Below are 144,179 nucleotides of genomic sequence, written 5' to 3'. Positions count from 1 at the left end.
ATGCATCGGGAAAGAGATACTCGATTCCCAAAAGAAAATCCTATCGTTTCCGTAGAAACGTATCTCGTTTTAGAAAGATAATGCAGGGAACCAAAAGTATTTCATATGGACGCAACTTGTGTGTTAATTCGGCAATGTGAGGGAGCGAGGGTTGCAGTAAAGGAGGAATAATGCATCGGAAAAGAGATACTCGGAACCCCAAAGAAAATCCTATCGTTTCCGTAGAAACGAATCCCGATTTAGAAGGACAATGCAGGGAATCCAGAGTATTTCATATGGACGCAAATTGTGTGTTAATTCGTCAATGTGAGGGAACGAGGGATGCAGTAAAGGAGGAATAATGCATCGGAAAAGAGATACTCTGAACCCCAAAGAAAATCCTATCGTTTCCGTAGAAACGTATCTCGATTTACAAGGACAATGCAGGGAATCCAGAGTATTTCATATGGACGCAAATTGTGTGTTAATTCGTCAATGTGCGGGAGCGAGGGATGCAGTAAAGGAGGAATAATGCATCGCAAAAGAGATACTCGGAACCCCAAAGAAAATCCTATCGTTTCCGTAGAAACGTATCTCGATCTAGAAGGACAATGCAGGGAATCCAGAGTATTTCATATGGACGCAAATTGTGTGTTAATTCGTCAATGTGAGTTAGCGAGGGATGCAGTAAAGGAGGAATAATGCATCGGAAAAGAGATACTCGCAACCCCAAAGAAAATCCTATCATTTCCGTAGAAACGTATCTCGATTTAGAAGGACAATGCAGGGAATCCAGAGTATTTCATATGGACGCAAATTGTGTGTTAATTCGTCAATGTGATGGAGCGAGGGATGCAGTAAAGGAGGAATGATGCATCGGAAAAGAGATACTCTGAACCCCAAAGAAAATCCTATCGTTTCCGTAGAAACGTATCTCGATTTAGGAGGACAATGCAGGGAATCCAGAGTATTTCATATGGACGCAAATTGTGTGTTAATTCGTCAATGTGAGGGAGCGAGGGATGCAGTAAAGGAGGAATAATGCATTGGAAAAGAGATACTCGGAACCCCAAAGAAAATCCTATCGTTTCCGTAGAAACGTATCTCGATTTAGAAGGACAATGCAGGGAATCCAGAGTATATCATATGGACGCAAATTGTGTGTTAATTTATCAATGTGAGGGAGCGAGGGATGCAGTAAAGGAGGAATAATGCATCGGAAAAGAGATACTCGGAACCTCAAAGAAAATCCTATCGTTTCCGTAGAAATGTATCTCGATTTACAATGACAATTGCAGGGAATCCAGAGTATTTCATATGAACGCAAATTGTGTGTTAATTCGTCAATGTCAGGGAGCGAGGGATGCAGTAAAGGAGGAATAATGCATCGGAAAAGAGATACTCGGAACCCCAAAGAAAATTGTATTCTTTCCGTAGAAACGTATCTCGATTTAGAAGGACAATGCAGAAAATCCAGAGTATTTCAAATGGACGCAAATTGTGTGTTAATTCGTCAATGTGAGGGAGCGAGGGATGCAGTAAAGGAGGAATAATGCATCGGGAAAGAGATACTCGATTCCCAAAAGAAAATCCTGTCGTTTCCGTAGAAACGTATCTCGTTTTAGAAAGATAATGCAGGGAACCAAAAGTATTTCATATGGACGCAACTTGTGTGTTAATTCGGCAATGTGAGGGAGTGAGGGTTGCAGTAAAGGAGGAATAATGCATCGGAAAAGAGATACTCGGAACCCCAAAGAAAATCCTATCGTTTCCGTAGAAACGAATCCCGATTTAGAAGGACAATGCAGGGAATCCAGAGTATTTCATATGGACGCAAATTGTGTGTTAATTCGTCAATGTGAGGGAACGAGGGATGCAGTAAAGGAGGAATAATGCATCGGAAAAGAGATACTCTGAACCCCAAAGAAAATCCTATCGTTTCCGTAGAAACGTATCTCGATTTACAAGGACAATGCAGGGAATCCAGAGTATTTCATATGGACGCAAATTGTGTGTTAATTCGTCAATGTGCGGGAGCGAGGGATGCAGTAAAGGAGGAATAATGCATCGCAAAAGAGATACTCGGAACCCCAAAGAAAATCCTATCGTTTCCGTAGAAACGTATCTCGATTTAAAAGGACAATGCATGGAATCCAGAGTATTTCATATGGACGCAAATTGTGTGTTAATTCGTCAATGTGAGTTAGCGAGGGATGCAGTAAAGGAGAAATAATACATCGGAAAAGAGATACTCGCAACCCCAAAGAAAATCCTATCATTTCCGTAGAAACGTATCTCGATTTAGAAGGACAATGCAGGGAATCCTGAGTATTTCATATGGACGCAAATTGTGTGTTAATTCGTCAATGTGATGGAGCGAGGGATGCAGTAAAGGAGGAATGATGCATCGGAAAAGAGATACTCTGAACACCAAAGAAAATCCTATCGTTTCCGTGCAAACGTATCTCGATTTAGGAGGACAATGCAGGGAATCCAGAGTATTTCATATGGACGCAAATTGTGTGTTAAATCGTCAATGTGAGGGAGCGAGTGATGCAGTAAAGGAGGAATAATGCATTGGAAAAGAGATACTCGGAACCCCAAAGAAAATCCTATCGTTTCCGTAGAAACGTATCTCGATTTAGAAGGACAATGCAGGGAATCCAGAGTATATCATATGGACGCAAATTGTGTGTTAATTTATCAATGTGAGGGAGCGAGGGATGCAGTAAAGGAGGAATAATGCATCGGAAAAGAGATACTCGGAACCCCAAAGAAAATCCTATCGTTTCCGTAGAAATGTATCTCGATTTACAAGGACAATTGCAGGGAATCCAGAGTATTTCATATGAACGCAAATTGTGTGTTAATTCGTCAATGTCAGGGAGCGAGGGATGCAGTAAAGGAGGAATAATGCATCGGAAAAGAGATACTCGGAACCCCAAAGAAAATCGTATTGTTTCCGTAGAAACGTATCTCGATTTAGAAGGACAATGCAGAAAATCCAGAGTATTTCAAATGGACGCAAATTGTGTGTTAATTCGTCAATGTGAGGGAGCGAGGGATGCAGTAAAGGAGGAATAATGCATCGGGAAAGAGATACTCGACTCCCAAAAGAAAATCCTATCGTTTCCGTAGAAACGTATCTCGTTTTAGAAAGATAATGCAGGGAACCAAAAGTATTTCATATGGACGCAATTTGTGTGTTAATTCGGCAATGTGAGGGAGCGAGGGTTGCAGTAAAGGAGGAATAATGCATCGGAAAAGAGATACTCGGAACCCCAAAGAAAATCCTATCGTTTCCGTAGAAACGAATCCCGATTTAGAAGGACAATGCAGGGAATCCAGAGTATTTCATATGGACGCAAATTGTGTGTTAATTCGTCAATGTGAGGGAACGAGGGATGCAGTAAAGGAGGAATAATGCATCGGAAAAGAGATACTCTGAACCCCAAAGAAAATCCTATCGTTTCCGTAGAAACGTATCTCGATTTAGAAGGACAATGCGGGGAATCCAGAGTATTTCATATGGACGCAAATTGTGTGTTAATTCGTCAATGTCAGTTAGCGAGGGATGCAGTAATGGAGGAATAATGCATCGGAAAAGAGATACTCGGAACCCCAAAGAAAATTCTGTCGTTTCCGTAGAAACGTATCTCGATTTAGAAGGACAATGCAGGGAATCCGGAGTATATCATATGGACTCAAATTGTGTGTTAATTCGTCAATGTGAGGGAGCGAGGGATGCAGTAAAGGAGGAATAGATGCAGTAAAGGAGGAATAATGCATCGGAAAAGAGATACTCGACTCCCAAAAGAAAATCATATCGTTTCCGTAGAAACGTATCTCGATTTAGAAAGATAATGCAGGGAACCCAGAGTATTTCATATGGACGCAAATTGTGTGTTAATTCGGCAATGTGAGGGAGCGAGGGATGCAGTAAAGGAGGAATAATGTATCGGAAAAGAGATACTCGGAACCCCAAAGAAAATACTATCGTTTCCGAAGAAACGTATCTCGATTTAGAAGGACAATGCAGGGAATCCGGAATATATCATATGGACTCAAATTGTGTGTTAATTCGTCAATGCGAGGGAGCGAGGGATGCAGTAAAGGAGGAATAGATGCAGTACAGGAGGAATAATGCATCGGAAAAGAGATACTCGACTCCCAAAAGAAAATCATATCGTTTCCGTAGAAACGTATCTCGATTTAGAAAGATAATGCAGGGAACCCAGAGTATTTCATATGGACGCAAATTGTGTGTTAATTCGGCAATGTGAGGGAGCGAGGGATGCAGTAAAGGAGGAATAATGAATCGGAAAAGAGATACTCGGAACCCCAAAGAAAATACTATCGCTTCCGAAGAAACGTATCTCGATTTAGAAGGACAATGCAAGGGATGCAGAGTATTTCATATGGACGCAAATTGTGTGTTAATTCGTCAATGTGAGGGAGCGAGGGATGCAGTAAAGGAGGAATAATGCATCGGAAAAGAGATACTCGGAACCCCAAAATCCTATCGTTTCCGTAGAAACGTATCTCGATTTAGTAGGACAATGCAGGGAATCCAGAGTATTTCATATGGACGCAAATTGTGTGTTAATTCGTCAATGTGAGGAGGCGAGGGATGCAGTAAAGGAGCAATAATGCATCGGAATAGAGATACTCGGAACCCCAAAGAAAATCCTATCGTTTCCGTAGAAACGTATCTCGATTTAGAAGGACAATGCAGGGAATCCAGAGTATTTCATATGGACGCAAATTGTGTGTTAATTCGTCAATGTGAGGAAGCGAGGGATGCAGTAAAGGAGGAATAATGCATCGGAAAAGAGATACGCGGAACCCCAATGAAAATCCTATCGTTTCCGTAGAAACGTATCTCGATTTAGAAGGACAATGCAGGGAAACCAGAGTACTTCATATGGACGCAAATTGTGTGTTAATTCGTCAATGTGAGGGAGCAAGGGATGCAGTAAAGGAGGAATAATGCATCGGAAAAGAGATACTCGGAACCCCTAAGAAAATCCTGACGTTTCCGTAGAAACGAATCCCGATTTAGAAGGACAATGCAGGGAATCCAGAGTATTTCATATGGACGCAAATTGTGTGTTAATTCATCAATGTGAGGGAGCGAGGGATGCAGTAAAGGAGGAATAATGCATCGGAAAAGAGATACTCGGAACCCCAAAGAAAATCCTATCGTTTCCGTAGAAACGTATCTCGATTTAGAAGGACAATGCAGGGAATCCAGAGTATTTCATATGGACGCAAATTGTGTGTTAATTCGTCAATGTGAGTTAGCGAGGGATGCAGTAAAGGAGGAATAATGCATCGGAAAACAGATACTCGGAACCCCAAACAAAATCCTATCGTTTCCGTAGAAACGTATCTCGATTTAGAAGGACAATGCAGGGAATCCTGAGTATTTCATATGGACGCAAATTGTGTGTTAATTCGTCAATGTCAGGGAGCGAGGGATGCAGTAAAGGAGGAATAATGCATCGGAAAAGAGATACTCGGAACCCCAAAGAAAATCGTATTGTTTCCGTAGAAACGTATCTCGATTTAGAAGGAGTATGCAGAAAATCCAGAGTATTTCAAATGGACGCAAATTGTGTGTTAATTCGTCAATGTGAGGGAGCGAGGGATGCAGTAAAGGAGGAATAATGCATCGGGAAAGAGATACTCGACTCCCAAAAGAAAATCCTATCGTTTCCGTAGAAACGTATCTCGTTTTAGAAAGATAATGCAGGGAACCAAAAGTATTTCATATGGACGCAATTTGTGTGTTAATTCGGGAATGTGAGGGTGCGAGGGTTGCAGTAAAGGAGGAATAATGCATCGGAAAAGAGATACTCGGAACCCCAAAGTAAATCCTATCGTTTCCGTAGAAACGAATCCCGATTTAGAAGGCCAATGCAGGGAATCCAGAGTATTTCATATGGACGCAAATTGTGTGTTAATTCGTCAATGTGAGGGAACGAGGGATGCAGTAAAGGAGGAATAATGCATCGGAAAAGAGATACTCTGAACCCCAAAGATAATCCTATCGTTTCCGTAGAAACGTATCTCGATTTAGAAGGACAATGCAGGGAATCCAGAGTATTTCATATGGACGCAAATTGTGTGTTAATTCGTCAATGTCAGTTAGCGAGGGATGCAGTAATGGAGGAATAATGCATCGGAAAAGAGATACTCGGAACCCCAAAGAAAATTCTGTCGTTTCCGTAGAAACGTATCTCGATTTAGAAGGACAATGCAGGGAATCCGGAGTATATCATATGGACTCAAATTATGTGTTAATTCGTCAATGTGAGGGAGCGAGGGATGCAGTAAAGGAGGAATAGATGCAGTAAAGGAGGAATAATGCATCGTAAAAGAGATACTCGACTCCCAAAAGAAAATCATATCGTTTCCGTAGAAACGTATCTCGATTTAGAAAGATAATGCAGGGAACCCAGAGTATTTCATATGGACGCAAATTGTGTGTTAATTCGGCAATGTGAGGGAGCGAGGGATGCAGTAAAGGAGGAATAATGTATCGGAAAAGAGATACTCGGAACCCCAAAGAAAATACTATCGTTTCCGAAGAAACGTATCTCGATTTAGAAGGACAATGCAGGGAATCCGGAGTATATCATATGGACTCAAATTGTGTGTTAATTCGTCAATGTGAGGGAGCGAGGGATGCAGTAAAGGAGGAATAGATGCAGTACAGGAGGAATAATGCATCGGAAAAGAGATACTCGACTCCCAAAAGAAAATCATATCGTTTCCATAGAAACGTATCTCGATTTAGAAAGATAATGCAGGGAACCCAGAGTATTTCATATGGACGCAAATTGTGTGTTAATTCGGCAATGTGAGGGAGCGAGGGATGCAGTAAAGGAGGAATAATGTATCGGAAAAGAGATACTCGGAACCCCAAAGAAAATACTATCGTTTCCGAAGAAACGTATCTCGATTTAGAAGGACAATGCAAGGAATGCAGAGTATTTCATATGGACGCAAATTGTGTGTTAATTCGTCAATGTGAGGGAGCGAGGGATGCAGTAAAGGAGGAATAATGCATCGGAAAAGAGATACTCGGAACCCCAAAGAAAATCCTATCGTTTCCGTAGAAACGTATCTCGATTTAGTAGGACAATGCAGGGAATCTAGAGTATTTCATATGGACGCAAATTGTGTGTTAATTCGTCAATGTGAGGAGGCGAGGGATGCAGTAAAGGAGCAATAATGCATCGGAATAGAGACACTCGGAACCCCAAAGAAAATCCTATCGTTTCCGTAGAAACGTATCTCGATTTAGAAGGACAATGCAGGGAATCCAGAGTATTTCATATGGACGCAAATTGTGTGTTAATTCGTCAATGTGAGGAAGCGAGGGATGCAGTAAAGGAGGAATAATGCATCGGAAAAGAGATACGCGGAACCCCAATGAAAATCCTATCGTTTCCGTAGAAACGTATCTCGATTTAGAAGGACAATGCAGGGAAACCAGAATATTTCATATGGACGCAAATTGTGTGTTAATTCGTCAATGTGAGGGAGCGAGGGATGCAGTAAAGGAGGAATAATGCATCGGAAAAGAGATACTCGGAACCCCTAAGAAAATCCTGTCGTTTCCGTAGAAACGAATCCCGATTTAGAAGGACAATGCAGGGAATCCAGAGTATTTCATGTGGACGCAAATTGTGTGTTAATTCATCAATGTGAGGGAGCGAGGGATGCAGTAAAGGAGGAATAATGCATCGGAAAAGAGATACTCGGAACCCCAAAGAAAATCCTATCGTTTCCGTAGAAACGTATCTCGATTTAGAAGGACAATGCAGGGAATCCAGAGTATTTCATATGGACGCAAATTGTGTGTTAATTCGTCAATGTGAGTTAGCGAGGGATGCAGTAAAGGAGGAATAATGCATCGGAAAACAGATACTCGGAACCCCAAAGAAAATCCTATCGTTTCCGTAGAAACGTATCTCGATTTAGAAGGACAATGCAGGGAATCCTGAGTATTTCATATGGACGCAAATTGTGTGTTAATTCGTCAATGTGATGGAGCGAGGGATGAAGTAAAGGAGGAATAATGCATCGGAAAAGAGATACTCTGAACCCCAAAGAAAATCCTATCGTTTCCGTAGAAACGTATCTCGATTTAGAAGGACAATGCAGGGAATCCTGAGTATTTCATATGGACGCAAATTGTGTGTTAATTCGTCAATGTCAGGGAGCGAGGGATGCAGTAAAGGAGCAATAATGCATCGGAAAAGAGATACTCGGAACCCCAAAGAAAATCGTATTGTTTCCGTAGAAACGTATCTCGATTTAGAAGGAGAATGCAGAAAATCCAGAGTATTTCAAATGGACGCAAATTGTGTGTTAATTCGTCAATGTGAGGGAGCGAGGGATGCAGTAAAGGAGGAATAATGCATCGGGAAAGAGATACTCGACTCCCAAAAGAAAATCCTATCGTTTCCGTAGAAACGTATCTCGTTTTAGAAAGATAATGCAGGGAACCAAAAGTATTTCATATGGACGCAATTTGTGTGTTAATTCGGCAATGTGAGGGTGCGAGGGTTGCAGTAATGGAGGAATAATGCATCGGAAAAGAGATACTCGGAACCCCAAAGTAAATCCTATCGTTTCCGTAGAAACGAATCCCGATTTAGAAGGCCAATGCAGGGAATCCAGAGTATTTCATATGGACGCAAATTGTGTGTTAATTCGTCAATGTGAGGGAACGAGGGATGCAGTAAAGGAGGAATAATGCATCGGAAAAGAGATACTCTGAACCCCAAAGAAAATCCTATCGTTTCCGTAGAAACGTATCTCGATTTAGAAGGACAATGCAGGGAATCCAGAGTATTTCATATGGACGCAAATTGTGTGTTAATTCGTCAATGTCAGTTAGCGAGGGATGCAGTAATGGAGGAATAATGCATCGGAAAAGAGATACTCGGAACCCCAAAGAAAATTCTGTCGTTTCCGTAGAAACGTATCTCGATTTAGAAGGACAATGCAGGGAATCCGGAGTATATCATATGGACTCAAATTGTGTGTTAATTCGTCAATGTGAGGGAGCGAGGGATGCAGTAAAGGAGGAATAGATGCAGTAAAGGAGGAATAATGCATCGGAAAAGAGATACTCGACTCCCAAAAGAAAATCATATCGTTTCCGTAGAAACGCATCTCGATTTAGAAAGATAATGCAGGGAACCCAGAGTATTTCATATGGACGCAAATTGTGTGTTAATTCGGCAATGTGAGGGAGCGAGGGATGCAGTAAAGGAGGAATAATGTATCGGAAAAGAGATACTCGGAACCCCAAAGAAAATACTATCGTTTCCGAAGAAACGTATCTCGATTTAGAAGGACAATGCAGGGAATCCGGAGTATATCATATGGACTCAAATTGTGTGTTAATTCGTCAATGTGAGGGAGCGAGAGATGCAGTAAAGGAGGAATAGATGCAGTACAGGAGGAATAATGCATCGGAAAAGAGATACTCGACTCCCAAAAGAAAATCATATCGTTTCCATAGAAACGTATCTCGATTTAGAAAGATAATGCAGGGAACCCAGAGTATTTCATATGGACGCAAATTGTGTGTTAATTCGGCAATGTGAGGGAGCGAGGGATGCAGTAAAGGAGGAATAATGTATCGGAAAAGAGATACTCGGAACCCCAAAGAAAATACTATCGTTTCCGAAGAAACGTATCTCGATTTAGAAGCACAATGCAAGGAATGCAGAGTATTTCATATGGACGCAAATTGTGTGTTAATTCGTCAATGTGAGGGAGCGAGGGATGCAGTAAAGGAGGAATAATGCATCGGAAAAGAGATACTCGGAACCCCAAAGAAAATCCTATCGTTTCCGTAGAAACGTATCTCGATTTAGTAGGACAATGCAGGGAATCTAGAGTATTTCATATGGACGCAAATTGTGTGTTAATTCGTCAATGTGAGGAGGCGAGGGATGCAGTAAAGGAGCAATAATGCATCGGAATAGAGACACTCGGAACCCCAAAGAAAATCCTATCGTTTCCGTAGAAACGTATCTCGATTTAGAAGGACAATGCAGGGAATCCAGAGTATTTCATATGGACGCAAATTGTGTGTTAATTCGTCAATGTGAGGAAGCGAGGGATGCAGTAAAGGAGGAATAATGCATCGGAAAAGAGATACGCGGAACCCCAATGAAAATCCTATCGTTTCCGTAGAAACGTATCTCGATTTAGAAGGACAATGCAGGGAAACCAGAGTATTTCATATGGACGCAAATTGTGTGTTAATTCGTCAATGTGAGGGAGCGAGGGATGCAGTAAAGGAGGAATAATGCATCGGAAAAGAGATACTCGGAACCCCTAAGAAAATCCTGTCGTTTCCGTAGAAACGAATCCCGATTTAGAAGGACAATGCAGGGAATCCAGAGTATTTCATGTGGACGCAAATTGTGTGTTAATTCGGTAATGTGAGGTAACGAGGGATGCAGTAAAGGAGCAATAATGCATCGGAAAAGAGATACTCGACTCCCAAAAGAAAATCATATCGTTTCCGTAGAAACGTATCTCGTTTTAGAAAGATATTGCAGGGAACCCACAGTATTTCATATGGACGCAAATTGTGTGTTAATTCGGCAATGTGAGCGAGCGAGGGATGCAGTAAAGGAGGAATAATGCATCGGAAAAGAGATACTCGGAACCCCAAAGAAAATCCTATCGTTTCCGTAGAAACGTATCTCGATTTAGAAGGACAATGCAGGGAATCCTGAGTATTTCATATGGACGCAAATTGTGTGTTAATTCGTCAATGTGATGGAGCGAGGGATGAAGTAAAGGAGGAATAATGCATCGGAAAAGAGATACTCTGAACCCCAAAGAAAATCCTATCGTTTCCGTAGAAACGTATCTCGATTTAGGAGGACAATGCAGGGAATCCAGAGTATTTCATATGGACGCAAATTGTGTGTTAATTCGTCAATGTGAGGGAGCGAGTGATGCAGTAAAGGAGGAATAATGCATCGGAAAAGAGATACTCAGAACCCCAAAGAAAATCCTATCGTTTCCGTAGAAACGTATCTCGATTTAGAAGGACAATGCAGGGAATCCAGAGTATATCATATGGACGCAAATTGTGTGTTAATTCGTCAATGTGAGGGAGCGAGGGATGCAGTAAAGGAGGAATAATGCATCGGAAAAGAGATACTCGGAACCCCAAAGAAAATCCTATCGTTTCCGTAGAAACGTATCTCGATTTACAAGGACAATGCAGGGAATCCAGAGTATTTCATATGGACGCAAATTGTGTGTTAATTCGTCAATGTGCGGGATCAAGGGATGCAGTAAAGGAGGAATAATGCATCGGAAAAGAGATACTCGGAACCCCAAAGAAAATCCTATCGTTTCCGTAGAAACGTATCTCGATTTAGAAGGACAATGCAGGGAATCCAGAGTATTTCATATGGACGCAAATTGTGTGTTAATTCGTCAATGTGAGTTAGCGAGGGATGCAGTAAAGGAGGAATAATGCATCGGAAAAGAGATACTCGGAACCCCAAAGAAAATCCTATCATTTCCGTAGAAACGTATCTCGATTTAGAAGGACAATGCAGGGAATCCTGAGTATTTCATATGGACGCAAATTGTGTGTTAATTCGTCAATGTGAGGGAGCGAGGGATGCAATAAAGGAGGAATGATGCATCGGAAAAGAGATACTCTGAACCCCAAAGAAAATCCTATCGTTTCCGTAGAAACGTATCTCGATTTAGGAGGACAATGCAGGGAATCCAGAGTATTTCATATGGACGCAAATTGTGTGTTAATTCGTCAATGTGAGGGAGCGAGGGATGGAGTAAAGGAGGAATAATGCATCGGAAAAGAGATACTCGGAACCCCAAAGAAAATCCTATCGTTTCCGTAGAAACGTATCTCGACTTAGAAGGACAATGCAGGGAATCCAGAGTATATCATATGGACGCAAATTGTGTGTTAATTTATCAATGTGAGGGAGCGAGGGATGCAGTAAAGGAGGAATAATGCATCGGAAAAGAGATACTCGGAACCCCAAAGAAAATCCTATCGTTTCCGTAGAAATGTATCTCGATTTACAAGGCCAATTGCAGGGAATCCAGAGTATTTCATATGGACGCAAATTGTGTGTTAATTCGTCAATGTCAGGGAGCGAGGGATGCAGTAAAGGAGGAATAATGCATCGGAAAAGAGATACTCCGTACCCCAAAGAAAATCCTATTGTTTCCGTAGAAACGTATCTCGATTTAGAAGGACAATGCAGTAAATCCAGAGTATTTCATATGGACGCAAATTGTGTGTTAATTCGTCAATGTGAGGGAGCGAGGGATGCAGTAAAGGAGGAATAATGCATCGGGAAAGAGATACTCGGAACCCCAAAGAAAATCCTATCGTTTCCGTAGAAACGTATCTCGATTTAGAAGGACAATGCAGGGAATCCAGAGTATTTCATATGGACGCAAATTGTGTGTTAATTCGTCAATGTGAGGGAGCGAGGGATGCAGTAAAGGAGGAATAATGCATCGGAAAAGAGATACTCGGAACCCCAAAGAAAATCCTATCATTTCCGTAGAAACGTATCTCGATTTAGAAGGACAATGCAGGGAATCCTGAGTATTTCATATGGACGCAAATTGTGTGTTAATTCGTCAATGTGAGGGAGCGAGGGATGCAATAAAGGAGGAATGATGCATCGGAAAAGAGATACTCTGAACCCCAAAGAAAATCCTATCGTTTCCGTAGAAACGTATCTCGATTTAGGAGGACAATGCAGGGAATCCAGAGTATTTCATATGGACGCAAATTGTGTGTTAATTCGTCAATGTGAGGGAGCGAGGGATGCAGTAAAGGAGGAATAATGCATCGGAAAAGTGATACTCGGAACCCCAAAGAAAATCCTATCGTTTCCGTAGAAACGTATCTCGATTTAGAATTACAATGCAGGGAATCCAGAGTATTTCATATGGACGCAAATTGTGTGTTAATTTATCAATGTGAGGGAGCGAGGGATGCAGTAAAGGAGGAATAATGCATCGGAAAAGAGATACACGGAACCCCAAAGAAAATCCTTTCGTTCCCGTAGAAATGTATCTCGATTTACAAGGCCAATTGCAGGGAATCCAGAGTATTTCATATGGACGCAAATTGTGTGTTAATTCGTCAATGTCAGGGAGCGAGGGATGCAGTAAAGGAGGAATAATGCATCGGAAAAGAGATACTCGGAACCCCAAAGAAAATCCTATCGTTTCCGTAGAAACGTATCTCGATTTAGTAGGACAATGCAGGGAATCCAGAGTATTTCATATAGACGCAAATTGTGTGTTAATTCGTCAATGTGAGGAGGCGAGGGATGCAGTAAAGGAGCAATAATGCATCGGAATAGAGATACTCGGAACCCCAAAGAAAATCCTATCGTTTCCGTAGAAACGTATCTCGATTTAGAAGGACAATGCAGGGAATCCAGAGTATTTCATATGGACGCAAATTGTGTGTTAATTCGTCAATGTGAGTTAGCGAGGGATGCAGTAAAGGAGGAATAATGCATCGGAAAACAGATACTCGGAACACCAAAGAAAATCCTATCGTTTCCGTAGAAACGTATCTCGATTTAGAAGGACAATGCAGGGAATCCTGAGTATTTCATATGAACGCAAATTGTGTGTTAATTCGTCAATGTCAGGGAGCGAGGGATGCAGTAAAGGAGGAATAATGCATCGGAAAAGAGATACTCGGAACCCCAAAGAAAATCGTATTGTTTCCGTAGAAACGTATCTCGATTTAGAAGGAGAATGCAGAAAATCCAGAGTATTTCAAATGGACGCAAATTGTGTGTTAATTCGTCAATGTGAGGGAGCGAGGGATGCAGTAAAGGAGGAATAATGCATCGGGAAAGAGATACTCGACTCCCAAAAGAAAATCCTATCGTTTCCGTAGAAACGTATCTCGTTTTAGAAAGATAATGCAGGGAACCAAAAGTATTTCATATGGACGCAATTTGTGTGTTAATTCGGCAATGTGAGGGAGCGAGGGTTGCAGTAAAGGAGGAATAATGCATCGGAAAAGAGATACTCGGAACCCCAAAGTAAATCCTATCGTTTCCGTAGAAACGAATCCCGATTTAGAAGGACAATGCAGGGAATCCAGAGTATTTCATATGGACCCAAATTGTGTGTTAATTCGTCAATGTGAGGGAACGAGGGATGCAGTAAAGGAGGAATAATGCATCGGAAAAGTGATACTCTGAACCCCAAAGAAAATCCTATCGTTTCCGTAGAAACGTATCTCGATTTAGAAGGACAATGCAGGGAATCCAGAGTATTTCATATGGACGCAAATTGTGTGTTAATTCGTCAATGTCAGTTAGCGAGGGATGCAGTAATGGAGGAATAATGCATCGGAAAAGAGATACTCGGAACCCCAAAGAAAATTCTGTCGTTTCCGTAGAAACGTATCTCGATTTAGAAGGACAATGCAGGGAATCCGGAGTATATCATATGGACTCAAATTGTGTGTTAATTCGTCAATGTGAGGGAGCGAGGGATGCAGTAAAGGAGGAATAGATGCAGTAAAGGAGGAATAATGCATCGGAAAAGAGATACTCGACTCCCAAAAGAAAATCATATCGTTTCCGTAGAAACGTATCTCGATTTAGAAAGATAATGCAGGGAACCCAGAGTATTTCATATGGACGCAAATTGTGTGTTAATTCGGCAATGTGAGGGAGCGAGGGATGCAGTAAAGGAGGAATAATGTATCGGAAAAGAGATACTCGGAACCCCAAAGAAAATACTATCGTTTCCGAAGAAACGTATCTCGATTTAGAAGGACAATGCAGGGAATCAGGAGTATATCATATGGACTCAAATTGTGTGTTAATTCGTCAATGTGAGGGAGCGAGGGATGCAGTAAAGGAGGAATAGATGCAGTACAGGAGGAATAATGCATCGGAAAAGAGATACTCGACTCCCAAAAGAAAATCATATCGTTTCCGTAGAAACGTATCTCGATTTAGAAAGATAATGCAGGGAACCCAGAGTATTTCATATGGACGCAAATTGTGTGTTAATTCGGCAATGTGAGGGAGCGAGGGATGCAGTAAAGGAGGAATAATGTATCGGAAAAGAGATACTCGGAACCCCAAAGAAAATACTATCGTTTCCGAAGAAACGTATCTCGATTTAGAAGGACAATGCAAGGAATGCAGAGTATTTCATATGGACGCAAATTGTGTGTTAATTCGTCAATGTGAGGGAGCGAGGGATGCAGTAAAGGAGGAATAATGCATCGGAAAAGAGATACTCGGAACCCCAAAGAAAATCCTATCGTTTCCGTAGAAACGTATCTCGATTTAGTAGGAGAATGCAGGGAATCTAGAGTATTTCATATGGACGCAAATTGTGTGTTAATTCGTCAATGTGAGGAGGCGAGGGATGCAGTAAAGGAGCAATAATGCATCGGAATAGAGACACTCGGAACCCCAAAGAAAATCCTATCGTTTCCGTAGAAACGTATCTCGATTTAGAAGGACAATGCAGGGAATCCAGAGTATTTCATATGGACGCAAATTGTGTGTTAATTCGTCAATGTGAGGAAGCGAGGGATGCAGTAAAGGAGGAATAATGCATCGGAAAAGAGATACGCGGAACCCCAATGAAAATCCTATCGTTTCCGTAGAAACGTATCTCGATTTAGAAGGACAATGCAGGGAAACCAGAGTATTTCATATGGACGCAAATTGTGTGTTAATTCGTCAATGTGAGGGAGCGAGGGATGCAGTAAAGGAGGAATAATGCATCGGAAAAGAGATACTCGGAACCCCTAAGAATATCCTGTCGTTTCCGTAGAAACGAATCCCGATTTAGAAGGACAATGCAGGGAATCCAGAGTATTTCATGTGGACGCAAATTGTGTGTTAATTCATCAATGTGAGGGAGCGAGGGATGCAGTAAAGGAGGAATAATGCATCGGAAAAGAGATACTCGGAACCCCAAAGAAAATCCCATCGTTTCCGTAGAAACGTATCTCGATTTAGAAAGACAATGCAGGGAATCCAGAGTATTTCATATGGACGCAAATTGTGTGTTAATTCGTCAATGTGAGTTAGCGAGGGATGCAGTAAAGGAGGAATAATGCATCGGAAAACAGATACTCGGAACCCCAAAGAAAATCCTATCGTTTCCGTAGAAACGTATCTCGATTTAGAAGGACAATGCAGGGAATCCTGAGTATTTCATATGGACGCAAATTGTGTATTAATTCGTCAATGTGATGGAGCGAGGGATGAAGTAAAGGAGGAATAATGCATCGGAAAAGAGATACTCTGAACCCCAAAGAAAATCCTATCGTTTCCGTAGAAACGTATCTCGATTTAGGAGGACAATGCAGGGAATCCAGAGTATTTCATATGGACGCAAATTGTGTGTTAATTCGTCAATGTGAGGGAGCGAGTGATGCAGTAAAGGAGGAATAATGCATCGGAAAAGAGATACTCAGAACCCCAAAGAAAATCCTATCGTTTCCGTAGAAACGTATCTCGATTTAGAAGGACAATGCAGGGAATCCAGAGTATATCATATGGACGCAAATTGTGTGTTAATTCGTCAATATGAGGGAGCGAGGGATGCAGTAAAGGAGGAATAATGCATCGGAAAAGAGATACTCGGAACCCCAAAGAAAATCCTATCGTTTCCGTAGAAACGTATCTCGATTTACAAGGACAATGCAGGGAATCCAGAGTATTTCATATGGACGCAAATTGTGTGTTAATTCGTCAATGTGCGGGAGCAAGGGATGCAGTAAAGGAGGAATAATGCATCGGAAAAGAGATACTCGGAACCCCAAAGAAAATCCTATCGTTTCCGTAGAAACGTATCTCGATTTAGAAGGACAATGCAGGGAATCCAGAGTATTTCATATGGACGCAAATTGTGTGTTAATTCGTCAATGTGAGTTAGCGAGGGATGCAGTAAAGGAGGAATAATGCATCGGAAAAGAGATACTCGGATTCCCAAAGAAAATCCTATCATTTCCGTAGAAACGTATCTCGATTTAGAAGGACAATGCAGGGAATCCTGAGTATTTCATATGGACGCAAATTGTGTGTTAATTCGTCAATGTGAGGGAGCGAGGGATGCAATAAAGGAGGAATGATGCATCGGAAAAGAGATACTCTGAACCCCAAAGAAAATCCTATCGTTTCCGTAGAAACGTATCTCGATTTAGGAGGACAATGCAGGGAATCCAGAGTATTTCATATGGACGCAAATTGTGTGTTAATTCGTCAATGTGAGGGAGCGAGGGATGCAGTAAAGGAGGAATAATGCATCGGAAAAGAGATACTCGGAACCCCAAAGAAAATCCTATCGTTTCCGTAGAAACGTATCTCGATTTAGAAGGACAATGCAGGGAATCCAGAGTATATCATATGGACGCAAATTGTGTGTTAATTTATCAATGTGAGCGAGCGAGGGATGCAGTAAAGGAGGAATAATGCATCGGAAAAGAGATACTCGGAACCCCAAAGAAAATCCTATCGTTTCCGTAGAAATGTATCTCGATTTACAAGGCCAATTGCAGGGAATCCAGAGTATTTCATATGGACGCAAATTGTGTGTTAATTCGTCAATGTCAGGGAGCGAGGGATGCAGTAAAGGAGGAATAATGCATCGGAAAAGAGATACTCCGAAACCCAAAGAAAATCCTATTGTTTCCGTAGAAACGTATCTCGATTTAGAAGGACAATGCAGAAAATCCAGAGTATTTCATATGGACGCAAATTGTGTGTTAATTCGTCAATGTGAGGGAGCGAGGGATGCAGTAAAGGAGGAATAATGCATCGGGAAAGAGATACTCGGAACCCCAAAGAAAATCCTATTGTTTCCGTAGAAACGTATCTCGATTTAGAAGGACAATGCAGGGAATCCAGAGTATTTCATATGGACGCAAATTGTGTGTTAATTCGTCAATGTGAGTTAGCGAGGGATGCAGTAAAGGAGGAATAATGCATCGGAAAAGAGATACCCGGAACCCCAAAGAAAATCCTATCATTTCCGTAGAAACGTATCTCGATTTAGAAGGACAATGCAGGGAATCCTGAGTATTTCATATGGACGCAAATTGTGTGTTAATTCGTCAATGTGAGGGAGCGAGGGATGCAGTAAAGGAGGAATGATGCATCGGAAAAGAGATACTCTGAACCCCAAAGAAAATCCTATCGTTTCCGTAGAAACGTATCTCGATTTAGGAGGACAATGCAGGGAATCCAGAGTATTTCATATGGACGCAAATTGTGTGTTAATTCGTCAATGTGAGGGAGCGAGGGATGCAGTAAAGGAGGAATAATGCATCGGAAAAGAGATACTCGGAACCCCAAAGAAAATCCTATCGTTTCCGTAGAAACGTATCTCGATTTAGAAGGACAACGCAGGGAATCCAGAGTATATCATATGGACGCAAATTGTGTGTTAATTTATCAATGTGAGGGAGCGAGGGATGCAGTAAAGGAGGAATAATGCATCGGAAAAGAGATACTCGGAACCCCAAAGAAAATCCTATCGTTTCCGTAGAAATGTATCTCGATTTACAAGGCCAATTGCAGGGAATCCAGAGTATTTCATATGGACGCAAATTGTGTGTTAATTCGTCAATGTCAGGGAGCGAGGGATGCAGTAAAGGAGGAATAATGCATCGGAAAAGAGATACTCGGAACCCCAAAGAAAATCCTATCGTTTCCGTAGAAACGTATCTCGATTTAGAAGGACAATGCAGGGAATCCAGAGTATTTCATATGGACGCAAATTGTGTGTTAATTCGTCAATGTCAGTTAGCGAGGGATGCAGTAATGGAGGAATAATGCATCGGAAAAGAGATACTCGGAACCCCAAAGAAAATTCTGTCGTTTCCGTAGATACGTATCTCGATTTAGAAGGACAATGCAGGGAATCCGGAGTATATCATATGGACTCTTATTGTGTGTTAATTCGTCAATGTGAGGGAGCGAGGGATGCAGTAAAGGAGGAATAGATGCAGTAAAGGAGGAATAATGCATCGGAAAAGAGATACTCGACTCCCAAAAGAAAATCATATCGTTTCCGTAGAAACGTATCTCGTTTAAGAAAGATAATGCAGGGAACCCAGGGTATTTCATATGGACGCAAATTGTGTGTTAATTCGGCAATGTGAGGGATCGAGGGATGCAGTAAAGGAGGAATAATGCATCGGAAAAGATATACTCGGAATCCCAAAGAAAATCCTATCGTTTCCGAAGAAACGTATCTCGATTTAGAAGGACAATCCAAGGAATCCAGAGTATTTCATATGGACGCAAATTGTGTGTTAATTCGTCAAAGTGAGGGAGCGAGGCATGCAGTAAAGGAGGAATAATGCATCGGAAAAGAGATACTCGGAACCCCAAAGAAAATCCTATCGTTTCCGTAGAAACGTATCTCGATTTAGAAGGACAATGCAGGGAATCCAGAGTATTTCATATGGACGCAAATTGTGTGTTAATTCGTCAATGTGAGTTAGCGAGGGATGCAGTAAAGGAGGAATAATGCACCGGAAAACAGATACTCGGAACCCCAAAGAAAATCCTATCGTTTCCGTAGAAACGTATCTCGATTTAGAAGGACAATGCAGGGAATCCTGAGTATTTCATATGGACGCAAATTGTGTGTTAATTCGTCAATGTGATCGAGCGAGGGATGAAGTAAAGGAGGAATAATGCATCGGAAAAGAGATACTCTGAACCCCAAAGAAAATCCTATCGTTTCCGTAGAAACGTATCTCGATTTAGGAGGACAATGCAGGGAATCCAGAGTATTTCATAAGGACGCAAATTGTGTGTTAATTCGTCAATGTGAGGGAGCGAGGGATGCAGTAAAGGAGGAATAGATGCAGTAAAGGAGGAATAATGCATCGGAAAAGAGATACTCGACTCCCAAAAGAAAATCATATCGTTTCCGTAGAAACGTATCTCGTTTAAGAAAGATAATGCAGGGAACCCAGGGTATTTCATATGGACGCAAATTGTGTGTTAATTCGGCAATGTGAGGGAGCGAGGGATGCTGTAAAGGAGGAATAATGCATCGGAAAAGATATACTCGGAATCCCAAAGAAAATCCTATCGTTTCCGAAGAAACGTATCTCGATTTAGAAGGACAATCCAAGGAATCCAGAGTATTTCATATGGACGCAAATTGTGTGCTAATTCGTCAAAGTGAGGGAGCGAGGGATGCAGTAAAGGAGGAATAATGCAACGGAAAAGAGATACTCGGAACCCCAAAGAAAATCCTATCGTTTCCGTAGAAACGTATCTCGATTTAGGAGGACAATGCAGGGAATCCAGAGTATTTCATAAGGACGCAAATTGTGTGTTAATTCGTCAATGTGAGGGAGCGAGGGATGCAGTAAAGGAGGAATAATGCATCGGAAAAGAGATACTCAGAACCCCAAAGAAATTCCTATCGTTTCCGTAGAAACGTATCTCGATTTAGGAGGACAATGCAGGGAATCCAGAGTATTTCATATGGACGCAAGTTGTGTGTTAATTCGTCAATGTGAGGGAGCGAGGGATGCAGTAAAGGAGGAATAATGCATCGGAAAAGAGATACTCGGAACCCCAAAGAAAATCCTATCGTTTCCGTAGAAACGTATCTCGATTTAGAAGGACAATGCAGGGAATCCAGAGTATATCATATGGACGCAAATTGTGTGTTAATTTATCAATGTGAGGGAGCGAGGGATGCAGTAAAGGAGGAATAATGCATCGGAAAAGAGATACTCGGAACCCCAAAGAAAATCCTATCGTTTCCGTAGAAATGTATCTCGATTTACAAGGCCAATTGCAGGGAATCCAGAGTATTTCATATGGACGCAAATTGTGTGTTAATTCGTCAATGTCAGGGAGCGAGGGATGCAGTAAAGGAGGAATAATGCATCGGAAAAGAGATACTCGGAACCCCAAAGAAAATCCTATCGTTTCCGTAGAAACGTATCTCGATTTAGAAGGACAATGCAGGGAATCCAGAGTATTTCATATGGACGCAAATTGTGTGTTAATTCGTCAATGTCAGTTAGCGAGGGATGCAGTAATGGAGGAATAATGCATCGGAAAAGAGATACTCGGAACCCCAAAGAAAATTCTGTCGTTTCCGTAGATACGTATCTCGATTTAGAAGGACAATGCAGGGAATCCGGAGTATATCATATGGACTCTTATTGTGTGTTAATTCGTCAATGTGAGGGAGCGAGGGATGCAGTAAAGGAGGAATAGATGCAGTAAAGGAGGAATAATACATCGGAAAAGAGATACTCGACTCCCAAAAGAAAATCATATCGTTTCCGTAGAAACGTATCTCGTTTAAGAAAGATAATGCAGGGAACCCAGGGTATTTCATATGGACGCAAATTGTGTGTTAATTCGGCAATGTGAGGGAGCGAGGGATGCAGTAAAGGAGGAATAATGCATCGGAAAAGATATACTCGGAATCCCAAAGAAAATCCTATCGTTTCCGAAGAAACGTATCTCGATTTAGAAGGACAATCCAAGGAATCCAGAGTATTTCATATGGACGCAAATTGTGTGTTAATTCGTCAAAGTGAGGGAACGAGGGATGCAGTAAAGGAGGAATAATGCATCGGAAAAGAGATACTCGGAACCCCAAAGAAAATCCTATCGTTTCCGTAGAAACGTATCTCGATTTAGAAGGACAATGCAGGGAATCCAGAGTATTTCATATGGACGCAAATTGTGTGTTAATTCGTCAATGTGAGTTAGCGAGGGATGCAGTAAAGGAGGAATAATGCATCGGAAAACAGATACTCGGAACCCCAAAGAAAATCCTATCGTTTCCGTAGAAACGTATCTTGATTTAGAAGGACAATGCAGGGAATCCTGAGTATTTCATATGGACGCAAATTGTGTGTTAATTCGTCAATGTGATGGAGCGAGGGATGAAGTAAAGGAGGAATAATGCATCGGAAAAGAGATACTCTGAACCCCAAAGAAAATCCTATCGTTTCCGTAGAAACGTATCTCGATTTAGGAGGACAATGCAGGGAATCCAGAGTATTTCATAAGGACGCAAATTGTGTGTTAATTCGTCAATGTGAGGGAGCGAGGGATGCAGTAAAGGAGGAATAGATGCAGTAAAGGAGGAATAATGCATCGGAAAAGAGATACTCGACTCCCAAAAGAAAATCATATCGTTTCCGTAGAAACGTATCTCGTTTAAGAAAGATAATGCAGGGAACCCAGGGTATTTAATATGGACGCAAATTGTGTGTTAATTCGGCAATGTGAGGGAGCGAGGGATGCAGTAAAGGAGGAATAATGCATCGGAAAAGATATACTCGGAATCCCAAAGAAAATCCTATCGTTTCCGAAGAAACGTATCTCGATTTAGAAGGACAATCCAAGGAATCCAGAGTATTTCATATGGACGCAAATTGTGTGTTAATTCGTCAAAGTGAGGGAGCGAGGGATGCAGTAAAGGAGGAATAATGCATCGGAAAAGAGATACTCGGAACCCCAAAGAAAATCCTATCGTTTCCGTAGAAACGTATCTCGATTTAGGAGGACAATGCAGGGAATCCAGAGTATTTCATAAGGACGCAAATTGTGTGTTAATTCGTCAATGTGAGGGAGCGAGGGATGCAGTAAAGGAGGAATAATGCATCGGAAAAGAGATACTCAGAACCCCAAAGAAATTCCTATCGTTTCCGTAGAAACGTATCTCGATTTAGAAGGACAATGCAGGGAATCCAGAGTATATCATATGGACGCAAATTGTGTGTTAATTCGTCAATGTGAGGGAGCGAGGGATGCAGTAAAGGAGGAATAATGCATCGGAAAAGAGATACTCGGAACCCCAAAGAAAATTCTATCGTTTCCGTAGAAACGTATCTCGATTTACAAGGACAATGCAGGGAATCCAGAGTATTTCATATGGACGCAAATTGTGTGTTAATTCGTCAATGTGCGGGAGCGAGGGATGCAGTAAAGGAGGAATAATGCATCGGAAACGAGATACTCGGAACCCCAAAGAAAATCCTATCGTTTCCGTAGAAACGTATCTCGATTTAGAAGGACAATGCAGGGAATCCATAGTATTTCATATGGACGCAAATTGTGTGTTAATTCGTCAATGTGAGTTAGCGAGGGATGCAGTAAAGGAGGAATAATGCATCGGAAAAGAGATACTGGGAACCCCAAAGAAAATCCTATCATTTCCGTAGAAAAGTATCTCGATTTAGAAGGACAATGCAGGGAATCCTGAGTATTTCATATGGACGCAAATTGTGTGTTAATTCGTCAATGTGATGGAGCGAGGGATGCAGTAAAGGAGGAATGATGCATCGGAAAAGAGATACTCTGAACCCCAAAGAAAATCCTATCGTTTCCGTAGAAACGTATCTCGATTTAGGAGGACAATGCAGGGAATCCAGAGTATTTCATATGGACGCAAATTGTGTGTTAATTCGTCAATGTGAGGGAGCGAGGGATGCAGTAAAGGAGGAATAATGCATCGGAAAAGAGATACTCGGAACCCCAAAGAAAATCCTATCGTTTCCGTAGAAACGTATCTCGATTTAGAAGGACAATGCAGGGAATCCAGAGTAGATCATATGGACGCAAATTGTGTGTTAATTTATCAATGTGAGGGAGCGAGGGATGCAGTAAAGGAGGAATAATGCATCGGAAAAGAGATACTCGGAACCCCAAAGAAAATCCTATCGTTTCCGTAGAAATGTATCTCGATTTACAAGGACAATTGCAGGGAATCCAGAGTATTTCATATGGACGCAAATTGTGTGTTAATTCGTCAATGTCAGGGAGCGAGGGATGCAGTAAAGGAGGAATAATGCATCGGAAAAGAGATTCTCGGAACCCCAAAGAAAATCCTATTGTTTCCGTAGAAACGTATCTCGATTTAGAAGGACAATGCAGAAAATCCAGAGTATTTCATATGGACGCAAATTGTGTGTTAATTCGTCAATGTGAGGGAGCGAGGGATGCAGTAAAGGAGGAATAATGCATCGGGAAAGAGATACTCGACTCCCAAAAGAAAATCCTATCGTTTCCGTAGAAACGTATCTCGTTTTAGAAAGATAATGCAGGGAACCAAAAGTATTTCATATGGACGCAATTTGTGTGTTAATTCGGCAATGAGAGGGAGGGAGGGTTGCAGTAAAGGAGGAATAATGCATCGGAAAAGAGATACTCGGAACCCCAAAGAAAATCCTATCGTTTCCGTAGTAACGAATCCCGATTTAGAAGGACAATGCAGGGAATCCAGAGTATTTCATATGGACGCAAATTGTGTGTTAATTCGTCAATGTGAGGGAACGAGGGATGCAGTAAAGGAGGAATAATGCATCGGAAAAGAGATACTCTGAACCCCAAAGAAAATCCTATCGTTTCCGTAGAAACGTATCTCGATTTAGAAGGACAATGCAGGGAATCCAGAGTATTTCATTTGGACGCAAATTGTGTGTTAATTCGTCAATGTCAGTTAGCGAGGGATGCAGTAATGGAGGAATAATGCATCGGAAAAGAGATACTCGGAACCCCAAAGAAAATTCTGTCGTTTCCGTAGAAACGTATCTCGATTTAGAAGGACAATGCAGGGAATCCGGAGTATATCATATGGACTCAAATTGTGTGTTAATTCGTCAATGTGAGGGAGCGAGGGATGCAGTAAAGGAGGAATAGATGCAGTAAAGGAGGAATAATGCATCGGAAAGAGATACTCGAGTCCCAAAAGAAAATCATATCGTTTCCGTAGAAACGTATCTCGTTTAAGAAAGATAATGCAGGGAACCCAGGGTATTTCATATGGACGCAAATTGTGTGTTAATTCGGCAATGTGAGGGAGCGAGGGATGCAGTAAAGGAGGAATAGATGCAGTAAAGGAGGAATAATGCATCGGAAAGAGATACTCGAGTCCCAAAAGAAAATCATATCGTTTCCGTAGAAACGTATCTCGTTTAAGAAAGATAATGCAGGGAACCCAGGGTATTTCATATGGACGCAAATTGTGTGTTAATTCGGCAATGTGAGGGAGCGAGGGATGCAGTAAAGGAGGAATAATGCATCGGAAAAGTTATACTCGGAATCCCAAAGAAAATCCTATCGTTTCCGAAGAAACGTATCTCGATTTAGAAGGACAATCCAAGGAATCCAGAGTATTTCATATTGACGCAAATTGTGTGTTAATTCGTCAATGTGAGTTAGCGAGGGATGCAGTAAAGGAGGAATAATGCATCGGAAAAGAGATACTCGGAACCCCAAAGAAAATCCTATCGTTTCCGTAGAAACGTATCTCCATTTACAAGGACAATGCAGGGAATCCTGAGTATTTCATATGGACGCAAATTGTGTGTTAATTCGTTAATGTGGGGGAGCGAGGGATGCAGTAAAGGAGGAATAATGCATCCGAAAAGAGATACTCGGAACCCCAAAGAAAATCCTATCGTTTCCGTAGAAACGTATCTCTATTTAGAAGGACAATGCAGGGAATCCAGAGTATTTCATATGGACGCAAATTGTGTGTTAATTCGTCAATGTGAGGGAGCGAGGGATCCAGTAAAGGAGGAATAGTGCATCGGAAAAGAGATACTCGACTCCCAAAAGAAAATCCTATCGTTTCCGTAGAAACGTATTTCGATTTAGGAAGATAATGCAGGGAACCCAGAGTATTTCATATGGACGCAATTTGTGTGTTAATTCGGCAATGTGAGGGAGCGAGGGAAGCAGTAAAGGAGGCATAATGCATCGGAAAAGAGATACTCTTAACCCCAAAGAAAATCCTGTCGTTTCCGTAGAAATGAATCCCGATTTAGAAGGACAGTGCAGGGAATCCAGAGTATTTCATATGGACGCAAATTGTGTGTTAATTCGTCAATGTGGGGAAGCGAGGGATGCAGTAAAGGAGGAAGAATGCATCGGAAAAGAGATACTCGTACCCCAAAGAAAATCCTATCGTTTCCGTAGAAACGTATCTCGATTTAGAAGGACAATGCAGCGAATCCAGAGTATTTCATATGGACGCAAAATGTGTGTTAATTCGTCAATGTGAGTTAGCGAGGGATGCCGTAAAGGAGGAATAATGCATCGGAAAAGAGATACTCGGAACCCCAAAGAAAATCCTATCGTTTCCGTAGAAACGTATCTCGATTTAGAAGGACAATGCAGGGAATCCTGAGTATTTCATATGGACGCAAATTGTGTGTTAATTCGTCAATGTGGGGGAGCGAGGGATGCAGTAAAGGAGGAATAATGCATCCGAAAAGAGATACTCGGAACCCCAAAGAAAATCCTATCGTTTCCGTAGAAAGGTATCTCGATTTAGGAGGACAATGCAGGGAATCCAGAGTATTTCATATGGACGCAAATTGTGTGTTAATTCGTCAATGTGAGGGAGCGAGGGATGCAGTAAAGGAGGAATAATGCATCGGAAAAGAGATACTCGGAACCCCAAAGAAAATCCTATCGTTTCCGTAGAAACGTATCTCGATTTAGAAGGACAATGCAGGGAATCCAGAGTATTTCATATGGACGCAAATTGTGTGTTAATTCGTCAATGTGAGGGAGCGAGGGATGCAGTAAAGGATGAATAAGGCATCGGAAAAGAATTACTCTTAACCCAAAGAAAATCCTATCGTTTCCGTAGAAATTTATCTCGATATAGAAGGACAATGCAGGGAATCCGGAGTATATCATATGGACGCAAATTGTGTGTTAATTCGTCAATGTGAGGGAGCGAGGGATGCAGTAAAGGAGGAATAGATGCAGTAAAGGAGGAATAATGCATCGGAAAAGAGATACTCGACTCAAAAAAGAAAATCCTATCGTTTCCGTAGAAACGTATCTCGTTTTAGAAAGATAAAGCAGGGAACCCAGAGTATTTCATATGGACGCAAATTGTGTGTTAATTCGGGAATGTGAGGGAGTGAGGGATGCAGTAAAGGAGGAATAATGCATCGGAAAAGAGATACTCGGAACCCCAAAGAAAATCCTATCGTTTCCGTAGAAACGTATCTCGATTTAGAAGGACAATGCAAGGAATCCAGAGTATTTCATATGGACGCAAAATGTGTGTTAATTCGTCAATGTGAGGGAGCGAGGGATGCAGTAAAGGATGAGTAATGCATCGGAAAAGAGATACTCTTAACCCCAAAGAAAATCCTATCGTTTCCGTAGAAACGTATCTCGTTATAGAAGGACAATGCAGGGAATCCGGAGTATATCATATGGACGCAAATTGTGTGTTAATTCGTCAATGTGAGGGAGCGAGGGATGCAGTAAAGGAGGAATAGATGCAGTAAAAAAGGAATAATGCATCGGAAAACAGATACTCGACTCCCAAAGAAAATCCTATCGTTTCCGTAGAAACGTATCTCGTTTTAGGAAGATAAAGCAGGGAACCCAGAGTATTTCATATGGACGCAAATTGTGTGTTAATTCGGCAATGTGAGGGAGTGAGGGATGCAGTAAAGGAGGAATAATGCATCGGAAAAGAGATACTCGGAACCCCAAAGAAAATCCTATCGTTTCCGTAGAAACGTATCTCGATTTAGAAGGACAATGCAAGGAATCCAGAGTATTTCATATGGACGCAAATTGTGTTTTAATTCGTCAATGTGAGGGAGCGAGGGATGCAGTAAAGGAGGAATAATGCATCGGAAAAGAGATACTCGGAACCCCAAAGAAAATCCTCTCGCTTCCGTAGAAACGAATTCCGATTTAGAAGGACAATGCAGGGAATCCAGAGTATTTCAAATGGACGCAAATTGTGTGTTAATTCGTCAATGTGAAGAAGCGAGGGATGCAGTAAATTAGGAATAATGCATCGGAAAAGAGATACTCGGAACCCCAAAGAAAATGCTATCGTTTCCGTAGAAACGTATCTTGATTTAGATGGACAATGCAGGGAATCCAGAGTATTTCATATGGTCGCAAATTGTGTGTTAATTCGTCAATATGAGTTAGCGAGGGATGCAGTAAAGGAGGAATAATGCATCGGAAAAGAGATACTCGGAACCCCAAAGAAAATCCTTTCGTTTCCGTAGAAACATATTTCGATTTAGAAGGACAATGCAGGGAATCCTGAGTATTTCATATGGACGCAAATTGTGTGTTAATTCGTCAATGTGAGGGAGCGAGGGATGCAGCAAAGGAGGAATAATGCATCGGAAAAGATATACTCGGAACCCCAAAGAAAATCCTATCGTTTCCGTAGAAACGTATCTCGATTTAGGAGGACAATGCAGGGAATCCAGAGTATTTCATATGGACGCAAATTGTGTGTTAATTCGTCAATGTGAGGGAGCGAGGGATGCAGTAAAGGAGGAATAATGCATCGGAAAAGAGATACTCGGAACCCCAAAGAAAATCCTATCGTTTCCGTAGAAACGTATCTCGATTTAGAAGGACAATGCAGGGAATCCAGAGTATTTCATATGGACGCAAATTGTGTGTTAATTCGTCAATGTGAGGGAGCGACGGATGCAGTACAGGATGAATAATGCATCGGAAAAGAGATACTCGTAACCCCAAAGAAAATCCTATCGTTTCCGTAGAAACGTATCTCGATATAGAAGGACAATGCCGGGAATCCGGAGTATATCATATGGACGTAAATTGTGTGTTAATTCGTCAATGTGAGGGAGCGAGGGATGCAGTAAAGGAAGAATAGATGCAGTAAAGGAGGAATAATGCATTGGAAAAGGAATACTCGACTCCCAAAAGAAAATCCTATCGTTTCCGTAGAAACGTATCTCGTTTTAGAAAGATAATGCAGGGAACCAAGAGTATTTCATATGGACGCAAATTGTGTGTTAATTCGTCAATGTGAGGGAGCGAGGGATGCAGTAAAGGGTGAATAATGCATCGGAAAAGAGATTTTCGGAACCCCAAAGAAAATCCTATCGTTTCCGTAGAAACGTATCTCGATATAGAAGGACAATGCTGGGAATCCGGAGTATATCATATGGACGCAAATTGTGTGTTAATTCGTCAATGTGAGGGAGCGAGGGACGCAGTAAAGGAAGAATAGATGCAGTAAAGGAGGAATAATGTATCGGAAAAGGAATACTCGACTCCCAAAAGAAAATCCTGTCGTTTCCGTAGAAACGTATCTCGTTTTAGAAAGATAATGCAGGGAACCAGAGTATTTCATATGGACGCAAATTGTGTGTTAATTCGGCAATGTGAGGGAGCGAGGGATGCAGTAAAGGAGGAATAATGCATCGGAAAAGAGATACTCGTAACCCCAAAGAAAATCCTATCGTTTCCGTAGAAACGTATCTCGATTTAGAAGGACAATGCAGGGAACCCAGAGTATTTCATATGGAAGCTAATTGTGTGTTAATTCGTCAATGTGAGGGGGCGAGGGATGCAGTAAAGGAGGAATAATGCATCGGGAAAGAGATACTCGACTCCCAAAAGAAAATCATATCGTTTCCGTAGAAACGTATCTCGTTTAAGATAGATAATGCAGGGAACCCAGGGTATTTCATATGGACGCAAATTGTGTGTTAATTCGGCAATGTGAGGGAGCGAGGGATGCAGTAAAGGAGGAATAGTGCATCGGAAAAGATATACTCGGAATCCCAAAGAAAATCCTATCGTTTCCGTAGAAACGTATCTCGATTTAGAAGGACAATGCAAGGAATACAGAGTATTTCATATGGACGCAAATTGTGTGTTAATTCGTCAATGTGAGGGAGCGAGGGATGCAGTAAAGGAGGAATAATGCATCGGAAAAGAGATACTCGGAACCCCAAAGAAAATCCTATCGTTTCCGTGGAAACGTATCTCTATTTGGAAGGACAATGCAGGAAATCCAGAGTATTTCATATGGACGCAAATTGTGTGTTAATTCGTCAATGTGAGGGAGCGAGGGATCCAGTAAAGGAGGAATAATGCATCGGAAAAGAGATACTCGACTCCCAAAAGAAAATCCTATCGTTTCCGTAGAAACGTATTTCGATTTAGGAAGATAATGCAGGGAACCCAGAGTATTTCATATGGACGCAATTTGTGTGTTAATTCGGCAATGTGAGGGAGCGAGGGATGCAGTAAAGGAGGAATAATGCATCGGAAAAGAGATACTCGGAACCCCAAAGAAAATCCTATCGTTTCCGTAGAAACGTATCTCGATTTAGAAGGACAATGCAAGGAATCCAGAGTATTTCATATGGACGCAAAATGTGTGTTAATTCGTCAATGTGAGGGAGCGAGGGATGCAGTAAAGGATGAGTAATGCATCGGAAAAGAGATACTCTTAACCCCAAAGAAAATCCTATCGTTTCCGTAGAAACTGAGAGGCACCCACTTGCCTTTCTCATACTGTGGCATCAAGCAGTCAGGCCTGCAAGATGGGTGGTTTGCCAAGCGAGTGGATTAGCAACATGAATTCTCGTATCTTACGATTTTGTTACAAATTATCCTCCTGCATGAATAATACGCAACGGAAACACGCATCTGACTATAGAACTCTGTCTGCACACTACGCACTGGCAATACCACACTTACTTTTTGTCTTTGATTTAACGGCTTTTATACAAATTCGGGACATTATGATAACATACAATTTAATGAAATAGGCCACTAATCTCTTTCTTTTTCACTATTTGATTTATTCATTAGCACACAAATTCTACAACCTACGACAATATCATAAGAGAATTTCCATACTACGGTCTCGTAATCTATCTACCACAACTGTGCACTCCCTGGATCGGATGGTGGATCTTTTATTATACCTCACACTTCGCCTCTCACAATCATTCTCCAGAAACATTCCTCCAGATCGAGCGATGCAGAAGGAACAGGCATACCCACAAAATCTTCCGAAACTACCTTGCTACTCCCATGCAAAACACACATATTCAAATTACAAGACATACCCAATACAACAATCTGAAATAATACACAAAAACCGTTACAACTTCATCATTTTCCGCTTTCCCACTTCAATCAATATTTAACCCAGTTTCACACGACACTGCCCCAATTTGTAATTCCAGTTTCCTACTGTGAACTCTGGAGATAAACGCTCGTCTTCCTGTGCAATGCAAGCCAAGTGGCGTTGCCGGAAAAACGGCCGACTCACCTTGATTTTCTCTCAGAGTTTAAATTCAGCGTCACACGGAATGATATTTCTTAAATACTTCAATTTATGATACACACGCAATTCTTAAATATATCAGCTTATTGTACACACGCTATTAATTCTCAAATATTTCAGCTCATGGTACACACGATATTAATTCTTAAATATTTCAGCTTATTGTACCCACGCTAGTATCTCAACTTATAACTATACGTGGTCCCTTTGTGACCGTTGGTTTACTATAATCCCTTTAAAATTACCTGCCTCACTTTGTAATTTTCCCCACAAAAGATCCTAGGAAAGAGAAATGATTAGTTCTAACTACTCTTAAGTATTCCACATCCATACCATGCCTCCACGCTTTCATTACGGAGCACAACAAAAAACAGGTCTTCACAGCAGAAGGTTCAGCGCCAGAGTGCCGAGTCTGAAACATGGCCGTCCTTTCGTTCTCTCGCACCTCTCTCGAAGTGGGAGAAGCACCTTGCTACCTTATTGGTCGGCCACATTTCAAACGCTCAAAAGCTCTGGTAACTTCCATCTCTTTGGTCTCACCAAAGGTACCCAAAGGATCGACTCAAAGATGCTCATATCGATTCACTATCTGTGGTTAGCAGACGACCATACATTCATTCATTTACACCACACAGATCTCACCAAACGGGATGTAGGGATTTATTTTGCGGAAGTGCACATGTGATCAATTAAATAAATAACTTGTCATTCTTTCCCACACTGGTATCCGGCTTCGCTGTATTAATTGAAATTATTGAGTTACTTTTACACAAAAAATGTGTTGTTCTGACAAGAATTTCGTACCTATTCTCAATGTTGGGCGGTACTGTACCCTTTCATCACCGGCTACCCATGCAGAAAAAAATGGCACGGTACTATCCTTGCAATGCGAGGGTAGTTCCGAACATTTTTTTAAAACTGTATTAAAACAAACGTAGCAATCCATCAACATAACCAGGAGGAGACCTTAGCCCCTGGTGACCTCAAATAGACGATCAAATTATATTGTACTCTCCACAATCCGGAGTAACGTACACATACAAATATATAACAATCCACATGACAAATAAAACATCACATCATAGAAATAAAAAATAATATTGAGATAAAATTTTGCTTTAGTTACTGGGATCTTCGTTACTTTTATGAGTAATCCAAATTTCAATAATTCTAAAACAAATAAAAAAAATACTAATTGTACTCATGAAATTTTGAATAGCTCACTGTCCAAACACAGAGCAAGTAATCTGACATTCATAAATTGCGCTGTAAAAACCCTTACACAGCAAAGTCTAAATACAAAACAAAATCAACAAAAGAAATAAATTCGTACACTAGTTACACGTAGAATGTCAGGTTCCATACCATTACTCTAAAATATACCTCAAACCTACAGAGAAATAAAACTGAGAAGAAAAACAATGAAATATAAGACATCATGTCATACCTCATTAACTATCATCACCTAAGCAATTGCCACAGCTACTCGACAGTGAGTTTAACCTTATCCTATATCCATCAGTACAAATACCTGGTGCTGAGCTAGTCAGTCCATCAACTTTGATCAATACTCGCAATAAATAGTTAGCAATAAGTGCTTGAATCCACCAGTAGCTTTCTTATCTTACTCTACTGCTTATTTCTCTGTTGTCACACATATAGACGACAAGAACTTGCATTTCAACTAGCCTTCGTTACACTTTAATGTGAAATGTCACCACTGTGATAATAAAAAAAATAAGTGGCTTCAGTCAAAACACCAACAAGATTTACTATGCACGACATCAAAATACATCAGTTAATTCCGATATTTGTTGTGCAATGCAAATTCTTCTCCCCTGTGACAACCTTACTGATCAATACTACAAGAGCCGCTACGTTAGTATTACGCCACTGGCTAATAGTTAAAGCATCATTGTACCAAATATTCTAATAAACATGCTACGTGAACTTGATAACCCAGAACAAACCAAAAAACTAACACTAACTATTCTAAACACAAATATTAATAAAATACAATTACGCTTGCTGTCCCTTCAGGAATGAAACATATAAAAAAACATTTACACAATTACAAATACATTATTCCCTATCTTGCGAGTCACACGGAAACATTTCATTCTGTGATTTTCTTGGGGTCAAAAAGTTGCTGATAGTTTTCCTAGAACCACTGTCTCGGTGTCAAAGCTCTCCCATGGTTACCCGGACGAAAGTCTTTGAGTCACTCAATTCGGCATTTTGAACACGCACTGAACAGTAAACTGTATCTCTCATTAAACACAAATGTCATAGTCACTCTCAGAGTACCATCCACACGAAACTGTTCGTCCAAAAAAAAATGGCCCTACAACTACTATTACCCACGGTTCTGTCCTTTCAGTTCATGGTGTAATTAAAAGTCGTAAGTTTCAACAAACAGCACTTATTCCCGCGCCAATCCAAGAAATGTCTCCTACTACAGACGCAAATGTCAATGTCCCACTCTAATTGTTCACCAAACGACAACTGTCCTCTAAGTATACCAAGTGTCCCACATGCCATTCACAAAGCACACTTAACAAGTCATTGTCAAAAGTTTATCGATCCCACCATTCAGTGGTCAAGACAAAACAAAACAATCGTCCCGTCTGCTAAGGACAACATCTTTTCCACCACTCACAATGTGGAAACACCAGTCCTTCACTTTCCACCTTATGGAAAGTCGCAGTCATCTTGTTTCACGGCTCCACAGTCCAGTACTAGTTACTAGTTGCTGGTAACCAATCCCCGCCGGGCTCTGTCGCGCCTCGTCCATTCAGCAGTAGCGTCGCTGCGCGCGCCGTTGAGCAGAAGAAACCACCCGCTGTTGCCTCCGCGGGATACCTTCCCCAGTCGTAAGGGTGGCGGAACTCATGAATGGCCAGTGATGCGTGCGTGTCGCCCCAGGCCGTTGACCTGCTGTAGCGGGCGCGTGGAGCGCACCTCGTCCGACAATGGAGTGGGGAGTGCCGCGGCTGTGTCGCCTGTCGCCATGGTGACGTCAGCTCGGCCCGTTAGCGGTATGGGCGTTACGACACCCAATTAGCCAGATCTTCCGTGCATCTCGCAACATTACAGACAAAAGGATATACAGCATTTAAATACTCATTGATTACATGTATTATCTATTAGCTACATTGGTAACAAAAGAATCTTTGTTCTAAAAAGAACATAAAATTATACACCCTAGTTTTCTACACAGACAACATACATTTATCTATCCTTTTTCTATAGATAGCCCACACTCGTGCTATTCTTTGTACCTGTCGTCCCTCATACAAAACATGAAAGTGTAAAATAAAACAAAAGGAATAATAAGCAATCTATACCGCTCATAATTACAATATCAAAGAGTAGGCTACTCTAACATCCTAACACAGTGAAAATATTAGAAACTTTATCCTAAAACTACAATATACAATGAACTTTTGTGCTTGTGACACACTGAAATTATTACCCCTTGAAAGTGTTCTAACAAAAAAAATAAGAATAATCTACATAGCTCACAATTACCTACCACTGGTTATTAAATATTAACTACTTTAACATCCTAACACAATAAACATTTTAGGAACTGATGACTCTAAATCTACAACATATAATGCACCCTTGTGCTTGTGACAGACTGAAATCAGTATCTCTTCACATATTTTACATTTCATTATATATAGCAATGTTTCTAGGACACGTATGACAGATCCTGACCTGACATCCAGGTTCATCCCAACAAACAATAAAACACAATAATGTTTTAGTTATGGATCGGTAGCATCCCCTTTACAGGAGTGTGCGCATTGATCACACTACTCTACGACTCTCACTCACCAGACATCACATTTTTCCTCTCATTCAATCCATTAACACACTAACAGAATAGGTTTAGAAGTCAGCTAACCTTATCACCACCACACTCACTACAACATACCATACCTTTGCTCCCTTATACTCAACCACATAACACATGAAGCTGTTTCAGAGATAGCATTCCAGTCTCCGAATTCGTCCTTTCACTCTGGCACCTCTCTCCATCGGCTTACCTCTGCATTCACTTTATGCTAAATATCAACTTAGAATCGCGATATTTCATCTAAGAACAAAAATACACAAATTAATCATCCTGCAAAACAACTGTACACATTATTGGAACCGTTTTGATTAGTTATACTGGTACCAGGCTTCAACAACAACAAAAAATATTATTTTTGCTAAATAGCATATTTTATGGTAAAAATTAGATCTACACTTATATTACATCTTACGTCAGTATTCCACAACGTTCACCATCTGGGTCTCATACTCCCTTTACGTCCTTTCATATTGTGCAGTTGTCCTCATCTCTTCATTCGTATTTCGGCTCTCCGTCCGTCCATTACTCCATCATTTCCTGGTCTTCCTTCGCCATTGGCATCAATCTCTATTGCAGCATACACAGGCCTCTCTGTAACATACATCTAAGACATCTCCACATTATTCAATTCTACTCACCTTTATTTTACCGCTGTTTCATCACGTCGAATCTCCCTTTATCATTCCCACTGCTTCACGTCGATTCTCTCCTCAAAAATTCACCTTTATCCACTACTATTTATCACGTCGCTTCTCTATCTACTATCTTTATTCACTCATTAATCATCACGTCGTTTCTGCTTGATCCTTATTCATACGACAAAAAACACGTACATACGCCACTCTGTCGACTCCTGTTCATGACTCATTCGACCAGTCTATTCCGTCATACTTCCTGACATCCCGCCTGAAAATTCTTACGTTCGATTTGACTCTGCACAACGTTACACACCACAAATAAATATACTGACTATCTACCATAAATTGACTACCTTAGATCTATCCTTAACTTTTCCATAATTTGATGTTAGAAATGTGATGAAGCCCTCGAGATTGTTTTCCTTTGATCGTCTCAATCAGTACAGCATTTTCATGTACAATCCGCCTCACTCTGAATGGTCCACTATACACAGTAAAAAATTTCCTAGTTAGGAATATGTGCTTACACGAAAATTAAATGTGTGCAGAGAATATACAAGCTGGGAGAATTGGGCAACCCAAGTGTTGGAAACTTAGGTGCAAGTGGCCTCTCTCACTAACACCAGATTCCGAACAACCATACACAGCACTTCATCATAACTGTCACCACGACAATGACATAATATAGATCAGATGGCATCTAAAAACTTCGATCACAATGTTTACCTCTTACATTACGTGTTTAGTATCTACAATAATCAAATCACCCTAATTAAACTGGACTCATTGGCATTATTACATAACATTTTAGCAACTGGATTCTTTGAAGAAACCGCTCTTTTACTTTACCGTTTGAAATAAAAAATTTGCAAATTTTACTGAGATACCAGCCTAACAGATTCCATTACTGCCGTTTTATTCTCTGATCAGAAGTATGGCATTTGCATTCCCTACATATTAGTTGAGTTTGTCTGCTACATAGACAATTTTCAGTGCCAGCTGCATGTGTTTTAAGAGCAAGATATTAAGGGCTGATATGTTGGATTAGTTTCTCCTATTCTTGAACCCATTGTGACAAGAATGAAATGCCTGGATTCCATGCTCTCCTGTCATTCAGATAGTTTCTACCCTCGACACTATCTGACCTGTCTCCGTTCACGATATCGCTCTCATTACCCAAGTGTTGAAATGACGCGGAATCGTCTACGCCTCTGCCTGCTATCGCTATACCTCTGCGCAATTTCACTGGCAACTTCGTGATACAGATCCTAATGAGCTCCCCAGTTTCGTATGGCACATCCAAATACCTGTTTCGTCTCAGCATTTCCTGATAGCACGACACTGGATCTCTTATACCACCTTCGTTACAATTTGGCATCATCAATATGCTTTGCTTAACCTGGTCCTGCTTACTTTTCGACCAGAATTCATTTAAAAACTTGTCACAAAACATCTTGTAGCTACTACAGTCTTTAATAACCTCCTGCATTTTTGCTCTAGCCTCGTCCCTCAAATGGTTACACACGAACTTCATTTTGAGGAGCGGTCCCCACGATGAAGGTAATGAATCTTGGAACTGAGACAGCCACAGGCATGGATGTTGGTAATTATCAGGATCCGGAAAGCAAGTGTACGTCTGTACCGACACGAAGTGCCTCCTACATTCTTCTTCCGCATCTATGTTTTCCGACCTTGGGCTATACCCAGTTGGGTTTGCCACCTGTTTTATCCGACACAACCGTTCTTCTAACTCTCTGAGTTCGTCATCCTCTTTCTGCCTATTTTCGTTCCCTGAATTTATCTCACTCTCCCTCTGCAGTCTACCTGGTGGTGTTTCACCTTCGCTTCTGCCCGCTAATTGCAACCGTGCTAGTTCTTCCCTATGTTTCCTATTTGTTTCTAATTGTGCCTCTTTAAACTGTAACAGTGATTGTATCTCCTCCTGGTCGGCATAAACCTCTCGCTGCGTACTGTCAGACCCTGTTTCGCCTCTTATACTGATCTTTTCTACATCTGCGCTAATCGTATTCATTCTGGCCACTACCACCGCAACTTCATCCCTGTGTTTATTTAGCGCCATTTCCTGCCGTGTGACTTGAGCTTCTACGCTGTCTAATGCCCCTTGTTTATCTGCAAGTAAGTCCCCCACTATCTCTTTGATTCGCTCATCCGGCAACACGTCCCCACGTTTCGTAATATCGCTCTCTATTGCACTTACTCGTACCTCCAAATTATTGGTTTTTTCTTTCACAGCATCACATACTTGCTTTACCGCACCCAGATTCTTCTCCCCTTCATCTAACCGATTATTAACTGCGGACAGACGCTCATCGATAACTGTGTGTAGCTTCCTCATTGCCTCTTTATTTCCCCTATCCATTGTTTCCAATCTCTCCTTAGTCTCCCTATCTCTCTCCTTATTATCTCTATTGATTGCTTCTAATCTTTCGTTATTTGCTTCCAATCCTTTCTTAGTCTCCCTATTCATCGCTTCTAATCTCTCGTTATTTGCTTCCAATCCTTTCTTAGTCTCCCTATTCATCGCTTCTAACCTTTCCTTATTCTCCCTATCTCTTTCCTTATTATCTCTCACCAAACTCTGTAACAACTGTAGCATCATATCGTCATTTGCAACTTTCGACGCGCTCACCTCGTGCGCCTGAGAAGCCGTAGCTTCGCTAAGGGTAGCTGCACGTTCACCGCACACCTGGCCTAGTCTCTGCGCGCCCCCGTCGTTTGGAAAAGCCCGGGTTTGGGGACAAAGCCCGCCACATAATGGGTCTCCTTGCAGCGGTCCACTGAACAATGCAGCCTCTTCGGAGTGCCTGCCGTCCCCACTCATTAACCCATCTACAGCTACTTCCCGCTGCACTGCTACGTTCACGCCAGAATCGTTATTCTCCATGGTGACTATACTTTTAGCCTGCGACCTAGTTACTACGGACATTACGCAAAAAAAAATTATAAAACGATCTTCTAGCCTTGTGCGATACCGCAATTAATTACATAAAATAAAATAAAAGATCCTCACCAATCCAGAAAGAAATTGCAAACAGAAAAAAAACTTTACTTCTTAGCGCTATCACAATATATTCCATCAAAAAATAAAAAAAATTAACAGCAAACCCTAACAACAAAATATCCTAACAAAAATGATCCTGGCAACAAAATTATCATGACAAAAACGGAATCCTGGCAACAAAATTAAATATCCTGACCAATAAATAATCCTGGCATCAAATTAAATATCCTAACAAAAGGAATCCTGGCAGGGTCGAAATTATGAGAGGCACCCACTTGCCTTTCTCATACTGTGGCATCAAGCAGTCAGGCCTGCAAGATGGGTGGTTTGCCAAGCGAGTGGATTAGCAACATGAATTCTCGTATCTTACGATTTTGTTACAAATTATCCTCCTGCATGAATAATACGCAACGGAAACACGCATCTGACTATAGAACTCTGTCTGCACACTACGCACTGGCAATACCACACTTACTTTTTGTCTTTGATTTAACGGCTTTTATACAAATTCGGGACATTATGATAACATACAATTTAATGAAATAGGCCACTAATCTCTTTCTTTTTCACTATTTGATTTATTCATTAGCACACAAATTCTACAACCTACGACAATATCATAAGAGAATTTCCATACTACGGTCTCGTAATCTATCTACCACAACTGTGCACTCCCTGGATCGGATGGTGGATCTTTTATTATACCTCACACTTCGCCTCTCACAATCATTCTCCAGAAACATTCCTCCAGATCGAGCGATGCAGAAGGAACAGGCATACCCACAAAATCTTCCGAAACTACCTTGCTACTCCCATGCAAAACACACATATTCAAATTACAAGACATACCCAATACAACAATCTGAAATAATACACAAAAACCGTTACAACTTCATCATTTTCCGCTTTCCCACTTCAATCAATATTTAACCCAGTTTCACACGACACTGCCCCAATTTGTAATTCCAGTTTCCTACTGTGAACTCTGGAGATAAACGCTCGTCTTCCTGTGCAATGCAAGCCAAGTGGCGTTGCCGGAAAAACGGCCGACTCACCTTGATTTTCTCTCAGAGTTTAAATTCAGCGTCACACGGAATGATATTTCTTAAATACTTCAATTTATGATACACACGCAATTCTTAAATATATCAGCTTATTGTACACACGCTATTAATTCTCAAATATTTCAGCTCATGGTACACACGATATTAATTCTTAAATATTTCAGCTTATTGTACCCACGCTAGTATCTCAACTTATAACTACACGTGGTCCCTTTGTGACCGTTGGTTTACTATAATCCCTTTAAAATTACCTGCCTCACTTTGTAATTTTCCCCACAAAAGATCCTAGGAAAGAGAAATGATTAGTTCTAACTACTCTTAAGTATTCCACATCCATACCATGCCTCCACGCTTTCATTACGGAGCACAACAAAAAACAGGTCTTCACAGCAGAAGGTTCAGCGCCAGAGTGCCGAGTCTGAAACATGGCCGTCCTTTCGTTCTCTCGCACCTCTCTCGAAGTGGGAGAAGCACCTTGCTACCTTATTGGTCGGCCACATTTCAAACGCTCAAAAGCTCTGGTAACTTCCATCTCTTTGGTCTCACCAAAGGTACCCAAAGGATCGACTCAAAGATGCTCATATCGATTCACTATCTGTGGTTAGCAGACGACCATACATTCATTCATTTACACCACACAGATCTCACCAAACGGGATGTAGGGATTTATTTTGCGGAAGTGCACATGTGATCAATTAAATAAATAACTTGTCATTCTTTCCCACACTGGTATCCGGCTTCGCTGTATTAATTGAAATTATTGAGTTACTTTTACACAAAAAATGTGTTGTTCTGACAAGAATTTCGTACCTATTCTCAATGTTGGGCGGTACTGTACCCTTTCAAAACGTATCTCGTTATAGAAGGACAATGCAGGGAATCCGGAGTATATCATATGGACGCAAATTGTGTGTTAATTCGTCAATGTGAGGGAGCGAGGGATGCAGTAAAGGAGGAATAGATGCAGTAAAAAAGGAATAATGCATCGGAAAACAGATACTCGACTCCCAAAGAAAATCCTATCGTTTCCGTAGAAACGTATCTCGTTTTAGAAAGATAAAGCAGGGAACCCAGAGTATTTCATATGGACGCAAATTGTGTGTTAATTCGGCAATGTGAGGGAGTGAGGGATGCAGTAAAGGAGGAATAATGCATCGGAAAAGAGATACTCGGAACCCCAAAGAAAATCCTATCGTTTCCGTAGAAACGTATCTCGATTTAGAAGGACAATGCAAGGAATCCAGAGTATTTCATATGGACGCAAATTGTGTTTTAATTCGTCAATGTGAGGGAGCGAGGGATGCAGTAAAGGAGGAATAATGCATCGGAAAAGAGATACTCGGAACCCCAAAGAAAATCCTCTCGCTTCCGTAGAAACGAATTCCGATTTAGAAGGACAATGCAGGGAATCCAGAGTATTTCAAATGGACGCAAATTGTGTGTTAATTCGTCAATGTGAAGAAGCGAGGGATGCAGTAAATTAGGAATAATGCATCGGAAAAGAGATACTCGGAACCCCAAAGAAAATGCTATCGTTTCCGTAGAAACGTATCTTGATTTAGATGGACAATGCAGGGAATCCAGAGTATTTCATATGGACGCAAATTGTGTGTTAATTCGTCAATATGAGTTAGCGAGGGATGCAGTAAAGGAGGAATAATGCATCGGAAAAGAGATACTCGGAACCCCAAAGAAAATCCTTTCGTTTCCGTAGAAACGTATTTCGATTTAGAAGGACAATGCAGGGAATCCTGAGTATTTCATATGGACGCAAATTGTGTGTTAATTCGTCAATGTGAGGGAGCGAGGGATGCAGCAAAGGAGGAATAATGCATCGGAAAAGATATACTCGGAACCCCAAAGAAAATCCTATCGTTTCCGTAGAAACGTATCTCTATTTAGGAGGACAATGCAGGGAATCCAGAGTATTTCATATGGACGCAAATTGTGTGTTAATTCGTCAATGTGAGGGAGCGAGGGATGCAGTAAAGGAGGAATAATGCATCGGAAAAGAGATACTCGGAACCCCAAAGAAAATCCTATCGTTTCCGTAGAAACGTATCTCGATTTAGAAGGACAATGCAGGGAATCCAGAGTATTTCATATGGACGCAAATTGTGTGTTAATTCGTCAATGTGAGGGAGCGACGGATGCAGTACAGGATGAATAATGCATCGGAAAAGAGATACTCGTAACCCCAAAGAAAATCCTATCGTTTCCGTAGAAACGTATCTCGATATAGAAGGACAATGCCGGGAATCCGGAGTATATCATATGGACGTAAATTGTGTGTTAATTCGTCAATGTGAGGGAGCGAGGGATGCAGTAAAGGAAGAATAGATGCAGTAAAGGAGGAATAATGCATCGGAAAAGGAATACTCGACTCCCAAAAGAAAATCCTATCGTTTCCGTAGAAACGTATCTCGTTTTAGAAAGATAATGCAGGGAACCCAGAGTATTTCATATGGACGCAAATTGTGTGTTAATTCGTCAATGTGAGAGAGCGAGGGATGCAGTAAAGGGTGAATAATGCATCGGAATAGAGATTTTCGGAACCCCAAAGAAAATCCTATCGTTTCCGTAGAAACGTATCTCGATATAGAAGGACAATGCTGGGAATCCGGAGTATATCATATGGACGCAAATTGTGTGTTAATTCGTCAATGTGAGGGAGCGAGGGACGCAGTAAAGGAAGAATAGATGCAGTAAAGGAGGAATAATGTATCGGAAAAGGAATACTCGACTCCCAAAAGAAAATCCTGTCGTTTCCGTAGAAACGTATCTCGTTTTAGAAAGATAATGCAGGGAACCCAGAGTATTTCATATGGACGCAAATTGTGTGTTAATTCGGCAATGTGAGGGAGCGAGGGATGCAGTAAAGGAGGAATAATGCATCGGAAAAGAGATACTCGTAACCCCAAAGAAAATCCTATCGTTTCCGTAGAAACGTATCTCGATTTAGAAGGACAATGCAGGGAACCCAGAGTATTTCATATGGAAGCTAATTGTGTGTTAATTCGTCAATGTGAGGGAGCGAGGGATGCAGTAAAGGAGGAATAATGCATCGGGAAAGAGATACTCGACTCCCAAAAGAAAATCATATCGTTTCCGTAGAAACGTATCTCGTTTAAGATAGATAATGCAGGGAACCCAGGGTATTTCATATGGACGCAAATTGTGTGTTAATTCGGCAATGTGAGGGAGCGAGGGATGCAGTAAAGGAGGAATAATGCATCGGAAAAGATATACTCGGAATCCCAAAGAAAATCCTATCGTTTCCGTAGAAACGTATCTCGATTTAGAAGGACAATGCAAGGAATACAGAGTATTTCATATGGACGCAAATCGTGTGTTAATTCGTCAATGTGAGGGAGCGAGGGATGCAGTAAGGGAGGAATAATGCATCGGAAAAGAGATACTCGGAACCCCAAAGAAAATCCTATCGTTTCCGTGGAAACGTATCTCTATTTGGAAGGACAATGCAGGAAATCCAGAGTATTTCATATGGACGCAAATTGTGTGTTAATTCGTCAATGTGAGGGAGCGAGGGATCCAGTAAAGGAGGAATAATGCATCGGAAAAGAGATACTCGACTCCCAAAAGAAAATCCTATCGTTTCCGTAGAAACGTATTTCGATTTAGGAAGATAATGCAGGGAACCCAGAGTATTTCATATGGACGCAATTTGTGTGTTAATTCGGCAATGTGAGGGAGCGAGGGATGCAGTAAAGGAGGCATAATGCATCGGAAAAGAGATACTCGGAACCCCAAAGAAAATCCTGTCGTTTCCGTAGAAACGAATCCCGATTTAGAAGGACAATGCAGGGAATCCAGAGTATTTCATATGGACGCAAATTGTGTGTTAATTCGTCAATGTGAGGAAGCGAGGGATGCAGTAAAGGAGGAAGAATGCATCGGAAAAGAGATACTCGGAACCCCAAAGAAAATCCTATCGTTTCCGTAGAAACGTATCTCGATTTAGAAGGACAATGCAGCAAATCCAGGGTATTTCATATGGACGCAAATTGTGTGTTAATTCGTCAATGTGAGTTAGCGAGGGATGCAGTAAAGGAGGAATAATGCATCGGAAAAGAGATACTCGGAACCCCAAAGAAAATCCTATCGTTTCCGTAGAAACGTATCTCGATTTAGAAGGACAATGCAGGGAATCCTGAGTATTTCATATGGACGCAAATTGTGTGTTAATTAGTCAATGTGGAGGAGCGAGGGATGCAGTAAAGGAGGAATAATGCATCCGAAAAGAGATACTCGGAACCCCAAAGGAAATCCTATCGTTTCCGTAGAAACGTATCTCGATTTAGGAGGACAATGCAGGGAATCCAGAGTATTTCATATGGACGCAAATTGTGTGTTAATTCGTCAATGTGAGGGAGCGAGGGATGCAGTAAAGGAGGAATAATGCATCGGAAAAGAGATACTCGGAACCCCAAAGAAAATCCTATCGTTTCCGTAGAAACGTATCTCGATTTAGAAGGACAATGCAGGGAATCCAGAGTATTTCATATGGACGCAAATTGTGTGTTAATTCGTCAATGTGAGGGAGCGAGGGATGCAGTAAAGGATGAATAATGCATCGGAAAAGAGATACTCTTAACCCCAAAGAAAATCCTATCGTTTCCGTAGAAACGTATCTCGATATAGAAGGACAATGCAGGGAATCCGGAGTATATCATATGGACGCAAATTGTGTGTTAATTCGTCTATGTGAGGGAGCGAGGGATGCATTAAAGGAGGAATAGATGCAGTAAGGGAGGAATAATGCATCGGAAAAGAGATACTCGACTCAAAAAAGAAAATCCTATCGTTTCCGTAGAAACGTATCTCGTTTTAGAAAGATAAAGCAGGGAACCCAGAGTATTTCATATGGACGCAAATTGTGTGTTAATTCGGGAATGTGAGGGAGTGAGGGATGCAGTAAAGGCGGAATAATGCATCGTAAAAGAGATACTCGGAACCCCAAAGAAAATCCTATCGTTTCCGTAGAAACGTATCTCGATTTAGAAGGACAATGCAAGGAATCCAGAGTATTTCATATGGACGCAAATTGTGTTTTAATTCGTCAATGTGAGGGAGCGAGGGATGCAGTAAAGGAGGAATAATGCATCGGAAAAGAGATACTCGGAACCCCAAAGAAAATCCTATCGTTTCCGTAGAAACGTATCTCGATTTACAAGGACAATGCAGGGAATCCAGAGTATTTCATATGGACGCAAATTGTGTGTTAATTCGTCAATGTGAGGGAGCGAGGGATGCAGTAAAGGAGGAATAATGCATCGGAAAAGAGATACTCGGAACCCCAAAGAAAATCCTATCGTTTCCGTAGAAACGTATCTCGATTTAGAAGGACAATGCAGGGAACCCAGAGTATTTCATATTGACGCAAATTGTGTGTTAATTCGTCAATGTGAGTTAACGAGGGATGCAGTAAAGGAGGAATAATGCATCGGAAAAGAGATACTCGGAACCCCAAAGAAAATCCTATCGTTTCCGTAGAAACGTATGTCGATTTAGAAGGACAATGCAGGGAATCCTGAGTATTTCATATGGACGCAAACTGTGTGTTAATTCGTCAATGTTGGGGAGCGAGGGATGCAGTAAAGGAGGAATAATGCATCCGAAAAGAGATACTCGGAACCCCAAAGAAAATCCTATCGTTTCCGTAGAAACGTATCTCGATTTACAAGGACAATGCAGGGAATCCAGAGTATTTCATATGGACGCAAATTGTGTGTTAATTCGTCAATGTGAGGGAGCTAGGGATGCAGTAAAGGAGGAATAATGCATCGGAAAAGAGATACTCGGAACTCCAAAGAAAATCCTATAGTTTCCGTAGAAACGTATCTCGATTTAGAAGGACAATGCAGGGAATCCAGAGTATTTCATATGGACGCAAATTGTGTGTTAATTCGTCAATGTGAGGGAGCGAGGGATGCAGTAAAGGATGAATAATGCATCGGAAAAGAGATACTCTTAACCCCAAAGAAAATCCTATCGTTTCCGTAGAAACGTATCTCGATATAGAAGGACAATGCAGGGAATCCGGAGTATATCATATGGACGCAAATTGTGTGTTAATTCGTCAATGTGAGGGAGCGAGGGATGCAGTAAAGGAGGAATAGATGCAGTAAAGGAGGAATAATGCATCGGAAAAGAGATACTCGACTCAAACAAGAAAATCCTATCGTTTCCGTAGAAACGTATCTCGTTTTAGAAAGATAAAGCAGGGAACCCAGAGTATTTCATATGGACGCAAATTGTGTGTTAATTCGGGAATGTGAGGGAGTGAGGGATGCAGTAAAGGAGGAATAATGCATCGGAAAAGAGATACTCGGAACCCCAAAGAAAATCCTATCGTTTCCGTAGAAACGTATCTCGATTTAGAAGGACAATGCAAGGAATCCAGAGTATTTCATATGGACGCAAATTGTGTTTTAATTCGTCAATGTGAGGGAGCGAGGGATGCAGTAAAGCAGGAATAATGCATCGGAAAAGAGATACTCGGAACCCCAAAGAAAATCCTATCGTTTCCGTAGAAACGTATCTCGATTTACAAGGACAATGCAGGGAATCCTGAGTATTTCATATGGACGCAAATTGTGTGTTAATTCTTCAATGTGGGGGAGCGAGGGATGCAGTAAAGGAGGAATAATGCATCCGAAAAGAGATACTCGGAACCCCAAAGAAAATCCTATCGTTTCCGTAGGAACGTAACTCTATTTAGAAGGACAATGCAGGGAATCCAGAGTATTTCATATGGACGCAAATTGTGTGTTAATTCGTCAATGTGAGGGAGCGAGGGATCCAGTAAAGGAGGAATAGTGCATCGGAAAAGAGATACTCGACTCCCAAAAGAAAATCCTATCGTTTCCGTAGAAACGTATTTCGATTTAGGAAGATAATGCAGGGAACCCAGAGTATTTCATATGGACGCAATTTGTGTGTTAATTCGGCAATGTGAGGGAGCGAGGGATGCAGTAAAGGGGGCATAATGCATCGGAAAAGAGATACTCGGAACCCCAAAGAAAATCCTGTCGTTTCCGTAGAAACGAATCCCGATTTAGAAGGACAATGCAGGGAATCCAGAGTATTTCATATGGACGCAAATTGTGTGTTAATTCGTCGATGTGGGGAAGCGAGGGATGCAGTAAAGGAGGAAGAATGCATCGGAAAAGAGATACTCGGAACCCCAAAGAAAATCCTATCGTTTCCGTAGAAACGTATCTCGATTTAGAAGGACAATGCAGCGAATCCAGAGTATTTCATATGGACGCAAATTGTGTGTTAATTCGTCAATGTGAGTTAGCGAGGGATGCAGTAAAGGAGGAATAATGCATCGGAAAAGAGATACTCGGAACCCCAAAGAAAATCCTATCGTTTCCGTAGAAACGTATCGAGATTTAGAAGGACAATGCAGGGAATCCTGAGTATTTCATATGGACGCAAATTATGTGTTAACTCGTCAATGTGGGGGAGCGAGGGATGCAGTAAAGGAGGAATAATGCATCCGAAAAGAGGTACTCGGAACCCCAAAGAAAATCCTATCGTTTCCGTAGAAACGTATCTCGATTTAGGAGGACAATGCAGGGAATCCAGAGTATTTCATATGGACGCAAATTGTGTGTTAATTCGTCAATGTGAGGGAGCGAGGGATGCAGTAAAGGAGGAATAATGCATCGGAAAAGAGATACTCTTAACCCCAAAGAAAATCCTATCGTTTCCGTAGAAACGTATCTCGATATAGAAGGACAATGCAGGGAATCCGGAGTATATCATATGGACGCAAATTGTGTGTTAATTCGTCTATGTGAGGGAGCGGGGGATGCATTAAAGGAGGAATAGATGCAGTAAGGGAGGAATAATGCATCGGAAAAGAGATACTCGACTCAAAAAAGAAAATCCTATCGTTTCTGTAGAAACGTATCTCGTTTTAGAAAGATAAAGCAGGGAACCCAGAGTATTTCATATGGACGCAAATTGTGTGTTAATTCGGGAATGTGAGTGAGTGAGGGATGCAGTAAAGGCGGAATAATGCATCGTAAAAGAGATACTCGGAACCCCAAAGAAAATCCTATCGTTTCCGTAGAAACGTATCTCGATTTAGAAGGACAATGCAAGGAATCCAGAGTATTTCATATGGACGCAAATTGTGTTTTAATTCGTCAATGTGAGGGAGCGAGGGATGCAGTAAAGGAGGAATAATGCATCGGAAAAGAGATACTCGGAACCCCAAAGAAAATCCTATCGTTTCCGTAGAAACGTATCTCGATTTACAAGGACAATGCAGGGAATCCAGAGTATTTCATATGGACGCAAATTGTGTGTTAATTCGTCAATGTGAGGGAGCGAGGGATGCAGTAAAGGAGGAATAATGCATCGGAAAAGAGATACTCGGAACCCCAAAGAAAATCCTATCGTTTCCGTAGAAACGTATCTCGATTTAGAAGGACAATGCAGGGAACCCAGAGTATTTCATATTGACGCAAATTGTGTGTTAATTCGTCAATGTGAGTTAGCGAGGGATGCAGTAAAGGAGGAATAATGCATCGGAAAAGAGATACTCGGAAACCCCAAAGAAAATCCTATCGTTTCCGTAGAAACGTATGTCGATTTAGAAGGACAATGCAGGGAATCCTGAGTATTTCATATGGACGCAAATTGTGTGTTAATTCGTCAATGTTGGGGAGCGAGGGATGCAGTAAAGGAGGAATAATGCATCCGAAAAGAGATACTCGGAACCCCAAAGAAAATCCTATCGTTTCCGTAGAAACGTATCTCGATTTAGGAGGACAATGCAGGGAATCCAGAGTATTTCATATGGACGCAAATTGTGTGTTAATTCGTCAATGTGAGGGAGCTAGGGATGCAGTAAAGGAGGAATAATGCATCGGAAAAGAGATACTCGGAATTCCAAAGAAAATCCTATAGATTCCGTAGAAACGTATCTCGATTTAGAAGGACAATGCAGGGAATCCTGAGTATTTCATATGGACGCAAATTGTGTGTTAATTCGTCAATGTGGGGGAGCGAGGGATGCAGTAAAGGAGGAATAATGCATCCGAAAAGAGGTACTCGGAACCCCAAAGAAAATCCAATCGTTTCCGTAGAAACGTATCTCGATTTAGGAGGACAATGCAGGGAATCCAGAGTATTTCATATGGACGCAAATTGTGTGTTAATTCGTCAATGTGAGGGAGCGAGGGATGCAGTAAAGGAGGAATAATGCATCGGAAAAGAGATACTCTTAACCCCAAAGAAAATCCTATCGTTTCCGTAGAAACGTATCTCGATATAGAAGGACAATGCAGGGAATCCGGAGTATATCATATGGACGCAAATTGTGTGTTAATTCGTCTATGTGAGGGAGCGAGGGATGCATTAAAGGAGGAATAGATGCAGTAAGGGAGGAATAATGCATCGGAAAAGAGATACTCGACTCAAAAAAGAAAATCCTATCGTTTCCGTAGAAACGTATCTCGTTTTAGAAAGATAAAGCAGGGAACCCAGAGTATTTCATATGGACGCAAATTGTGTGTTAATTCGGGAATGTGAGGGAGTGAGGGATGCAGTAAAGGCGGAATAATGCATCGTAAAAGAGTTACTCGGAACCCCAAAGAAAATCCTATCGTTTCCGTAGAAACGTATCTCGATTTAGAAGGACAATGCAAGGAATCCAGAGTATTTCATATGGACGCAAATTGTGTTTTAATTCGTCAATGTGAGGGAGCGAGGGATGCAGTAAAGGAGGAATAATGCATCGGAAAAGAGATACTCGGAACCCCAAAGAAAATCCTATCGTTTCCGTAGAAACGTATCTCGATTTACAAGGACAATGCAGGGAATCCAGAGTATTTCATATGGACGCAAATTGTGTGTTAATTCGTCAATGTGAGGGAGCGAGGGATGCAGTAAAGGAGGAATAATGCATCGGAAAAGAGATACTCTTAACCCCAAAGAAAATCCTATCGTTTCCGTAGAAACGTATCTCGATTTAGAAGGACAATGCAGGGAACCCAGAGTATTTCATATTGACGCAAATTGTGTGTTAATTCGTCAATGTGAGTTAGCGAGGGATGCAGTAAAGGAGGAATAATGCATCGGAAAAGAGATACTCGGAAACCCCAAAGAAAATCCTATCGTTTCCGTAGAAACGTATGTCGATTTAGAAGGACAATGCAGGGAATCCTGAGTATTTCATATGGACGCAAATTGTGTGTTAATTCGTCAATGTTGGGGAGCGAGGGATGCAGTAAAGGAGGAATAATGCATCCGAAAAGAGATACTCGGAACCCCAAAGAAAATCCTATCGTTTCCGTAGAAACGTATCTCGATTTAGGAGGACAATGCAGGGAATCCAGAGTATTTCATATGGACGCAAATTGTGTGTTAATTCGTCAATGTGAGGGAGCTAGGGATGCAGTAAAGGAGGAATAATGCATCGGAAAAGAGATACTCGGAACTCCAAAGAAAATCCTATAGATTCCGTAGAAACGTATCTCGATTTAGAAGGACAATGCAGGGAATCCAGAGTATTTCATATGGACGCAAATTGTGTGTTAATTCGTCAATGTGAGGGAGCGAGGGATGCAGTAAAGGATGAATAATGCATCGGAAAAGAGATACTCTTAACCCCAAAGAAAATCCTATCGTTTCCGTAGAAACGTATCTCGATATAGAAGGACAATGCAGGGAATCCGGACTATATCATATGGACGCAAATTGTGTGTTAATTCGTCAATGTGAGGGAGCGAGGGATGCAGTAAAGGAGGAATAGATGCAGTAAAGGAGGAATAATGCATCGGAAAAGAGATACTCGACTCAAAAAAGAAAATCCTATCGTTTCCGTAGAAACGTATCTCGTTTTAGAAAGATAAAGCAGGGAACCCAGAGTATTTCATATGGACGCAAATTGTGTGTTAATTCGGGAATGTGAGGGAGTGAGGGATGCAGTAAAGGAGGAATAATGCATCGGAAAAGAGATACTCGGAACCCCAAAGAAAATCCTATCGTTTCCGTAGAAACGTATCTCGATTTAGAAGGACAATGCAAGGAATCCAGAGTATTTCATATGGACGCAAATTGTGTTTTAATTCGTCAATGTGAGGGAGCGAGGGATGCAGTAAAGGAGGAATAATGCATCGGAAAAGAGATACTCGGAACCCCAAAGAAAATCCTATCGTTTCCGTAGAAACGTATCTCGATTTACAAGGACAATGCAGGGAATCCTGAGTATTTCATATGGACGCAAATTGTGTGTTAATTCGTCAATGAGGGGGAGCGAGGGATGCAGTAAAGGAGGAATAATGCATCCGAAAAGAGATACTCGGAACCCCAAAGAAAATCCTATCGTTTCCGTAGAAACGTATCTCTATTTAGAAGGACAATGCAGGGAATCCAGAGTATTTCATATGGACGCAAATTGTGTGTTAATTCGTCAATGTGAGGGAGCGAGGGATCCAGTAAAGGAGGAATAGTGCATCGGAAAAGAGATACTCGACTCCCAAAAGAAAATCCTATCGTTTCCGTAGAAACGTATTTCGATTTAGGAAGATAATGCAGGGAACCCAGAGTATTTCATATGGACGCAATTTGTGTGTTAATTCGGCAATGTGAGGGAGCGAGGGATGCAGTAAAGGGGGCATAATGCATCGGAAAAGAGATACTCGGAACCCCAAAGAAAATCCTGTCGTTTCCGTAGAAACGAATCCCGATTTAGAAGGACAATGCAGGGAATCCAGAGTATTTCATATGGACGCAAATTGTGTGTTAATTCGTCGATGTGGGGAAGCGAGGGATGCAGTAAAGGAGGAAGAATGCATCGGAAAAGAGATACTCGGAACCCCAAAGAAAATCCTATCGTTTCCGTAGAAACGTATCTCGATTTAGAAGGACAATGCAGCGAATCCAGAGTATTTCATATGGACGCAAATTGTGTGTTAATTCGTCAATGTGAGTTAGCGAGGGATGCAGTAAAGGAGGAATAATGCATCGGAAAAGAGATACTCGGAACCCCAAAGAAAATCCTATCGTTTCCGTAGAAACGTATCTCGATTTAGAAGGACAATGCAGGGAATCCTGAGTATTTCATATGGACGCAAATTGTGTGTTAATTCGTCAATGTGGGGGAGCGAGGGATGCAGTAAAGGAGGAATAATGCATCCGAAAAGAGGTACTCGGAACCCCAAAGAAAATCCTATCGTTTCCGTAGAAACGTATCTCGATTTAGGAGGACAATGCAGGGAATCCAGAGTATTTCATATGGACGCAAATTGTGTGTTAATTCGTCAATGTGAGGGAGCGAGGGATGCAGTAAAGGAGGAATAATGCATCGGAAAAGAGATACTCGGAACCCCAAAGAAAATCCTATCTTTTCTGTAGAAACGTATCTCGATTTAGAAGGACAATGCAGGGAATCCAGAGTATTTCATATGGACGCAAATTGTGTGTTAATTCGTCAATGTGAGGGAGCGAGGGATGCAGTAAAGGATGAATAATGCATCGGAAAAGAGATACTCTTAACCCAAAGAAAATCCTATCGTTTCCGTAGAAACGTATCTCGATATAGAAGGACAATGCAGGGAATCCGGAGGATATCATATGGACGCAAATTGTGTGTTAATTCGTCAATGTGAGGGAGCGAGGGATGCAGTAAAGGAGGAATAGATGCAGTAAAGGAGGAATAATGCATCGGAAAAGAGATACTCGACTCAAAAAAGAAAATCCTATCGTTTCCGTAGAAACGTATCTCGTTTTAGAAAGATAAAGCAGGGAACCCAGAGTATTTCATATGGACGCAAATTGTGTGTTAATTCGGGAATGTGATGGAGTGAGGGATGCAGTAAAGGAGGAATAATGCATCGGAAAAGAGATACTCGGAACCCCAAAGAAAATCCTATCGTTTCCGTAGAAACGTATCTCGATTTAGAAGGACAATGCAAGGAATCCAGAGTATTTCATATGGACGCAACTTGTGTTTTAATTCGTCAATGTGAGGGAGCGAGGGATGCAGTAAAGGAGGAATAATGCATCGGAAAAGAGATACTCGGAACCCCAAAGAAAATCCTATCGTTTCCGTAGAAACGTATCTCGATTTACAAGGACAATGCAGGGAATCCAGAGTATTTCATATGGACGCAAATTGTGTGTTAATTCGTCAATGTGAGGGAGCGAGGGATGCAGTAAAGGAGGAATAATGCATCGGAGAAGAGATACTCGGAACCCCAAAGAAAATCCTATCGTTTCCGTAGAAACGTATCTCGATTTAGAAGGACAATGCAGGGAATCCAGAGTATTTCATATGGACGCAAATTGTGTGTTAATTCGTCAATGTGAGTTAGCGAGGGATGCAGTAAAGGAGGAATAATGCGTCGGAAAAGAGATACTCGGAACCCCAAAGAAAATCCTATCGTTTCCGTAGAAACGTATCTCGATTTAGAAGGACAATGCAGGGAATCCTGAGTATTTCATATGGACGCAAATTGTGTGTTAATTCGTCAATGTGGGGGAGCGAGGGATGCAGTAAAGGAGGAATAATGCATCGGAAAAGAGATACTCGGGACCCCAAAGAAAATCCTATCGTTTCCGTAGAAACGTATCTCGATTTAGGAGGACAATGCAGGGAATCCAGAGTATTTCATATGGACGCAAATTGTGTGTTAATTCGTCAATGTGAGGGAGCGAGGGATGCAGTAAAGGAGGAATAATGCATCGGAAAAGAGATACTCGGAACCCCAAAGAAAATCCTATCGTTTCCGTAGAAACGTATCTCGATTTAGAAGGACAATGCAGGGAATCCAGAGTATTTCATATTGACGCAAATTGTGTGTTAATTCGTCAATGTGAGGGAGCGAGGGATGCAGTAAAGGATGAATAATGCATCGGAAAAGAGATACTCTTAACCCCAAAGAAAATCCTATCGTTTCCGTAGAAACGTATCTCGATATAGAAGGACAATGCAGGGAATCCGGAGTATATCATATGGACGCAAATTGTGTGTTAATTCGTCAATGTGAGGGAGCGAGGGATGCAGTAAAGGAGGAATAGATGCAGTAAAGGAGGAATAATGCATCGGAAAAGAGATACTCGACTCAAAAAAAAATCCTATCGTTTCCGTAGAAACATATTTCGTTTTAGAAAGATAAAACAGGGAACCCAGAGTATTTCATATGGACGCAAATTGTGTGTTAATTCGGGAATGTGAGGGAGTGAGGGATGCAGTAAAGGAGGAATAATGCATCGGAAAAGAGATACTCGGAACCCCAAAGAAAATCCTATCGTTTCCGTAGAAACGTATCTCGATTTAGAAGGACAATGCAAGGAATCCAGAGTATTTCATATGGACGCAAATTGTGTTTTAATTCGTCAATGTGAGGGAGCGAGGGATGCAGTAAAGGAGGAATAATGCATCGGAAAAGAGATACTCGGAACCCCAAAGAAAATCCTATCGTTTCCGTAGAAACGTATCTCGATTTACAAGGACAATGCAGGGAATCCAGAGTACTTCATATGGACGCAAATTGTGTGTTAATTCGTCAATGTGAGGGAGCGAGGGATGCAGTAAAGGAGGAATAATGCATCGGAAATGAGATACTCGGAACCCCAAAGAAAATCCTATCGTTTCCGTAGAAACGTATCTCGATTTAGAAGGACAATGCAGGGAATCCAGAGTATTTCATATGGACGCAAATTGTGTGTTACTTCGTCAATGTGAGTTAGCGAGGGATGCAGAAAAGGAGGAATAATGCATCGGAAAAGAGATACTCGGAACCCCAAAGAAAATCCTATCGTTTCCGTAAAAACGTATCTCGATTTAGAAGGACAATGCAGGGAACCCTGAGTATTTCATATGGACGCAAATTGTGTGTTAATTCGTCAATGTGGGGGAGCGAGGGATGCAGTAAAGGAGGAATAATGCATCCGAAAAGAGATACTCGGAACCCCAAAGAAAATCCTATCGTTTCCGTAGAAACGTATCTCGATTTAGGAGGACAATGCAGGGAATCCAGAGTATTTCATATGGACGCAAATTGTGTGTTAATTCGTCAATGTGAGGGAGCGAGGGATGCAGTAAAGGAGGAATAATGCATCGGAAAAGAGATACTCGGAACCCCAAAGAAAATCCTATCGTTTCCGTAGAAACGTATCTCGATTTAGAAGGACAATGCAGGGAATCCAGAGTATTTCATATGGACGCAAATTGTGTGTTAATTCGTCAATGTGAGGGAGCGAGGGATGCAGTAAAGGATGAATAATGCATCGGAAAAGAGATACTCTTAACCCCAAAGAAAATCCTATCGTTTCCGTAGAAACGTATCTCGATATAGAAGGACAATGCAGGGAATCCGGAGTATATCATATGGACGCAAATTGTGTGTTAATTCGTCAATGTGAGGGAGCGAGGGATGCAGTAAAGGAGGAATAGATGCAGTAAAGGAGGAATAATGCATCGGAAAAGAGATACTCGACTCAAAAAAAAATCCTATCGTTTCCGTAAAAACGTATCTCGTTTTAGAAAGATAAAGCAGGGAACCCAGAGTATTTCATATGGACGCAAATTGTGTGTTAATTCGGGAATGTGAGGGAGTGAGGGATGCAGTAAAGGAGGAATAATGCATCGGAAAAGAGATACTCGGAACCCCAAAGATAATCCTATCGTTTCTGTAGAAACGTATCTCGATTTAGAAGGACAATGCAAGGAATCCAGAGTATTTCATATGGACGCAAATTGTGTTTTAATTCGTCAATGTGAGGGAGCGAGGGATGCAGTAAAGGAGGAATAATGCATCCGAAAAGAGATACTCGGAACCCCAAAGAAAATCCTATCGTTTCCGTAGAAACGTATCTCGATTTACAAGGACAATGCAGGGAATCCAGAGTATTTCATATGGACGCAAATTGTGTGTTAATTCGTCAATGTGAGGGAGCAAGGGATGCAGTAAAGGGTGAATAATGCAGCGGAAAAGAGATACTCGGAACCCCAAAGAAAATCCTATCGTTTCCGTAGAAACGTATCTCGATTTAGAAGGACAATGCAGGGAATCCTGTGTATTTCATATGGACGCAAATTGTGTGTTAATTCGTCAATGTGAGGGAGCGAGGGATGCAGTAAAGGAGGAATAATGCAACGGATAAGATATACTCGGAACCCCAAAGAAAACCCTATCGTTTCCGTAGAAACGTATCTCGATTTAGGAGGACAATGCAGGGAATCCAGAGTATTTCATATGGACGCAAATTGTGTGTTAATTCGTCAATGTGAGGGAGCGAGGGATGCAGTAAAGGAGGAATAATGCATCGGAAAAGAGATACTCGGAACCCCAAAGAAAATCCTATCGTTTCCGTAGAAACGTATCTCGATTTACAAGGACAATGCAGGGAATCCAGAGTATTTCATATGGACGCAAATTGTGTGATAATTCGTCAATGTGAGGGAGCGAGGGATGCAGTAAAGGGTGAATAATGCTTCGGAAAAGAGATACTCGGAACCCCAAAGAAAATCCTATCGTTTCCGTAGAAACGTATCTCGATATAGAAGGACAATGACGGGAATCCAGAGTATTTCATATGGACGCAAATTGTGTGTTAATTCGTCAATGTGAGGGAGCGAGGGATGCAGTAAAGGAGGAATAATGCCTGGGAAAAGAGATACTCGGAATCCCAAAGAAAATCCTATCGTTTCCGTAGAAACGTATCTCGATTTAGAAGGACAATGCAGGGAACCCAGAGTATTTCATATGGACGCAAATTGTGTGTTAATTCGTCAATGTGAGGGAGCGAGGGATGCAGTAAAGGAAGAATAGATGCAGTAAAGGAGGAATAATGCATCGGAAAAGGAATACTCGACTCCCAAAAGAAAATCCTATCGTTTCCGTAGAAACGTATCTCGTTTTAGAAAGATAATGCAGGGAACCCAGAGTATTTCATATGGACGCAAATTGTGTGTTAATTCTTCAATGTGAGGGAGCGAGGGATGCAGTAAAGGAGGAATAATGCATCGGAAAAGAGATACTCGTAACCCCAAAGAAAATCCTATCGTTTCCGTAGAAACGTATCTCGATTTAGAAGGACAATGCAGGGAATCCAGAGTATTTCATATGGACGCAAATTGTGTGTTAATTCGTCAATGTGAGGGAGCGAGGGATGCAGTAAAGAAGGAATAATGCATGGGAAAAGAGATACTCGGAACCCTAAAGAAAATCCTATCGTTTCCGTAGAAACGTATCTCGATTTAGAAGGACAATGCAGGGAATCCAGAGTATTTCATATGGACGCAAATTGTGTGTTAATTCGTCAATGTGAGGGAGCGAGGGATGCAGTAAAGGAGGAATAATGCAAAGGAAAAGAGATACTCGGAACCCCAAAGAAAATCCTATCGTTTCCGTAGAAACGTATCTCGATTTAGAAGGACAATGCAGGGAATCCAGAGTATTTCATATGGACGCTAATTGTGTGTTAATTCGTCAATGTGAGGGAGCGAGGGATGCAGTAAACGAGGAATAATGCATCGGAGAAGAGATACTCGGAACCCCAAAGAAAATCCTATCGTTTCCGTAGAAACGTATCTCGATTTAGAAGGACAATGCAGGGAATCCAGAGTATTTCATATGGACGCAAATTGTGTGTTAATTCGTCAATGTGAGGGAGCGAGGGATGCAGTAAAGGAGGAATAATGCATCGGAAAAGAGATACTCGGAACCCCAAAGAAAATCCTATCGTTTCCGTAGAAACGTATCTCGATTTCGAAGGACAATGCAGGGAATCCAGAGTATTTCATATGGACGCAAATTGTGTGTTAATTCGTCAATATCAGTTAGCGAGAGATGCAGTAATGGAGGAATAATGCATCGGAAAAGAGATACTCGGATCCCCAAAGAAAATTCTGTCGTTTCCGTAGAAACGTATCTCGATTTAGAAGGACAATGCAGGGAATCCGGAGTATATCATATGGACTCAAATTGTGTGTTAATTCGTCAATGTGAGGGAGCGAGGGATGCAGTAAAGGAGGAATAGATGCAGTAAAGGAGGAATAATGCATCGGAAAAGAGATACTCGACACCCAAAAGAAAATCATATCGTTTCCGTAGAAACGTATCTCGTTTAAGAAAGATAATGCAGGGAACCCAGGGTATTTCATATGGACGCAAATTGTGTGTTAATTCGGCAATGTGAGGGAGCGAGGGATGCAGTAAAGGAGGAATAATGCATCGGAAAAGATATACTCGGAATCCCAAAGAAAATCCTATAGTTTCCGTAGAAACGTATCTCGATTTAGAAGGACAATGCAAGGAATCCAGAGTATTTCATATGGACGCAAATTGTGTGTTAACTCGTCAATGTGAGGGAGCGAGGGATGCAGTAAAGGAGGAATAATGCATCGGAAAAGATATACTCGGAACCCCAAAGAAAATCCTATCGTTTCCGTAGAAACGTATATCTATTTAGAAGGACAATGCAGGGAATCCAGAGTATTTCATATGGACGCAAATTGTGTGTTAATTCGTCAATGTGAGGGAGCGAGGGATCCAGTAAAGGAGGAATAATGCATCGGAAAAGAGATACTCGACTCCCAAAAGAAAATCCTATCGTTTCCGTAGAAACGTCGTTCGATTTAGGAAGATAATGCAGGGAACCCAGAGAATTTCATATGGATGCAATTTGTGTGTTAATTCGTCAATTTGAGGGAGCGAGGGATGCAGTAAAGGAGGCATAATGCATCGGAAAAGAGATACTCGGAACCCCAAAAAAATCCAGTCGTTTCCGTAGAAACGAATCCCGATTTAGAAGGACAATGCAGGGAATCCAGAGTATTTCATATGGACGCAAATTGTGTGTTAATTCGTCAATGTGAGGAAGCGAGGGATGCAGTAAAGGTGGAATAATGCATCGGAAAAGAGATACTCGGAACCCCAAAGAAAATCCTATCGTTTCCGTAGAAACGTATCTCGATTTAGAAGGACAATGCAGGGAATCCAGAGTATTTCATATGGACGCAAATTGTGTGTTAATTCGTCAATGTGAGGGAGCGAGGGATGCAGTAAGGGATGAATAATGCATCGGAAAAGAGATACTCTTAACCCCAAAGAAAATCCTATCGTTTCCGTAGAAACGTATCTCGATATAGAAGGACAATGCAGGGAATCCGGAGTATATCATATGGACGCAAATTGTGTGTTAATTCATCAATGTGAGGGAGCGAGGGATGCAGTAAAGGAGGAATAGATGCAGTAAAGGAGGAATAATGCAACGGAAAAGAGATACTCGACTCAAAAAAAAAATCCTATCGTTTCCGTAGAAACGTATTTCGTTTTAGAAAGATAAAGCAGGGAACCCAGAGTATTTCATATGGACGCAAATTGTGTGTTAATTCGGGAATGTGAGGGAGTGAGGGATGCAGTAAAGAAGAATAATGCATCGGAAAAGAGATACTCGGAACCCCAAAGAAAATCCTATCGTTTCCGTAGAAACGTATCTCGATTTAGAAGGACAATGCAAGGAATCCAGAGTATTTCATATGGACGCAAATTGTGTTTTAATTCGTCAATGTGAGGGAGCGAGGGATGCAGTAAAGGAGGAATAATGCATCGGAAAAGAGATACTCGGAACCCCAAAGAAAATCCTATCGTTTCCGTAGAAACGTATCTCGATTTACAAGGACAATGCAGGCAATCCAGAGTACTTCATATGGACGCAAATTGTGTGTTAATTCGTCAATGTGAGGGAGCGAGGGATGCAGTAAAGGAGGAATAATGCATCGGAAAAGAGATACTCGGAACCCCAAAGAAAATCCTATCGTTTCCGTAGAAACGTATCTCGATTTAGAAGGACAATGCAGGGAATCCAGAGTATTTCATATGGACGCAAATTGTGTGTTACTTCGTCAATGTGAGTTAGCGAGGGATGCAGTAAAGGAGGAATAATGCATCGGAAAAGAGATACTCGGAACCCCAAAGAAAATCCTATCGTTTCCGTAAAAACGTATCTCGATTTAGAAGGACAATGCAGGGAACCCTGAGTATTTCATATGGACGCAAATTGTGTGTTAATTCGTCAATGTGGGGGAGCGAGGGATGCAGTGAAGGAGGAATAATGCATCCGAAAAGAGATACTCGGAACCCCAAAGAAAATCCTATCGTTTCCGTAGAAACGTATCTCGATTTAGGAGGACAATGCAGGGAATCCAGAGTATTTCATATGGACGCAAATTGTGTGTTAATTCGTCAATGTGAGGGAGCGAGGGATGCAGTAAAGGAGGAATAATGCATCGGAAAAGAGATACTCGGAACCCCACGAAAATCCTATCGTTTCCGTAGAAACGTATCTCGATTTAGAAGGACAATGCAGGGAATCCAGAGTATTTCATATGGACGCAAATTGTGTGTTAATTCGTCAATGTGAGGGAGCGAGGGATGCAGTAAAGGATGAGTAATGCATCGGAAAAGAGATACTCTTAACCCCAAAGAAAATCCTATCGTTTCCGTAGAAACGTATCTCGATATAGAAGGACAATGCAGGGAATCCGGAGTATATCATATGGACGCAAATTGTGTGTTAATTCGTCAATGTGAGGGAGCGATGGATGCAGTAAAGGAGGAATAGATGCAGTAGAGGAGGAATAATGCATCGGAAAAGAGATACTCGACTCAAAAAAAAATCCTATCGTTTCCGTAGAAACGTATCTCGTTTTAGAAAGATAAAGCAGGGAACCCAGAGTATTTCATATGGACGCAAATTGTGTGTTAATTCGGGAATGTGAGGGAGTGAGGGATGCAGTAAAGGAGGAATAATGCATCGGAAAAGAGATACTCGGAACCCCAAAGAAAATCCTATCGTTTCCGTAGAAACGTATCTCGATTTAGAAGGACAATGCAAGGAATCCAGAGTATTTCATATGGACGCAAATTGTGTTTTAATTCATCAATGTGAGGGAGCGAGGGATGCAGTAAAGGAGGAATAATGCATCCGAAAAGAGATACTCGGAACCAAAAAAGAAAATCCTATCGTTTCCGTAGAAACGTATCTCGATTTACAAGGACAATGCAGGGAATCCAGAGTATTTCATATGGACGCAAATTGTGTGTTAATTCGTCAATGGGAGGGAGCGAGGGATGCAGTAAAGGGTGAATAATGCAGCGGAAAAGAGATACTCGGAACCCCAAAGAAAATCCTATCGTTTCCGTAGAAACGTATCTCGATTTAGAAGGACAATGCAGGGAATCTTGTGTATTTCATATGGACGCAAATTGTGTGTTAATTCGTCAATGTGAGGGAGCGAGGGATGCAGTAAAGGAGGAATAATGCAACGGATAAGATATACTCGGAACCCCAAAGAAAACCCTATCGTTTCCGTAGAAACGTATCTCGATTTAGGAGGACAATGCAGGGAATCCAGAGTATTTCATATGGACGCAAATTGTGTGTTAATTCGTCAATGTGAGGGAGCGAGGGATGCAGTAAAGGAGGAATAATGCATCGGAAAAGAGATACTCGGAACCCCAAAGAAAATCCTATCGTTTCCGTAGAAACGTATCTCGATTTACAAGGACAATGCAGGGAATCCAGAGTATTTCATATGGACGCAAATTGTGTGATAATTCGTCAATGTGAGGGAGCGAGGGATGCAGTAAAGGGTGAATAATGCTTCGGAAAAGAGATACTCGGAACCCCAAAGAAAATCCTATCGTTTCCGTAGAAACGTATCTCGATATAGAAGGACAATGACGGGAATCCAGAGTATTTCATATGGACGCAAATTGTGTGTTAATTCGTCAATGTGAGGGAGCGAGGGATGCAGTAAAGGAGGAATAATGCATGGGAAAAGAGATACTCGGAATCCCAAAGAAAATCCTATCGTTTCCGTAGTAACGTATGTCGATTTAGAAGGACAATGCAGGGAACCCAGAGTATTTCATATGGACGCAAATTGTGTGTTAATTCGTCAATGTGAGGGAGCGAGGGATGCAGTAAAGGAAGAATAGATGCAGTAAAGGAGGAATAATGCATCGGAAAAGGAATACTCGACTCCCAAAAGATAATCCTATCGTTTCCGTAGAAACGTATCTCGTTTTAGAAAGATAATGCAGGGAACCCAGAGTATTTCATATGGACGCAAATTGTGTGTTAATTCGTCAATGTGAGTGAGCGAGGGATGCAGTAAAGGAGGAATAATGCATCGGAAAAGAGATACTCGTAACCCCAAAGAAAATCCTATCGTTTCCGTAGAAACGTATCTCGATTTAGAAGGACAATGCAGGGAATCCAGAGTATTTCATATGGACGCAAATTGTGTGTTAATTCGTCAATGTGAGGGAGCGAGGGATGCAGTAAAGAAGGAATAATGCATGGGAAAAGAGATACTCGGAACCCTAAAGAAAATCCTATCGTTTCCGTAGAAACGTATCTCGATTTAGAAGGACAATGCAGGGAATCCAGAGTATTTCATATGGCCGCAAATTGTGTGTTAATTCGTCAATGTGAGGGAGCGAGGGATGCAGTAAACGAGGAATAATGCATCGGAGAAGAGATACTCGGAACCCCAAAGAAAATCCTATCGTTTCCGTAGAAACGTATTTCGATTTAGGAAGATAATGCAGGGAACCCAGAGAATTTCATATGGATGCAATTTTTGTGTTAATTCGTCAATTTGAGGGAGCGAGGGATGCAGTAAAGGAGGCATAATGCATCGGAAAAGAGATACTCGGAACCCCAAAGAAAATCCAGTCGTTTCCGTAGAAACGAATCCCGATTTAGAAGGACAATGCAGGGAATCCAGAGTATTTCATATGGACGCAAATTGTGTGTTAAATCGTCAATGTGAGTTAGCGAGGGATGCAGTAAAGGAGGAATAATGCATCGGAAAAGAGATACTCTTAACCCCAAAGAAAATCCTATCGTTTCCGTAGAAACCGTATCTCGATATAGAAGGTCAATGCAGGGAATCCGGAGTATATCATATGGACGCAAATTGTGTGTTAATTCGTCAATGTGAGGGAGCGAGGGATGCAGTAAAGGAGGAATAGATGCAGTAAAGGAGGAATAATGCATCGGAAAAGAGATACTCGACTCAAAAAAAAATCCTATCGTTTCCGTAGAAACGTATCTCGTTTTAGAAAGATAAAGCAGGGAACCCAGAGTATTTCATATGGACGCAAATTGTGTGTTAATTCGGGAATGTGAGGGAGTGAGGGATGCAGTAAAGGAGGAATAATGCATCGGAAAAGAGATACTCGGAACCCCAAAGAAAATCCTATCGTTTCCGTAGAAACGTATCTCGATTTAGATGGACAATGCAGGGAATCCAGAGTATTTCATATGGACGCAAATTGTGTTTTAATTCGTCAATGTGAGGGAGCGAGGGATGCAGTAAAGGAGGAATAATGCATCCGAAAAGAGATACTCGGAACCCCAAAGAAAATCCTATCGTTTCCGTAGAAACGTATCTCGATTTACAAGGACAATGCAGGGAATCCAGAGTATTTCATATGGACGCAAATTGTGTGTTAATTCGTCAATGTGAGGGAGCGAGGGATGCAGTAAAGGGTGAATAATGCAGCGGAAAAGAGATACTCGGAACCCCAAAGAAAATCCTATCGTTTCCGTAGAAACGTATCTCGATTTAGAAGGACAATGCAGGGAATCCTGTGTATTTCATATGGACGCAAATTGTGTGTTAATTCGTCAATGTGAGGGAGCGAGGGATGCAGTAAAGGAGGAATAATGCAACGGATAAGATATACTCGGAACCCCAAAGAAAACCCTATCGTTTCCGTAGAAACGTATCTCGATATAGAAGGACAGTGACGGGAATCCAGAGTATTTCATATGGACGCAAATTGTGTGTTAATTCGTCAATGTGAGGGAGCGAGGGATGCAGTAAAGGAGGAATAATGCATGGGAAAAGAGATACTCGGAATCCCAAAGAAAATCCTATCGTTTCCGTAGAAACGTATCTCGATTTAGAAGGACAATGCAGGGAACCCAGAGTATTTCATATGGACGCAAATTGTGTGTTAATTCGTCAATGTGAGGGAGCGAGGGATGCAGTAAAGGAAGAATAGATGCAGTAAAGGAGGAATAATGCATCGGAAAAGGAATACTCGACTCCCAAAAGAAAATCCAATCGTTTCCGTAGAAACGTATCTCGTTTTAGAAAGATAATGCAGGGAACCCAGAGTATTTCATATGGACGCAAATTGTGTGTTAATTCGTCAATGTGAGTGAGCGAGGGATGCAGTAAAGGAGGAATAATGCATCGGAAAAGAGATACTCGTAACCCCAAAGAAAATCCTATCGTTTCCGTAGAAACGTATCTCGATTTAGAAGGACAATGCAGGGAATCCAGAGTATTTCATATGGACGCAAATTGTGTGTTAATTCGTCAATGTGAGGGAGCGAGGGATGCAGTAAAGAAGGAATAATGCATGGGAAAAGAGATACTCGGAACCCTAAAGAAAATCCTATCGTTTCCGTAGAAACGTATCTCGATTTAGAAGGACAATGCAGGGAATCCAGAGTATTTCATATGGACGCAAATTGTGTGTTAATTCGTCAATGTGAGGGAGCGAGGGATGCAGTAAAGGAGGAATAATGCAAAGGAAAAGAGATACTCGGAACCCCAAAGAAAATCCTATCGTTTCCGTAGAAACGTATCTCGATTTAGAAGGACAATGCAGGGAATCCAGAGTATTTCATATGGACGCAAATTGTGTGTTAATTCGTCAATGTGAGGGAGCGAGGGATGCAGTAAACGAGGAATAATGCATCGGAGAAGAGATACTCGGAACCCCAAAGAAAATCCTATCGTTTCCGTAGAAACGTATCTCGATTTAGAAGGACAATGCAGGGAATCCAGAGTATTTCATATGGACGCCAATTGTGTGTTAATTCGTCAATGTGAGGGAGCGAGGGATGCAGTAAAGGAGGAATAATGCATCGGAAAAGAGATACTCGGAACCCCAAAGAAAATCCTCTCGTTTCCGTAGAAACGTATCTCGATTTTGAAGGACAATGCAGGGAATCCAGAGTATTTCATATGGACGCAAATTGTGTGTTAATTCGTCAATATCAGTTAGCGAGAGATGCAGTAATGGAGGAATAATGCATCGGAAAAGAGATACTCGGATCCCGAAAGAAAATTCTGTCGTTTCCGTAGAAACGTATCTCGATTTAGAAGGACAATGCAGGGAATCCGGAGTATATCATATGGACTCAAATTGTGTGTTAATTCGTCAATGTGAGGGAGCGAGGGATGCAGTAAAGGAGGAATAGATGCAGTAAAGGAGGAATAATGCATCGGAAAAGAGATACTCGACACCCAAAAGAAAATCATATCGTTTCCGTAGAAACGTATCTCGTTTAAGAAAGATAATGCAGGGAACCCAGGGTATTTCATATGGACGCAAATTGTGTGTTAATTCGGCAATGTGAGGGAGCGAGGGATGCAGTAAAGGAGGAATAATGCATCGGAAAAGATATACTCGGAATCCCAAAGAAAATCCTATCGTTTCCGTAGAAACGTATCTCGATTTAGAAGGACAATGCAAGGAATCCAGAGTATTTCATATGGACGCAAATTGTGTGTTAATTCGTCAATGTGAGGGAGCGAGCGATGCAGTAAAGGAGGAATAATGCATCGGAAAAGAGATACTCGGAACCCCAAAGAAAATCCTATCGTTTCCGTAGAAACGTATCTCTATTTAGAAGGACAATGCAGGGAATCCAGAGTATTTCATATGGACGCAAATTGTGTGTTAATTCGTCAATGTGAGGGAGCGAGGGATCCAGTAAAGGAGGAATAATGCATCGGAAAAGAGATACTCGACTCCCAAAAGAAAATCCTATCGTTTCCGTAGAAATGTATTTCGATTTAGGAAGATAATGCAGGGAACCCAGAGAATTTCATATGGATGCAATTTGTGTGTTAATTCGTCAATTTGAGGGAGCGAGGGATGCAGTAAAGGAGGCATAATGCATCGGAAAAGAGATACTCGGAACCCCAAAGAAAATCCAGTCGTTTCCGTAGAAACGAATCCCGATTTAGAAGGACAATGCAGGGAATCCAGAGTATTTCATATGGACGCAAATTGTGTGTTAATTCGTCAATGTGAGGAAGCGAGGGATGCAGTAAAGGAGGAATAATGCATCGGAAAAGAGATACTCGGAACCCCAAAGAAAATCCTATCGTTTCCGTAGAAACGTATCTCGATTTAGAAGGACAATGCAGCGAATCCAGAGTATTTCATATGGACGCAAATTGTGTGTTAAATCGTCAATGTGAGTTAGCGAGGGATGCAGTAAAGGAGGAATAATGCATCGGAAAAGAGATACTCGGAACCCCAAAGAAAATCCTATCGTTTCCGTAGAAACGTATCTCGATTTAGAAGGACAATGCAGGGAATCCTGAGTATTTCATATGGACGCAAATTGTGTGTTAATTCGTCAATGTGGGGGAGCGAGGGATGCAGTAAAGGAGGAATAATGCATCCGAAAAGAGATACTCGGAACCCCAAAGAAAATCCTATCGTTTCCGTAGAAACGTATCTCGATTTAGGAGGACAATGCAGGGAATCCAGAATATTTCATATGGGCGCAAATTGTGTGTTAATTCGTCAATGTGAGGGAGCGAGGGATGCAGTAAAGGAGGAATAATGCATCGGAAAAGAGATACTCGGAACCCCAAAGAAAATCCTATCATTTCCGGAGAAACGTATCTCGATTTAGAAGGAAAATGCAGGGAATCCAGAGTATTTCATATGGACGCAAATTGTGTGTTAATTCGTCAATGTGAGGGAGCGAGGGATGCAGTAAAGGATGAATAATGCATCGGAAAAGAGATACTCTTAACCCCAAAGAAAATCCTATCGTTTCCGTAGAAACATATCTCGATATAGAAAGACAATGCAGGGAATCCGGAGTATATCATATGGACGCAAATTGTGTGTTAATTCGTCAATGTGAGGGAGCGAGGGATGCAGTAAAGGAGGAATAGATGCAGTAAAGGAGGAATAATGCATCGGAAAAGAGATACTCGACTCAAAAAAGAAAATCCTATCGTTTCCGTAGAAACGTATCTCGATTTAGAAGGACAATGCAGGGAATCCAGAGTATTTCATATGGCCGCAAATTGTGTGTTAATTCGTCAATGTGAGGGAGCGAGGGATGCAGTAAAGGAGGAATAATGCATAGGAAAAGAGATACTCGGAACCCCAAAGAAAATCCTATCGTTTCCGTAGAAACGTATCTCGATTTAGAAGGACAATGCAGGGAATCCAGAGTATTTCATATGGACGCAAATTGTGTGTTAATTCGTCAATGTGAGGGAGCGAGGGATGCAGTAAACGAGGAATAATGCATCGGAGAAGAGATACTCGGAACCCCAAAGAAAATCCTATCGTTTCCGTAGAAACGTATTTCGATTTAGGAAGATAATGCAGGGAACCCAGAGAATTTCATATGGATGCAATTTTTGTGTTAATTCGTCAATTTGAGGGAGCGAGGGATGCAGTAAAGGAGGCATAATGCATCGGAAAAGAGATACTCGGAACCCCAAAGAAAATCCAGTCGTTTCCGTAGAAACGAATCCCGATTTAGAAGGACAATGCAGGGAATCCAGAGTATTTCATATGGACGCAAATTGTGTGTTAAATCGTCAATGTGAGTTAGCGAGGGATGCAGTAAAGGAGGAATAATGCATCGGAAAAGAGATACTCTTAACCCCAAAGAAAATCCTATCGTTTCCGTAGAAACCGTATCTCGATATAGAAGGTCAATGCAGGGAATCCGGAGTATATCATATGGACGCAAATTGTGTATTAATTCGTCAATGTGAGGGAGCGAGGGATGCAGTAAAGGAGGAATAGATGCAGTAAAGGAGGAATAATGCATCGGAAAAGAGATACTCGACTCAAAAAAAAATCCTATCGTTTCCGTAGAAACGTATCTCGTTTTAGAAAGATAAAGCAGGGAACCCAGAGTATTTCATATGGACGCAAATTGTGTGTTAATTCGGGAATGTGAGGGAGTGAGGGATGCAGTAAAGGAGGAATAATGCATCGGAAAAGAGATACTCGGAACCCCAAAGAAAATCCTATCGTTTCCGTAGAAACGTATCTCGATTTAGATGGACAATGCAGGGAATCCAGAGTATTTCATATGGACGCAAATTGTGTTTTAATTCGTCAATGTGAGGGAGCGAGGGATGCAGTAAAGGAGGAATAATGCATCCGAAAAGAGATACTCGGAACCCCAAAGAAAATCCTATCGTTTCCGTAGAAACGTATCTCGATTTACAAGGACAATGCAGGGAATCCAGAGTATTTCATATGGACGCAAATTGTGTGTTAATTCGTCAATGTGAGGGAGCGAGGGATGCAGTAAAGGGTGAATAATGCAGCGGAAAAGAGATACTCGGAACCCCAAAGAAAATCCTATCGTTTCCGTAGAAACGTATCTCGATTTAGAAGGACAATGCAGGGAATCCTGTGTATTTCATATGGACGCAAATTGTGTGTTAATTCGTCAATGTGAGGGAGCGAGGGATGCAGTAAAGGAGGAATAATGCAACGGATAAGATATACTCGGAACCCCAAAGAAAACCCTATCGTTTCCGTAGAAACGTATCTCGATATAGAAGGACAGTGACGGGAATCCAGAGTATTTCATATGGACGCAAATTGTGTGTTAATTCGTCAATGTGAGGGAGCGAGGGATGCAGTAAAGGAGGAATAATGCATGGGAAAAGAGATACTCGGAATCCCAAAGAAAATCCTATCGTTTCCGTAGAAACGTATCTCGATTTAGAAGGACAATGCAGGGAACCCAGAGTATTTCATATGGACGCAAATTGTGTGTTAATTCGTCAATGTGAGGGAGCGAGGGATGCAGTAAAGGAAGAATAGATGCAGTAAAGGAGGAATAATGCATCGGAAAAGGAATACTCGACTCCCAAAAGAAAATCCAATCGTTTCCGTAGAAACGTATCTCGTTTTAGAAAGATAATGCAGGGAACCCAGAGTATTTCATATGGACGCAAATTGTGTGTTAATTCGTCAATGTGAGTGAGCGAGGGATGCAGTAAAGGAGGAATAATGCATCGGAAAAGAGATACTCGTAACCCCAAAGAAAATCCTATCGTTTCCGTAGAAACGTATCTCGATTTAGAAGGACAATGCAGGGAATCCAGAGTATTTCATATGGTCGCAAATTGTGTGTTAATTCGTCAATGTGAGGGAGCGAGGGATGCAGTAAAGAAGGAATAATGCCTGGGAAAAGAGATACTCGGAACCCTAAAGAAAATCCTATCGTTTCCGTAGAAACGTATCTCGATTTAGAAGGACAATGCAGGGAATCCAGAGTATTTCATATGGACGCAAATTGTGTGTTAATTCGTCAATGTGAGGGAGCGAGGGATGCAGTAAAGGAGGAATAATGCAAAGGAAAAGAGATACTCGGAACCCCAAAGAAAATCCTATCGTTTCCGTAGAAACGTATCTCGATTTAGAAGGACAATGCAGGGAATCCAGAGTATTTCATATGGACGCAAATTGTGTGTTAATTCGTCAATGTGAGGGAGCGAGGGATGCAGTAAACGAGGAATAATGCATCGGAGAAGAGATACTCGGAACCCCAAAGAAAATCCTGTCGTTTCCGTAGAAACGTATCTCGATTTAGAAGGACAATGCAGGGAATCCAGAGTATTTCATATGGACGCCAATTGTGTGTTAATTCGTCAATGTGAGGGAGCGAGGGATGCAGTAAAGGAGGAATAATGCATCGGAAAAGAGATACTCGGAACCCCAAAGAAAATCCTCTCGTTTCCGTAGAAACGTATCTCGATTTTGAAGGACAATGCAGGGAATCCAGAGTATTTCATATGGACGCAAATTGTGTGTTAATTCGTCAATATCAGTTAGCGAGAGATGCAGTAATGGAGGAATAATGCATCGGAGAAGAGATACTCGGATCCCGAAAGAAAATTCTGTCGTTTCCGTAGAAACGTATCTCGATTTAGAAGGACAATGCAGGGAATCCGGAGTATATCATATGGACTCAAATTGTGTGTTAATTCGTCAATGTGAGGGAGCGAGGGATGCAGTAAAGGAGGAATAGATGCAGTAAAGGAGGAATAATGCATCGGAAAAGAGATACTCGACACCCAAAAGAAAATCATATCGTTTCCGTAGAAACGTATCTCGTTTAAGAAAGATAATGCAGGGAACCCAGGGTATTTCATATGGACGCAAATTGTGTGTTAATTCGGCAATGTGAGGGAGCGAGGGATGCAGTAAAGGAGGAATAATGCATCGGAAAAGATATACTCGGAATCCCAAAGAAAATCCTATCGTTTCCGTAGAAACGTATCTCGATTTAGAAGGACAATGCAAGGAATCCAGAGTATTTCATATGGACGCAAATTGTGTGTTAATTCGTCAATGTGAGGGAGCGAGCGATGCAGTAAAGGAGGAATAATGCATCGGAAAAGAGATACTCGGAACCCCAAAGAAAATCCTATCGTTTCCGTAGAAACGTATCTCTATTTAGAAGGACAATGCAGGGAATCCAGAGTATTTCATATGGACGCAAATTGTGTGTTAATTCGTCAATGAGAGGGAGCGAGGGATCCAGTAAAGGAGGAATAATGCATCGGAAAAGAGATACTCGACTCCCAAAAGAAAATCCTATCGTTTCCGTAGAAATGTATTTCGATTTAGGAAGATAATGCAGGGAACCCAGAGAATTTCATATGGATGCAATTTGTGTGTTAATTCGTCAATTTGAGGGAGCGAGGGATGCAGTAAAGGAGGCATAATGCATCGGAAAAGAGATACTCGGAACCCCAAAGAAAATCCAGTCGTTTCCGTAGAAACGAATCCCGATTTAGAAGGACAATGCAGGGAATCCAGAGTATTTCATATGGACGCAAATTGTGTGTTAATTCGTCAATGTGAGGAAGCGAGGGATGCAGTAAAGGAGGAATAATGCATCGGAAAAGAGATACTCGGAACCCCAAAGAAAATCCTATCGTTTCCGTAGAAACGTATCTCGATTTAGAAGGACAATGCAGCGAATCCAGAGTATTTCATATGGACGCAAATTGTGTGTTAAATCGTCAATGTGAGTTAGCGAGGGATGCAGTAAAGGAGGAATAATGCATCGGAAAAGAGATACTCGGAACCCCAAAGAAAATCCTATCGTTTCCGTAGAAACGTATCTTGATTTAGAAGGACAATGCAGGGAATCCTGAGTATTTCATATGGACGCAAATTGTGTGTTAATTCGTCAATGTGGGGGAGCGAGGGATGCAGTAAAGGAGGAATAATGCATCCGAAAAGAGATACTCGGAACCCCAAAGAAAATCCTATCGTTTCCGTAGAAACGTATCTCGATTTAGGAGGACAATGCAGGGAATCCAGAATATTTCATATGGGCGCAAATTGTGTGTTAATTCGTCAATGTGAGGGAGCGAGGGATGCAGTAAAGGAGGAATAATGCATCGGAAAAGAGATACTCGGAACCCCAAAGAAAATCCTATCGTTTCCGGAGAAACGTATCTCGATTTAGAAGGAAAATGCAGGGAATCCAGAGTATTTCATATGGACGCAAATTGTGTGTTAATTCGTCAATGTGAGGGAGCGAGGGATGCAGTAAAGGATGAATAATGCATCGGAAAAGAGATACTCTTAACCCCAAAGAAAATCCTATCGTTTCCGTAGAAACATATCTCGATATAGAAAGACAATGCAGGGAATCCGGAGTATATCATATGGACGCAAATTGTGTGTTAATTCGTCAATGTGAGGGAGCGAGGGACGCAGTAAAGGAGGAATAGATGCAGTAAAGGAGGAATAATGCATCGGAAAAGAGATACTCGACTCAAAAAAGAAAATCCTATCGTTTCCGTAGAAACGTATCTCGTTTTAGAAAGATAAAGCAGGGAACCCAGAGTATTTCATATGGACGCAAATTGTGTTTTAATTCGTCAATGTGAGGGAGCGAATGATGCAGTAAAGGAGGAATAATGCATCGGAAAAGAGATACTCGGAACCCCAAAGAAAATCCTATCGTTTCCGTAGAAACGTATCTCGATTTACAATGACAATGCAGGGACTCCAGAGTATTTCATATGGACGCAAATTGTGTGTTAATTCGTCAATGTGAGGGAGCGAGGGATGCAGTAAAGGAGGAATAATGCATCGGAAAAGAGATATTCGGAACCCCAAAGAAAATCCTAACGTTTCCGTAGAAACGTATCTCGATTTAGAAGGTTAATGCAGGGAATCCATAGTATTTCATATGGACGCAAATTGTGTGTTAATTCGTCAATGTGAGTTAGCGAGGGATGCAGTAAAGGAGGAATAATGCATCGGAAAAGAGATACTCGGAACCCCAAAGAAAATCCTATCGTTTCCGTAGAAACGTATCTCGATTTAGAAGGACAATGCAGGGAATCCTGAGTATTTCATATGGACGCAAATTGTGTGTTAATTCGTCAATGTGAGGGAGCGAGGGATGCAGTAAAGGATGAATAATGCATCGGAAAAGAAATACTCTTAACCCCAAAGAAAATCTTATCGTTTCCGTAGAAACGTATCTCGATATAGAAGGACAATGCTGGGAATCCGGAGTATATCATATGGACGCAAATTGTGTGTTAATTCGTCAATGTGAGGGAGCGAGGGATGCAGTAAAGGAGGAATAGATGCAGTAAAGGAGGAATAATGCATCGGAAAAGAGATACTCGACTCAAAAAAAAATCCTATCGTTTCCGTAGAAACGTATCTCGTTTTAGAAAGATAAAGCAGGGAACCCAGAGTATTTCATATGGACGCAAATTGTGTGTTAATTCGGGAATGTGAGGGAGTGAGGGATGCAGTAAAGGAGGAATAATGCATCGGAAAAGAGATACTCGGACCCCAAAGAAAATCCTATCGTTTCCGTAGAAACGTATCTCGATTTAGAAGGACAATGCAAGGAATCCAGAGTATTTCATTTGGACGCAAATTGTGTTTTAATTCGTCAATGTGAGGGAGCGAGGGATGCAGTAAAGGAGGAATAATGCATCGGAGAAGAGATACTCGGAACCCCAAAGAAAATCCTATCGTTTCCGTAGAAACGTATCTCGATTTACAAGGACAATGCAGGGAATCCAGAGTATTTCATATGGACGCAAATTGTGTGTTAATTCGTCAATGTGAGGGAGCGAGGGATGCAGTAAAGGGTGAATAATGCATCGGAAAAGAGATACTCGGAACCCCAAAGAAAATCTTATCGTTTCCGTAGAAACGTATCTCGATTTAGAAGGACAATGCAGGGAATCCTGAGTATTTCATATGGACGCAAATTGTGTGTTAATTCGTCAATGTGAGGGAGCGAGGGATGCAGTAAAGGAGGAATAATGCAACGGAAAAGATATACTCGGAACCCCAAAGAAAACCCTATCGTTTCCGTAGAAACGTATCTCGATTTAGGAGGACAATGCAGGGAATCCAGAGTATTTCATATGGACGCAAATTGTGTGTTAATTCGTCAATGTGAGGGAGCGAGGGATGCAGTAAAGGAGGAATAATGCATTGGGAAAGAGATACTCGGAACCCCAAAGAAAATCCTATCGTTTCCGTAGAAACGTATCTCTATTTACAAGGACAATGCAGGGAATCCAGAGTAATTCATATGGACGCAAATTGTGTGTTAATTCGTCAATGTGAGGGAGCGAGGGATGCAGTAAAGGAGGAATAATGCATCGGAAAAGAGATACTCGGAACCCCAAAGAAAATCCTATCGTTTCCGTAGAAACGTATCTTGTTTTAGAAGGACAATGCAGGGAATCCAGAGGAATTCATATGGACGCAAATTGTGTGTTAATTCGTCAATTTGAGGGAGCGAGGGATGCAGTAAACGAGGAATAATGCATCGGAAAAGAGATACTCGGAACCCCAAAGAAAATCCTATCGTTTCCATTGAAACGTATCTCGATTTAATAGGACAATGCAGGGAATCCAGAGTATTTCATATGGACGAAAATTGTGTGTTAATTCTTCAATGTGAGGGAACGAGGGATGCAGTAAAGGAGGAATAATGCATCGGAAAAGAGATACTCGGAACCCCAAAGAAAATCCTATCGTTTCCGTAGAAACGTATCTCGATTTACAAGGACAATGCAGGGAATCCAGAGTATTTCATATGGACGCAAATTGTGTGTTAATTCGTCAATGTGAGGGAGCGAGGGATGCAGTAAAGGATGAATAATGCATCGGAAAAGAGATACTCTTAACCCCAAAGAAAATCCTATCGTTTCCGTAGAAACGTATCTCGATATAGAAGGACAATGCAGGGAATCCGGAGTATATCATATGGACGCAAATTGTGTGTTAATTCGTCAATGTGAGGGAGCGAGGGATGCAGTAAAGGAGGAATAGATGCAGTAAAGGAGGAATAATGCATCGGAAAAGAGATACTCGACTCAAAAAAGAAAATCCTATCGTTTCCGTAGAAACGTATCTCGTTTTAGAAAGATAAAGCAGGGAACCCAGAGTATTTCATATGGACGCAAATTGTGTGTTAATTCGGGAATGTGAGGGAGTGAGGGATGAAGTAAAGGAGGAATAATGCATCGGAAAAGAGATACTCGGAACCCCAAAGAAAATCCTATCGTTTCCGTAGAAACGTATCTCGATGTAGAAGGACAATGCAAGGAATCCAGAGTATTTCATATGGACGCAAATTGTGTTTTAATTCGACAATGTGAGGGAGCGAGGGATGCAGTAAAGGAGGAATAATGCATCGGAAAAGAGATACTCGGAACCCCAAAGAAAATCCTATCGTTTCCGTAGAAACGTATCTCGATTTACAAGGACAATGCAGGGAATCCAGAGTATTTCATATGGACGCAAATTGTGTGTTAATTCGTCAATGTGAGGGAGCGAGGGATGCAGTAAAGGAGGAATAATGCATCGGAAAAGAGATACTCGGAACCCCAAAGAAAATCCTATCGTTTCCGTAGAAACGTATCTCGATTTAGAAGGACAATGCAGGGAATCCAGAGTATTTCATATGGACGCAAATTGTGTGTTAATTCGTCAATGTGAGTTAGCGAGGGATGCAGTAAAGGAGGAATAATGCATCGGAAATGAGATACTCGGAACCCCAAAGAAAATCCTATCGTTTCCGTAGAAACGTATCTCGATTTAGAAGGACAATGCAGGGAATCCTGAGTATTTCATATGGACGCAAATTGTGTGTTAATTCGTCAATGTGGGGGAGAGAGGGATGCAGTAAAGGAGGAATAATGCATCCGAAAAGAGATACTCGGAACCCCAAAGAAAATCCTATCGTTTCCGTAGAAACGTATCTCGATTTAGGAGGACAATGCAGGGAATCCAGAGTATTTCATATGGACGCAAATTGTGTGTTCATTCGTCAATGTGAGGGAGTGAGGGATGCAGTAAATTAGGAATAATGCATCGGAAAAGAGATACTCGGAACCCCAAAGAAAATCCTATCGTTTCCGTAGAAACGTATCTCGATTTAGAAGGACAATGCAGGGAATCCAGAGTATTTCATATGGACGCAAATTGTGTGTTAATTCGTCAATGTGAGGGAGCGAGGGATGCAGTAAAGGATGAATAATGCATCGGAAAAGAGATACTCTTAACCCCAAAGAAAATCTTATCGTTTCCGTAGAAACGTATCTCGATATAGAAGGACAATGCAGGGAATCCGGAGTATATCATATGGACGCAAATTGTGTGTTAATTCGTCAATGTGAGGGAGCGAGGGATGCAGTAAAGGAGGAATAGATGCAGTAAAGGAGGAATAATGCATCGGAAAAGATATACTCGACTCGAAAAAGAAAATCCTATCGTTTCCGTAGAAACGTATGTCGTTTTTGAAAGATAAAGCAGGGAACCCAGAGTATTTCATATGGACGCAAATTGTGTGTTAATTCGGGAATGTGAGGGAGTGAGGGATGCAGTAAAGGAGGAATAATGCATCGGAAAAGAGATACTCGGAACCCCAAAGAAAATCCTATCGTTTCCGTAGAAACGTATCTCGATTTAGAAGGACAATGCAAGGAATCCAGAGTATTTCATATGGACGCAAATTGTGTTTTAATTCGTCAATGTGAGGGAGCGAGGGATGCAGTAAAGGAGGAATAATGCATCGGAAAAGAGATACTCGGAACCCCAAAGAAAATCCTATCGTTTCCGAAGAAACGTATCTCGATTTACAAGGACAATGCAGGGAATCCAGAGTATTTCATATGGACGCAAATTGTGTGTTAATTCGTCAATGTGAGGGAGCGAGGGATGCAGTAAAGGGTGAATAATGCATCGGAAAAGAGATACTCGGAACCCCAAAGAAAATCCTATCGTTTCCGTAGAAACGTATCTCGATTTAGAAGGACAATGCAGGGAATCCTGAGTATTTCATATGGACGCAAATTGTGTGTTAATTCGTCAATGTCAGGGAGCGAGGGATGCAGTAAAGGAGGAATAATGCAACGGAAAAGATATACTCGGAACCCCAAAGAAAACCCTATCGTTTCCGTAGAAACGTATCTCGATTTAGGAGGACAATGCAGGGAATCCAGAGTATTTCATATGGACGCAAATTGTGTGTTAATTCGTCAATGTGAGGGAGCGAGGGATGCAGTAAAGGAGGAATAATGCATCGGAAAAGAGATACTCGGAACCCCAAAGAAAATCCTATCATTTCCGTAGAAACGTATCTCGATTTACAAGGACAATGCAGGGAATCCAGAGTATTTCATATGGACGCAAATTGTGTGTTAATTCGTCAATGTGAGGGAGCGAGGGATGCAGTAAAGGGTGAATAATGCTTCGGAAAAGAGATACTCGGAACCCCAAAGAAAATCCTATCGTTTCCGTAGAAACGTATCTCGATATAGAAGGACAATGCCGGGAATCCGGAGTATATCATATGGACGCAAATTGTTTGTTAATTCGTCAATGTGAGGGAGCGAGGGATGCAGTAAAGGAAGAATAGATGCAGTTAAGGAGGAATAATGCATCGGAAAAGGAATACTCGACTCCCAAAAGAAAATCCTATCGTTTCCGTAGAAACGTGTCTCGTTTTAGAAAGATAATGCAGGGAACCCAGAGTATTTCATATGGACGCAAATTGTGTGTTAATTCGTCAATGTGAGGGAGCGAAGGATGCAGTAAAGGAGGAATAATGCATGGGAAAGGAGATACTCGGAATCCCAAAGAAAATCCTATCGTTTCCGTAGAAACGTATCTCGATTTAGAAGGACAATGCAGGGAATCCAGAGTATTTCATATGAACGCAACTTGTGTGTTAATTCGTCAATGTGAGGGAGCGAGGGATGCAGTAAAGGAGGAATAATGCAAAGGAAAAGAGATACTCGGAACCCCAAAGAAAATCCTATCGTTTCCGTAGAAACGTATCTCGATTTAGAAGGACAATGCAGGGAATCCAGAGTATTTCATATGGACGCAAATTGTGTGTTAATTCGTCAATGTGAGGAAGTGAGGGATGCAGTAAAGTAGGAATAATGCATCGGAAAAGAGATACGCGGAACCCCAAAGAAAATCCTATCGTTTCCGTAGAAACGTATGTCGATTTAGAAAAACAATGCAGGGAATCCAGAGTATTTCATACGGACGCAAATTGTGTGTTAATTCGTCAATGTGAGGGAGCGAGGGATGCAGTAAAGGAGGAATAATGCATGGGAAAAGAGATACTCGGAACCCCAAAGAAAATCCTATCGTTTCCGTAGAAACGTATCTTGATTTAGAAGGACAATGCAGGGAATCCAGAGTATTTCATATGGACGCAAATTGTGTGTTAATTCGTCAATGTGAGGGAGCGAGGGATGCAGTAAAGGAGGAATAATGCATCGGAAAAGAGATACTCGGAACCCCAAAGAAAATCCTATCGTTTCCGTAGAAACGTATCTCGATTTAGAAGGACAATGCAGGGAATCCAGAGTATTTCATATGGACGCAAATTGTGTGTTAATTCGTCAATGTGAGGGAGCGAGGGATGCAGTAAAGGAGGAATAATGCATCGGAAAAGAGATACTCGGAACCCCAAAGAAAATCCTATCGTTTCCGTAGAAACGTATCTCGATTTAGAAGGACAATGCAGGGAATCCAGAGTATTTCATATGGACGCAAATTGTGTTTTAATTCGGCAATGTGAGGGAGCGAGGGATGCAGTAAAGGAGGAATAATGCATCGGAAAAGAGATACTCGGAACCCCAAAAGAAATCCTATCGTTTCCGTAGAAACGTATCTCGATTTAGAAGGACAATGCAGGGAATCCTGAGTATTTCATATGGACGCAAATTGTGTGTTAATTCGTCAATGTGAGGGAGCGAGGGATGCAGTAAAGGAGGAATAATGCATCGGAAAAGAGATACTCGGAACCCCAAAGAAAATGCTATCGTTTCCGTAGAAACGTATCTCGATTTAGGAGGACAATGCAGGGAATCCAGAGTATTTCATATGGACGCAAATTGTGTGTTAATTCGTCAATGTGAGGAAGCGAGGGATGCAGTAAAGGAGGAATAATGCATCGGAAAAGAGATACGCGGAACCCCAAAGAAAATCCTATCGTTTCCGTAGAAACGTATGTCGATTTAGAAGAACAATGCAGGGAATCCAGAGTATTTCATACGGACGCAAATTGTGTGTTAATTCGTCAATGTGAGGGAGCGAGGGATGCAGTAAAGGAGGAATAATGCATCAGAAAAGAGATACTCGGAACCCCAAAGAAAATCCTATCGTTTCCGTAGAAACGTATCTTGATTTAGAAGGACAATGCAGGGAATCCAGAGTATTTCATATGGACGCAAATTGTGTGTTAATTCGTCAATGTGAGGGAGCGAGGGATGCAGTAAAGGAGGAATAATGCATCGGAAAAGAGATACTCGGAACCCCAAAGAAAATCCTATTGTTTCCGTAGAAACGTATCTCGATTTAGAAGGACAATGCAGGGAATCCAGAGTATTTCATATGGACGCAAATTGTGTGTTAATTCGTCAATGTGAGGGAGCGAGGGATGCAGTAAAGGAGGAATAATGCATCGGAAAAGAGATACTCGGAACCCCAAAGAAAATCCTATCGTTTCCGTAGAAACGTATCTCGATTTAGAAGGACAATGCAGGGAATCCAGAGTATTTCATATGGACGCAAATTGTGTTTTAATTCGGCAATGTGAGGGAGCGAGGGATGCAGTAAAGGAGGAATAATGCATCGGAAAAGAGATACTCGGAACCCCAAAAGAAATCCTATCGTTTCCGTAGAAACGTATCTCGATTTAGAAGGACAATGCAGGGAATCCTGAGTATTTCATATGGACGCAAATTGTGTGTTAATTCGTCAATGTGAGGGAGCGAGGGATGCAGTAAAGGAGGAATAATGCATCGGAAAAGAGATACTCGGAACCCCAAAGAAAATCCTATCGTTTCCGTAGAAACGTATCTCGATTTAGGAGGACAATGCAGGGAATCCAGAGTATTTCATATGGACGCAAATTGTGTGTTAATTCGTCAATGTGAGGGAGCGAGGGATGCAGTAAAGGAAGAATAGATGCAGTAAAGGAGGAATAATGCATCGGAAAAGGAATACTCGACACCCAAAAGAAAATCCTATCGTTTCCGTAGAAACGTATCTCGTTTTAGAAAGATAATGCAGGGAACCCAGAGTATTTCATATGGACGCAAATTGTGTGTTAATTCGGCAATGTGAGGGAGCGAGGGATGCAGTAAAGGAGGAATAATGCATCGGAAAAGAGATACTCGTAACCCCAAAGAAAATCCTATCGTTTCCGTAGAAACGTATCTCGATTTAGAAGGACAATGCAGGGAATCCAGAACATTTCATATGGACGCAAATTGTGTGTTAATTCGTCAATGTGGGGGAGCGAGGGATGCAGTAAAGGAGGAATAATGCATGGGAAAAGAGATACTCGGAATCCCAAAGAAAATCCTATCGTTTCCGTAGAAACGTATCTCGATTTAGAAGGACAATGCAGGGAATTTAGAGTATTTCATATGGACGCAAATTGTGTGTTAATTCGTCAATGTGAGGGAGCGAGGGATGCAGTAAAGGAGGAATAATGCATCGGAAAAGAGATACTCGGAACCCCAAAGAAAATCCTATCGTTTCCGTAGAAACGTATCTCGATTTAGAAGGACAATGCAGGGAATCCAGAGTATTTCATATGGACGCAAATTGTGTGTTAATTCGTCAATGTGAGGAAGCGAGGGATGCAGTAAAGGAGGAATAATGCATTGGAAAAGAGATACGCGGAACCCCAAAGAAAATCTTATCGTTTCCATAGAAACGTATGTCGATTTAGAAGGACAATGCAGGGAATCCAGAGAATTTCATACGGACGCAAATTGTGTGTTAATTCGTCAATGTGAGGGAGCGAGGGATGCAGTAAAGCAGGAATAATGCATCGGAAAAGAGATACTCGGAACCCCAAAGAAAATCCTATCATTTCCGTAGAAACGTATCTTGATTTAGAAGGACAATGCAGGGAATCCAGAGTATTTCATATGGACGCAAATTGTGTGTTAATTCGTCAATGTGAGGGAGCGAGGGATGCAGTAAAGGAGGAATAATGCATCGGAAAAGAGATACTCGGAACCCCAAAGAAAATCTTATCGTTTCCGTAGAAACGTATCTCGATTTAGAAGGACAATGCAGGGAATCCAGAGTATTTCATATGGACGCAAATTGTGTGTTAATTCGTCAATGTGAGGGAGCGAGGTATGCAGTAAAGGAGGAATAATGCATCGGAAAAGAGATACTCGGAACCCCAAAGAAAATCCTATCGTTTCCGTAGAAACGTATCTCGATTTACAAGGACAATGCAGGGAATCCAGAGTATTTCATATGGACGCAAAATGTGTGTTAATTCGTCAATGTGAGTTAGCGAGGGATGCAGTAAAGGAGGAATAATGCATCGGAAAAGCGATACTCGGAACCCCAAAAGAAATATTATCGTTTCCGTAGAAACGTATCTCGACTTAGAAGGATAATGCAGGGAATCCTGAGTATTTCATATGGACGCAAATTGTGTGTTAATTCGTCAATGTCAGGGAGCGAGGGATGCAGTAAAGGAGGAATAATGCATCGGAAAAGAGATACTCGGAACCCCAAAGGAAATCCTATCGTTTCCGTAGAAACGTATCTCGATTTTGGAGGACAATGCAGGGAATCCAGAGTATTTCATATGGACGCAAATTGTGTGTTAATTCGTCAATGTGAGGGAGCGAGGGATGCAGTAAAGGAGGAATAACGCATCGGAAAAGAGATACTCGGAACCCCAAAGAAAATCCTATCGTTTCCGTAGAAACGTATCTCGATTTAGAAGGACAATGCAGGGAATCCAGAGTATATCATATGGACGCAAATTGTGTGTTAATTCGTCAATGTGAGGGAGCGAGGGATGCAGTGAAGGAGGAATAATGCATCAGAAAAGAGATACTTGGAACCCCAAAGAAAATCCTATAGTTTCCGTAGAAACGTATCTCGATTTACAAGAACAATGCAGGGAATCCTGAGTATTTCATATGGACGCAAATTGTGTGTTAATTCGTAAATGTGAGGAAGCGAGGGATGCAGTAAAGGAGGAATAATGCATCGGAAAAGAGATACGCGGAACCCCAAAGGAAATCCTATCGTTTCCGTAGAAACGTATCTCGATTTAGAAGGACATTGCAGCGAATCCAGAGTATTTCATATGGACGCAAATTGTGTGTTAATTCGTCAATGTGAGGGAGCGAGGGATGCAGTAAAGGAGGAATAATGCATCGGAAAAGAGATACTCGGAACCCCCAAAGAAAATCCTATCGTTTCCGTAGAAACGTATCTTGATTTAGAAGGACAATGCAGGGAAAATCATAGTATTTCATATGGACGCAAATTGTGTGTTAATTCGTCAATGTGAGGGAGCGAGGGATGCAGTAAAGGAGGAATAATGCATCGGAAAAGAGATACTCGGAACCCCAAAGAAAATCCTATCGTTTCCGTAGAAGCGTATCTCGATTTTGAAGGACAACGCAGGGAATCCAGAGTATTTCATATGGACGCAAATTGTATGTTAATTCGTCAATGTGAGGGAGCGAGGGATGCAGTAAAGGAGGAATAATGCATCGGAAAAGAGATACTCGACTCCCAAAAGAAAATCCTATCGTATCCGTAGAAACGTATCTCAATTTAGAAAGATAATGCAGGGAACCCAGAGTATTTAATATAGACGCAATTTGTGTGTTAATTCGGCAATGTGAGGGAGCGAGGGATGCAGTAAAGGAGGAATAATGCATGGGAAAAGAGATACTCGGAACCCCAAAGAAAGTCCTATCGTTTCCGTAAAAACGTATCTCGATTTAGGAGGACAATGCAGGGAATCCAGAGTATTTCATATGGACGCAAATTGTGTGTTAATTCGTCAATGTGAGGGTGCGAGGGATGCAGTAAAGGAGGAATAATGCATCGGAAAAGAGATACTCGGAACCCCAAAGAAAATCCTATCGTTTCCGTAGAAACGTATCTCGATTTAGAAGGACAATGCAGGGAATCCTGAGTATTTCATATGGACGCAAATTGTGTGTTAATTCGTCAATGAGAGGGAGCGAGGGATGCAGTAAAGGAGGAATAATGAATCGGAAAAGAGATTCTCGGAACCCCTAAGAAAATCCTATCGTTTCCGTAGAAACGTATCTCGATTTAGAAGGACAATGCAGGGAATCCAGAGTATTTCATATGGACGCAAATTGTGTGTTAATTCGTCAATGTGAGGGAGCGAGGGATGCAGTAAAGGATGAATAATGCATCGGAAAAGAGATACTCGGAACCCCAAAGAAAATCCTATCGTTTCCGTAGAAACGTATCTCGATATAGAAGAGCAATGCAGGGAATCCGGAGTATATCATATGGACGCAAATTGTGTGTTAATTCGTCAATGTGAGGGAGCGAGGGATGCAGTAAAGGAGGAATAATGCATCGGAAAAGAGATACTCGTAACCCCAAAGAAAATCCTATCGTTTCCGTAGAAACGTATCTCGATTTAGAAGGACAATGCAGGGAATCCAGAATAATTCATATGGACGCAAATTGTGTGTTAATTCGTCAATGTGGGGGAGCGAGGGATGCAGTAAAGGAGGAATAATGCATGGGAAAAGAGATACTCGGAATCCCAAAGGAAATCCTATCGTTTCCGTAGAAACGTATCTCGATTTAGAAGGACAATGCAGGGAATTTAGAGTATTTCATATGGACGCAAATTGTGTGTTAATTCGTCAATGTGAGGGAGCGAGGGATGCAGTAAAGGAGGAATAATGCATCGGAAAAGAGATACTCGGAACCCCAAAGAAAATCCTATCGTTTCCGTAGAAACGTATCTCGATTTAGAAGGACAATGCAGGGAATCCAAAGTATTTCATATGGACGCAAATTGTGTGTTAATTCGTCAATGTGAGGAAGTGAGGGATGCAGTAAAGGAGGAATAATGCATTGGAAAAGAGATACGCGGAACCCCAAAGAAAATCTTATCGTTTCCATAGAAACGTATGTCGATTTAGAAGGACAATGCAGGGAATCCAGAGAATTTCATACGGACGCAAATTGTGTGTTAATTCGTCAATGTGAGGGAGCGAGGGATGCAGTAAAGCAGGAATAATGCATCGGAAAAGAGATACTCGGAACCCCAAAGAAAATCCTATCATTTCCGTAGAAACGTATCTTGATTTAGAAGGACAATGCAGGGAATCCAGAGTATTTCATATGGACGCAAATTGTGTGTTAATTCGTCAATGTGAGGGAGCGAGGGATGCAGTAAAGGAGGAATAATGCATCGGAAATGAGATACTCGGAACCCCAAAGAAAATCTTATCGTTTCCGTAGAAACGTATCTCGATTTAGAAGGACAATGCAGGGAATCAAGAGTATTTCATATGGACGCAAATTGTGTGTTAATTCGTCAATGTGAGGGAGCGAGGTATGCAGTAAAGGAGGAATAATGTATCGGAAAAGAGATACTCGGAACCCCAAAGAAAATCCTATCGTTTCCGTAGAAACGTATCTCGATTTACAAGGACAATGCAGGGAATCCAGAGTATTTCATATGGACGCAAAATGTGAGTTAATTCGTCAATGTGAGTTAGCGAGGGATGCAGTAAAGGAGGAATAATGCATCGGAAAAGCGATACTCGGAACCCCAAAAGAAATATTATCGTTTCCGTAGAAACGTATCTCGACTTAGAAGGATAATGCAGGGAATCCTGAGTATTTCATATGGACGCAAATTGTGTGTTAATTCGTCAATGTCAGGGAGCGAGGGATGCAGTAAAGGAGGAATAATGCATCGGAAAAGAGATACTCGGAACCCCAAAGGAAATCCTATCGTTTCCGTAGAAACGTATCTCGATTTACAAGGACAATGCAGGGAATCCAGAGTATTTCATATGGACGCAAATTGTGTGTTAATTCGTCAATGTGAGGGAGCGAGGGATGCAGTAAAGGAGGAATAACGCATCGGAAAAGAGATACTCGGAACCCCAAAGAAAATCCTATCGTTTCCGTAGAAACGTATCTCGATTTAGAAGGACAATGCAGGGAATCCAGAGTATATCATATGGACGCAAATTGTGTGTTAATTCGTCAATGTGAGGGAGCGAGGGATGCAGTGAAGGAGGAATAATGCATCGGAAAAGAGATACTTGGAACCCCAAAGAAAATCCTATAGTTTCCGTAGAAACGTATCTCGATTTACAAGGACAATGCAGGGAATCCTGAGTATTTCATATGGACGCAAATTGTGTGTTAATTCGTCAATGTGAGGAATGCGAGGGATGCAGTAAAGGAGGAATAATGCATCGGAAAAGAGATACGCGGAACCCCAAAGAAAATCCTATCGTTTCCGTAGAAACGTATCTCGATTTAGAAGGACATTGCAGGGAATCCAGAGTATTTCATATGGACGCAAATTGTGTGTTAATTCGTCAATGTGAGGGAGCGAGGGATGCAGTAAAGGAGGAATAATGCATCGGAAAAGAGATACTCGGAACCCCCAAAGAAAATCCTATCGTTTCCGTAGAAACGTATCTTGATTTAGAAGGACAATGCAGGGAAAATCAGAGTATTTCATATGGACGCAAATTGTGTGTTAATTCGTCAATGTGAGGGAGCGAGGGATGCAGTAAAGGAGGAATAATGCATCGGAAAAGAGATACTCGGAACCCCAAAGAAAATCCTATCGTTTCCGTAGAAGCGTATCTCGATTTTGAAGGACAACGCAGGGAATCCAGAGTATTTCATATGGACGCAAATTGTATGTTAATTCGTCAATGTGAGGGAGCGAGGGATGCAGTAAAGGAGGAATAATGCATCGGAAAAGAGATACTCGACTCCCAAAAGAAAATCCTATCGTATCCGTAGAAACGTATCTCAATTTAGAAAGATAATGCAGGGAACCCAGAGTATTTCATATGGACGCAATTTGTGTGTTAATTCGGCAATGTGAGGGAGCGAGGGATGCAGTAAAGGAGGAATAATGCATGGGAAAAGAGATACTCGGAACCCCAAAGAAAGTCCTATCGTTTCCGTAAAAACGTATCTCGATTTAGGAGGACAATGCAGGGAATCCAGAGTATTTCATATGGACGCAAATTGTGTGTTAATTCGTCAATGTGAGGGTGCGAGGGATGCAGTAAAGGAGGAATAATGCATCGGAAAAGAGATACTCGGAACCCCAAAGAAAATCCTATCGTTTCCGTAGAAACGTATCTCGATTTAGAAGGACAATGCAGGGAATCCTGAGTATTTCATATGGACGCAAATTGTGTGTTAATTCGTGAATGAGAGGGAGCGAGGGATGCAGTAAAGGAGGAATAATGCATCGGAAAAGAGATTCTCGGAACCCCTAAGAAAATCCTATCGTTTCCGTAGAAACGTATCTCGATTTAGGAGGACAATGCAGGGAATCCAGAGTATTTCATATGGACGCAAATTGTGTGTTAATTCGTCAATGTGAGGGAGCGAGGGATGCAGTAAAGGAGGAATAATGCATCGGAAAAGAGATACTCGGAACCCCAAAGAAAATCCTATCGTTTCCGTAGAAACGTATCTCGATTTAGAAGGACAATGCAGGGAATCCTGAGTATTTCATATGGACGCAAATTGTGTGATAATTCGTCAATGTGAGGGAGCGAGGGATGCAGTAAAGGAGGAATAATGCATCGGAAAAGATATACTCGGAACCCCAAAGAAAATCCTATCGTTTCCGTAGAAACGTATGTCGTTTTAGGAGGACAATGCAGGGAATCTAGAGTACTTCATATGGACGCAAATTGTGTGTTAATTCGTCAATGTGAGGGAGCGAGGGATGCAGTAAAGGAGGAATAATGCATCGGAAAAGAGATACACGGAACCCCAAAGAAAATCCTATCGTTTCCGTAGAAACGTATCTCGATTTAGAAGGACAATGCAGGGAATCCAGAGTATTTCATATGGACGCAAATTGTGTGTTAATTCGTCAATGTGAGGGAGCGAGGGATGCAGTAAAGGATGAATAATGCATCGGAAAAGAGATACTCGGAACCCCAAAGAAAATCCTATCGTTTCCGTAGAAATGTATCTCGATATAGAAGGACAATGCCGGGAATCCGGAGTATATCATATGGACGCAAATTGTGTGTTAATTCGTCAATGTGAGGGAGCGAGGGATGCAGTAAAGGAAGAATAGATGCAGTAAAGGAGGAATAATGAATCGGAAAAGAGATACTCGACTCCCAAAAGAAAATCCTATCGTTTCCATAGAAACGTATCTCGTTTTAGAAAGATAATGCAGGGAACGCAGAGTATTTCATATGGACGCAAATTGTGTGTTAATTCGGCAATGTGAGGGAGCGAGGGATGCAGTAAAGGAGGAATAATGCATCGGAAAAGAGATACTCGTAACCCCAAAGAAAATCCTACCGTTTCCGTAGAAACGTATCTCGATTTAGAAGGACAATGCAGGGAATCCAGAGTATTTCAAATGGACGCAAATTGTGTGTTATTTCGTCAATGTGAGGGAGCGAGGGATGCAGTAAAGGAGGAATAATGCATAGGAAAAGAGATACTCGGAACCCCAAAGAAAATCCTATCTTTTCCGTAGAAACGTATCTCGATTTAGAAGGACAATGCAGGGAATCCAGAGTATTCCATATGGACGCAAATTGTGTGTTAATTCGTCAATGTGAGGGAGCGAGGGATGCAGTAAAGGAGGAATAATGCATCGGAAAAGAGATACTCGTAACCCCAAAGAAAATCCTTTCGTTTCCGTAGAAACGTATCTCGATTTAGAAGGACAATGCAGAGAATCCAGAGTATTTCATATGGACGCAAATTGTGTGTTAATTCGTCAATGTGAGGAAGCGAGGGATGCAGTAAAGGAGGAATAATGCATCGGAAAAGAGATACGCGGAACCCCAAAGAAATTCCTATCGTTTCCGAAGAAACGTATCTCGATTTAGAAGGACAATGCAGGGAATCCTGAGTATTTCCAATGGACGCAAATTGTGTGATAATTCGTCAATGTGAGGGAGCGAGGGATGCAGTAAAGGAGGAATAATGCATCGGAAAAGATATACTCGGAACACCAAAGAAAATCCTATCGTTTCCGTAGAAACGTATGTCGATTTAGGAGGACAATGCAGGGAATCTAGAGTACTTCATATGGACGCAAATTGTGTGTTAATTCGTCAATGTGAGGGAGCGAGGGATGCAGTAAAGGAGGAATAATGCATCGGAAAAGAGATACTCGGAACCCCAAAGAAAATCCTATCGTTTCCGTAGAAACGTATCTCGATTTAGAAGGACAATGCAGGGAATCCAGAGTATTTCATATGGACGCAAATTGTGTGTTAATTCGTCAATGTGAGGGAGCGAGGGATGCAGTAAAGGATGAATAATGCATCGGAAAAGAGATACTCGGAACCCCAAAGAAAATCCTATCGTTTCCGTAGAAACGTATCTCGATATAGAAGGACAATGCAGGGAATCCGGAGTATATCATATGGACGCAAATTGTGTGTTAATTCGTCAATGTGAGGGAGCGAGGGATGCAGTAAAGGAAGAATAGATGCAGTAAAGGAGGAATAATGCATCGGAAAAGAGATACTCGACTCCCAAAAGAAAATCCTATCGTTTCCATAGAAACGTATCTCGTTTTAGAAAGATAATGCAGGGAACGCAGAGTATTTCATATGGACGCAAATTGTGTGTTAATTCGGCAATGTGAGGGAGCGAGGGATGCAGTAAAGGAGGAATAATGCATCGGAAAAGAGATACTCGTAACCCCAAAGAAAATCCTACCGTTTCCGTAGAAACGTATCTCAATTTAGAAGGACAATGCAGGGAATCCAGAGTATTTCAAATGGACGCAAATTGTGTGTTATTTCGTCAATGTGAGGGAGCGAGGGATGCAGTAAAGGAGGAATAATGCATCGGAAAAGAGATACTCGGAACCCCAAAGAAAATCCTATCATTTCCGTAGAAACGTATCTCGATTTAGAAGGACAATGCAGGGAATCCAGAGTATTCCATATGGACGCAAATTGTGTGTTAATTCGTCAATGTGAGGGAGCGAGGGATGCAGTAAAGGATGAATAATGCATCGGAAAAGAGATACGCGGAACCCCAAAGAAAATCCTATCGTTTCCGAAGAAGCGTATCTCGATTTAGAAGGACAATGCAGGGAATCCACAGTATTTCATATGGACGCAAATTGTGTGTTAATTCGTCAATGTGAGGAAGCGAGGGATGCAGTAAAGGAGGAATAATGCATCGGAAAAGAGATACGCGGAACCCCAAAGAAAATCCTATCGTTTCCGTAGAAACGTACCTCGATTTAGAAGGATAATGCAGGGAATCCAGAGTATTTCATATGGACGCAAATTGTGTGTTAATTCGTCAATGTGTGGGAGCGAGGGATGCAGTAAAGGAGGAATAATGCATCGGAAAAGAGATACTCGGAACCCCAAAGAAAATCCTATCGTTTCCGTAGAAACGTATCTTGATTTAGAAGGACAATGCAGGGAATCCAGAGTATTTCATATGGACGCAAATTGTATGTTAATTCGTCAATGTGAGGGAGCGAGGGATGCAGTAATGGAGGAATAATGCATCGGAAAAGAGATACTCGACTCCCAAAAGAAAATCCTATCGTTTCCGTAGAAACGTATCTCAATTTAGAAAGATAATGCAGGGAACCCAGAGTATTTCATATGGACGCAATTTGTGTGTTAATTCGGCAATGTGAGGGAGCGAGGGATGCAGTAAAGGTGGAATAATGCATCGGAAAAGAGATACTCGGAACCCGAAAAGAAAATCCTTTCGTTTCCGTAGAAACGTATCTCGATTTAGGAGGACAATGCAGGGAATCCAGAGTATTTCATATGGACGCAAATTATGTGTTAATTCGTCAATGTGAGGGAGCGAGGGATGCAGTAAAGGAGGAATAATGCATCGGAAAAGAGATACTCGGAACCCCAAAGAAAATCCTATCGTTTCCGTAGAAACGTATCTCGATTTAGAAGGACAATGCAGGGAATCCTGAGTATTTCATATGGACGCAAATTGTGTGATAATTCGTCAATGTGAGGGAGCGAGGGATGCAGTAAAGGAGGAATAATGCATCGGAAAAGATATACTGGGAACCCCAAAGAAAATCCTATCGTTTCCGTAGAAACGTATCTCGATTTAGGAGGACAATGCAGGGAATCCAGAGTATTTCATATGGACGCAAATTGTGTGTTAATTCGTCAATGTGAGGGAGCGAGGGATGCAGTAAAGGAGGAATAGATGCAGCAAAGAAGGAATAATGCATCGGAAAAGAGATACTCGACTCCCAAAAGAAAATCCTATCGTTTCCGTAGAAACGTATCTAGTTTTAGAAAGATAATGCAGGGAACCCAGAGTATTTCATATGGACGCAAATTGTGTGTTAATTCGGCAATGTGAGGGAGCGAGGGATGCAGTAAAGGAGGAATAATGCATCGGAAAAGAGATACTCGGAACCCCAAAGAAAATCCTACCGTTTCCGTAGAAACGTATCTCGATTTAGAAGGACAATGCAGGGAATCCAGAGTATTTCATATGGACGCAAATTGTGTGTTAATTCGTCAATGTGAGGGAGCGAGGGATGCAGTAAAGGAGGAATAATGCATCGGAAAAGAGATACTCGCTACCCCAAAGAAAATCCTATCATTTCCGTAGAAACGTATCTCGATTTAGAAGGACAATGCAGGGAATCCAGAGTATTTCATATGGACGCAAATTGTGTGTTAATTCGTCAATGTGAGGGAGCGAGGGATGCAGTAAAGGAGGAATAATGCATCGGAAAAGAGATACTCGGAAACCAAAAGAAAATCCTATCGTTTCCGTAGAAACGTATCTTGATTTAGAAGGACAATGCAGGGAATCCAGAGTATTTCATATGGACGCGAATTGTGTGTTAATTCGTCAATGTGAGGGAGCGAGGGATGCAGTAAGGGAGGAATAATGCATCGGAAAAGAGATACTCGGAACCCCCAAGAAAATCCAGTCGTTTCCATAGAAACGTATCTCGATTTAGAAGGACAATGCAGGGAATCCAGAGTATTTCATATGGACGCAAATTGTGTGTTAATTCTTCAATGTGAGGGAGCGAGGGCTGCAGTTAAGGAGGAATAATGCATCGGAAAAGAGATACTCGGAACCCCAAAGAAAATCCTATCGTTTCCGTAGAAACGTATCTCGATTTAGAAGGACAATGCAGGGAATCCAGAGTATTTCATATGGACGCAAATTGTGTGTTAATTCGTCAATGTGAGTTAGCGAGGGATGCAGTAAAGGAGGAATAATGCATCGGAAAAGAGATACTCGGAACCCCAAAAGAAGTCCTATCGTTTCCGTAGAAACGTATCTCGATTTAGAAGGACAATGCAGGGAATCCTGAGTATTTCATATGGACGCAAATTGTGTGTTAATTCGTCAATGTGAGGGAGCGAGGGATGCAATAAAGGAGGAATAATGCATCGGAAAAGAGATACTCGGAGCCCCAAAGAAAATCCTATCGTTTCCGTAGAAACGTATCTCGATTTAGGAGGACATTGCAGGGAATCCAGAGTATTTCATAAGGATGCAAATTGTGTGTTAATTCGTCAATGTCAGGGAGCGAGGGATGCAGTAAAGGAGGAATAATGCATCGGAAAAGAGATACTCGGAACCCCAAAGAAAATCCTATCGTTTCCGTAGAAACGTATCTCGATTTAGAAGGACAATGCAGGGAATCCAGAGTATTTCATATGGAAGCAAATTGTGTGTTAATTCGTCAATGTGAGGGAGCGAGGGATGCAGTAAAGGAGGAATAATGCATCGGAAAAGAGATACGCGGAACCCCAAAGAAAATCCTATCGTTTCCATAGAAACGTATCTCGATTTAGAAGGACAATGCAGGGAATCCAGAGTATTTCATATGGACGCAAATTGTGAGTTAATTCGTCAATGTGAGGGGGCGAGGGATGCAGTAAAGGAGGAATAATGCATCGGAAAAGAGATACTCGGAACCCCAAAGAAAATCCTATCGTTTCCGTAGAAACGTATCTTGATTTAGAAGGACAATGCAGGGAATCCAGAGTATTTCATATGGACGCAAATTGTGTGTTAATTCGTCAATGTGAGGGAGCGAGGGATGCAGTAAAGGAGGAATAATGCATCGGAAAAGAGATACTCGGAATCCCAAAGAAAATCCTACCGTTTCCGTAGAAACGTATCTCGATTTAGAAGGACAATGCAGGGAATCCAGAGTATTTCATATGGACGCAAATTGTGTGTTAATTCGTCAATGTGAGGGAGCGAGGGATGCAGTAAAGGAGGAATAATGCATCGGAAAAGAGATACTCGACTCCCAAAAGAAAATCCTATCGTTTCCGTAGAAACGTATCTCAATTTAGAAAGATAATGCAGGGAACCCAGAGTATTTCATATGGACGCAATGTGTGTGTTAATTCGGCAATGTGAGGGAGCGAGGGATGCAGTAAAGGAGGAATAATGCATCGGAAAAGAGATACTCGGAACCCCAAAGAAAATCCTATCGTTTCCGTAGAAACGTATCTCGATTTAGGAGGACAATGCAGGGAATCCAGAGTATTTCATATAGACGCAAATTGTGTGTTAATTCTTCAATGTGAGGGAGCGAGGGATGCAGTAAAGGAGGAATAATGCATCGGAAAAGAGATACTCGTAACCCCAAAGAAAATCCTATCGTTTCCGTAGAAACGTATCTCGATTTAGAAGGACAATGCAGGGAATCCAGAGTATTTCATATGGACGCAAATTGTGTGTTAATTCGTCAATGTGAGGGAGCGAGGAATGCAGTAAAGGAGGAATAATGCATCGGAAAAGAGATACTCTTAAACCCAAAGAATATCCTATCTTATCCGTAGAAACATATCTCGATTTAAAAGGACAATGCAGGGGATCCTGAGTATTTCATATGGACGCAAATTGTGTGTTAATTCGTCAATGTGAGGGAGCGAGGGATGCAGTAAAGGAGGAATAATGCATCGGAAAAGAGATATTCGGAACCCCAAAGAAAATCCTATCGTTTCCGTAGAAACGTATCTCGATTTAGGAGGACATTGCAGGGAATCCAGAGTATTTCATATGGACGCAAATTGTGTGTTAATTCGTCAATGTCAGGGAGCGAGGGATGCAGTAAAGGAGGAATAATGCATCGGAAAAGAGATACTCGGAACCCCAAAGAAAATCCTATCGTTTCCGTAGAAACGTATCTCGATTTAGAAGGACAATGCAGGGAATCCAGAGTATTTCATATGGACGCAAATTGTGTGTTAATTCGTCAATGTGAGGAAGCGAGGGATGCAGTAAAGGAGGAATAATGCATCGGAAAAGAGATACGCGGAACCCCAAAGAAAATCCTATCGTTTCCGTAGAAACGTATCTCGATTTAGAAGGACAATGCAGGGAATCCAGAGTATTTCATATGGACGCAAATTGTGAGTTAATTCGTCAATGTGAGGGAGCGAGGGATGCAATAAAGGAGGAATAATGCATCGGAAAAGAGATACTCGGAACCCCAAAGAAAATCCTATCGTTTCCGTAGAAAAGGATCTTGATTTAGATGGACAATGCAGGGAATCCAGAGTATTTCATATGGACGCAAATTGTGTGTTAATTCGTCAATGTGAGGGAGCGAGGGATGCAGTAAAGGAGGAATAATGCATCGGAAAAGAGATACTCGACTCCCAAAAGAAAATCCTATCGTTTCCGTAGAAACGTATCTCAATTTAGAAAGATAATGCAGGGAACCCAGAGTATTTCATATGGACGCAAATTGTGTGTTAATTCGTCAATGTGAGGGAACGAGGGATGCAGTAAAGGAGGAATAATGCATCGGAAAAGAGATACGCGGAACCCCAAAGAAAATCCTGTCGTTTCCGTAGAAACGTATCTCGATTTAGAAGGACAATGCAGGGAATCCAGAATATTTAATATGGACGCAAATTGTGTGTTAATTCGTCAATGTGAGGGAGCGAGGGATGCAGCAAAGGAGGAATAATGCATCGGAAAAGATATACTCGGAACCCCAAAGAAAATCCTATCGTTTCCGTAAAAACGTATCTCGATTTAGGAGGACAATTCAGGGAATCCAGAGTATTTCATATGGACGCAAATTGTGTGTTAATTCGTCAATGTGAGGGAGCGAGGGATGCAGTAAAGGAGGAATAATGAATCGGAAAAGAGATACTCGGAACCCCAAAGAAAATCCTATCGTTTCCGTAGAAACGTATCTCGATTTAGAAGGACAATGCAGGGAATCCAGAGTATATCATATGGACGCAAATTGTGTGTTAATTCGTCAATGTGAGGGAACGAGGGATGCAGTAAAGGAGGAATAATGCATCGGAAAAGAGATACTCGGAACCCCAAGGAAAATCCTACCGTTTCCGTAGAAACGTACCTCGATTTAGAAGGACAATGCAGGGAATCCAGAGTATTCCATATAGACGCAAATTGTGTGTTAATTCTTCAATGTGAGGGAGCGAGGAATGCAGTAAAGGAGGAATAATGCACCGGAAAGAGATACTCGACTCCCAAAAGAAAATCCTATCGTTTCCGTAGAAATGTATCTCAATTTAGAAAGATAATGCAGGGAACCCAGAGTATTTCATATGGACGCAATTTGTGTGTTAATTCGGCAATGTGAGGGAGCGAGGGATGCAGTAAAGGAGGAATAATGCATCGGAAAAGAGATACTCGGAACCCCAAAGAAAATCCTATCGTTTCCGTAGAAACGTATCTCGATTTAGAAGGACAATGCAGGGAATATTGAGTATTTCATATGGACGCAAATTGTGTGTTAATTCGTCAATGTGAGGGAGTGAGGGATGCAGTAAAGGAGGAATAATGCATCGGAAAGAGATACTCGGAACCCCAAAGAAAATCCTATCTTTTCCGTAGAAACGTATCTCGATTTAGGAGGACAATGCAGGGAATCCAGAGTATTTCATATGGACGCAAATTGTGTGTTAATTCGTCAATGTGAGGGAGCGAGGGATGCAGTAAAGGAGGAATAATGCATCGGAAAAGAGATACTCGGAACCCCAAAGAAAATCCTATCGTTTCCGTAGAAACGTATCTCGATTTAGAAGGACAATGCAGGGAATCCAGAGTATATCATATGGACGCAAATTGTGTGTAAATTCGTCACTGTGTGGGAGCGAGGGATGCAGTAAAGGAGGAATATTGCACCGGAAAAGAGATACTCGGAACCCCAAAGAAAATCCTATCGTTTCCGTAGAAACGTATCTCGTATTACAAGGACAATGCAGGGAATCCAGAGTATTTCATATGGACGCAAATTGTGTGTTAATTCGTCAATGTGAGGGAACGAGGGATGCAGTAACGGAGGAATAATGCATCGGAAAAGAGATACTCGGAACCCCAAGGAAAATCCTACCGTTTCCGCAGAAACGTATCTCGATTTAGAAGGACAATGCAGGGAATCCAGAGTATTTCATATAGACGCAAATTGTGTGTTAATTCTTCAATGTGAGGGAGCGAGGGATGCAGTAAAGGAGGAATAATGCATCGGAAAAGAGATACTCGGAACCCCAAAGAAAATCCTATCGTTTCCGTAGAAACGTATCTCGATTTAGAAGGACAATGCAGGGAATCCAGAGTATTTCATATGGACGTAAATTGTGTGTTAATTCGTCAATGTGAGGGAGCGAGGAATGCAGTAAAGGATGAATAATGCATCGGAAAAGAGATACTCTTAACCCCAAAGAAAATCCTATCTTATCCGTAGAAACATATCTCGATTTAGAAGGACAATGCAGGGAATCCAGAGTATTTCATATGGACGCAAATTGTGTGTTAATTCGTCAATGTGAGGGAGCGAGGGATGCAGTAAAGGAGGAATAATGCATCGGAAAAGAGATACTCGGAACCCCAAAGAAAATCCTATCGTTTCCGTAGAAACATATCTCGATTTAGAAGGACAATGCAGGGAATCCAGAGTATTTCATATGGACGCAAATTAGGTGTTAATTGGTCAATGTGAGGGAGCGAGGGATGCAGTAAAGGAGGAATAATGTATCGGAAAAGAGATACTTGGAACCCCAAAGAAAATCCTATCGTTTCCGTAGAAACGTATCTCGATTTAGAAGGACAATGCAGGGAATCCAGAGTATTTCATATGGACGCAAATTGTGTGTTAATTCGTCAATGTAAGGGAGCGAGGGATGCAGTAAAGGAGGAATAATGCATTGGAAAAGAGATACTCGGAACCCCAAAAAAAATCCTATCGTTTCCGTAGAAACGTATCTCGATTTAGAAGGACAATGCAGGGAATCCAGAGTATTTCATATGGACGCAAATTGTGTGTTAATTCGTCAATGTGAGGGAGCGAGGGATGCAGTAAAGGAGGAATAATGCATCGGAAAAGAGATACTCGGAACCCCAAAGAAAATCCTAACGTTTCCGTAGAAACGAATCCCGATTTAGAAGGACAATGCAGGGAACCTAGAGTATTTCATATGGACGCAATTTGTTTGTTAATTCGTCAATGTGAGGGAGCGAGGGATGCAGTAAAGGAGGAATAATGCATCGGAAAAGAGATACTCGGAACCCCAAAGAAAATCCTATCGTTTCCATAGAAACGTATCTCGATTTAGAAGGACAATGCAGGGAATCCAGAGGATTTAATATGGACGCAAATTGTGTGTTAATTCGTCAATTTGAGGGAGCGAGGGATGCAGTAAAGGAGGAATAATGCATCGGAAAAGAGATACTCGGAACCCCAAAGAAAATCCTATCGTTTCCGTAGAAACGTATCTCGATTTAGAAGGACAGTGCAGGGAATCCAGAGTATTTCATATGGACGCAAATTGTGTGTTAATTCGTCAATGTGAGGGAGCGCGGGATGCAGTAAAGGAGGAATAATGCATCGGAAAAGAGATACTCGGAACCCCAAGGAAAATCCTACCGTTTCCGTAGAAACGTATCTCGATTTAGAAGGACAATGCAGGGAATCCAGAGTATTTCATATAGACCCAAATTGTGTGTTAATTCTTCAATGTGAGGGAGCGAGGAATGCAGTAAAGGAGGAATAATGCACCGGAAAGAGATACTCGACTCCCAAAAGAAAATCCTATCGTTTCCGTAGAAATGTATCTCAATTTAGAAAGATAATGCAGGGAACCCAGAGTATTTCATATGGACGCAATTTGTGTGTTAATTCGGCAGTGTGAGGGAGCGAGGGATGCAGTAAAGGAAGAATAATGCATCGGAAAAGAGATACTCGGAACCCCAAAGAAAATCCTATCGTTTCCGTAGAAACGTATCTCGATTTAGAAGGACAATGCAGGGAATATTGAGTATTTCATATGGACGCAAATTGTGTGTTAATTCGTCAATGTGAGGGAGTGAGGGATGCAGTAAAGGAGGAATAATGCATCGGAAAAGAGATACTCGGAACCCCAAAGAAAATCCTATCGTTTCCGTAGAAACGTATCTCGATTTAGAAGGACAATGCAGGGAATCCAGAGTATTTCATATTTACGCAAATTGTGTGTTAATTCGTCAATGTGAGGGAGCGAGGAATGCAGTAAAGGATGAATAATGCATCGGAAAAGAGATACTCTTAACCCCAAAGAAAATCCTATCTTATCCGTAGAAACATATCTCGATTTAGAAGGACAATGCAGGGAATCCAGAGTATTTCATATGGACGCAAATTGTGTGTTAATTCGTCAATGTGAGGGAGCGAGGGATGCAGTAAAGGAGGAATAATGCATCAGAAAAGAGATACTCGGAACCCCAAAGAAAATCCTATCGTTTCCGTAGAAACATATCTCGATTTAGAAGGACAATGCAGGGAATCCAGAGTATTTCATATGGACGCAAATTAGGTGTTAATTGGTCAATGTGAGGGAGCGAGGGATGCAGTAAAGGAGGAATAATGTATCGGAAAAGAGATACTTGGAACCCCAAAGAAAATCCTATCGTTTCCGTAGAAACGTATCTCGATTTAGAAGGACAATGCAGGGAATCCAGAGTATTTCATATGGACGCAAATTGTGTGTTAATTCGTCAATGTAAGGGAGCGAGGGATGCAGTAAAGGAGGAATAATGCATTGGAAAAGAGATACTCGGAACCCCAAAAAAAATCCTATCGTTTCCGTAGAAACGTATCTCGATTTAGAAGGACAATGCAGGGAATCCAGAGTATTTCATATGGACGCAAATTGTGTGTTAATTCGTCAATGTGAGGGAGCGAGGGATGCAGTAAAGGAGGAATAATGCATCGGAAAAGAGATACTCGGAACCCCAAAGAAAATCCTAACGTTTCCGTAGAAACGAATCCCGATTTAGAAGGACAATGCAGGGAACCCAGAGTATTTCATATGGACGCAATTTGTTTGTTAATTCGTCAATGTGAGGGAGCGAGGGATGCAGTAAAGGAGGAATAATGCATCGGAAAAGAGATACTCGGAACCCCAAAGAAAATCCTATCGTTTCCATAGAAACGTATCTCGATTTAGAAGGACAATGCAGGGAATCCAGAGGATTTCATATGGACGCAAATTGTGTGTTAATTCGTCAATTTGAGGGAGCGAGGGATGCAGTAAAGGAGGAATAATGCATCGGAAAAGAGATACTCGGAACCCCAAAGAAAATCCTATCGTTTCCGTAGAAACGTATCTCGATTTAGAAGGACAGTGCAGGGAATCCAGAGTATTTCATATGGACGCAAATTGTGTGTTAATTCGTCAATGTGAGGGAGCGCGGGATGCAGTAAAGGAGGAATAATGCATCGGAAAAGAGATACTCGGAACCCCAAGGAAAATCCTACCGTTTCCGTAGAAACGTATCTCGATTTAGAAGGACAATGCAGGGAATCCAGAGTATTTCATATAGACGCAAATTGTGTGTTAATTCTTCAATGTGAGGGAGCGAGGAATGCAGTAAAGGAGGAATAATGCACCGGAAAGAGATACTCGACTCCCAAAAGAAAATCCTATCGTTTCCGTAGAAATGTATCTCAATTTAGAAAGATAATGCAGGGAACCCAGAGTATTTCATATGGACGCAATTTGTGTGTTAATTCGGCAATGTGAGGGAGCGAGGGATGCAGTAAAGGAAGAATAATGCATCGGAAAAGAGATACTCGGAACCCCAAAGAAAATCCTATCGTTTCCGTAGAAACGTATCTCGATTTAGAAGGACAATGCAGGGAATATTGAGTATTTCATATGGACGCAAATTGTGTGTTAATTCGTCAATGTGAGGGAGTGAGGGATGCAGTAAAGGAGGAATAATGCATCGGAAAAGAGATACTCGGAACCCCAAAGAAAATCCTATCTTTTCCGTAGAAACGTATCTCGATTTAGGAGGACAATGCAGGGAATCCAGAGTATTTCATATGGACGCAAATTGTGTGTTAATTCGTCAATGTGAGGGAGCGAGGGATGCAGTAAAGGAGGAATAATGCATCGGAAAAGAGGTACTCGGAACCCCAAAGAAAATCCTATCGTTTCCGTAGAAACGTATCTCGATTTAGAAGGACAATGCAGGGAATCCAGAGTATATCATATGGACGCAAATTGTGTGTAAATTCGTCACTGTGTGGGAGCGAGGGATGCAGTAAAGGAATAATAATGCACCGGAAAAGAGATACTCGGAACCCCAAAGAAAATCCTATCGTTTCCGTAGAAACGTATCTCGATTTACAAGGACAATGCAGGGAATCCAGAGTATTTCATATGGACGCAAATTGTGTGTTAATTCGTCAATGTGAGGGAATGAGGGATGCAGTAAAGGAGGAATAATGCATCGGAAAAGAGATACTCGCACCCCAAGGAAAATCCTACCGTTTCCTTAGAAACGTATCTCGATTTAGAAGGACAATGCAGGGAATCCAGAGTATTTCATATAGACGCAAATTGTGTGTTAATTCTTCAATGTGAGGGAGCGAGGGATGCAGTAAAGGAGGAATAATGCATCGGAAAAGAGATACTCGGAACCCCAAAGAAAATCCTATCGTTTCCGTAGAAACGTATCTCGATTTAGAAGGACAATGCAGGTAATCCAGAGTATTTCATATGGACGCAAATTGTGTGTTAATTCGTCAATGTGAGGGAGCGAGGAATGCAGTAAAGGATGAATAATGCATCGGAAAAGAGATACTCTTAACCCCAAAGAAAATCCTATCTTATCCGTAGAAACATATCTCGATTTAGAAGGACAATGCAGGGAATCCAGAGTATTTCATATGGACGCAAATTGTGTGTTAATTCGTCAATGTGAGGGAGCGAGGGATGCAGTAAAGGAGGAATATTGCATCAGAAAAGAGATACGCGGAACCCCAAAGAAAATCCTATCGTTTCCGTAGAAACTTATCTCGATTTAGAAGGACAATGCAGGGAATCCAGAGTATTTCATATGGACGCAAATTAGGTGTTAATTGGTCAATGTGAGGGAGCGAGGGATGCAGTAAAGGAGGAATAATGTATCGGAAAAGAGATACTTGGAACCCCAAAGAAAATCCTATCGTTTCCGTAGAAACGTATCTCGATTTAGAAGGACAATGCAGGGAATCCAGAGTATTTCATATGGACGCAAATTGTGTGTTAATTCGTCAATGTAAGGGAGCGAGGGATGCAGTAAAGGAGGAATAATGCATCGGAAAAGAGATACTCGGAACCCCAAAGAAAATCCTATCGTTTCCGTAGAAACGTATCTCGATTTAGAAGGACAATGCAGGGAATCCAGAGTATTTCATATGGACGCAAATTGTGTGTTAATTCGTCAATGTGAGGGAGCGAGGGATGCAGTAAAGGAGGAATAATGCATCGGAAAAGAGATACTCGGAACCCCAAAGAAAATCCTAACGTTTCCGTAGAAACGAATCCCGATTTAGAAGGACAATGCAGGGAACCCAGAGTATTTCATATGGACGCAATTTGTTTGTTAATTCGTCAATGTGAGGGAGCGAGGGATGCAGTAAAGGAGGAATAATGCATCGGAAAAGAGATATTCGGAACCCCAAAGAAAATCCTATCGTTTCCATAGAAACGTATCTCGATTTAGAAGGACAATGCAGGGAATCCAGAGAATTTCATATGGACGCAAATTGTGTGTTAATTCGTCAATTTGAGGGAGCGAGGGATGCAGTAAAGGAGGAATAATGCATCGGAAAAGAGATACTCGGAACCCCAAAGAAAATCCTATCGTTTCCGTAGAAACGTATCTCGATTTAGAAGGACAATGCAGGGAATCCTGAGTATTTCATATGGACGCAAATTGTGTGTTAATTCGTCAATGTGAGGGAGCGGGGGATGCAGTAAAGGAGGAATAATGCATCGGAAAAGAGATACTCGGAACCCCAAAGAAAATCCTATCGTTTCCGTAGAAACGTATCTCGATTTAGAAGGACAATGCAATGAATCCAGAGTATTTCACATGGACGTAATTTGTGTGTTAATTCTTCAATGTGAGGGAGCGAGGGATGCAGTAAAGGAGGAATAATGCATCGGAAAAGAGATACTCGGAACCCCAAAGAAAATCCTATCGTTTCCATAGAGACGTATCTCGATTTAGAAGGACAATGCAGGGAATCCAGAGTATTTCATATGGACGCAAATTGTGTGTTAATTCAACAATGTGAGGCAGCGAGGGATGCGGTAAAGGAGGAATAATGCATCGGAAAAGAGATAAGCGGAACCCCAAAGAAAATCCTATCGTTTCCGTAGAAACGTATCTCGATTTAGAAGGACAATGCAGGGAATCCAGAGTATTTCATATGGACGCAAATTGTGTGTTAATTCGTCAATGTGAGGGAGCGAGGGATGCAGTAAAGGAGGAATAATGCATCGGAAAAGAGATACTCGGAACCCCAAAGAAAATCCTATCGTTTCCGTAGAAACGTATCTTGATTTAGAAGGACAATGCAGGGAATCCAGAGTATTTCATATGGACGCAAATTGTGTGTTAATTCGTCAATGTGAGGGAGCGAGGGATGCAGTAAAGGAGGAATAATGCATCGGAAAAGAGATACTCGGAACCTCAAAGAAAATCCTATCGTTTCCATAGATACGTATCTCGATTTAGAAGGACAATGCAGGGAATCAAGAGTATCTCATATGGACGCAAATTGTGTGTTAATTCGTCAATGTGAGGAAGCGAGGGATGCAGTAAAGGAGGAATAATGCATCGGAAAAGAGATACGCGGAACCCCAAAGAAAATCCTATCGTTTCCGTAGAAACGTATCTCGATTTAGAAGGACAATGCAGGGAATCCAGAGTATTTCATATGGACGCAAATTGTGTGTTAATTCGTAATGTGAGGGAGCGAGGGATGCAGTAAAGGAGGAATAATGTATCGGAAAAGAGATACTCGGAACCCCAAAGAAAATCCTATCGCTTCCGTAGAAACGTATCTTGATTTAGAAGGACAATGCAGGGAATCCAGAGTATTTCATATGGACGCAAATTGTGTGTTAATTCGTCAATGTGAGGGAGCGAGGGATGCAGTAAAGGAGGAATAATGCATCGGAAAAGAGATACTCGACTCCCAAAAGAAAATCCTATCGTTTCCGTAGAAACGTATCTCAATTTAGAAAGATAATGCAGGGAACCCAGAGTATTTCATATGGACGCAATTTGTGTGTTAATTCGGCAATGTGAGGGAGCGAGGGATGCAGTAAAGGAGGAATAATGCATCGGAAAAGAGATACTCGGAACCCCAGAGAAAATCCTATCGTTTCCGTAGAAACGTATCTCGATTTAGAAGGACAATGCAGGGAATCCTGAGTATTTCATATGGACGCAAATTGTGTGTTAATTCGTCAATGTGAGGGAGCGAGGGATGCAGTAAAGGAGGAATAATGCATCGGAAAAGAGATACTCGGAACCCCAAAGAAAATCCTATCGTTTCCGTAGAAACGTATCTCGATTTAGGAGGACAATGCAGGGAATCCAGAGTATTTTATATGGACGCAAATTGTGTGTTAATTCTTCAATGTGAGGGAGCGAGGGATGCAGTTAAGGAGGAATAATGCATCGGAAAAGAGATACTTGGAACCCCAAAGAAAATCCTTTCGTTTCCGTAGAAACGTATCTCGATTTAGAAGGACAATGCAGGGAATCCAGAGTATATCATATGGACGCAAATTGTGAGTTAATTCGTCACTGTGTGGGAGCGAGGGATGCAGTAAAGGTGGAATAATGCATCGGAAAAGAGATACTCGGAACCCCAAAGAAAATCCTATCGTTTCCGTAGAAACGTATCCCGATTTACAAGGACAATGCAAGGAATCCACAGTATTTCATATGGACGCAAATTGTGTGTTAATTCGTCAATGTGAGGGAGCGAGGGATGCAGTAAAGGAGGAACAATGCATCGGAAAAGAGATACTCGGAACCCCAAGGAAAATCCTACCGTTTCCGTAGAAACGTATCTCGATTTAGAAGGACAATGCAGGGAATCCAGAGTATTTCATATAGACGCAAATTGTGTGTTAATTCTTCAATGTGAGGGAGCGAGGGATGCAGTAAAGAGGAATAATGCATCGGAAAAGAGATACTCGGAACCCCAAAGAAAATCCTATCGTTTCCGTAGAAACGTATCTCGATTTAGAAGGACAATGCAGGGAATCCAGAGTATATCATATGGACGCAAATTGTGAGCTAATTCGTCACTGTGTGGGAGCGAGGGATGCAGTAAAGGAGGAATAATGCATCGGAAAAGAGATACTCGGAACCCCAAAGAAAATCCTATCGTTTCCGTAGAAACGTATCTCGATTTACAAGGACAATGCAGGGAATCCAGAGTATTTCATATGGACGCAAATTGTGTGTTAATTTGTCAATGTGAGGGAACGAGGGATGCAGTAAAGGAGGAATAATGCATCGGAAAAGAGATACTCGGAACCCCAAGGAAAATCCTACCGTTTCCGTAGAAACGTATCTCGATTTAGAAGGACAATGCAGGGAATCCAGAGTATTTCATATAGACGCAAATTGTGTGTTAATTCTTCAATGTGAGGGAGCGAGGAATGCAGTAAAGGAGGAATAATGCATCAGAAAAGAGATACTCGGAACCCCAAAGAAAATCCTATCGTTTCCGTAGAAACATATCTCGATTTAGAAGGACAATGCAGTGAATCCAGAGTATTTCATATGGACGCAAATTAGGTGTTAATTGGTCAATGTGAGGGAGCGAGGGATGCAGTAAAGGACGAATAATGTATCGGAAAAGAGATACTTGGAACCCCAAAGAAAATCCTATCGTTTCCGTAGAAACGTATCTCGATTTAGAAGGATAATGCAGGGAATCCAGAGTATTTCATATGGACGCAAATTGTGTGTTAATTCGTCAATGTAAGGGAGCGAGGGATGCAGTAAAGGAGGAATAATGCATCGGAAAAGAGATACTCGGAACCCCAAAGAAAATCCTATCGTTTCCGTAGAAACGTATCTCGATTTAGAAGGACAATGCAGGGAATCCAGAGTATTTCATATGGACGCAAATTGTGTGTTAATTCGTCAATGTGAGGGAGCGAGGGATGCAGTAAAGGAGGAATAATGCATCGGAAAAGAGATACTCGGAACCCCAAAGAAAATCCTAACGTTTCCGTAGAAACGAATCCCGATTTAGAAGGACAATGCAGGGATCCCAGAGTTTTTCATATGGACGCAATTTGTGTGTTAATTCGTCAATGTGAGGGAGCGAGGGATGCAGTAAAGGAGGAATAATGCATCGGAAAAGAGATATTCGGAACCCCAAAGAAAATCCTATCGTTTCCATAGAAACGTATCTCGATTTAGAAGGACAATGCAGGGAATCCAGAGGATTTCATATGGACGCAAATTGTGTGTTAATTCGACAATTTCAGGGAGCGAGGGATGCAGTAAAGGAGGAATAATGCATCGGAAAAGAGATACACGGAACCCCAAAGAAAATCCTATCGTTTCCGTAGAAACGTATCTCGATTTAGAAGGACAATGCTGGGAATCCAGAGTATTTCATATGGACGCAAATTGTGTGTTAATTCGTCAATGTGAGGGAGCGAGGGATGCAGTAAAGGAGGAATAATGCATCGGAAAAGAGATACTCGGAACCTCAAAGAAAATCCTATCGTTTCCATAGAAACGTATCTCGATTTAGAAGGACAATGCAGGGAATCAAGAGTATTTCATATGGACGCAAATTGTGTGTTAATTCGTCAATGTGAGGAAGCGAGGGATGCAGTAAAGGAGGAATAATGCATCGGAAAAGAGATACGCGGAACCCCAAAGAAAATCCTATCGTTTCCGTAGAAACGTATCTCGATTTAGAAGGACAATGCAGGGAATCCAGAGTATTTCATATGGACGCAAATTGTGTGTTAAATCGTAATGTGAGGGAGCGAGGGATGCAGTAAAGGAGGAATAATGCATCGGAAACGAGATACTCGGAACCCCAAAGAAAATCCTATCGTTTCCGTAGAAACGTATCTTGATTTAGAAGGACAATGCAGGGAATCCAGAGTATTTCATATGGACGCAAATTGTGTGTTAATTCGTCAATGTGAGGGAGCGAGGGATGCAGTAAAGGAGGAATAATGCATCGGAAAAGAGATACTCGGAACCCCAAAGAAAATCCTATCGTTTCCGTAGAAACGTATCTCGATTTAGAAGGACAATGCAGGGAATCCAGAGTATTTCATATGGACGCAAATTGTGTGTTAATTCGTCAATGTGAGGGAGCGAGGGATGCAGTAAAGGAGGAATAATGCATCGGAAAAGAGATACTCGACTCCCAAAAGAAAATCCAATCGTTTCCGTAGAAACGTATCTCAATTTAGAAAGATAATGCAGGGAACCCAGAGTATTTCATATGGACGCAATTTGTGTGTTAATTCGGCAATGTGAGGGAGCGAGGGATGCAGTAAAGGAGGAATAATGCATCGGAAAAGAGATACTCGGAACCCCAGAGAAAATCCTATCGTTTCCGTAGAAACGTATCTCGATTTAGAAGGACAATGCAGGGAATCCTGAGTATTTCATATGGACGCAAATTGTGTGTTAATTCGTCAATGTGAGGGAGCGAGGGATGCAGTAAAGCAGGAATAATGCATCGGAAAAGAGATACTCGGAACCCCAAAGAAAATCCCATCGTTTCCGTAGAAACGTATCTCGATTTAGGAGGACAATGCAGGGAATCCAGAGTATTTTATATGGACGCAAATTGTGTGTTAATTCTTCAATGTGAGGGAGCGAGGGATGCAGTTAAGGAGGAATAATGCATCGGAAAAGAGATACTTGGAACCCCAAAGAAAATCCTTTCGTTTCCGTAGAAACGTATCTCGATTTAGAAGGACAATGCAGGGAATCCAGAGTATATCATATGGACGCAAATTGTGTGTTAATTCGTCACTGTGGGGGAGCGAGGGATGCAGTAAAGGAGGAATAATGCATCGGAAAAGAGATACTCGGAACCCCAAAGAAAATCCTATCGTTTGGGTAGAAACGTATCTCGATTTACAAGGACAATGCAGGGAATCCAGAGTATTTCATATGGACGCAAATTGTGTGTTAATTCGTCAATGTGAGGGAACGAGGGATGCAGTAAAGGAGGAATAATGCATCGGAAAAGAGATACTCGGAACCCCAAGGAAAGTCCTACCGTTTCCGTAGAAACGTATCTCGATTTAGAAGGACAATGCAGGGAATCCAGGGTATTTCATATAGACGCAAATTGTGTGTTAATTCTTCAATGTGAGGGAGCGAGGGATGCAGTAAAGGAGGAATAATGCATCGGAAAAGAGATACTCGGAACCCCAAAGAAAATCCTATCGTTTCCGTAGAAACGTATCTCGATTTAGGAGGACAATGCAGGGAATCCAGAGTATTTCATATGGACGCAAATTGTGTGTTAATTCGTCAATGTGAGGGAACGAGGGATGCAGTAAAGGAGGAATAATGCACCGGAAAAGAGATACTCGACTCCCAAAAGAAAATCCTCTCGTTTCCGTAGAAATGTATCTCAATTTAGAAAGATAATGCAGGGAACCCAGAGTATTTCATATGGACGCAATTTGTGTGTTTATTCGGCAATGTGAGGGAGCGAGGGATGCAGTAAAGGAGGAATAATGCATCGGAAAAGAGATACTCGGAACCCCAAAGAAAATCCTATCGTTTCCGTAGAAACGTATCTCGATTTAGAAGGACAATGCAGGGAATCCTGAGTATTTCATATGGACGCAAATTGTGTGTTAATTCGTCAATGTGAGGGAGCGAGGGATGCAGTGAAGGAGGAATAATGCATCGGAAAAGAGATACTCGGAACCCCAAAGAAAATCCTATCTTTTCGGTAGAAACGTATCTCGATTTAGGAGGACAATGCAGGGAATCCAGAGTATTTCATATGGACGCAAATTGTGTGTTAATTCGTCAATGTGAGGGAGCGAGGGATGCAGTAAAGGAGGAATAATGCATCGGAAAAGAGATACTCGGAACCCCAAAGAAAATCCTATCGTTTCCGTAGAAACGTATCTCGATTTAGAAGGACAATGCAGGGAATCCAGAGTATATCATATGGACGCAAATTGTGTGTAAATTCGTCACTGTGTGGGAGCGAGGGATGCAGTAATGGAGGAATAATGCACCGGAAAAGAGATACTCGGAACCCCAAAGAAAATCCTATCGTTTCCGTAGAAACGTATCTCGATTTACAAGGACAATGCAGGGAATCCAGAGTATTTCATATGGACGCAAATTGTGTGTTAATTCGTCAATGTGAGGGAACGAGGGATGCAGTAAAGGAGGAATAATGCATCGGAAAAGAGATACTCGGAACCCCAAGGAAAATCCTACCGGTTCCGTAGAAACGTATCTCGATTTAGAAGGACAATGCAGGGAATCCAGAGTATTTCATATAGACGCAAATTGTGTGTTAATTCTTCAATGTGAGGGAGCGAGGGATGCAGTAAAGGAGGAATAATGCATCAGAAAAGAGATACTCGGAACCCCAAAGAAAATCCTATCGTTTCCGTAGAAACATATCTCGATTTAGAAGGACAATGCAGGGAATCCAGAGTATTTCATATGGACGCAAATTAGGTGTTAATTCGTCAATGTAAGGGAGCGAGGGATGCAGTAAAGGAGGAATAATGCATCGGAAAAGAGATACTCGGAACCCCAAAGAAAATCCTATCGTTTATGTAGAAACGTATCTCGATTTAGAAGGACAATGCAGGGAATCCAGAGTATTTCATATGGACGCATATTGTGTGTTAATTCGTCAATGTGAGGGAGCGTGGGATGCAGTAAAGGAGGAATAATGCATCGGAAAAGAGATACTCGGAACCCCAAAGAAAATCCTAACGTTTCCGTAGAAACGAATCCCGATTTAGAAGGACAATGCAGGGAACCCAGAGTATTTCATATGGACGCAATTTGTGTGTTAATTCGTCAATGTGAGGGAGCGAGGGATGCAGTAAAGAAGGAATAATGCATCGGAAAAGAGATATTCGGAACCCCAAAGAAAATCCTATCGTTTCCATAGAAACGTATCTCGATTTAGAAGGACAATGCAGGGAATCCAGAGGATTTCATATGGACGCAAATTGTGTGTTAATTCGTCAATTTGAGGGAGCGAGGGATGCAGTAAAGGAGGAATAATGCATCGGAAAAGAGATACTCGGAACCCCAAAGAAAATCCTATCGTTTCCGTAGAAACGTATCTCGATTTAGAAGGACAATGCAGGGAATCCAGAGTATTTCATATGGACGCAAATTGTGTGTTAATTCGTCAATGTGAGGGAGCGAGGGATGCAGTAAAGGAGGAATAATGCATCGGAAAAGAGATACTCGGAACCCCAAAGAAAATCCTATCGTTTCCGTAGAAACGTATCTCGATTTAGAAGGACAATGCAGGGAATCCAGAGTATTTCATATGGACGCAAATTGTGTGTTAATTCGACAATGTAAGGGAGCGAGGGATGCAGTAAAGGAGGAATAATGCATCGGAAAAGAGATACTCGGAACCCCAAAGAAAATCCTATCGTTTCCGTAGAAACGTATCTCGATTTAGAAGGACAATGCAGGGAATCCAGAGTATTTCATATGGACGCAAATTGTGTCTTAGTTCGTCAATGTGAGGGAGCGAGGGATGCAGTAAAGGAGGAATAATGCATCGGAAAAGAGATACTCGGAACCCCAAAGAAAATCCTATCGTTTCCGTAGAAACGTATCTCGATTTAGAAGGACAATGCAGGGAATCCAGAGTATTTCATATGGACGCAAATTGTGTGTTAATTCGACAATGTAAGGGAGCGAGGGATGCAGTAAAGGAGGAATAATGCATCGGAAAAGAGATACTCGGAACCTCAAAGAAAATCCTATCGTTTCCATAGAAACGTATCTCGATTTAGAAGGACAATGCAGGGAATCAAGAGTATTTCATATGGACGCAAATTGTGTGTTAATTCGTCAATGTGAGGAAGCGAGAGATGCAGTAAAGGAGGAATAATGCATCGGAAAAGAGATACGCGGAACCCCAAAGAAAATCCTATCGTTTCTGTAGAAACGTATCTCGATTTAGAAGGACAATGCAGGGAATCCAGAGTATTTCATATGGACGCAAATTGTGTGTTAAATCGTAATGTGAGGGAGCGAGGGATGCAGTAAAGGAGGAATAATGCATCGGAAAAGAGATACTCGGAACCCCAAAGAAAATCCTATCGTTTCCGTAGAAACGTATCTTGATTTAGAAGGACAATGCAGGGAATCCAGAGTATTTCATATGGACGCAAATTGTGTGTTAATTCGTCAATGTGAGGGAGCGAGGGATGCAGTAAAGGAGGAATAATGCATCGGAAAAGAGATACTCGGAACCCCAAAGAAAATCCTATCGTTTCCGTAGAAACGTATCTCGATTTAGAAGGACAATGCAGGGAATCCAGAGTATTTCATATGGACGCAAATTGTGTGTTAATTCGTCAATGTGAGGGAGCGAGGGATGCAGTAAAGGAGGAATAATGCATCGGAAAAGAGATACTCGACTCCCAAAAGAAAATCCTATCGTTTCCGTAGAAACGTATCTCAATTTAGAAAGATAATGCAGGGAACCCAGAGTATTTCATATGGACGCAATTTGTGTGTTAATTCGGCAATGTGAGGGAGCGAGGGATGCAGTAAAGGAGGAATAATGCATCGGAAAAGAGATACTCGGAACCCCAGAGAAAATCCTATCGTTTCCGTAGAAACGTATCTCGATTTAGAAGGACAATGCAGGGAATCCTGAGTATTTCATATGGACGCAAATTGTGTGTTAATTCGTCAATGTGAGGGAGCGAGGGATGCAGTAAAGCAGGAATAATGCATCGGAAAAGAGATACTCGGAACCCCAAAGAAAATCCTATCGTTTCCGTAAAAACGTATCTCGATTTAGGAGGACAATGCAGGGAATCCAGAGTATTTTATATGGACGCAAATTGTGTGTTAATTCTTCAATGTGAGGGAGCGAGGGATGCAGTTAAGGAGGAATAATGCATCGGAAAAGAGATACTTGGAACCCCAAAGAAAATCCTTTCGTTTCCGTAGAAACGTATCTCGATTTAGAAGGACAATGCAGGGAATCCAGAGTATATCATATGGACGCAAATTGTGTGTTAATTCGTCACTGTGGGGGAGCGAGGGATGCAGTAAAGGAGGAATAATGCATCGGAAAAGAGATACTCGGAACCCCAAAGAAAATCCTATCGTTTCCGTAGAAACGTATCTCGATTTACAAGGACAATGCAGGGAATCCAGAGTATTTCATATGGACGCAAATTGTGTGTTAATTCGTCAATGTGAGGGAACGAGTGATGCAGTAAAGGAGGAATAATGCATCGGAAAAGAGATACTCGGAACCCCAAGGAAAGTCCTACCGTTTCCGTAGAAACGTATCTCGATTTAGAAGGACAATGCAGGGAATCCAGGGTATTTCATATAGACGCAAATTGTGTGTTAATTCTTCAATGTGAGGGAGCGAGGGATGCAGTAAAGGAGGAATAATGCATCGGAAAAGAGATACTCGGAACCCCAAAGAAAATCCTATCGTTTCCGTAGAAACGTATCTCGATTTAGGAGGACAATGCAGGGAATCCAGAGTATTTCATATGGACGCAAATTGTGTGTTAATTCGTCAATGTGAGGGAACGAGGGATGCAGTAAAGGAGGAATAATGCACCGGAAAAGAGATACTCGACTCCCAAAAGAAAATCCTCTCGTTTCCGTAGAAATGTATCTCAATTTAGAAAGATAATGCAGGGAACCCAGAGTATTTCATATGGACGCAATTTGTGTGTTTATTCGGCAATGTGAGGGAGCGAGGGATGCAGTAAAGGAGGAATAATGCATCGGAAAAGAGATACTCGGAACCCCAAAGAAAATCCTATCGTTTCCGTAGAAACGTATCTCGATTTAGAAGGACAATGCAGGGAATCCTGAGTATTTCATATGGACGCAAATTGTGTGTTAATTCGTCAATGTGAGGGAGCGAGGGATGCAGTGAAGGAGGAATAATGCATCGGAAAAGAGATACTCGGAACCCCAAAGAAAATCCTATCTTTTCGGTAGAAACGTATCTCGATTTAGGAGGACAATGCAGGGAATCCAGAGTATTTCATATGGACGCAAATTGTGTGTTAATTCGTCAATGTGAGGGAGCGAGGGATGCAGTAAAGGAGGAATAATGCATCGGAAAAGAGATACTCGGAACCCCAAAGAAAATCCTATCGTTTCCGTAGAAACGTATCTCGATTTAGAAGGACAATGCAGGGAATCCAGAGTATATCATATGGACGCAAATTGTGTGTAAATTCGTCACTGTGTGGGAGCGAGGGATGCAGTAATGGAGGAATAATGCACCGGAAAAGAGATACTCGGAACCCCAAAGAAAATCCTATCGTTTCCGTAGAAACGTATCTCGATTTACAAGGACAATGCAGGGAATCCAGAGTATTTCATATGGACGCAAATTGAGTGTTAATTCGTCAATGTGAGGGAACGAGGGATGCAGTAAAGGAGGAATAATGCATCGGAAAAGAGATACTCGGAACCCCAAGGAAAATCCTACCGTTTCCGTAGAAACGTATCTCGATTTAGAAGGACAATGCAGGGAATCCAGAGTATTTCATATAGACGCAAATTGTGTGTTAATTCTTCAATGTGAGGGAGCGAGGGATGCAGTAAAGGAGGAATAATGCATCAGAAAAGAGATACTCGGAACCCCAAAGAAAATACTATCGTTTCCGTAGAAACATATCTCGATTTAGAAGGACAATGCAGGGAATCCAGAGTATTTCATATGGACGCAAATTAGGTGTTAATTGGTCAATGTGAGGGAGCGAGGGATGCCGTAAAGGAGGTATAATGTATCGGAAAAGAGATACTTGGAACCCCAAAGAAAATCCTATCGTTTCCGTATAAACGTATCTCGATTTAGAAGGACAATGCAGGGAATCCAGAGTATTTCATATGGACGCAAATTGTGTGTTAATTCGTCAATGTAAGGGAGCGAGGGATGCAGTAAAGGAGGAATAATGCATCGGAAAAGAGATACTCGGAACCCCAAAGAAAATCCTATCGTTTATGTAGAAACGTATCTCGATTTAGAAGGACAATGCAGGGAATCCAGAGTATTTCATATGGACGCAAATTGTGTGTTAATTCGTCAATGTGAGGGAGCGTGGGATGCAGTAAAGGAGGAATAATGCATCGGAAAAGAGATACTCGGAACCCCAAAGAAAATCCTAACGTTTCCGTAGAAACGAATCCCGATTTAGAAGGACAATGCAGGGAACCCAGAGTATTTCATATGGACGCAATTTGTGTGTTAATTCGTCAATGTGAGGGAGCGAGGGATGCAGTAAAGAAGGAATAATGCATCGGAAAAGAGATATTCGGAACCCCAAAGAAAATCCTATCGTTTCCATAGAAACGTATCTCGATTTAGAAGGACAATGCAGGGAATCCAGAGGATTTCATATGGACGCAAATTGTGTGTTAATTCGTCAATTTGAGGGAGCGAGGGATGCAGTAAAGGAGGAATAATGCATCGGAAAAGAGATACTCGGAACCCCAAAGAAAATCCTATCGTTTCCGTAGAAACGTATCTCGATTTAGAAGAACAATGCAGGGAATCCAGAGTATTTCATATGGACGCAAATTGTGTGTTAATTCGTCAATGTGAGGGAGCGAGGGATGCAGTAAAGGAGGAATAATGCATCGGAAAAGAGATACTCGGAACCCCAAAGAAAATCCTATCGTTTCCGTAGAAACGTATCTCGATTTAGAAGGACAATGCAGGGAATCCAGAGTATTTCATATGGACGCAAATTGTGTGTTAATTCGACAATGTAAGGGAGCGAGGGATGCAGTAAAGGAGGAATAATGCATCGGAAAAGAGATACTCGGAACCCCAAAGAAAATCCTATCGTTTCCGTAGAAACGTATCTCGATTTAGAAGGACAATGCAGGGAATCCAGAGTATTTCATATGGACGCAAATTGTGTGTTAATTCGTCAATGTGAGGGAGCGAGGGATGCAGTAAAGGAGGAATAATGCATCGGAAAAGAGATACTCGGAACCCCAAAGAAAATCCTAACGTTTCCGTAGAAACGAATCCCGATTTAGAAGGACAATGCAGGGAACCCAGAGTATTTCATATGGACGCAATTTGTGTGTTAATTCGTCAATGTGAGGGAGCGAGGGATGCAGTAAAGGAGGAATAATGCATCGGAAAACAGATATTCGGAACCCCAAAGAAAATCCAATCGTTTCCATAGAAACGTATCTCGATTTAGAAGGACAATGCAGGGAATCCAGGGGATTTCATATGGACGCAAATTGTGTGTTAATTCGTCAATTTGAGGGAGCGAGGGATGCAGTAAAGGAGGAATAATGCATCGGAAAAGAGATACTCGGAACCCCAAAGAAAATCCTATCGTTTCCGTAGAAACGTATCTCGATTTAGAAGGACAATGCAGGGAATCCAGAGGATTTCATATGGACGCAAATTGTGTGTTAATTCGTCAATGTGAGGGAGCGAGGGATGCAGTAAAGGAGGAATAATGCATCGGAAAAGAGATACTCGGAACCCCAAAGAAAATCCTATCGTTTCCGTAGAAACGTATCTCGATTTAGAAGGACAATGCAATGAATCCAGAGTATTTCATATGGACGCAAATTGTTTGTTAATTCGTCAATGTGAGGGAGCGAGGGATGCAGTAAAGGAGGAATAATGTATCGGAAAAGAGATACTTGGAACCCCAAAGAAAATCCTATCGTTTCCGTAGAAACGTATCTCGATTTAGAAGGACAATGCAGGGAATCCAGAGTATTTCATATGGACGCAAATTGTGTGTTAATTCGTCAATGTGAGGGAGCGAGGGATGCAGTAAAGGAGGAATAATGCTTCCGAAAAGAGATACTCGGAACCCCAAAGAAAATCCTATCGTTTCCGTAGAAACGTATCTCGATTTAGAAGGACAATGCAGGGAATCCAGAGTATTTCATATGGACGCAAATTGTGTGTTAATTCGTCAATGTGAGGGAGCGAGGGATGCAGTAAAGGAGGAATAATGCTTCGGAAAAGAGATACTCGGAACCCCAAAGAAAATCCTATCGTTTCCGTAGAAACGAATCCCGATTTAGAAGGACAATGCAGGGAACCCAGAGTATTTCATATGGACGTAATTTGTGTGTTAATTCGTCAATGTGAGGGAGCGAGGGATGCAGTAAAGGAGGAATAATGCATCGGAAAAGAGATACTCGGAACCCCAAAGAAAAACCTATCGTTTCCATAGAAACGTATCTCGATTTAGAAGGACAATGCAGGGAATCCAGAGTATTTCATATGGACGCAAATTGTGTGTTAATTCGTCAATGTGAGGCAGCGAGGGATGCAGTAAAGGAGGAATAATGCATCGGAAAAGAGATAAGCGGAACCCCAAAGAAAATCCTATCGTTTCCGTAGAAACGTATCTCGATTTAGAAGGACAATGCAGGGAATCCAGAGTATTTCATATGGACGCAAATTGTGTGTTTATTCGTCAATGTGAGGGAGCGATTGATGCAGTAAAGGAGGAATAATGCATCGGAAAAGACATACTCGGAACCCCAAAGAAAATCCTATCGTTTCCGTAGAAACGGATCTTGATTTAGAAGGACAATGCAGGGAATCCAGAGTATTTCATATGGACGCAAATTGTGTGTTAATTCGTCAATGTGAGGGAGCGAGAGATGCAGTAAAGGAGGAATAATGCATCGGAAAAGAGATACTCTGAACCCCAAAGAAAATCCTATCGTTTCCGTAGAAACGTATCTCGATTTAGAAGGACAATGCAGGGAATCCAGAGTATTTCATATGGACGCAAATTGTGTGTCAATTCGTCAATGTGAGGAAGCGAGGGATGCAGTAAAGGAGGAATAATGCATCGGGAAAGAGATACGCGGAACCCCAAAGAAAATCCTATCGTTTCCGTAGAAACGTATCTCGATTTGGAAGGACAATGCAGGGAATACAGAGTATTTCATATGGACGCAAATTGTGTGTTAATTCGTCAATGTGAGGGAGCGAGGGATGCAGTAAAGGAGGAATAATGCATCGGAAAAGAGATACTCGGAACCCCAAAGAAAATCCTAACGTTTCCGTAGAAACGAATCCTGATTTAGAAGGACAATGCAGGGAACCCAGAGTATTTCATATGGACGCAATTTGTGTATTAATTCGTCAATGTGAGGGAGCGAGGGATGCAGTAAAGGAGGAATAATGCATCGGAAAAGAGATACGCGGAACCCCAAAGAAAATCCTATTGTTTCCGTAGAAACGTATTTCGATGTAGAAGGACAATGCAGGGAATCCAGAGTATTTCATATGGACGCAAATTGTGTGTTAATTCGTCAATGTGAGGGAGCGTGGGATGCAGTAAAGGAGGAATAATGCATCGGAAAAGAGATACTCGGAACCCCAAAGAAAATCCTAACGTTTCCGTAGAAACGAATCCCGATTTAGAAGGACAATGCAGGGAACCCAGAGTATTTCATATGGACGCAATTTGTGTGTTAATTCGTCAATGTGAGGGAGCGAGGGATGCAGTAAAGAAGGAATAATGCATCGGAAAAGAGATATTCGGAACCCCAAAGAAAATCCTATCGTTTCCATAGAAACGTATCTCGATTTAGAAGGACAATGCAGGGAATCCAGAGGATTTCATATGGACGCAAATTGTGTGTTAATTCGTCAATTTGAGGGAGCGAGGGATGCAGTAAAGGAGGAATAATGCATCGGAAAAGAGATACTCGGAACCCCAAAGAAAATCCTATCGTTTCCGTAGAAACGTATCTCGATTTAGAAGAACAATGCAGGGAATCCAGAGTATTTCATATGGACGCAAATTGTGTGTTAATTCGTCAATGTGAGGGAGCGAGGGATGCAGTAAAGGAGGAATAATGCATCGGAAAAGAGATACTCGGAACCCCAAAGAAAATCCTATCGTTTCCGTAGAAACGTATCTCGATTTAGAAGGACAATGCAGGGAATCCAGAGTATTTCATATGGACGCAAATTGTGTGTTAATTCGACAATGTAAGGGAGCGAGGGATGCAGTAAAGGAGGAATAATGCATCGGAAAAGAGATACTCGGAACCCCAAAGAAAATCCTATCGTTTCCGTAGAAACGTATCTCGATTTAGAAGGACAATGCAGGGAATCCAGAGTATTTCATATGGACGCAAATTGTGTGTTAATTCGTCAATGTGAGGGAGCGAGGGATGCAGTAAAGGAGGAATAATGCATCGGAAAAGAGATACTCGGAACCCCAAAGAAAATCCTAACGTTTCCGTAGAAACGAATCCCGATTTAGAAGGACAATGCAGGGAACCCAGAGTATTTCATATGGACGCAATTTGTGTGTTAATTCGTCAATGTGAGGGAGCGAGGGATGCAGTAAAGGAGGAATAATGCATCGGAAAACAGATATTCGGAACCCCAAAGAAAATCCAATCGTTTCCATAGAAACGTATCTCGATTTAGAAGGACAATGCAGGGAATCCAGGGGATTTCATATGGACGCAAATTGTGTGTTAATTCGTCAATTTGAGGGAGCGAGGGATGCAGTAAAGGAGGAATAATGCATCGGAAAAGAGATACTCGGAACCCCAAAGAAAATCCTATCGTTTCCGTAGAAACGTATCTCGATTTAGAAGGACAATGCAGGGAATCCAGAGGATTTCATATGGACGCAAATTGTGTGTTAATTCGTCAATGTGAGGGAGCGAGGGATGCAGTAAAGGAGGAATAATGCATCGGAAAAGAGATACTCGGAACCCCAAAGAAAATCCTATCGTTTCCGTAGAAACGTATCTCGATTTAGAAGGACAATGCAATGAATCCAGAGTATTTCATATGGACGCAAATTGTTTGTTAATTCGTCAATGTGAGGGAGCGAGGGATGCAGTAAAGGAGGAATAATGTATCGGAAAAGAGATACTTGGAACCCCAAAGAAAATCCTATCGTTTCCGTAGAAACGTATCTCGATTTAGAAGGACAATGCAGGGAATCCAGAGTATTTCATATGGACGCAAATTGTGTGTTAATTCGTCAATGTGAGGGAGCGAGGGATGCAGTAAAGGAGGAATAATGCTTCCGAAAAGAGATACTCGGAACCCCAAAGAAAATCCTATCGTTTCCGTAGAAACGTATCTCGATTTAGAAGGACAATGCAGGGAATCCAGAGTATTTCATATGGACGCAAATTGTGTGTTAATTCGTCAATGTGAGGGAGCGAGGGATGCAGTAAAGGAGGAATAATGCTTCGGAAAAGAGATACTCGGAACCCCAAAGAAAATCCTATCGTTTCCGTAGAAACGAATCCCGATTTAGAAGGACAATGCAGGGAACCCAGAGTATTTCATATGGACGTAATTTGTGTGTTAATTCGTCAATGTGAGGGAGCGAGGGATGCAGTAAAGGAGGAATAATGCATCGGAAAAGAGATACTCGGAACCCCAAAGAAAAACCTATCGTTTCCATAGAAACGTATCTCGATTTAGAAGGACAATGCAGGGAATCCAGAGTATTTCATATGGACGCAAATTGTGTGTTAATTCGTCAATGTGAGGCAGCGAGGGATGCAGTAAAGGAGGAATAATGCATCGGAAAAGAGATAAGCGGAACCCCAAAGAAAATCCTATCGTTTCCGTAGAAACGTATCTCGATTTAGAAGGACAATGCAGGGAATCCAGAGTATTTCATATGGACGCAAATTGTGTGTTTATTCGTCAATGTGAGGGAGCGATTGATGCAGTAAAGGAGGAATAATGCATCGGAAAAGACATACTCGGAACCCCAAAGAAAATCCTATCGTTTCCGTAGAAACGGATCTTGATTTAGAAGGACAATGCAGGGAATCCAGAGTATTTCATATGGACGCAAATTGTGTGTTAATTCGTCAATGTGAGGGAGCGAGAGATGCAGTAAAGGAGGAATAATGCATCGGAAAAGAGATACTCTGAACCCCAAAGAAAATCCTATCGTTTCCGTAGAAACGTATCTCGATTTAGAAGGACAATGCAGGGAATCCAGAGTATTTCATATGGACGCAAATTGTGTGTCAATTCGTCAATGTGAGGAAGCGAGGGATGCAGTAAAGGAGGAATAATGCATCGGGAAAGAGATACGCGGAACCCCAAAGAAAATCCTATCGTTTCCGTAGAAACGTATCTCGATTTGGAAGGACAATGCAGGGAATACAGAGTATTTCATATGGACGCAAATTGTGTGTTAATTCGTCAATGTGAGGGAGCGAGGGATGCAGTAAAGGAGGAATAATGCATCGGAAAAGAGATACTCGGAACCCCAAAGAAAATCCTAACGTTTCCGTAGAAACGAATCCTGATTTAGAAGGACAATGCAGGGAACCCAGAGTATTTCATATGGACGCAATTTGTGTATTAATTCGTCAATGTGAGGGAGCGAGGGATGCAGTAAAGGAGGAATAATGCATCGGAAAAGAGATACGCGGAACCCCAAAGAAAATCCTATTGTTTCCGTAGAAACGTATTTCGATGTAGAAGGACAATGCTGGGAATACAGAGTATTTCATATGGACGCAAATTGTGTGTTAATTCGTCAATGTGAGGGAGCGAGGGATGCAGTAAAGGAGGAATAATGCATCGGAAAAGAGATACTCGGAACCCCAAAGAAAATCCTATCGTTTCCGTAGAAACGTATCTTGATTTAGAAGGACAATGCAGGGAATCCAGAGTATTTCATATGGACGCAAATTGTGTGTTAATTCGTCAATGTGAGGGAGCGAGGGATGCAGTAAAGGAGGAATAATGCATCGGAAAAGAGATACTCGGAACCCCAAAGAAAATCCTATCGTTTCCGTAGAAACGTATCTCGATTTAGAAGGACAATGCAGGGAATCCAGAGTATTTCATATGGACGCAAATTGTGTGTTAATTCGTCAATGTGAGGAAGCGAGGGATGCAGTAAAGGAGGAATAATGCATCCGAAAAGGGATACGCGGAACCCCAAAGAAAATCCTATCGTTTCCGTAGAAACGTATCTCGATTTAGAAGGACAATGCAGGGAATCCAGAGTATTTCATATGGACGCAAATTGTGTGTTAATTCGTCAATGTGAGGGAGCGAGGGATGCAGTAAAGGAGGAATAATGCATCGGAAAAGAAATACACGGAACCCCAAAGAAAATCCTAACGTTTCCGTAGAAACGAATCCCGATTTAGAAGGACAATGCAGGGAACCCAGAGTATTTCATATGGACGCAATTTGTGTGTTAATTCGTCAATGTGAGGGAGCGAGGGATGCAGTAAAGGAGGAATACTGCATCGGAAAAGAGATATTCGGAACCCCAAAGAAAATCCTATCGTTTCCATAGAAACGTATCTCGATTTAGAAGGACAATGCAGGGAATCCAGAGGATTTCATATGGACGCAAATTGTGTGTTAATTCGCCAATTTGAGGGAGCGAGGGATGCAGTAAAGGAGGAATAATGCATCGGAAAAGAGATACTCGGAACCCCAATGAAAATCCTATTGTTTCCGTAGAAACGTATCTCGATTTAGAAGGACAATGCAGGGAATCCAGAGTATTTCATATGGACGCAAATTGTGTGTTAATTCGTCAATGTGAGGGAGCGAGGGATGCAGTAAAGGAGGAATAATGCATCGGAAAAGAGATATTCGGAACCCCAAAGAAAATCCTATCGTTTCCGTAGAAACGTATCTCGATTTGGAAGGACAATGCAATGAATCCAGAGTATTTCATATGGACGCAAATTGTTTGTTAATTCGTCAATGTGAGGGAGCGAGGGATGCAGTAAAGGAGGAATAATGTATCGGAAAAGAGATACTTGGAACCCCAAAGAAAATCCTATCGTTTCCGTAGAAACGAATCTCGATTTAGAAGGACAATGCAGGGAATCCAGAGTATTTCATATGGACGCAAATTGTGTGTTAATTCGTCAATGTGAGGGAGCGAGGGATGCAGTAAAGGAGGAATAATGCATCGGAAAAGAGATACTCGGAACCCCAAAGAAAATCCTATCGTTTCCGTAGAAACGTATCTCGATTTAGAAGGACAATGCAGGGAATCCAGAGTATTTCATATGGACGCAAATTGTGTGTTAATTCGTCAATGTGAGTGAGCGAGGGATGCAGTAAAGGAGGAATAATGCTTCGGAAAAGAGATACTCGGAACCCCAAACAAAATCCTATCGTTTCTAGAGAAACGAAACCCGATTTAGAAGGACAATGCAGGGAACCCAGAGTATTTCATATGGACGTAATTTGTGTGTTAATTCGTCAATGTGAGGGAGCGAGGGATGCAGTAAAGGAGGAATAATGCATCGGAAAAGAGATACTCGGAACCCCAAAGAAAATCCTATCGTTTCCGTAGAAACGTATCTCGATTTAGAAGGACAATGCAGGGAATCCAGAGTATTTCATATGGACGCAAATTGTGTGTTAATTCGTCAATGTGAGACAGCGAGGGATGCAGTAAAGGAGGAATAATGCATCGGAAAAGAGATAAGCGGAACCCCAAAGAAAATCCTATCGTTTCCGTAGAAACGTATCTCGATTTAGAAGGACAATGCAGGGAATCCAGAGTATTTCATATGGACGCAAATTGTGTGTTAATTCATCAATGTGAGGGAGCGAGGGATGCAGTAAAGGAGGAATAATGCATCGGAAAAGAGATACTCGGAACCCCAAAGAAAATCCTATCGTTTCCGTAGAAACGTATCTTGATTTAGAAGGACAATGCAGGGAATCCAGAGTATTTCATATGGACGCAAATTGTGTGTTAATTCGTCAATGTGAGGGAGCGAGGGATGCAGTAAAGGAGGAATAATGCATCGGAAAAGAGATACTCGGAACCCCAAAGAAAATCCTATCGTTTCCGTAGAAACGTATCTCGATTTAGAAGGACAATGCAGGGAATCCAGAGTATTTCATATGGACGCAAATTGTGTGTTAATTCGTCAATGTGAGGAAGCGAGGGATGCAGTAAAGGAGGAATAATGCATCGGAAAAGAGATACGCGGAACCCCAAAGAAAATCCTATCGTTTCCGTAGAAACGTATCTCGATTTAGAAGGACAATGCAGGGAATCCAGAGTATTTCATATGGACGCAAATTGTGTGTTAATTCGTCAATGTGAGGGAGCGAGGGATGCAGTAAAGGAGGAATAATGCATCGGAAAAGAGATACTCGGAACCCCAAAGATAATCCTATCGTTTCCGTAGAAACGTATCTCGATTTAGAAGGACAATGCAATGAATCCAGAGTATTTCATATGGACGCAAATTGTTTGTTAATTCGTCAATGTGAGGGAGCGAGGGATGCAGTAAAGGAGGACTAATGTATCGGAAAAGAGATACTTGGAACCCCAAAGAAAATCCTATCGTTTCCGTAGAAACGTATCTCGATTTAGAAGGACAATGCAGGGAATCCAGAGTATTTCATATGGACGCAAATTGTGTGTTAATTCGTCAATGTGAGGGAGCGAGGGATGCAGTAAAGGAGGAATAATGCTTCGGAAAAGAGATACTCGGAACCCCAAAGAAAATCCTATCGTTTCCAGAGAAACGAATCCCGATTTAGAAGGACAATGCAGGGAACCCAGAGTATTTCATATGGACGTAATTTGTGTGTTAATTCGTCAATGTGAGGGAGCGAGGGATGCAGTAAAGGAGGAATAATGCATCGGAAAAGAGATACTCGGAACCCCAAAGAAAAACCTATCGTTTCCATAGAAACGTATCTCGATTTAGAAGGACAATGCAGGGAATCCTGAGTATTTCATATGGACGCAAATTGTGTGTTAATTCGTCAATGTGAAGCAGCGAGGGATGCAGTAAAGGAGGAATAATGCATCGGATAAGAGATAAGCGGAACCCCAAAGGAAATCCTATCGTTTCCGTAGAAACGTATCTCGATTTAGAAGGACAATGCAGGGAATCCAGAGTATTTCATATGGACGCAAATTGTGTGTTAATTCGTCAATGTGAGGGAGCGAGGGATGCAGTAAAGGAGGAATAATGCATCGGAAAAGAGATACTCGGAACCCCAAAGAAAATCCTATCGTTTCCGTAGAAACGTATCTTGATTTAGAAGGACAATGCAGGGAATCCAGAGTATTTCATATGGACGCAAATTGTGTGTTAATTCGTCAATGTGAGGGAGCGAGGGATGCAGTAAAGGAGGAATAATGCATCGGAAAATAGATACTCGGAACCCCAAAGCAAATCCTATCGTTTCCGTAGAAACGTATCTCGATTTAGAAGGACAATGCAGGGAATCCAGAGTATTTCATATGGACGCAAATTGTGTGTTAATTCGTCAATGTGAGGAAGCGAGGGATGCAGTAAAGGAGGAATAATGCATCGGAAAAGAGATACGCGGAACCCCAAAGAAAATCCTAACGTTTCCGTAGAAACGAATCCCGATTTAGAAGGACAATGCAGGGAACCCAGAGTATTTCATATGGACGCAATTTGTGTGTTAATTCGTCAATGTGAGGGAGCGAGGGATGCAGTAAAGGAGGAATAATGCATCGGAAAACAGATATTCGGAACCCCAAAGAAAATCCTATCGTTTCCATAGAAACGTATCTCGATTTAGAAGGACAATGCAGGGAATCCAGGGGATTTCATATGGACGCAAATTGTGTGTTAATTCGTCAATTTGAGGGAGCGAGGGATGCAGTAAAGGAGGAATAATGCATCGGAAAAGAGATACTCGGAACCCCAAAGAAAATCCTATCGTTTCCGTTGAAACGTATCTCGATGTAGAAGGACAATGCAGGGAATCCAGAGGATTTCATATGGACGCAAATTGTGTGTTAATTCGTCAATGTGAGGGAGCGAGGGATGCAGTAAAGGAGGAATAATGCATCGGAAAAGAGATACTCGGAACCCCAAAGAAAATCCTATCGTTTCCGTAGAAACGTATCTCGATTTAGAAGGACAATGCAATGAATCCAGAGTATTTCATATGGACGCAAATTGTTTGTTAATTCGTCAATGTGAGGGAGCGAGGGATGCAGTAAAGGAGGAATAATGTATCGGAAAAGAGATACTTGGAACCCCAAAGAAAATCCTATCGTTTCCGTAGAAACGTATCTCGATTTAGAAGGACAATGCAGGGAATCCAGAGTATTTCATATGGACGCAAATTGTGTGTTAATTCGTCAATGTGAGGGAGCGAGGGATGCAGTAAAGGAGGAATAATGCTTCCGAAAAGAGATACTCGGAACCCCAAAGAAAATCCTATCGTTTCCGTAGAAACGTATCTCGATTTAGAAGGACAATGCAGGGAATCCAGAGTATTTCATATGGACGCAAATTGTGTGTTAATTCGTCAATGTGAGGGAGCGAGGGATGCAGTAAAGGAGGAATAATGCTTCGAAAAAGAGATACTCGGAACCCCAAAGAAAATCCTATCGTTTCCGTAGAAACGAATCCCGATTTAGAAGGACAATGCAGGGAACCCAGAGTATTTCATATGGACGTAATTTGTGTGTTAATTCGTCAATGTGAGGGAGCGAGGGATGCAGTAAAGGAGGAATAATGCATCGGAAAAGAGATACTCGGAACCCCAATGAAAAACCTATCGTTTCCATAGAAACGTATCTCGATTTAGAAGGACAATGCAGGGAATCCAGAGTATTTCATATGGACGCAAATTGTGTGTTAATTCGTCAATGTGAGGCAGCGAGGGATGCAGTAAAGGAGGAATAATGCATCGGAAAAGAGATAAGCGGAACCCCAAAGAAAATCCTATCGTTTCCGTAGAAACGTATCTCGATTTAGAAGGACAATGCAGGGAATCCAGAGTATTTCATATGGACGCAAATTGTGTGTTTATTCGTCAATGTGAGGGAGCGAGGGATGCAGTAAAGGAGGAATAATGCATCGGAAAAGACATACTCGGAACCCCAAAGAAAATCCTATCGTTTCCGTAGAAACGGATCTTGATTTAGAAGGACAATGCAGGGAATCCAGAGTATTTCATATGGACGCAAATTGTGTGTTAATTCGTCAATGTGAGGGAGCGAGAGATGCAGTAAAGGAGGAATAATGCATCGGAAAAGAGATACTCTGAACCCCAAAGAAAATCCTATCGTTTCCGTAGAAACGTATCTCGATTTAGAAGGACAATGCAGGGAATCCAGAGTATTTCATATGGACGCAAATTGTGTGTCAATTCGTCAATGTGAGGAAGCGAGGGATGCAGTAAAGGAGGAATAATGCATCGGGAAAGAGATACGCGGAACCCCAAAGAAAATCCTATCGTTTCCGTAGAAACGTATCTCGATTTAGAAGGACAATGCAGGGAATACAGAGTATTTCATATGGACGCAAATTGTGTGTTAATTCGTCAATGTGAGGGAGCGAGGGATGCAGTAAAGGAGGAATAATGCATCGGAAAAGAGATACTCGGAACCCCAAAGAAAATCCTAACGTTTCCGTAGAAACGAATCCTGATTTAGAAGGACAATGCAGGGAACCCAGAGTATTTCATATGGACGCAATTTGTGTATTAATTCGTCAATGTGAGGGAGCGAGGGATGCAGTAAAGGAGGAATAATGCATCGGAAAAGAGATACGCGGAACCCCAAAGAAAATCCTATTGTTTCCGTAGAAACGTATTTCGATGTAGAAGGACAATGCTGGGAATACAGAGTATTTCATATGGACGCAAATTGTGTGTTAATTCGTCAATGTGAGGGAGCGAGGGATGCAGTAAAGGAGGAATAATGCATCGGAAAAGAGATACTCGGAACCCCAAAGAAAATCCTATCGTTTCCGTAGAAACGTATCTTGATTTAGAAGGACAATGCAGGGAATCCAGAGTATTTCATATGGACGCAAATTGTGTGTTAATTCGTCAATGTGAGGGAGCGAGGGATGCAGTAAAGGAGGAATAATGCATGGGAAAAGAGATACTCGGAACCCCAAAGAAAATCCTATCGTTTCCGTAGAAACGTATCTCGATTTAGAAGGACAATGCATGGAATCCAGAGTATTTCATATGGACGCAAATTGTGTGTTAATTCGTCAATGTGAGGAAGCGAGGGATGCAGTAAAGGAGGAATAATGCATCCGAAAAGGGATACGCGGAACCCCAAAGAAAATCCTATCGTTTCCGTAGAAACGTATCTCGATTTAGAAGGACAATGCAGGGAATCCAGAGTATTTCATATGGACGCAAATTGTGTGTTAATTCGTCAATGTGAGGGAGCGAGGGATGCAGTAAAGGAGGAATAATGCATCGGAAAAGAAATACACGGAACCCCAAAGAAAATCCTAACGTTTCCGTAGAAACGAATCCCGATTTAGAAGGACAATGCAGGGAACCCAGAGTATTTCATATGGACGCAATTTGTGTGTTAATTCGTCAATGTGAGGGAGCGAGGGATGCAGTAAAGGAGGAATACTGCATCGGAAAAGAGATATTCGGAACCCCAAAGAAAATCCTATCGTTTCCATAGAAACGTATCTCGATTTAGAAGGACAATGCAGGGAATCCAGAGGATTTCATATGGACGCAAATTGTGTGTTAATTCGCCAATTTGAGGGAGCGAGGGATGCAGTAAAGGAGGAATAATGCATCGGAAAAGAGATACTCGGAACCCCAATGAAAATCCTATTGTTCCCGTAGAAACGTATCTCGATTTAGAAGGACAATGCAGGGAATCCAGAGTATTTCATATGGACGCAAATTGTGTGTTAATTCGTCAATGTGAGGGAGCGAGGGATGCAGTAAAGGAGGAATAATGCATCGGAAAAGAGATATTCGGAACCCCAAAGAAAATCCTATCGTTTCCGTAGAAACGTATCTCGATTTAGAAGGACAATGCAATGAATCCAGAGTATTTCATATGGACGCAAATTGTTTGTTAATTCGTCAATGTGAGGGAGCGAGGGATGCAGTAAAGGAGGAATAATGTATCGGAAAAGAGATACTTGGAACCCCAAAGAAAATCCTATCGTTTCCGTAGAAACGAATCTCGATTTAGAAGGACAATGCAGGGAATCCAGAGTATTTCATATGGACGCAAATTGTGTGTTAATTCGTCAATGTGAGGGAGCGAGGGATGCAGTAAAGGAGGAATAATGCATCGGAAAAGAGATACTCGGAACCCCAAAGAAAATCCTATCGTTTCCGTAGAAACGTATCTCGATTTAGAAGGACAATGCAGGGAATCCAGAGTATTTCATATGGACGCAAATTGTGTGTTAATTCGTCAATGTGAGTGAGCGAGGGATGCAGTAAAGGAGGAATAATGCTTCGGAAAAGAGATACTTGGAACCCCAAACAAAATCCTATCGTTTCTAGAGAAACGAATCCCGATTTAGAAGGACAATGCAGGGAACCCAGAGTATTTCATATGGACGTAATTTGTGTGTTAATTCGTCAATGTGAGGGAGCGAGGGATGCAGCAAAGGAGGAATAATGCATCGGAAAAGAGATACTCGGAACCCCAAAGAAAATCCTATCGTTTCCGTAGAAACGTATCTCGATTTAGAAGGACAATGCAGGGAATCCAGAGTATTTCATATGGACGCAAATTGTGTGTTAATTCGTCAATGTGAGACAGCGAGGGATGCAGTAAAGGAGGAATAATGCATCGGAAAACAGATAAGCGGAACCCCAAAGAAAATCCTATCGTTTCCGTAGAAACGTATCTCGATTTAGAAGGACAATGCAGGGAATCCAGAGTATTTAATATGGACGCAAATTGTGTGTTAATTCATCAATGTGAGGGAGCGAGGGATGCAGTAAAGGAGGAATAATGCATCGGAAAAGAGATACTCGGAACCCCAAAGATAATCCTATCGTTTCCGTAGAAACGTATCTTGATTTAGAAGGACAATGCAGGGAATCCAGAGTATTTCATATGGACGCAAATTGTGTGTTAATTCGTCAATGTGAGGGAGCGAGGGATGCAGTAAAGGAGGAATAATGCATCGGAAAAGAGATACTCGGAACCCCAAAGAAAATCCTATCGTTTCCGTAGAAACGTATCTCGATTTAGAAGGACAATGCAGGGAATCCAGAGTATTTCATATGGACGCAAATTGTGTGTTAATTCGTCAATGTGAGGAAGCGAGGGATGCAGTAAAGGAGGAATAATGCATCGGAAAAGAGATACGCGGAACCCCAAAGAAAATCCTATCGTTTCCGTAGAAACGTATCTCGATTTAGAAGGACAATGCAGGGAATCCAGAGTATTTCATATGGACGCAAATTGTGTGTTAATTCGTCAATGTGAGGGAGCGAGGGATGCAGTAAAGGAGGAATAATGCATCGGAAAAGAGATACTCGGAACCCCAAAGAAAATCCTATCGTTTCCGTAGAAACGTATCTCGATTTAGAAGGACAATGCAATGAATCCAGAGTATTTCATATGGACGCAAATTGTTTGTTAATTCGTCAATGTGAGGGAGCGAGGGATGCAGTAAAGGAGGAATAATGTATCGGAAAAGAGATACTTGGAACCCCAAAGAAAATCCTATCGTTTCCGTAGAAACGTATCTCGATTTAGAAGGACAATGCAGGGAACCCAGAGTATTTCATATGGACGTAATTTGTGTGTTAATTCGTCAATGTGAGGGAGCGAGGGATGCAGTAAAGGAGGAATAATGCATCGGAAAAGAGATACTCGGAACCCCAAAGAAAAACCTATCGGTTCCATAGAAACGTATCTCGATTTAGAAGGACAATGCAGGGAATCCTGAGTATTTCATATGGACGCAAATTGTGTGTTAATTCGTCAATGTGAAGCAGCGAGGGATGCAGTAAAGGAGGAATAATGCATCGGATAAGAGATAAGCGGAACCCCAAAGGAAATCCTATCGTTTCCGTAGAAACGTATCTCGATTTAGAAGGACAATGCAGGGAATCCAGAGTATTTCATATGGACGCAAATTGTGTGTTAATTCGTCAATGTGAGGGAGCGATGGATGCAGTAAAGGAGGAATAATGCATCGGAAAAGAGATACTCGGAACCCCAAAGAAAATCCTATCGTTTCCGTAGAACCGTATCTTGATTTAGAAGGACAATGCAGGGAATCCAGAGTATTTCATATGGACGCAAATTGTGTGTTAATTCGTCAATGTGAGGGAGCGAGGGATGCAGTAAAGGAGGAATAATGCATCGGAAAATAGATACTCGGAACCCCAAAGCAAATCCTATCGTTTCCGTAGAAACGTATCTCGATTTAGAAGGACAATGCAGGGAATCCAGAGTATTTCATATGGACGCAAATTGTGTGTTAATTCGTCAATGTGAGGAAGCGAGGGATGCAGTAAAGGAGGAATAATGCATCGGAAAAGAGATACGCGGAACCCCAAAGAAATTCCTATCGTTTCCGTAGAAACGTATCTCGATTTAGAAGGACAATGCAGGGAATCCAGAGTATTTCATATGGACGCAAATTGTGTGTTAATTCGTCAATGTGAGGGAGCGAGGGATGCAGTAAAGGAGGAATAATGCATCGGAAAAGAGATACACGGAACCCCAAAGAAAATCCTATCGTTTCCGTAGAAACGTATCTCGATTTAGAAGGACAATGCAGGGAATCCAGAGTATTTCATATGGACGCAAATTGTGTGTTAATTCGTCAATGTGAGGGAGCGAGGGATGCTGTAAAGGAGGAATAATGCATCGGAAAAGAGATACTCGGAACCCCAAAGAAAATCCTATCGTTTCCGTAGAAACGTATCTCGATTTAGAAGGACAATGCAATGAATCCAGAGTATTTCATATGGACACAAATTGTTTGTTAACTCGTCAATGTGAGGGAGCGAGGGATGCAGTAAAGGAGGAATAATGTATCGGAAAAGAGATACTTGGAACCCCAAAGAAAATCCTATCGTTTCCGTAGAAACGAATCTCGATTTAGAAGGACAATGCAGGGAATCCAGAGTATTTCATATGGACGCAAATTGTGTGTTAATTCGTCAATGTGAGGGAGCGAGGGATGCAGTAAAGGAGGAATAATGCATCGGAAAAGAGATACTCGGAACCCCAAAGAAAATCCTATCGTTTCCGTAGAAACGTATCTCGATTTAGAAGGACAATGCAGGGAATCCAGAGTATTTCATATGGACGCAAATTGTGTGTTAATTCGTCAATGTGAGGGAGCGAGGGATGCAGTAAAGGAGGAATAATGCTTCGGAAAATAGATACTCGGAACCCCAAAGAAAATCCTATCGTTTCCGTAGAAACGAATCCCGATTTAGAAGGACAATGCAGGGAACCCCGAGTATTTCATATGGACGTAATTTGTCTGTTAATTCGTCAATGTGAGGGAGCGAGGGATGCAGTAAAGGAGGAATAATGCATCGGAAAAGAGATACTCGGAACCCCAAAGAAAAACCTATCGTTTCCATAGAAACGTATCTCGATTTAGAAGGACAATGCAGGGAATCCAGAGTATTTCATATGGACGCAAATTGTGTGTTAATTCGTCAATGTGAGGCAGCGAGGGATGCAGTAAAGGAGGAATAATGCATCGGAAAAGAGATAAGCGGAACCCCAAAGAAAATCCTATCGTTTCCGTAGAAACGTATCTCGATTTAGAAGGACAATGCAGGGAATCCAGAGTATTTCATATGGACGCAAATTGTGTGTTAATTCGTCAATGTGAGGGAGCGAGGGATGCAGTAAAGGAGGAATAATGCATCGGAAAAGACATACTCGGAACCCCAAAGAAAATCCTATCGTTTCCGTAGAAACGGATCTTGATTTAGAAGGACAATGCAGGGAATCCAGAGTATTTCATATGGACGCAAATTGTGTGTTAATTCTTCAATGTGAGGGAGCGAGGGATGCAGTAAAGGAGGAATAATGCATCGGAAAAGAGATACTCGGAACCCCAAAGAAAATCCTATCGTTTCCGTAGAAACGTATCTCGATATAGAAGGACAATGCAGGGAATCCAGAGTATTTCATATGGACGCAAATTGTGTGTTAATTCGTCAATGTGAGGAAGCGAGGAATGCAGTAAAGGAGGAATAATGCATCGGGAAAGAGATACGCGGAACCCCAAAGAAAATCCTAACGTTTCCATAGAAACGTATCTCGATTTAGAAGGACAATGCAGGGAATCCAGAGTATTTCATATGGACGCAAATTGTGTGTTAATTCGTCAATGTGAGGGAGCGAGGGATGCAGTAAAGGAGGAATAATGCATCGGAAAAGAGATACTCGGTACCCCAAAGAAAATCCTAACGTTTCCGTAGAAACGAATCCCGATTTAGAAGGACAATGCAGGGAACCCAGAGTATTTCATATGGACGCAATTTGTGTATTAATTCGTCAATGTGAGGGAGCGAGGGATGCAGTAAAGGAGGAATAATGCATCGGAAAAGAGATACGCGGAACCCCAAAGAAAATCCTATTGTTTCCGTAGAAACGTATCTCGATTTAGAAGGACAATGCTGGGAATACAGAGTATTTCATATGGACGCAAATTGTGTGTTAATTCGTCAATGTGAGGGAGCGAGGGATGCAGTAAAGGAGGAATAATGCATCGGAAAAGAGATACTCGGAACCCCAAAGAAAATCCTATCGTTTCCGTAGAAACGTATCTTGATTTAGAAGGACAATGCAGGGAATCCAGAGTATTTCATATGGACGCAAATTGTGTGTTAATTCGTCAATGTGAGGGAGCGAGGGATGCAGTAAAGGAGGAATAATGCATCGGAAAAGAGATACTCGGAACCCCAAAGAAAATCCTATCGTTTCCGTAGAAACGTATCTCGATTTAGAAGGACAATGCAGGGAATCCAGAGTATTTCATATGGACGCAAATTGTGTGTTAATTCGTCAATGTGAGGAAGCGAGGGATGCAGTAAAGGAGGAATAATGCATCCGAAAAGAGATACGCGGAACCCCAAAGAGAATCCTATCGTTTCCGTAGAAACGTATCTCGATTTAGAAGGACAATGCAGGGAATCCAGAGTATTTCATATGGACGCAAATTGTGTGTTAATTCGTCAATGTGAGGGAGCGAGGGATGCAGTAAAGGAGGAATAATGCATCGGAAAAGAAATACACGGAACCCCAAAGAAAATCCTAACGTTTCCGTAGAAACGAATCCCGATTTAGAAGGACAATGCAGGGAACCCAGAGTATTTCATATGGACGCAATTTGTGTGTTAATTCGTCAATGTGAGGGAGCGAGGAATGCAGTAAAGGAGGAATACTGCATCGGAAAAGAGATATTCGGAACCCCAAAGAAAATCCTATCGTTTCCATAGAAACGTATCTCGATTTCGAAGGACAATGCAGGGAATCCAGAGGATTTCATATGGACGCAAATTGTGTGTTAATTCGTCAATTTGAGGGAGCGAGGGATGCAGTAAAGGAGGAATAATGCATCGGAAAAGTGATACTCGGAACCCCAAAGAAAATCCTATTGTTTCCGTAGAAACGTATCTCGATTTAGAAGGACAATGCAGGGAATCCAGAGTATTTCATATGGACGCAAATTGTGTGTTAATTCGTCAATGTGAGGGAGCGAGGGATGCAGTAAAGGAGGAATAATGCATCGGAAAAGAGATACTCGGAACCCCAAAGAAAATCCTATCGTTTCCGTAGAAACGTATCTCGATTTAGAAGGACAATGCAATGAATTCAGAGTATTTCATATGGACGCAAATTGTTTGTTAATTCGTCAATGTGAGGGAGCGAGGGATGCAGTAAAGGAGGAATAATGTATCGGAAAAGAGATACTTGGAACCCCAAAGAAAATCCTATCGTTTCCGTAGAAACGAATCTCGATTTAGAAGGACAATGCAGGGAATCCAGAGTATTTCATATGGACGCAAATTGTGTGTTAATTCGTCAATGTGAGGGAGCGAGGGATGCAGTAAAGGAGGAATAATGCATCGGAAAAGAGATACTCGGAACCCCAAAGAAAATCCTATCGTTTCCGTAGAAACGTATCTCGATTTAGAAGGACAATGCAGGGAATCCAGAGTATTTCATATGGACGCAAATTGTGTGTTAATTCGTCAATGTGAGTGAGCGAGGGATGCAGTAAAGGAGGAATAATGCTTCGGAAAAGAGATACTCGGAACCCCAAAGAAAATCCTATCGTTTCCAGAGAAACGAATCCCGATTTAGAAGGACAATGCAGGGAACCCAGAGTATTTCATATGGACGTAATTTGAGTGTTAATTCGTCAATGTGAGGGAGCGAGGGATGCAGTAAAGGAGGAATACTACATCGGAAAAGAGATACGCGGAACCCCAAAGAGAATCCTATCGTTTCCGTAGAAACGTATCTCGATTTAGAAGGACAATGCAGGGAATCCAGAGTATTTCATATGGACGCAAATTGTGTGTTAATTCGTCAATGTGAGGGAGCGAGGGATGCAGTAAAGGAGGAATAATGCATCGGAAAAGTGATACTCGGAACCCCAAAGAAAATCCTATCGTTTCCGTAGAAACGTATCTCGATTTCGAAGGACAATGCAGGGAATCCAGAGGATTTCATATGGACGCAAATTGTGTGTTAATTCGTCAATTTGAGGGAGCGAGGGATGCAGTAAAGGAGGAATAATGCATCGGAAAAGTGATACTCGGAACCCCAAAGAAAATCCTATTGTTTCCGTAGAAACGTATCTCGATTTAGAAGGACAATGCAGGGAATCCAGAGTATTTCATATGGACGCAAATTGTGTGTTAATTCGTCAATGTGAGGGAGCGAGGGATGCAGTAAAGGAGGAATAATGCATCGGAAAAGAGATACTCGGAACCCCAAAGAAAATCCTATCGTTTCCGTAGAAACGTATCTCGATTTAGAAGGACAATGCAATGAATTCAGAGTATTTCATATGGACGCAAATTGTTTGTTAATTCGTCAATGTGAGGGAGCGAGGGATGCAGTAAAGGAGGAATAATGTATCGGAAAAGAGATACTTGGAACCCCAAAGAAAATCCTATCGTTTCCATAGAAACGAATCTCGATTTAGAAGGACAATGCAGGGAATCCAGAGTATTTCATATGGACGCAAATTGTGTGTTAATTCGTCAATGTGAGGGAGCGAGGGATGCAGTAAAGGAGGAATAATGCATCGGAAAAGAGATACTCGGAACCCCAAAGAAAATCCTATCGTTTCCGTAGAAACGTATCTCGATTTAGAAGGACAATGCAGGGAATCCAGAGTATTTCATATGGACGCAAATTGTGTGTTAATTCGTCAATGTGAGTGAGCGAGGGATGCAGTAAAGGAGGAATAATGCTTCGGAAAAGAGATACTCGGAACCCCAAAGAAAATCCTATCGTTTCCAGAGAAACGAATCCCGATTTAGAAGGACAATGCAGGGAACCCAGAGTATTTCATATGGACGTAATTTGAGTGTTAATTCGTCAATGTGAGGGAGCGAGGGATGCAGTAAAGGAGGAATACTGCATCGGAAAAGAGATACGCGGAACCCCAAAGAGAATCCTATCGTTTCCGTAGAAACGTATCTCGATTTAGAAGGACAATGCAGGGAATCCAGAGTATTTCATATGGACGCAAATTGTGTGTTAATTCGTCAATGTGAGACAGCGAGGGATGCAGTAAAGGAGGAATAATGCATCGGAAAAGAGATACTCGGAACCCCAAAGAAAATCCTATCGTTTCCGTAGAAACGTATCTCGATTTAGAAGGACAATGCAATGAATTCAGAGTATTTCATATGGACGCAAATTGTTTGTTAATTCGTCAATGTGAGGGAGCGAGGGATGCAGTAAAGGAGGAATAATGTATCGGAAAAGAGATACTTGGAACCCCAAAGAAAATCCTATCGTTTCCGTAGAAACGAATCTCGATTTAGAAGGACAATGCAGGGAATCCAGAGGATTTCATATGGACGCAAATTGTGTGTTAATTCGTCAATGTGAGGGAGCGAGGGATGCAGTAAAGGAGGAATAATGCATCGGAAAAGAGATACTCGGAACCCCAAAGAAAATCCTATCGTTTCCGTAGAAACGTATCTCGATTTAGAAGGACAATGCAATGAATTCAGAGTATTTCATATGGACGCAAATTGTTTGTTAATTCGTCAATGTGAGGAAGCGAGGGATGCAGTAAAGGAGGAATAATGCATCGGAAAAGAGATACGCGGAACCCCAAAGAGAATCCTATCGTTTCCGTAGAAACGTATCTCGATTTAGAAGGACAATGCAGGGAATCCAGAGTATTTCATATGGACGCAAATTGTGTGTTAATTCGTCAATGTGAGGGAGCGAGGGATGCAGTAAAGGAGGAATAATGCATCGGAAAAGAAATACACGGAACCCCAAAGAAAATCCTAACGTTTCCGTAGAAACGAATCCCGATTTAGAAGGACAATGCAGGGAACCCAGAGTATTTCATATGGACGCAATTTGTGTGTTAATTCGTCAATGTGAGGGAGCGAGGGATGCAGTAAAGGAGGAATACTGCATCGGAAAAGAGATATTCGGAACCCCAAAGAAAATCCTATCGTTTCCATAGAAACGTATCTCGATTTCGAAGGACAATGCAGGGAATCCAGAGGATTTCATATGGACGCAAATTGTGTGTTAATTCGTCAATTTGAGGGAGCGAGGGATGCAGTAAAGGAGGAATAATGCATCGGAAAAGTGATACTCGGAACCCCAAAGAAAATCCTATTGTTTCCGTAGAAACGTATCTCGATTTAGAAGGACAATGCAGGGAATCCAGAGTATTTCATATGGACGCAAATTGTGTGTTAATTCGTCAATGTGAGGGAGCGAGGGATGCAGTAAAGGAGGAATAATGCATCGGAAAAGAGATACTCGGAACCCCAAAGAAAATCCTATCGTTTCCGTAGAAACGTATCTCGATTTAGAAGGACAATGCAATGAATTCAGAGTATTTCATATGGACGCAAATTGTTTGTTAATTCGTCAATGTGAGGGAGCGAGGGATGCAGTAAAGGAGGAATAATGTATCGGAAAAGAGATACTTGGAACCCCAAAGAAAATCCTATCGTTTCCGTAGAAACGAATCTCGATTTAGAAGGACAATGCAGGGAATCCAGAGTATTTCATATGGACGCAAATTGTGTGTTAATTCGTCAATGTGAGGGAGCGAGGGATGCAGTAAAGGAGGAATAATGCATCGGAAAAGAGATACTCGGAACCCCAAAGAAAATCCTATCGTTTCCGTAGAAACGTATCTCGATTTAGAAGGACAATGCAGGGAATCCAGAGTATTTCATATGCACGCAAATTGTGTGTTAATTCGTCAATGTGAGTGAGCGAGGGATGCAGTAAAGGAGGAATAATGCTTCGGAAAAGAGATACTCGGAACCCCAAAGAAAATCCTATCGTTTCCAGAGAAACGAATCCCGATTTAGAAGGACAATGCAGGGAACCCAGAGTATTTCATATGGACGTAATTTGAGTGTTAATTCGTCAATGTGAGGGAGCGAGGGATGCAGTAAAGGAGGAATAATGCATCGGAAAAGAGATACTCGGAACCCCAAAGAAAAACCTATCGATTCCATAGAAACGTATCTCGATTTAGAAGGACAATGCAGGGAATCCAGAGTATTTCATATGGACGCAAATTGTGTGTTAATTCGTCAATGTGAGACAGCGAGGGATGCAGTAAAGGAGGAATAATGCATCGGAAAAGAGATAAGCGGAACCCCAAAGAAAATCCTATCGTTTCCGTAGAAACGTATCTCGATTTAGAAGGACAATGCAGGGAATCCAGAGTATTTCATATGGACGCAAATTGTGTGTTAATTCGTCAATGTGAGGGAGCGAGGGATGCAGTAAAGGAGGAATAATGCATCGGAAAAGAGATACTCGGAACCCCAAAGAAAATCCTATCGTTTCCGTAGAAACGTATCTTGATTTAGAAGGACAATGCAGGGAATCCAGAGTATTTCATATGGACGCAAATTGTGTGTTAATTCGTCAATGTGAGGGAGCGAGGGATGCAGTAAAGGAGGAATAATGCATCGGAAAAGAGATACTCGGAACCCCAAAGAAAATCCTATCGTTTCCGTAGAAACGTATCTCGATTTACAAGGACAATGCAGGGAATCCAGAGTATTTCATATGGACGCAAATTGTGTGTTAATTCGTCAATGTGAGGAAGCGAGGGATGCAGTAAAGGAGGAATAATACATCGGAAAGGAGATACGCGGAACCCCAAAGAAAATCCTATCGTTTCCGTAGAAACGTATCTCGATTTAGAAGGACAATGCAGGGAATCCAGAGTACTTCATATGGACGCAAATTGTGTGTTAATTCGTCAATGTGAGGGAGCGAGGGATGCAGTAAAGGAGGAATAATGCATCGGAAAAGTGATACTCGGAACCCCAAAGAAAATCCTATCGTTTCCGTAGAAACGTATCTCGATTTAGAAGGACAATGCAGGGAATCCAGAGTATTTCATATGGACGCAAATTGTGTGTTAATTCGTCAATGTGAGACAGCGAGGGATGCAGTAAAGGAGGAATAATGCATCGGAAAAGAGATAAGCGGAACCCCAAAGAAAATCCTATCGTTTCCGTAGAAACGTATCTCGATTTAGAAGGACAATGCAGGGAATCCAGAGTATTTCATATGGACGCAAATTGTGTGTTAATTCGTCAATGTGAGGGAGCGAGGGATGCAGTAAAGGAGGAATAATGCATCGGAAAAGAGATACTCGGAACCCCAAAGAAAATCCTATCGTTTCCGTAGAAACGTATCTTGATTTAGAAGGACAATGCAGGGAATCCAGAGTATTTCATATGGACGCAAATTGTGTGTTAATTCGTCAATGTGAGGGAGCGAGGGATGCAGTAAAGGAGGAATAATGTATCGGAAAAGAGATACTCGGAACCCCAAAGAAAATCCTATCGTTTCCGTAGAAACGTATCTCGATTTAGAAGGACAATGCAGGGAATCCAGAGTATTTCATATGGACGCAAATTGTGTGTTAATTCGTCAATGTGAGGAAGCGAGGGATGCAGTAAAGGAGGAATAATGCATCGGAAAAGAGATACGCGGAACCCCAAAGAAAATCCTATCGTTTCCGTAGAAACGTATCTCGATTTAGAAGGACAATGCAGGGAATCCAGAGTATTTCATATGGACGCAAATTGTGTGTTAATTCGTCAATGTGAGGGAGCGAGGGATGCAGTAAAGGAGGAATAATGCATCGGAAAAGAGATACTCGGAACCCCAAAGAAAATCCTATCGTTTCCGTAGAAACGTATCTCGATTTAGAAGGACAATGCAATGAATCCAGAGTATTTCATATGGACGCAAATTGTTTGTTAATTCGTCAATGTGAGGGAGCGAGGGATGCAGTAAAGGAGGAATAATGTATCGGAAAAGAGATACTTGGAACCCCAAAGAAAATCCTATCGTTTCCGTAGAAACGTATCTCGATTTAGAAGGACAATGCAGGGAATCCAGAGTATTTCATATGGACGCAAATTGTGTGTTAATTCGTCAATGTGAGGGAGCGAGGGATGCAGTAAAGGAGGAATAATGCTTCGGAAAAGAGATACTCGGAACCCCAAAGAAAATCCTATCGTTTCCAGAGAAACGAATCCCGATTTAGAAGGACAATGCAGGGAACCCTGAGTATTTCATATGGACGTAATTTGTGTGTTAATTCGTCAATGTGAGGGAGCGAGGGATGCAGTAAAGGAGGAATAATGCATCGGAAAAGAGATACTCGGAAGCCCAAAGAAAAACCTATCGTTTCCATAGAAACGTATCTCGATTTAGAAGGACAATGCAGGGAATCCTGAGTATTTCATATGGACGCAAATTGTGTGTTAATTCGTCAATGTGAAGCAGCGAGGAATGCAGTAAAGGAGGAATAATGCATCGGATAAGAGATAAGCGGAACCCCAAAGGAAATCCTATCGTTTCCGTAGAAACGTATCTCGATTTAGAAGGACAATGCAGGGAATCCAGAGTATTTCATATGGACGCAAATTGTGTGTTAATTCGTCAATGTGAGGGAGCGAGGGATGCAGTAAAGGAGGAATAATGCATCGGAAAAGAGATACTCGGAACCCCAAAGAAAATCCTATCGTTTCCGTAGAAACGTATCTTGATTTAGAAGGACAATGCAGGGAATCCAGAGTACTTCATATGGACGCAAATTGTGTGTTAATTCGTCAATGTGAGGGAGCGAGGGATGCAGTAAAGGAGGAATAATGCATCGGAAAAGAGATACTCGGAACCCCAAAGCAAATCCTATCGTTTCCGTAGAAACGTATCTCGATTTAGAAGGACAATGCAGGGAATCCAGAGTATTTCATATGGACGCAAATTGTGTGTTAATTCGTCAATGTGAGGAAGCGAGGGATGCAGTAAAGGAGGAAAAATGCATCGGAAAAGAGATACGCGGAACCCCAAAGAAAATCCTATCGTTTCCGTAGAAACGTATCTCGATTTAGAAGGACAATGCAGGGAATCCAGAGTATTTCATATGGACGCAAATTGTGTGTTAATTCGTCAATGTGAGGGAGCGAGGGATGCAGTAAAGGAGGAATAATGCATCGGAAAAGAGATACACGGAACCCCAAAGAAAATCCTATCGTTTCCGTAGAAACGTATCTCGATTTAGAAGGACAATGCAGGGAATCCAGAGTATTTCATATGGACGCAAATTGTGTGTTAATTCGTCAATGTGAGGGAGCGAGGGATGCAGTAAAGGAGGAATAATGCATCGGAAAAGAGATACTCAGAACCCCAAAGAAAATCCTATCGTTTCCGTAGAAACGTATCTCGATTTAGAAGGACAATGCAATGAATCCAGAGTATTTCATATGGACGCAAATTGTTTGTTAATTCGTCAATGTGAGGGAGCGAGGGATGCAGTAAAGGATGAATAATGTATCGGAAAAGAGATACTTGGAACCCCAAAGAAAATCCTATCGTTTCCGTAGAAACGAATCTCGATTTAGAAGGACAATGCAGGGAATCCAGAGTATTTCATATGGACGCAAATTGTGTGTTAATTCGTCAATGTGAGGGAGCGAGGGATGCAGTAAAGGAGGAATAATGCATCGGAAAAGAGATACTCGGAACCCCAAAGAAAATCCTATCGTTTCCGTAGAAACGTATCTCGATTTAGAAGGACAATGCAGGGAATCCAGAGTATTTCATATGGACGCAAATTGTGTGTTAATTCGTCAATGTGAGGGAGCGAGGGATGCAGTAAAGGAGGAATAATGCTTCGGAAAATAGATACTCGGAACCCCAAAGAAAATCCTATCGTTTCCGTAGAAACGAATCCCGATTTAGAAGGACAATGCAGGGAACCCCGAGTATTTCATATGGACGTAAATTGTGTGTTAATTCGTCAATGTGAGGGAGCGAGGGATGCAGTAAAGGAGGAATAATGCATCGGAAAAGAGATACTCGGAACCCCAAAGAAAAACCTATCGTTTCCATAGAAACGTATCTCGATTTAGAAGGACAATGCAGGGAATCCAGAGTATTTCATATGGACGCAAATTGTGTGTTAATTCGTCAATGTGAGGCAGCGAGGGATGCAGTAAAGGAGGAATAATGCATCGGAAAAGAGATAAGCGGAACCCCAAAGAAAATCCTATCGTTTCCGTAGAAACGTATCTCGATTTAGAAGGACAATGCAGGGAATCCAGAGTATTTCATATGGACGCAAATTGTGTGTTTATTCGTCAATGTGAGGGAGCGAGGGATGCAGTAAAGGAGGAATAATGCATCGGAAAAGACATACTCGGAACCCCAAAGAAAATCCTATCGTTTCCGTAGAAACGGATCTTTATTTTAGAAGGACAATGCAGGGAATCCAGAGTATTTCATATGGACGCAAATTGTGTGTTAATTCGTCAATGTGAGGGAGCGAGGGATGCAGTAAAGGAGGAATAATGCATCGGAAAAGAGATATTCGGAACCCCAAAGAAAATCCTATCGTTTCCGTAGAAACGTATCTCGATTTAGAAGGACAATGCAGGGAATCCAGAGTATTTCATATGGACGCAAATTGTGTGTTAATTCGTCAATGTGAGGAAGCGAGGGATGCAGTAAAGGAGGAATAATGCATCGGAAAAGAGATACGCGGAACCCCAAAGAAAATCCTATCGTTTCCGTAGAAACGTATCTCGATTTAGAAGGGCAATGCAGGGAATCCAGAGTATTTCATATGGACGCAAATTGTGTGTTAATTCGTCAATGTGAGGGAGCGAGGGATGCAGTAAAGGAGGAATAATGCATCGGAAAAGAGATACTCGGAACCCCAAAGAAAATCCTAACGTTTCCGTAGAAACGAATCCCGATTTAGAAGGACAATGCAGGGAACCCAGAGTATTTCATATGGACGCAATTTGTGTGTTAATTCGTCAATGTGAGGGAGCGAGGGATGCAGTAAAGGAGGAATAATGCATCGGAAAAGAGATACGCGGAACCCCAAAGAAAATCCTATTGTTTCCGTAGAAACGTATCTCGATTTAGAAGGACAATGCTGGGAATACAGAGTATTTCATATGGACGCAAATTGTGTGTTAATTCGTCAATGTGAGGGAGCGAGGGATGCAGTAAAGGAGGAATAATGCATCGGAAAAGAGATACTCGGTACCCCAAAGAAAATCCTATCGTTTCCGTAGAAACGTATCTTGATTTAGAAGGACAATGCAGGGAATCCAGAGTATTTCATATGGACGCAAATTGTGTGTTAATTCGTCAATGTGAGGGAGCGAGGGATGCAGTAAAGGAGGAATAATGCATCGGAAAAGAGATACTCGGAACCCCAAAGAAAGTCCTATCGTTTCCGTAGAAACGTATCTCGATTTAGAAGGACAATGCAGGGAATCCAGAGTATTTCATATGGACGCAAATTGTGTGTTAATTCGTCAATGTGAGGAAGCGAGGGATGCAGTAAAGGAGGAATAATGCATCCGAAAAGAGATATTCGGAACCCCAAAGAAAATCCTATCGTTTCCATAGAAACGTATCTCGATTTAGAAGGACAATGCAGGGAATCCAGAGGATTTCATATGGACGCAAATTGTGTGTTAATTCGTCAATTTGAGGGAGCGAGGGATGCAGTAAAGGAGGAATAATGCATCGGAAAAGAGATACTCGGAACCCCAAAGAAAATCCTATTGTTTCCGTAGAAACGTATCTCGATTTCGAAGGACAATTCAGGGAATCCAGAGTATTTCATATGGACGCAAATTGTGTGTTAATTCGTCAATGTGAGGGAGCGAGGGATGCAGTAAAGGAGGAATAATGCATCAGAAAAGAGATACTCGGAACCCCAAAGAAAATCCTATCGTTTCCGTAGAAACGTATCTCGATTTAGAAGGACAATGCAATGAATCCAGAGTATTTCATATGGACGCAAATTGTTTGTTAATTCGTCAATGTGAGGGAGCGAGGGATGCAGTAAAAGAGGAATAATGTATCGGAAAAGAGATACTTGGAATCCCAAAGAAAATCCCATCGTTTCCGTAGAAACGAATCTCGATTTAGAAGGACAATGCAGGGAATCCAGAGTATTTCATATGGACGCAAATTGTGTGTTAATTCGTCAATGTGAGGGAGCGAGGGATGCAGTAAAGGAGGAATAATGCATCGGAAAAGAGATACTCGGAACCCCAAAGAAAATCCTATCGTTTCCGTAGAAACGTATCTCGATTTAGCAGGACAATGTAGGGAATCCAGAGTATTTCATATGGACGCAAATTGTGTGTTAATTCGTCAATGTGAGGGAGCGAGGGATGCAGTAAAGGAGGAATAATGCTTCGGAAAAGAGATACTCGGAACCCCAAAGAAAATCCTATCGTTTCCAGAGAAACGAATCCCGATTTAGAAGGACAATGCAGGGAACCCAGAGTATTTCATATGGACGTAATTTGTGTGTTAATTCGTCAATGTGAGGGAGCGAGGGATGCAGTAAAGGAGGAATAATGCATCGGAAAAGAGATACTCGGAACCCCAAAGAAAAACCTATCGTTTCCATAGAAACCTATCTCGATTTAGAAGGACAATGCAGGGAATCCAGAGTATTTCATATGGACGCAAATTGTGTGTTAATTCGTCAATGTGAGGCAGTGACGGATGCAGTAAAGGAGGAATAATGCATCGGAAAAGAGATAAGCGGAACCCCAAAGAAAATCCTATCGTTTCCGTAGAAACGTATCTCGATTTAGAAGGACAATGCAGGGAATCCAGAGTATTTCATATGGACGCAGATTGTGTGTTAATTCGTCAATGTGAGGGAGCGAGGGATGCAGTAAAGGAGGAATAATGCATCGGAAAAGAGATACTCGGAACCCCAAAGAAAATCCTATCGTTTCCGTAGAAACGTATCTTGATTTAGAAGGACAATGCAGGGAATCCAGAGTATTTCATATGGACGCAAATTGTGTGTTAATTCGTCAATGTGAGGGAGCGAGGGATGCAGTAAAGGAGGAATAATGCATCGGAAAAGAGATACTCGGAACCCCAAAGAAAATCCTATCGTTTCCGTAGAAACGTATCTCGATTTAGAAGGACAATGCAGGGAATCCAGAGTATTTCATATGGACGCAAATTGTGTGTTAATTCGTCAATGTGAGGAAGCGAGGGATGCAGTAAAGGAGGAATAATGCATCCGAAAAGAGATATTCGGAACCCCAAAGAAAATCCTATCGTTTCCATAGAAACGTATCTCGATTTAGAAGGACAATGCAGGGAATCCAGAGGATTTCATATGGACGCAAATTGTGTGTTAATTCGTCAATGTGAGGGAGCGAGGGATGCAGTAAAGGAGGAATAATGCATCGGAAAAGACATACTCGGAACCCCAAAGAAAATCCTATCGTTTCCGTAGAAACGTATCTCGATTTAGAAGGACAATGCAGGGAATCCAGAGTATTTCATATGGACGCAAATTGTGTGTTAATTCGTCAATGTGAGGAAGCGAGGGATGCAGTAAAGGAGGAATAATGCATCCGAAAAGAGATATTCGGAACCCCAAAGAAAATCCTATCGTTTCCATAGAAACGTATCTCGATTTAGAAGGACAATGCAGGGAATCCAGAGGATTTCATATGGACGCAAATTGTGTGTTAATTCGTCAATTTGAGGGAGCGAGGGATGCAGTAAAGGAGGAATAATGCATCGGAAAAGAGATACTCGGAACCCCAAAGAAAATCCTATTGTTTCCGTACAAACGTATCTCGATTTAGAAGGACAATGCAGGGAATCCAGAGTATTTCATATGGACGCAAATTGTGTGTTAATTCGTCAATGTGAGGGAGCGAGGGATGCAGTAAAGGAGGAATAATGCATCGGAAAAGAGATACTCGGAACCCCAAAGAAAATCCTATCGTTTCCGTAGAAACGTATCTTGATTTAGAAGGACAATGCAGGGAATCCAGAGTATTTCATATGGACGCAAATTGTGTGTTAATTCGTCAATGTGAGGGAGCGAGGGATGCAGTAAAGGAGGAATAATGCATCAAAAAAGAGATACTCGGAACCCCAAAGAAAATCCTATCGTTTCCGTAGAAACGTATCTCGATTTAGAAGGACAATGCAGGGAATCCAGAGTATTTCATATGGACGCAAATTGTGTGTTAATTCGTCAATGTGAGGAAGCGAGGGATGCAGTAAAGGAGGAATAATGCATCCGAAAAGAGATATTCGGAACCCCAAAGAAAATCCTATCGTTTCCATAGAAACGTATCTCGATTTAGAAGGACAATGCAGGGAATCCAGAGGATTTCATATGGACGCAAATTGTGTGTTAATTCGTAAATTTGAGGGAGCGAGGGATGCAGTAAAGGAGGAATAATGCATCGGAAAAGAGATACTCGGAACCCCAAAGAAAATCCTATTGTTTCCGTAGAAACGTATCTCGATTTAGAAGGACAATGCAGGGAATCCAGAGTATTTCATATGGACGCAAATTGTGTGTTAATTCGTCAATGTGAGGGAGCGAGGGATGCAGTAAAGGAGGAATAATGCATCGGAAAAGAGATACTCGGAACCCCAAAGAAAATCCTATCGTTTCCGTAGAAACGTATCTCGATTTAGAAGGACAATGCAATGAATCCAGAGTATTTCATATGGACGCAAATTGTTTGTTAATTCGTCAATGTGAGGGAGCGAGGGATGCAGTAAAGGAGGAATAATGTATCGGAAAAGAGATACTTGGAACCCCAAAGAAAATCCCATCGTTTCCGTAGAAAGGAATCTCGATTTAGAAGGACAATGCAGGGAACCAGAGTATTTCATATGGACGCAAATTGTGTGTTAATTCGTCAATGTGAGGGAGCGAGGGATGCAGTAAAGGAGGAATAATGCATCGGAA

The sequence above is a fragment of the Schistocerca nitens genome, chromosome 2 (assembly GCF_023898315.1).
Source record: "Schistocerca nitens isolate TAMUIC-IGC-003100 chromosome 2, iqSchNite1.1, whole genome shotgun sequence".
NCBI lineage: Eukaryota > Metazoa > Arthropoda > Insecta > Orthoptera > Acrididae > Schistocerca > Schistocerca nitens.
The sequence above is the reverse complement of the archived record's forward strand: the minus strand, read 5'-3'. Positions refer to the sequence as shown.